Below are 129,322 nucleotides of genomic sequence, written 5' to 3' on the forward strand. Positions count from 1 at the left end.
ATCACTGAATCAACAATGAACTGACTTTAAAAACTGGAAAACTGACTATTTTCTGTTGTCTTCTTGCAGTATCAGCACACATTTTCCCTGTTTAACACTGTAAAATGCTTTGACACGATCTGTATTGTATGAAGCACTATATAAATACAGATGACTTTATAACCCCGGTCCACCACTGGAAGTGCTTGCAATGGAGATGTTAGCGTCAGATTTAAACCATGAAGCGATAAGGTTGCCTGCTCTGATGAATCATGTTTTTTTTTTAGATCAGGTGGATGGGTAGATGCTTGTATTGTTCGCCTTAGAAAGAGATGGCAGCAGATGCACTATATGCACTCTAAGACGGCAGGCCAACGGAGGTCTGAAGGTCTGAAACCTTGGTGCCTGGTATTCATGTGGATGAATACCACCTGCATAAAGACTGTTGCAGACTTGTTGTAGATTTTTCAGGAATACAAAGAGTTTAAAGTATTGCCCTGGCCTCCAAATCCCCCAGATATTCCTTAGCCTTACACCAAACCTACACCTAAACATATTACTGTGTGCATTTTTAGATTTTCAAAAAGCCTATTTCTGTTTGTTTTATAAGTCTTTTGAATTAAAGAGTGTATGTATACGCAGACGCAACTCCCCACAGTGCCACTTGTGTTGCTACAGTATTCATATTGTGTTCCAGTCGAGTTTTCAGCTCCACACACTCTCATTATGTTTCTTCAGCAGTCAGGAAAACAATCCTCCTTTAAAACCCTTGTGTAATGATGAGACAGAGACGTTCGGATCCATGTGCAGAACTTTAATGATGAGAATGGTCAGACAGGCAATGATCAGTAACGGCGTCAGGTATGTAGGGATAACCAGAATCGATAACAGAAACAGGCAGATGTCGGGGGCAAGCAGCAGAGAATCAGAGTCGGTATAAACAATCCAAAGGTCAGGTACAGAAGGAAAACAAAAGGAAAACGCTCGGAAATGTCAGACTGGCTAAACAAGACTTCGCAGAGAGTGGGAGTGAGTGTGCTGCTTTTATGTGTGTGTAAATGAGGTGCAGGTGTGACAAGGAAATTGGCTGATGAATGATGTGCAGGTGTGGCAAGGTGATTGTGATGCAGTGACTCATGGGGAATGTAGTTCGGGTGTGGTGCAACAGATGAGAGGTGCTAGTGTCCGAGTGACATCTGGTGGTTGATGTGGAATGATCCTGATTGGAGTTCCCTCTACTGAAGTTCATGGGCACTCCATCTAATGATCATGACACCTTGACATCAAACATATGCTACTTATCAGGCTGAAGATAAAGATTATCTTAATGTTTAAAGAACACTCTGATCTCCAGCCCTAATGAGGCAAATATCTGCTAAAGGTCTTGAAACTGTATAATGATGTAATACAATATGATATATATGTATTATTATTAAAATATAATCCATATCTTGCTAATGCTTTTTAATGATTAGCTTTTTAGTCACAAAAAATGTATTTAATTAATCAGCATATCATTTAGTAAACATTTGTACACAGTGGGAACAAAATCCATAATCATGCATCAGGCGTTATAGATAATAACTCAAGATGTTGAACTGGATCAAATGTGTTGAGACTCATAACTGAATGACCCACAGAAGCCTGCTCTGTTTGATAACACTGGCTCCATCATTCAGGGCTTCTTATCACTAACAAAACATTCTTGCCGTTATTCTTTAACTTTTGGTGGCACGACATGCCTGCAGTGAAGTCTCTTAATGAATTCAAAAGATTTAATGTAGTCGAAAGATGAATGTACTTAATCAGTCATAATCAGATGGCTTACAGATTTAGTAAAATATATTAATCAATCAGCTTGTCATAATGTATGTTCATCTGCCCAAGGTAATTTTGTCGCCCAAAAATTCTTCAAAATCAGTCCAATTGGGAGGTAAACTACCCAATCTGGAAACACTGATTGTGTGGTGCAATCAACAACAGTATATTTATTAATATTGCAAACATATGTGCGGTCAGGGTTTAGATTGTGGAGTTTTCGTAAACAGAAACCTTTAGGCGGGTGTAATTTCAGTTTTTGTTTTTCCTCCTGCACCTGGGTCGTTTGGATGTGCACACTTTTTTTTCACCTTTTAAACTCACACCACCAGGTAAAAATTTTGAATATTTACGGGGTTTTTTTAATCTCTCTCCAATAAATCTCTCATGCTCACCATTGATCAAAAGTAACAGAAAATACAAATATAATGTTGCAAATGGTTTCTATTTCAAATCAATTGTATTCATTGAACTTCTATTTATCCGAAAATTCTGGAAAAAATGTCAGTTTTACATGGTTGTAAGCAGCAAACCATAATTAACAATATAGCAGCAAAAATGACATAATACCTGAACACCAAATCAGCATATTAGAATGATTTCTGAAGGATCATTTGACACTGAAGACTGGAGGAATGATGCTGAAAATTCAGCTTTGATATCATAGGGAAAAAAAAATACTGTAACATAAATTAGAAATAGATACCAATCATTTTAATTTGTACTAATATTTCACAGTATTATTGTCTTTACTGGTAGTGCATTTTCATCCATGAATCTAAGAACTGGATAAATATTACAGATAAAAAGTGTATTCACCCATGACCTTCTGAGCTTCTTTATGCTATACATACTCTTGAGACTTTTTTTCTACGCTCACATCCATTACTAACTAGCTTCTAACACATCCATGACTTTCTAGGCTTCTCTGATATGCGCTTGATACGTGCCTCATCAATTATGATGCTCTAGTCTCGGGTCTTTACATCTGCCTCTCTGAATCTAACTGTTATTTGACCCAGACATTTTCCAGGTTTTCCCTTTTCTCCATCCTCAGGATCTGTTAGCCATTATGGAGTTGCACAAGGAGCCATCCATAAACTTCAACAGAGAAAGGTCAGATGCTGGTCACACACATGTAGTTTGCAGTGTTCGTGTGTTCACCGATAAGCCTCCCTCAGTACTAACAATGACTGCCTGCTGTTTCTGACCAGAGCAAGTTTTGTCATCTGACACACAACACACACAAATTCAGTAATAAGAATCATTTAAAAAATCGCTTTTAGTGACTTAACACCTTTTTCTTTTTTATAGGCGAGATGTGATTTACACCTATTCACATTGTTCTAGTTTGATTCATATTTTATTCATTTTGATTTGTAGTCTCGTGTAGATACTGTAACATTTATATTTTTGTTTATATTTGCTGATTTTTAATGTGTAATTCTACTCTATACATTTTTATGTATTATTATTTTGTAATTCCTTTTTTTTTTACTTTATAACTGGCTGTTTTCTCCTTTATTGTACATAATTTTCACAGTTTAAGCAATGCAGATTTACATATACATGATTTAAACCTATTTCTATTCCTCTCTCTCATTTATTTACAACAATGCATCACTAATCGTTGACCTCCTGTACACACATCCTGATTTCCTTTTGCTTTGTTTTTTCCGTCTGGCAGGTTGGAGCCAATCCTTTAGGATGTTCAAAGGCATCCTGATTGATTAAAGCTCTGGAGGAAAGGGTGGATGAGGCCGCTTCAATTAAGCCCAGTTTAAGGAAACTAACATTGTAGACTGTAGAACTACTTTAAAGCCCTGCTCAGCTCTATTGTCCATTAAAGTTAACTGATCGGTCTTAAAAGAAGCATTACAAATTGCTGTTTTCTTTGGGAATGTTTCTCTAAAAAATATTTATATACAATTGTTTTAAACAAAGAGATGGAATATTTTGAAAGAGGTCGAGATTATCATACATTTCAAGTTGGCAGTAGACTGAGACAAACTTCTGCTTTTGTTATCTGCATAATTGAGGGAAAAGAATTTAAAGATAGTATCTAAAGCTTTACTATCAGAAGAAAAGAACACCGATTTAAATATGCTGAATATGGCTGGTACTTTGCGTTTGATCTGGTGTCAAATTCTTTCAGCTTAAAAAAAGGAATTCATATAATCACTAAATGAATGTATTAATAACCAGTGTGCTAATTTTAGTACCATTTGTTCCACATAAACAAAAATCCTGAGATCTTGCAGAAGGGAGGAAGACCAGCAGATAAACCAGGAAATAATTTGGAAAACGTAATTAGTTTGAGTTTTTCTGTTCTGCTCGTCTCTCTCACTATGAATAGAATGCAGAATGAAAACCACTTGGAATATTTTGATTTTGCATGATGGAATCACTGAAAAATACTGTAAATCAAAATTATATTGATTTTGGGCCTTGCATTGGCATCTCATATTCTATTTTAAAATTCATGTGCAAACTTATGCTCCATGCATAAAAAAATCCCCATTGCAACACACTCTTGACTTTATTTCATGGGCTGAAGCCTTGCGTGCGAGTCAAGCAGTTGCGCTCGCAGGCCATCCCTCTCTCCACCATCAATAACGCTCCTGCAGCACATTCCACAGCACTGAATCCAGACCCTCCTGCTGTCAGACACTCACAAATGATCCCAGGCGCTCTGAGCTATCTTAAAACACATTCTGATTCATGCATTCATATACAGTCCAACAGGCAAAACACATGCCGAGATACATCATTTTATATGCATGCAGTTTATATGACATGAAGAATGTAAGAATGAAACAAAGAGATGGTCAACCAGAAACATGTATGATACTCAAATCGCCATAGATTCAAATTCTATAGTCAAACCAGAATTTTGGCACAGATGGTACAAATATTACTCCAATTTTGTACAAACAAAGTATCAATTGTGATTTTCTGTAAGCATTACATAATGGTTAGGTACAGTCTATGGGAGCCTGATGCTAAACAAACAAGATGCTGACTTGTGATTGTTCTTGATTACCAACATCCAACCTACTGATTACTTGCCTGTCTGTGTTTCCATCCTGACCCCCTTATCAGGCGGCACAAGATTTCCCACAGCCCCTTACCACAGGAAATGAGGGTGTGGTGGATTTGGAAAGGGGTGCTGCTGGCATCTAGAATCCTCCAGAACTGACAGAGGTACCACAACAGGATCTGTTGTCAACTCTACAGCTTCTGTGCAGACCCCAGCGCTCACTGTCCAATCATGAGTAATTGGGTTTGTAACTGTGGCAAATCAGGAATTTCGTTGGACGATTAGGCTTTTATATAAGGACTGAGCAAAAATGAGTTGAATGAGATATCATGAGTAGACCCAGGCATGTTTTTTTTAGCATCTTTGGTTCTAATTTTTGGGGAAATGGATCATACGAGGTCTACACATAAAAGTCTACCACTATCCAAATCTTATGAAAATGTATGAATGAGGAGATTATGAATTCATGTAAGAATTCACATAATTTGCCAAAATGTAAAATAGCTATGAATAAAACAAAATAAAAAAGAAAGAACATTTAAAATAACAAATAAAGGCGCATTGTGAGGATATAAAGAAATAATGCTAAAATAATATAATATAATATAATTTTGCAATTGCAAAAGAAAATTTTACCTTATAGCAATACTTGTAATAGTCCCATTGTGTGATATGAAATCACAGTTATGAAAAAAGCCTCAACTGTGAAATCTAAAGTAATTTGATATAAAACATCACTATTGTGAGATCTAAAGTCACAGTTTTGAGATAGAAAAGATACAACTCTATAATTCAGTTCAGATATAAAGTTGCAGCTGTGATATGAGGTCAGTTTTGAGATATTGTCACACACACAAACATAAATGCATCTTGACAAAAAGTTGGCAACACTTTATAATATCTTTCATTAATGAATCATTAACTACTTAATATATATTCACATATCTATAAATATGAGATAATGTGCTTGTTAATGTTAACATTACTAAATGATTAACAGATCATAAATTAATGTAAATTAAAATGCTAACAAATGTTATTAAGCTTTCAATATATATATATATAATAATGATTAAAAGCTTCATTAATAAATCGCTAACAAACATTATATAATGCTTAACCAGTCTTTAGTTAATGTTTACAAATGTCATTAAACTTTCAATGCTTTTTAAAAATCCACAAATGATTTTAACAGACATACAATATTAACAAATTTATTTGTTAATGTACTTTTGAATGCTTACAAAGAACATTAAACTTCAGTTCAAATATTGACTAATGCTCATTTTTACATTTACAGATGTTGTTAGAATATAGCTTAATTAGTCATTTTAAGCACTTCACACAATATTCATGTTAATATATTCATTATCTCATAATCACAGTCTGTAAAGATCTTATATCTGGCCTTTGTTTATTGTGTAGGCTTCTATTATTTGCACATCTTAAATCATTTATTAATTATTTGTTAATGTTTTTGCAGTACAAAATCTAAAGTGGAGACTATTCATAATTTGTAAATGTTTATAAACATCATCTTTATTGGCACTGGACTTTTATCTACTTTAACCATGTATGTGTAAAGGGTGGTTAGCTAAGTTTAGCTAAATGCGTGGTAAAAACGTAATTTAGGTGCAAAACATGTTTTTATCACCTCAACAGTTATACTATTGTGAATCATTAAACAGAATATTCCTTGAGTCATACATCAACAGGAGGGGGGGAATACGAATTTTCAATTAAATACTACTTTTATCAAAACAATGCAATATAAACAGTTTGAATCATGTTCCCTTATCAAATTGACCCCTGTACACTTGTTGACCCCTACCCAACATTAAACCTACCCAGACCACCAAACCAGGAGATCTGCATTCCACGAGGGTCTTTAAGTTCAAACCATGATGATTAAAACCACTGTTTATGTGGGACCACGAAAAAAAAAAAAATCTAAATTACTTTTGTTCAAAGCATAATCATACTTTTTACAAAAACTGGAATTCCATCAAAACACATCAATGGAAAAATCTTCAAACAAGATCAGCGATCAGTTTTGAATGGGGCATTTACAGCCAGGACTTTCTTCAGGGGTTTTCAGCATTCTAGAAGCAGATGGAAGTTTAGTTGGAAGGCCTTCGACAAATACATTGCGAAACACACCTAGCGTTTCTCTGAGTATGCAGAGGCCCAGGGCTTCTGCTGACAGACCTGGGCCGGCGTGTGTATTGATGCAGTGGAGCAGCTGTGGGATCCTTGGGGTGAGGAATCGGTGGACAGCTGCAGCTCACCATAGATTCGCTTTCACCAGCCTCAAACACACAACATGTGAGCTTTGGGATGAGCTTGTTTTTTTCATGTAATGATAAATTTGCAATACATATTCTGAAGTACAGGCGGGAGTTTATTCTAAGAGTGCTGAATGGAAAACATTGATCTATGAGACATCTTTCATTCCTAAAAGGTCACATCACAGTGATTGATATCTGCTGTCTCCATAAACCCCTTACATTTTTCATTTTCATGTACATTTATTCATTTGACAGATGCTTTTATCTGAAGCGACGTTGACAATAAACGAGAAGTGTCTGTTATACAAGATTTTAGTCATCATTCAAATTATTAAAAGCAAGGACAGGAAGGGATAATGGATAATAAGAAAATAGAAAAAGTCAGAGATTATATACAACCCGAATTCCGGAAAAGTTGGGACGTTTTTTAAATTTTAATAAAATGAAAACTAAAAGACTTTCAAATCACATGAGCCAATATTTTATTCACAATAGAACACAGATAACATAGCAAATGTTTAAACTGAGAAAGTTTACAATTTTATGCACAAAATGAGCTCATTTCAATTTTGATTTCTGCTACAGGTCTCAAAATAGTTGGGACGGGGCATGTTTACCATGGTGTAGCATCTCCTTTTCTTTTCAAAACAGTTTGAAGACGTCTGGGCATTGAGGCTATGAGTTGCTGGAGTTTTGCTGTTGGAATTTGGTCCAATTCTTGCCTTATATAGATTTCCAGCTGCTGAAGAGTTCGTGATCGTCTTTGACGTATTTTTCGTTTAATGATGCACCAAATGTTCTCTATAGGTGAAAGATCTGGACTGCAGGCAGGCCAGGTTAGCACCCGGACTCTTCTACGACGAAGCCATGCTGTTGTTATAGCTGCAGTATGTGGTTTTGCATTGTCCTGCTGAAATAAACAAGGCCTTCCCTGAAATAGACGTTGTTTGGAGGGAAGCATATGTTGCTCAAAAACCTTTATATACCTTTCAGCATTCACAGAGCCTTCCAAAACATGCAAGCTGCCCATACCGTATGCACTTATGCACCCCCATACCATCAGAGATGCTGGCTTTTGAACTGAACGCTGATAACATGCTGGAAGGTCTCCCTCCTCTTTAGCCCGGAGGACACGGCGTCCGTGATTTCCAACAAGAATGTCAAATTTGGACTCGTCTGACCATAAAACACTATTCCACTTTGAAATAGTCCATTTTAAATGAGCCTTGGCCCACAGGACACGACGGCGCTTCTGGACCATGTTCACATATGGCTTCCTTTTTGCATGGTAGAGCTTTAGTTGGCATTTGCTGATGGCACGGCGGATTGTGTTTACCGACAGTGGTTTCTGAAAGTATTCCTGGGCCCATTTAGTAATGTCATTGACACAATCATGCCGATGAGTGATGCAGTGTCGTCTGAGAGCCCGAAGTCCACGGGCATCCAATAAAGGTCTCCGGCCTTGTCCCTTACGCACAGAGATTTCTCCAGTTTCTCTGAATCTTTTGATGATGTTATGCACTGTAGATGATGAGATTTGCAAAGCCTTTGCAATTTGACGTTGAGGAACATTGTTTTTAAAGTTTTCCACAATTTTTTTACGCAGTCTTTCACAGATTGGAGAGCCTCTGCCCATCTTTACTTCTGAGAGACTCTGCTTCTCTAAGACAAAGCTTTTATAGCTAATCATGTTACAAACCTGATATCAATTAACTTAATTAATCACTAGATGTTCTCCCAGCTGAATCTTTTCAAAACTGCTTGCTTTTTTAGCCATTTGTTGCCCCCGTGCCAACTTTTTTGAGACCTGTAGCAGGCATTACATTTTAAATGAGCTAATTAAGTGCATAAAAGTGTACAATTTCTCAGTTTAAACATTTGCTAAGTTATCTGTGTTCTATTGTGAATAAAATATTGGCTCATGTGATTTGAAATTCCTTTAGTTTTCATTTTATTAAAATTTAAAAAACGTCCCAACTTTTCCGGAATTCGGGTTGTTTATATATATATATATATATATATATATATAAAACCTCTGATGGAGTGAGGTAGGTCATTCCACCAACAGGGGACCTCTCTCCAGGGGACCACGAGTTCTATATATATATATGTGGCAGGTGGAATATATATAGCTGGGCTTAGACCCAGACAAATAGCAGACTACGCCACGATGGGACTTACACCCAAAGACTTAATGGTTTTTCGCTAACAAGGCACTCAGGTTCGTGAAGGGATCAGCCAGAGACAGTGGTCAAATACAAAAATATAATTTTATTATTATTAATTTCTCTTCTTTTACTTTTTATAAAAATGTACAACCAATGGAGCCATACACACCAAAGTCACTCCAAAAATTCAAGATTTCACAACAAACATATAATACGAATTTCACAGCAAATAGAATGTAATTGACACCAAATCAAATAACAAACACACAATATACTCTAATCACAATGTACACACACACACACACACGAATTGAAGCTAGGGCTGAAACTTACCAGTGGGAGGCTAGTGGCCCGAGCAATGAGCATCCATAACACAACACCCCACTATTTATAAAATAAATAAACAAACAGTTTTTTGAGTTAAAATACTTCATTGCTGTTTTGTTAGTCTTTCTAAACACTGCTCAGAAAATCATGAGATTAAAAAGAACAAAACACTGGATGGATACTCCAAGATGTGCATAAATTCTAAAAATGCACATCAAAATCTCATGTGACTTTGCATAAATGGATGGTATAACTAAACTAACCAGCGTATCTCATTGCACAATGTCTGAAATGTTGTTTTAGTTGTTCTGAAATGCTGAAGTCTTTCATCAAAGTGGTTCGGTGTAATTACCTTACAGAACTGTTTTACACAACGTTCCCAAACAGCAGGCATCCATCTCCATCCAAGCATCCAAGATAACATGACCGCATTTACTGCATTTTGTCTATGCACTCTGAGGCACAAGATATTTATCTGAACCAAAAAAAAGACCCATAGTTGCTTCTCCTGCTGCAGCAAATTACCTTTTTCATAGTGATATTTGGTGCCAATTTATCCGGATGTTAAAATGTTGTTCTCTTTGTCTCACTGGACAGAAACTGGATACCCAATTTTGTGCATTAGTTAAATTAGTTAAATGGATGGAATCATTGCTATTTCTATAGAAAAAACTATTTGGACATTCTGCTAAATAACTTATTTTGTGTTTCACTGAAGAAAGAACAAGGAACAAGAGTAAGAAAACGATGACAGAAATATCCCAGTGACAAATCTGGGTGAAATATACCTTTAAAGGTACTTTGTAAAAACATGTCTTGTGGAAGGATACAATAAATCAGAGGCGATCCAGTCCACTGGGTGATGCATGATGTGTGATATAGGATGGCCGCTCATATAGACATTCCATTCCCACACAGTGCTGGGTTATGTCCCATTCACCCAACTAATCTGCTCTTACAGCTCTGACTTTCCTAAGCTAGAGTCTACATTTTATACCAATCAAATGTTTACCATTGAAAGATTAAATATCAATGATGATGACAAGGCTTCGTTTTATAAAAAACAAAACCCCTAGACTTCATGTTATAGGAAAACATATGATCCTGAGTATCTAATCTGCATATTGTGATCTTTTTACATCCTCTTGAGTGCCTCTGGTACTGTGCTATATGACAGTCAACACTACAAGCTCTGATTTACTTATAGAGGTTGGGAAACCCTGAGACCGTTGCATGAGGGGAGTGCTGGGTATGAAACAGGAGAATCCTTTGAAAGAGGCTACTGGTTAATGATTGAGTGACCCACAGTGTCTGCACAGACACTCAAAGCTTGGCTCAAAGCTGCCATCATCCCATCAGGTGCAGAAATATGCACAGCTTTCATTCAGAACTGCAAAAATCACTTTTATAAGGTGTTGTGTGGCGCAGTGTGTGAAAACAACCAGCCTATAATGGTAAAAATCCACTCACTCATTGTTTTATAATTCCAAAAAATCATAAACAGTCTCTCCACACAAGCAGTTCTAGACTTTGACGACATAGTCGATGAAAGTCCCATCCATTTGTGACGCTTTCTGCCCTATTAGCATATACACAGCCCTGAGTGAGAAGCTGCAGTCCGCCATTACTGTTCTCCATAGACTGCTAAGGACACAGTGGTAAACTTTCATTTTCAAAGGAAATGTCCCAAAAAAAATTAAAACAAAGAAAAGTCCTATATTTTGTGCTAACATTTTACACCGGACTCGAATGCTTCACAAACGAGGGTCAGTTCAGCGCTGGAGTTGTGCAAAGATTGCTTCTGGAATAGGGATCAATACCAACGCTTCGTGCACAAATGTACAGACTCCAGACAGTAAGCATCACACATCATATTTTGTTTTCCAAAAGAGATTCTTGGCTCTCTGTAAGGCTAATGTTGCTAAAGCTACCACTAGCTGCCTTTCCACTGTCGGGCCAGTGTGAGTCAGTGCTTTAAAAGGGCCAGACGAGGCTAATAGCCTCGGACATGTAGCACCGAGGCCAAAATAGTGCTTCACTAAAACCTGCCCTTAACATGCTTCTCAGGAACAACATCATGCAACCCCATCATTTAATCAACAAAGAGAAGTTATTAGAAAACGTACTTGGTTACTAAACGTAACCTCGGTTCTCTCTAGAAGAGCGAACGAGTACTGCGTCTTAGCTAAGACGCTACGGGAAAAGTCTCTTTTCACGAAATACTGAAGCAAAAAAATTATCCTTAGTTTTGTATTTTTGTAAAGCGCATTTGCAGCAATACACAGCCATAGGCGAGACGGCTCGTTCGCTCATTGGCTTGTTCTGCGGCAACTGCACAGCCTATCGAGCGCGGGCTGATGCAACATCAGACCAATAAGGGCACTTCGCGCCCTTCTTGCCACTTCCCGTCGAAACAAGTGTGGCCCAACCTATAAAAGGAGCTCGAAAAGGCTGACTCACCTGATTTATTTCATCGCCGAAGCGAACCAGAGTGAATCGTGCGCACGGCAGAGAACGCAGTACTCGTTCACTCTTCTAGAGAGAACCGAGGTTACGTTTAGTAACCGAGTACGTTCTCTTACGAGAGCTCTCTCGTACTGCGTCTTAGCTAAGACGCTACGGGAACCCAATGCAAAATGCCATGCGCGCAGGGATCACACACCAATAAACCTGAAGCAATGCCCAGGATTTACAGTGCACAGTCACCTGAGGGACTCACAGAGAGTCCGGGACAGAAAAGGGGGAAAGCCCTCCGTCCCATATCTAGCAGCATCCGTAGATGCGGCAATATGACATCACACAGCCGAGGCAAAGCCTGACCAATGTGGCAATGCGGGTCTTACGCAATACTGCCCATATAACAGTCGGCAGCGCATAGCGCTCATGAACTCAGAATTCCCCTCAGGGCCCTGATTCGACTATACCGACAGCAGCCTTGCTTGCAAGGCGGGAACCTCCAGGTTATAGAACCTGATAAATGTAGACGGCGAGGCCCAACCTGCCGCCATACATATATCCTGCAAGGAGATCCCAGTAGACCACGCCCACGACGAGGCGACGCCTCTTGTGGAGTGTGCTCTGACGCCCAACGGGCACTGAAGGCCCCTGGAAGCGTAAGCTAACGCTATGGCGTCTACTATCCATCTGGATAGAGTCTGTCTCGAAACAGCTATTCCCTTGGAACGTCCACCGAACGAGACAAACAGCTGCTCCGTCTGCCGAAAGGCGCAAGGCGAGACACATAAGCTCTTAAAACCCTGACAGGGCAAAGAAGACTCGAGTCTCTATCCTCTCCTGACACCGGCAGGGCAGACAGGGCAATAACCTGAGCCCGAAACGGCGTGTTGAGGGATTTCGGCACATAACCGTGCCTAGGTTTGAGTATGACCCTTGAGACATTAGGCCCAAACTCCAAGCACGACTGGCTCACCGAGAGCGTGTGCAAATCACCCACACGCTTCACCGAAGCGAGAGCCAACAAGAATACTGTCTTGAACGACAGATGCTGAAGGCTACCGATTGGATAGGCTCAAAAGGGGAACCCTTCATGGCCTCCAAAACCGCCGCGAGGTCCCACATAGGGACTGACGGAGGTCTGGGAGGATTCAGCTTCCTAGCTCCTCTGAGGAACCGGATGACCAAGTCATTCCTTCCTATTAACTGACCGAGCGCTGTTTCAGAAAACGCTGCGATGTGGCCGCCACATAAACTTTGAGCGTGGATGGGGCTCTGCCCTTATCCAACAGCTCCTGTAGGAAGGAGAGAACCTCTGTCACCTCACAACTAAGGGGTGAATATCCTCGAGCTGTGCACCAGCTGGAGAACACCGACCACTTCGAGGCATACAGACGTCGTGTCGACGGAGCTCTAGCCTGAGTGATGGTATTCAGCACTCCCACTGCGAGATCAGCGGGTAACCGTTGAGCGCCCACACATGGAGGGACCACAACTCCGGTTGAGGGTGCCAAATCGAGCCCCTGGCCTGCGAGAGGAGGTCCCTCCTCAATGGTACTGGCCACGGGGCGACATATGCTAACTGCATCAAATCTGGGAACCATGGTTGGTTCTTCCAAAGAGGTGCTACAAGCAGTATTGAACATCTCGTTTCTCTCACCCGTTCTATCACCTGCGGAAGGAGGGAGACAAGAGGGAAAGCATAAAGCGGGCAGCACGGCCATTCCCGTGACAGCGCGCTTTCGTTCTTGGAAAAGAACGCAGGGCAGTGAGCGTTTTCGTGGGACGCGAAGAGGTCCACCTCCGCCCTGCCAAATCTCTCCCACAACAGCCGGACTGTTTGCGGGTGTAGAGTCCATTCGCCCGCAGGAACATTGCCTCTGGACAGCCTGCCTGGACCCAGATTCTGTAGCCCAGGCACATGCACTGCCCTCAGCGAACGCACGTCGCGCTGAGCCCAAACCAGGAGGCGTTCCGCTAGCCTGTACAGCGCGGGGCGACGTCCGGTAGAGCGAGAACGGGGGTCTCGAGCTGCGTTGCTGAAGCTGTTGTGATAACGGCTTTTGTGTGCAGGCAAGCGGGCAACTGTGCAGGCTTGCGCGTTGCAGAAAACGCTGAGACAGTCACAATTCCTGGAACTGAAACAGCGGCATGCTTGGGTGAGAGCTCGGCCACAGCGGAACTTGTACACCTGCGCTTCGATGAAGCAGCCATCGCGAGTAGTGCAGCCGCAGCGTCACACAGCAGGCTTTAGATGGCAACACCGCTTTTGCCGCCGTCCAGCAGAGGGCGGACAAAGGTGCGTCGCTATCGCCTGTTCCACCGGCGGAAGTGACTGGTAGTTCCTGTTTTTAGCATCATCAGTGTGGAGAATGCTAGTGAGACAGACAAACGAGTTCGCGCTGAATATGGAGCGTTCCAAGCCTTCGCCACCTCTTCGTGAAGCTCAGGAAGAAATGAAGCGGGCTTTGAGAAGTACGCTCATCCGAAAGGGAAATACCAACCAGCCGGGAACGAGAGGGGGGGCGCTGGTGCAGACCACTCGCGGCCGAGACTCGTCACGGCCAATGCGAGCATTCGCCCCGGCTCCTTCTCGATGTCAGCACGTCTGCTGGGCTTCTGAGCAGAAGGCGCGAGATCCTCGGAGCTCGCCCAGCCCTCACTGCCCGAATCTAGCAGAGAGCGCGTGTCCTCTTCCCCCGACGCGGCCCTGAGATCGACTTCCTCGGACGACGCGCTGGCAAACAGCGGGCACTGCCCACCGGGAAGCGATGCAGGGGCGGGCTGGTGAAGCAGGGCGAACCGGCAAGCTCGGTTGAGCTGAAGACGGTTCCGGAATCCGCTTGAAGCGATGCTTTTACGGCGCCTCAGCGCAGCAGAGAATGCAGGCTCAGAGAAAAAGGCCAGGCGAGTCATCAGAGTCACCATGGCAACAGCTCGCAGTGGGGGCATCCGCCGTCAGCGAGCGCGAGCGCTGCATGATCTTCACCCAGGCAGGAGACACAGATGACGTACCGGTCTCCCTCGCTGAGTGGGGCTCTGATGAGCCGCAGGAAGGCATCTTAAAAAAGACGCGAGCTCTTTTACGAGTGTGTGTCGCAGGGCAAACACACACACACATAAGAACAGCTGGATATAACAGAATTGAAAGGATATAGGCGCCGGATAGCGCAGCAGGAACGGCAGTGGAAGGCGGCGATGCCAGCAGCTTCAGAATGGCTCGTCCTGCTGATATGCTTTCTCAGACGGCGCTTGCTTCCTCCGTGATCCAGCGATGCGTGAGCTTCGCTGAAGAGATGAAAAATCAGGTGAGTCAGCCTTTTCAAGCTCCTTTTATAGGTTGGGCCACACCTGTTTCGGCGGGAAGTGGCAAGAAGGGCGCGAAGCGCCCTTATTGGTCTGATGTTGCATCAGCCCGCGCTCGATAGGCTGTGCAGTTGCCGCAGAACAAGCCAATGAGCGAACGAGCCGTTGATATATTAAGGATATTTTTTTTGCTTCAGTATTTCGTGAAAAGAGACTTTTCCTGTAGCGTCTTAGCTAAGACGCAGTACGAGAGAGCTCTCGTAAGAGAACTAATAAGAGATAAGTCTCTGGAACTGTTGCAATCACAAAACGAACACGATTGAAAATTAGTCCCACAGAAATAAAGCATTATGAACATTGCCTGCTTATTCAGTCGAGTCTGTTTCTGTTTATTTGTAGTCACAATAGGCTATATACATCACATTTAGAAAGAACGATCACACGATTTTGAAGCTGACGTCTGATTTCTTCAAGTCGTCGCATTTACCATGTTTACTATGGTAATGTTAATGGCTAGCGTGCATAGTCTTTTGCTTCAATTATAAATATTTCTGCATTGTATGGTGATTATAATTCACATCGGATCAAGTTTTTTCAAACACTCGCTGCTGACTGAAAGTGAGTTCTGGGCTTATTTTGATATGTTTTTAATGCTGGTGTTATAGCTGTGAGCTTTATGAAATGATCCGCGGCGCTGACGCTCTCCAGACGCGCAATACTCCACCTTTGTTCATAACCACTCCTCTAACCCGAGCTGGTCCGTGTCTCGTCGGGCTTCCTCGGGGCCAAACGCCAACGTTGGGCCAAAAAACCCGGGCAGTTGGCCCAGAGGAAGCCCTGACGAGACACGATCAAGCCCCGGAAGTTACAGTGGCATGCACTAGCATTTGGCCCGACAGTGGAAACGTGGCAATTATCTCTGCCTATTTTCCCTAATGCTGCCTTCCCGTGCTACCAGAATGATCGTGAATAGGAATGTCGTAGTTAAAAATTGCATGTGGAAGCAATGTGTGAGGTCAGTAACACGGTCAAGGAAACACTGGTATGCCCGCGAGCATGAGCTCTAGAAGCTCACACTGTTCTGAGAATGGAACAGGGTTGCCAGGTTTTTGCAGGAAAAATACAGACTAGGCAACACAGGAAGGGAGCCGGGAGCACCAGCTCATTTTCATTTAAAGGGGACATACACATAAACAGAGAGTACCCTAAAAGCGGCAATTTCAAGAAGCTATAAAAAAATTATCTGTGGGGTATTTTGAGATAAAACTTGGCATACACACTGTGGGGGCATCAGAGAACAATTTAAAATATTGTTTCAATGCATTCTATGGCACCTTTAAAAAGTAATAAAAACAATAAATAAGAAGCCTCTAAGTTTGTAATTCCCCATCGAGGGAGAGACGATGCGTAGATAATGCCTTGGGAATGCATACTGCGTGAGTGCGTCTGAAGCATCCATGTCAACTAGTCCAATGGCAAGAGTGAGCGTCAGGAGTGACGTCACGACCAGGAATTAATAAAAACCCCAACCGGAGCAACCGGTGTTAGCTTTCTGTGCCTCAGCAAGCGATCTGTGTCAAACCTGTCTGTCATATTTACTGTTGTCTTGTACAAGTTTATATCATGGCAAAACAACTATTCAAACAGTGTGTTTCTCCCTGCCCGCGTTAATTAACGGGTGGGGATACACACGAGCTTTGTGTAGTTTGTTTGGGAGTGGAGCATGCGGTATCAGCCTTCGAGGAGACTGATTGCCAGCATTGTGAGAAGCTTTCGCTTCGCATGCTCCGCTCCCGCTTGTCACTCTTTGATGAGAAGAGCGGTGAGCCTCGCGCTCCTCAGGGTGCAGGACCCGCTTCTGCCAAGGCAGAACGGAGAATGCATTCCTGGGGTTCGCAAATGGATCTCTCAGCGGGGTTGGAGACGGGTCCGAGGGCTCTTTCTCCTCCCTTACCCGGGAGATCCAGGAGTTAGATGTAACGGGCATTGAAGGTGACACAATCAGGGGGGAAGAGGATTCGCCATCTCTTTCCCCAGCATATGAGGAGTTGGTTAATGTAATAACACGAGCTGTAGATAAGTTACATATATCTTGGCCATCTGACAAACAGAGCGCTCGTCCTGAAAGCAAATTAGACGAGCGTTTTCTGTCTTCTAATACGTCACCTACATCACGGGGTCTTCCATTTTTTCCTGATCTTCACAGTGAGCTGTCTAGATTGTGGAATAAGCCATATTCGTCATGTCTTTTCAGCCCTCAAGTGCGCATTTATTCTGATATAAGAGGGCTGAAAGAATATGGTTATGAAGCGATGCCCCGGGCGGAACAGACGCTCGCGAGCTATCTTTCCCCTGGTTCAGCATCATCTATTAAGAACCCGACTTTGCCCACGAAGCCGTTAAAGATCACATCTAATTTAGTGGGTAAAGCTTACACAGCAGCAGGTCAGGGTGGAGCTTGCCTTCACTCGATGGCTTTGCTTCAGGCTCATCAGGCTGAGCTGCTGGGGGATTTAGATACTTCGTGAACTTCGTTGGGCTACGGATTTATCACTCAGGGCAACTAAAGAAACAGCACGTGCTATTGGTAGATCTATGGCTGCTTCGGTTTCTACAGAAAGACACCTTTGGCTTAATCTTTCAGATATTAAAGATAAAGATAGATCTTTTCTTTTAGACGCTCCCATTTCTCATGAAGGTCTGTTTGGTGATGCTGTGAATGAAGTGGTTGAAAGATTTCAAGAAAATAAAAAGCAATCTGAAGCTTTTAAAAGTTTTCTCCCTTGCCGATCTAATCCTCCTTAGGCTGCTGGGCGTGCAAGGCAGCCCCAGCCGTCATGCTCCTCATATCGTGTGTTTCAAAACGAGAGTGTTACGTCTCGCGCTCCTCCTCAAAAATCACGTGGACCGAGCCAGCACTCACAGCCAAAGCAATCAAAGCAGAAGCCAGATCTGAGGACCGTTCTTCTCGCTAAGAAAGCTTCGGCTCAGAAGAAAAGGTCCTGACGCCAAATGGGTCAGACCTGTGAGGGCAGCCCGAAACGAGACGGTGCGGTGTACACCTCAGTATACGGTGCCCGTCCCGTCTCGGTGCTCTCACGGGGCCGTTCTGCCAACCCTGCCACCCTTGGTGCCTCGGGGCGCAGCAGTCTCCAGCGGGTCTCTGGCGCTGTGTCTCCCAGACGCTGCGTCAGGCTTGCTCCCTCTGAGGGGGGTTCAAGAGCAGTTAGCTCGGGTGGTTCCTGCGCTTCGGCTTCAGGTCCCCGAACTAGCTGTTCAAATTACACCAGAGGCCAGCCTCGAGAGGCTGGTTCCCTTAGTAGAATGTCTGACAGAATGGAAAAGTCTGCCGAATATATCTCAATGGGTCCTGCAGATAGTAGAGAAGGGTTACAGAATCCAGTTCGGTTCTCATCCCCCACGCTACAACGGGGTGTTGCTCACAGTAGTGCATCCCGAGCAGGCTCTGGTCATGAAGCAAGAAGTAAAATCTCTTTAAGCGAAGTATGCTATAGAGCAGGTGTATCCTCCCGACAGGGCATCTGGTTTTTACAGCCGTTATTTCATTGTTCCAAAAAAGGATGGAGGGCTGCGTCCCATTTTAGATCTTCGTCTGTTGAACCATACAGTTCAGAAATTAAAATTCAAGATGCTGACACTCAAACAGATCGTGACTCAAATCAGATCCGAGGACTGGTTCGTCACGATAGACTTAAAAGATGCGTACTTCCATATCTCCATCCACCCTCAGCATAGGAAGTTCCTAATGTTTCCCTTTGGGGGCAAAGAATACCAGTATCGGGTACTTCCCTTCGGTCTAGCTCTCTCACCCCGCACATTCACGAAGTGTTTAGATGCAGCTCTGGCCCCGCTCAGGCTCAGGCGAGCCGCTCTTTCACCCGTTCGTATAGCCAATATCCTCACAGCCACATCAGAGCTAAAGCTAGGCCAGTCACGCACTGTGAAACAGTTCGAGAGATTGTTGGGTCTCATGGCAGCAGCGTCCAATGTGATCCCCTTTGGCCTGCTGGGCATGAGACATTTACAGTGGTGGCTCAGGACCAGAGGGTTCTCCCCAAGGGGAAACCCACTTTGTACGATCAAGATCACGCGGCGGTGTCTCCGCGCCTTGGTCATATGGAGAGAACACTGGTTCCTGTCCCAGGGTCCGGTATTGGGAGCTCTTTGTCATCGGGTTACTATCTCGACAGATGCTTCCCTTACCGGCTGGGGAGCGGTAATGGAAGGTTGCTCAGCTCAGGGTCTGTGGGAGAGCTGTCTTCAAAGCTTTGAGGCACTTCCTGCCAGACCCGAGGGACCATCATGTGACAATACATCGGTGGTCTCTTACATCAACCGTCAGGGGGGTCTGCGCTCGCGCCCACTCTGCAAATTAGCGCACCAGATCCTCCTGTGGTCCCTGGGGAAATTACGCTCTCTGGGCGCAACTCATAGAGAGTGATCTCTCAACTGAGGTTGTGGAGACCATTCTTAGCTCCAGAGCTCCAGCTACGAGGAAACTTTATAGACTTAAATGGAATGTTTTTTCTTCTTGGTGTTACCAAAATCAGTGTGACCCCATACACTGCTCTGTTGGCTCAGTTCTTGAGTTTTTACAAGACCGCTTCACTTCTGGTCTATGTGCATCCACCTTAAAGGTTTATGTGGCGGCCATTTCGGCTTTCCACGCCCCGGTGGGTGGTGCATCTCTGGGTCGAGACCCTCTTATCTCTCGTTTCCTTCGTGGCACCTTGAGGCTGAGACCTGCAACTCGTACTAGAGTGCCGGCCTGGGACCTTTCTATAGTTTTAGAAGGCCTTTCTAGAGCTCCTTTTGAACCCCTAGATTCAGTCTCTGAGAAGCTTCTCTCGTTTAAGACTTTTCTTCTTGCTATTTCGTCCCTTAAAAGAGTCAGAGACCTTCAGGCTCTCTCGGTTTCTCCCACCTGCCTTGAATTTGCACCTGGGATGGTCAAAGCATTTCTCTACCCTAAACAGTACCGACCTATTTTTCTGCAGGCTTTCTGTCCTCCCCCGTTTGCATCATCGGACCAGGAAAAGTCTAACCTCTTGTGCCCGGTGCGAGCATTGGACACTTATGTTCAACGGACTTCTTCTTTTCGGAAATCCGATCAGCTGTTTGTTTGTTTCGGGTCACCTAAGATAGGTCTTCCTGCCACTAAACAGACACTTAGAAAGTGGATAGTTTGGTCATCTTGGTCGTGATGTCACTCCTGACGCTCAATCTCGCCATTGGACTAGTTGACATGGATGCTTCAGACGCACTTGCGCAGTATGCGTTCCCAAGGCGTTATCGACGCATCGTCACGTTCCCTCCTTGGGGAACCAAGGTTACAGACGTAACCGAGACGATCTACACTGACCCTCCAAGAGTGTTCAATTTACTCCGTTACTAAGATCATTATTATTGATCAAATGAATATAATTGAATGTTATTCATTGCGACATGTGGAATTTTGTTTGCCATACTTTAAAAAAGGACCTACAGAAAGAACATTTAAGCACAAACAGAATATAATGTTTTCAGGCACTTAAATGCAAGTTATTTACAACTAAATTAAAATGTTTTACAGTTTACATTCATGTGAAACCTCTGAAATTAGTTGAGCTTTGGAGTGCTCTTTTTGACCTTATATGCAACTTCATAAATACATCTATTGTCTTTGAAGTGTACTGACAATCATTGTTAGTAAACTAAAATATGCTTCAATATCAATTATTTGTGTATGCAGATGTCATCTTTTTAAGGCCCACTTTATATTAGGAGTCTTTAACTACTGTGTACCTGTGTAAATTAAAAAATTATATAAATTAGAAAATAGATAGATTTATTTTCTTTGTCTTTCGAAAATGATTACATTTTCTATGTATTAGAAGGTAGTAAGTTAACATGAGTTTTGTCATCATTCTAAAACAAAACTAACATTAAAAATTAAATATAGTATTGCTGAACATTTCTGAGTTGTTTAATCATCCTCTGGTGAGTTCTTGGGAGAATTTGCATGTTATTTTTTCTAACGATTTAATTTAAAGCAGTCTCTGCTGGTTCCGTCTTTCCTCCAGTGATGCTTCAGTGTTACGTTTATGTTCAATGTCACTCCACAAATCTTTACTGTTAACATTTCAAAAAATACATTTCTTTTTTTAGGAAGTGAGAACCAAATAACATTATCAACAATACTTGTTTTCTCCACGCTCTACTACTCAGCTCTCAAGCTTCAGGGTGTGTTCATTCTAAAAGAGGAACCAAAATACACAGATCCAAAACAATATAAAATCTAATTAAAAGTCAATAATAAAAAAGAGGTCATTTTTACAGTGTAAACCCATGAAATGTTTTAAAATTACAATGTATAACCAGTCATGTGGTAAAACAATTAATTTCCATATAATAAAAACAATGGTTAAAGTGCTGTTACATTTATTGTTCCCTAGGGAGACATATAAGCCATATATGCTTGTGTTTGTTTATTTTGTGAATTTAAAACAATTTTAAATATGTAGGAGGAGAAAGGAAATCCATTCCTACAAGTACAGTGCAACAGGGGGTGTGACTGTCCCCACTTTAATGATCTCTCTCATCATTGGTCTTCCAAAACCCGCAGCCAATTCAAAACCACATGCCACTTTCTGCACTCCCCCCACAAGCCACAGACAGCGTGAAGAGTGAGAGAGGAAGAGACAAGAGGGAGAATCACCCAGAGAGGAAAAACGGCAGAACAGAGAAGGTTTTAAGCATGCCAGCATATGCCACCAACATGAGGCTCAAGTTCCCCATTCTGGCCTTAATACTGGAAGCCGTGACCATTGTCCTGTACGCTCTCCTTGTGGTATATGACACCGGTAAAGCTCACAAAGATGGGAGTCATGAAGAATCGAATACAACTCATTCAAGCAGCCCAATGACCCTTTATCCCAGTAAGTACCCGCCTGTTAGATATGTGTTTGTGTTGTAGATGTGTGTCTACATCTGGTCTTGTTTTGACATCCAAATTGATTGGTTTCAATTAAGTCTAAAACTGTATTTAAATCTTATTTTATTAGCTCAACTTTAACAAAACACATTATGTTATAAGGAACTTTAAGGGCTAGATCACATGGATGTAGTTGGAAATTGCTGTTAACATGTCATTGCCTTCATGCTTTTGGCCATTGTCTGAATAAAATATTTTCTGGATGATTTTTAAATGAATTAATCTTTTTTAAAACAGATATTTACTATCATCAACTTTGCATTTAAGATTTATGGTGCTACTCACTCATCAGTGTTCACTGAGAGGTTTATTTCTGCAAAGGCTTTGGCGGCAATATTTCACTAATGTTCATTGAGCACGCAAGCCCCTAAAAATACTCCCTCTGAAGAGGAGTCAATGCCACGGTCTCTTGCACTCTCAGGAGCCAGATCTTACATTGTACAGGTGATTCAGTACATGCTTAATGTAGGCTACAAGTGGGGAAAATTTGTATAATTAAAACTGACATTTATTCATATTACAATAAACATTTTCATTTCATTTCATTTAAAAATTTAATTATTAACAAGACACACTGTAGACTGAATAGGTAAACTGGCCAATTTGGATTGAATTAAATTGAATCAGCTGCCTAGAGGTGCACAAAATATATTATGGTCGCACAAACCATAAATTTCCATTTTAAGTGAAAGTTTATGTTATATAATCTGGGTCATATATTGCATCGTTTTGTTCATGGTCTTCTGTGTTAAAGACTATAAAATGACACATGAATTTGAACCAAAAACTGATTGGATGAACATAATTTGATGTCAGCAACAAATGTGAAGCATTCCCTCTTTCCTTTAAAAAGTTGATAAGCCTTTTTATTTTGTGTCGTGACCCTCCAGTTGACAACCACTGATCTACAGAATCTATTATAAAAGGAATCATTCATTCAAGCAAATACTGTATGTTTCCTTTGAGACCATTTCAACCTCAATTGCATTCCTTTCATTTTCTCTACATGCTTTGCTTGTTTGCAGAGATGACATGCACTAGTTGAAAATACCCATACCTTTATCTTCAAATTGCAATTGTGGTTGCTTGCTTAGACACGGTTTGGGCTGAAACCAACTCTGGGGTGTGTATGGCCATGCAAGATTAGTCTCAAAGTCACGTGTCCTCAAAGTTTTCATTCAAGAGCATAACTGTTCTGCCTTTGAGTTACAAAACTGTCAATTAAACCACTCTAATGCATTTTTCATAACTCAACATTCTTAGTAACTTAAGTTTAAACGTGTTGAAGTGCTGGGGCACAATGTGACAACTGAGATAGCATTCAAATTATTTGGCCCCCAGTGAACCTCATGGCCTTAAAAATAAAATGCTTTTAATAATTAAAAGCATATGTGAAAATTAAATAAAAAGTGACATACAGCCAAGTATGGTGACACATACTCAGAATTCATGCTCTGCATTTAACCAATCCAAAATGCACACACACACAACAGTGAACAACTGAGACTCAAAGCCACAACCTTAGGGTTAAGAGTCAAACTCTCTAACCACTAGACCATGACTTCCACGACTTCCAAAGCATGTGTTTTTGTAGAATGGGAAAATTAAAGCCATCTGTCACTTTGGTACATACACGCAAAGCATTCCAGAGATGAGTGAGAAAAGCTTCAAAGAAAAGAAAATAAAGGTTGCTTTAATCTGGGCAAGTTATGTCACTGCGCTCTAAATTAGTGCTGACAAAATGTAATTAGGCCATTGAACATTTCCAAAAAGAGCAAACTTCTCACCCATTAGTAAAATGGGACCTTTGAGATTTTATCAGCAAATATGTTGCATCTGGGAAATGCGAAAACTTTCACTGGGAAAATGATTCTGTTTGTTGTAGAATCCAACAGTTGGAAAAAAAATGGACTGTGCAGTTCTACTCAGCCAGCACAATTATCTGTAATTTCACTGTGATGCTCTTCCAAAGTTTGCATACATGAAATAGCCAGTGAAAAGTCCTTTAGCCAACCCTATCATTGCAAATATGTATTGCTTAAGATCAACAGAAAGATCAGAGGAAAAGACTTGGGTCATGCAACAGCTGATAAGAGTTGTTTACCTCTGTTTCAGCTGTGTCAGAGACCCACCTAAATGTTTTTGAGGGGTTTTCAACAGGATCACATTTTATTACTCAACAACCATCAAAGACTGACAATAACATAAAAAAATTGGTCGAAGAACACGACAGTGGTACCACGGGACGTTTTTAGGATGGGAAGGGCTGTGATGATATAACAGAATCTAGTTTTATCACATTTTTGGTATCCCTCGTTGAGATTTTTTTTTCCATGAAACATCAAAAATGACCATTGAGAATTGAGTATATGCAGTAAAAGATCACACTCAGTAGTTTGTTTGTTTTAAGATGAATTGGGAAGCAAGATAAGACTGAAATTTGATGATTTTTAATCATCACATATTTATCTGAAAATTTCCTGTTTAGTCTCTTACTGTATCATTGTACAGTGGTTCTTTAAGTACAGTCTGCTGGTAGCATGGACTGTGTTATAAAATAAGGACATGATCATAAAATATATATATAGCAAGCTATAAAAATATGCAGCGAGCAAAGAAAGTTCAGTTCAGTTTGATCAAAGTTCCTCTCCGCCAAGCGCACTTGTTAGTACTTAAAGGGGTCATCTCTTATCTTGATGAGCTTAGCAGATGTCAGACCATGAGCACTATGATTGATGACAATTTGGGTTTGTTCCTGGCAAGTTTAGATTTTGGGTGGATTACTGAATGGGTGGAGGGTTTCGGAGACATTCCGAGGAAGTCTGAATGTTCGCCTTTTCAAAGCCCGGTGCTGCACCTTTTGGAGGTTCACGCTTCGTAGTTCCACTTGTCTCTCTTGGGACTGACAGTAAGACCCTTTTTAAACTTACTGACAATGGTAAGTGTGTCTGATTATTATCAGCAGGCACAATGATCGGTGGTTTGTATTGTGTAGTCTGAAAACGGACTTTACTGATGATTAAGGTGTTCTGGACAGTATCCTATCTCTGTGTCCAGGGACTGTATAGCTTCCTGAGATGGACAGTCTAGAACTCATTTCCTCTCTGTAGGAAAGATGGGAAAAGGCCAGCAGTACAGGCACTATTTGTTGTGAAGATAATCAGTGTGCACATTTAGTAATTGCAAATTTTTATACCTTTCTGTATCCTTTTACTCTTTGCATGTCCATTCATCCATCCATGTCTTGGCAGGGAAACACTTTGGATGCATTCAATCAAAATGCAGCAGTGTAATGCACATCATAGTAACTGGATTATTAATCCATGAATCAGTCACTCACGTGTTACCATCCCCAATGTTGATTATATATTATTCATCAAAACGAATGACTTCAGGTCACTGCAAATTACTGTTTTTTTTTTTATTTACATGCAGTGCTTTATCAATCCAAATAAATCCAGTCTGGTTTGCTAAAAATTGTCTTTATATGAACCCTAAACTTTGCAGTCGGATTCACATATTTGTTTATATGAGCATTACATCTATTCTGAACAAAATGTCAGTGCATATGCAATGACTAGTCGCCACATTCAGAAACTGAGAAAGCTACAAAAATGTTTTATGATTTGTCCGTTTGCTGATAGTCAGAGTAATGAAGAGGCTGGATTGCTCTGAAAGTGACTTACCCTGAAATAAGTATATTTTAACACTCATTAGAGTCATGTGAAGTGAATAAAATTACACACACCAACAGGGTCACTAGAGGAAACTTCTTAACCTGTCATTCATAAACTAATAGAAAAGCACACAAGACCTTTGTACAGCGATGGAAAGAACATGGTTATGGAATTGTTCTGGTGATTTTGTAGGAATTAAAAAGACTTTGAACAGAAATGTGTCAATATGTTGCTTTCTAACTATTCTGGTTGTACAGTTGTTCATCAATAATTATTTTACTGCTTAAAATATTATGCATTTTCTGTGATTTCTGTAATTTCCTCACACTTATGTTGAGCTTTCTGTTATTGTTTCCTGTGGATCACATAAAATGTCTGACAAAGAATGAAAATATCAAAAGAGCAAACACATCATAAGTAATCGCCCTTTGTGCTATGTTTCCAGAAATCTTAGGGATAGTTCAACCTAAAACTTAAATTCTGTCATCATTTACTCACCCTCATGTCATTCCAAACTTATAAGACTTTCATTCTCCTTTTTGTACTTGCTTGACATGCAAGAAGAAACCTTGTTGGTTTTTACCGAAGCCCAAAAGTGCTGCGTAACACATACGAATGAACCTCATTGGTGTGCTTTCACTAAACAGATCAGTGCAGTCTTTAAAAACACATTCTCTGCGCAACGCATGGTTTGCCAAATCTTCCAGCAAAGTGAGATCAGCCATGACACTTTAGATACATTTCAAATGACTTCCCAGCTTTCTTTTATAGCTTTTCACACCAGTTATGCAAGTGTCTAGCTTGAACTTTGAAATTACTATTTGTGATCCTGGACCACAAAACCAGGAAGTCTTAAGTCGCTGGGGTATATTTTTAGCAACAGTCAACAATACATTATGGGTCAAATTATCGATTTTTTTTTATGCCAAAAATCATTAGAATATTAATAAAGATCATGTTCCATGAAGATATTTTGTAAATTTCCTACTGTAAATACATCAAAACTTAATTCTTGATTGGAATATGAATTGCTAAGGACTTCATTTGGACAATTTTAATGTGATTTTCTCAGTATTTTTTTTTTTTGCACCCTCAGATTGCAGAATTTCAAATAGTTGTATCTCGGCCAAGTATTGTCCCATACATCAATGGAAAGCTTATTTATTCAGCTTTCAGATGGTGTATAAATCCCAATTTGACACTTAGGTCCAGGGTCACATTTGAGTATTTGCCATTAAAGTACACAGGGAAAATGTGGGAGCAATTTCTTTTTGTAGTATTACCATTCTACTAGATTCTCTGTGGAAGCATCCTCAGAGTTGTGCTTTATTTGCATGCAAGTTGGTAAATCCCACACTTTGTGTGAAACTGTTCTTATGTACTCATAATGCACACATCTGTGTGTACGCACTTTTAATAAATGAGGGCCCACAACTTTGTGAAGCATCAAAGTGATAGTTGTGTAGACTCAACAGAGGGAAATAAATCTCTCAAATTTCAATAAAATTTTCATTTGTGTCCAAATCAAAGATGACAGAATATTCATGTTTTGGTGAATTATCCTGTTATGTCATACAACAGTGCTTCTTTTCATTGCTGACCTGTTCAAAATAAAGTTGAACTAGATGTGGTTCTAGAATGCTGTGACTAATTTTGGGCTTCAGGTGTGGAGAAACAGCTCTTTCTCATAAACTCTTTATCCATGTGTCCAGTGTTTCAGGATGTACACGTGATGATCTTCATTGGCTTCGGTTTCTTGATGACCTTCCTAAAGAGATATGGCTTCAGCAGTGTGGGCATCAACCTGCTGCTGGCTGCCTTTGGCTTGCAGTGGGGTCTTCTCCTCCAGAACATCTGGCATATGCACGATGGAAAAATAAGTGTCAGCATCTATAGGTAAACTCAACTTTTTGGTTATGGGGGGGGGGGGGGGGGCTTATGTAATAAAACTGATAATTTCTTCATCATCTATCAAAATAGTTAAATGCTAGATGTTCAGCTGCAAAAATAATAATAAAAATAATATTTTCATATTTCATTCTCTGCAGTATGATTAATGCTGACTTCAGTACAGCAACTGTTCTGATCTCATTTGGAGCGGTTCTGGGGAAAACTAGCCCTGTCCAGCTTCTCATCATGACCCTGCTGGAGATCACTACCTTCTGCATCAATGAGCATTTGGTTGTGGAAGTCCTTAAGGTTTGTACAGGCTCGAATTATTAGTTCATACCTAAATCAGTGCATAGATCATTTGTTTTGGTATTCTGGGGGAATCATTGTGATGCCCCTTCTATCCTCAGTTGATTTTGATTTGCACTCAGTTGAAGTTGATTTGCACCAGATTTAAACACTATGCATAATTTCAATACTACTTTTAATTAGGTTAAGGATTCTAAATATTTGTAGCAGAGACTCATGAAATTTAATGCTATCTGAGTTCCTGCAAGGAACACCTTTTATTACGAAAGGAAGCTGGGTCAAAGATGAAGGAAAAGCAGTTTAGGCAATTTTCTATCTCCTTCCTAAAGTTGGCAGGATAAACTTAATGAACACACCTATTTTTCCAGTAACAACTGAAAGTGCACAAAGCACCTTCTTCATCTTGAAGATATAGTGCCTGGAGTAACTGGGTATAAAGGAAATACAACTATAATTATTGATTGACTCACAGCATAATCAGGTCTGAAACAGAACAGTAGTGTCTCTTTATAGGAAATGAATCATACTTTAAATGTACTTTAACAAGATGGTCATTTACCTTTTTGCAGCTGGTATTCATGAACATTGTTGCCTCCTGACAGGTTTCTGATGTTGGTGCCTCTATGACTATCCATGCTTTTGGGGCTTACTTTGGATTAGCTGTCGCTCGTGTTCTTTATCGCCCTGGTCTTCGGAACGACCATGAGAACAATGGCTCAGTCTATCACTCAGACTTGTTTGCAATGATCGGTACGTGTAAATCTTTCAGTCAACTATAATACAGAAACAATCTGTAATCAGAGTTACTAACGAGACCTGCTTACTTGTTTGACTTACAAAAGTTTATCCTAGAGCTTCAGTAAATGTTTGCCTATGTTGGCAGGATTTACAGTAATCTACATACAAGCCAACTTACATTTGGTAGATGCCATATTTAACTGAACATGAGTGAAAATGAGGCTCTGGAGGATTGATACACAGTCTGTTTAGAATGTTGGACTTGTATACTTTGGTATTGTGTCTGTAGGTACTTGTAAACATTCACCATTCCATTCGTCCTGTGTCTTTAGGCACAGTCTACCTGTGGATGTTCTGGCCCAGCTTTAATTCTGCGATTGCTGAACCTGGCGATAATCAGCTAAGAGCTGTTATCAACACCTATTTCTCTCTGGCTGCTTGTACTCTTGCTGCCTATGCTACCTCAAGTCTGGTGGAGAAGAAGGGGAAACTTGACATGGTGGGTCATACCAGTCTTTTCTTAATTTGACCAGGTCTCAAGTTTTAGCAGTCTATGATCTTAATGACTTGGGAACCTGAACCTGTTTTGTGGCACAGGTTCACATTCAGAACGCCACGCTGGCTGGAGGTGTCGCTGTGGGTACCTGCGCTGACATGGACATCCAGCCTTTTGGAGCAATGTTGATCGGAATCACTGCAGGCGTTATCTCCACTGTTGGATTTAAGTTCCTTACTGTATGAGTTTCTTCCATATCCCAATGGTTCTAATATTAGAACTCAATCAGGTATTAATCCATCAGCTTCTTTTTTTTCTCTCTTCAGCCCATACTCGCCTCTAAACTTGGAATCCAAGACACCTGTGGTGTGCATAACCTCCACGGCATGCCAGGCATCCTAGGAGGCCTCGCCAGTATTGTGGCGGCAGCACTAGGAAAGAAACACGAGTATTTGGCAGTTCTTTACATTGTGTCTTTAGATTTTCGCTGTTACCAGTAAGGCAACAAGTGGGTTTAATATATCTGTGCTTGTTTATCCCAGTGTTTCACCAGGTACACAGGCATGTGGTTTGGCATCATCTCTTGGGTTTGCTTTGGTGGGAGGGTTGATCACAGGTAGGTGTTAATACAAGGACCATAAAATCTGCAAGATCTGATCTCATATATATATATATATATATATATATATATATATATATATATATATATATATATATATATATATATATATATATATATATATATACACACACACACACACACACACACACACACACACACAAAATTGTACAAAACACAAAGTAAAAAATTTTTCCCTTCTCCAGGCCTGATTATGAAGATTCCGTTCTTGGGGCAGCCACCTGATCAAAACTGCTTCGATGACTCAGTCTTCTGGGAGGTACGTCAAAAAGATTGAGATTTTAATGCTATTTTGTAATGGTAGGACATGGTCACAACTGTTTTTATTTCCTAGGAAAATGTCTTACTGCTGATAAGTTTGACAATTGTGGATGCTTTTGATATGCAGGTGCCTGAGGAAGAAGAGGAAAACGAAGAGCGCTTGACTCATGGTGATTATGCCAAGACCAAAGAAGAGGCTTGAAGCTCTGCACAGAACCAGCTCACTTCACCAATCAAGAGACCCAGTCCAATAAGCAACTCAGGGGCTTTTTAACGTCAGCATCTACTGCATTCTCTAAAATCCTCAACAGTGAACTCACCATAAGTACTAAGTGATGTCAATTTATTATTTTATTTTATTTTTGTAATGGGTGCCTTTTTTTCTAAATACATGCAGCTAAATTAAGAAATAAAAACACCTGCAACTCATATTATGAAACTGAGAAGTGGCATCTCAACCCTTTTACAATTTGCCATTATGAAATTAAATGTAAGAAGGTCAAAAATTATTACCAGAACGTCACTAAGCTAACTCAGAGTGGTCAGTTTTTGTTGTCGTCTGTTGAACTGCACATAACTGAGTAATTGCTCACTGAAATGTACCAAACATATGAGCCAATGCAAGACATTTTGCTTAAGTGTCTGTTATCAAAGTAGCTCATTTTACCTCGAATAAGCTTTTTTTTTTTGTACAGACCCAACTTTTATCAGCATTAGAGATTTTGACCTCTGTTTTTGTAATTTTTTTTTTTTTACGGTCATACATACTAGTACACATCCAAAGAGAGATCCTTCTTCAACTTTCTTGCAACAAGTTGCTTATTATTGTGATCAGTAACAACCCTTTATGCAATGATATATGAAGTATTTTAAGCTATTGTATCCTAAAGAACTAACAAATATATTGTTGACTTTTATATTTTCACACAATTTCTAATACTTTAATATGAACTCAGGCAAATACAGTGGCCCCAAAAAGTCACATTTAAAATTTGATATCAAGTATCAAATTATATATATTTTAGTATGCATTTCAAAGAAAGATAATAACTAAGTCCAATTTTCCGGTTTGTTATGATAACATTAGTGGAACATGTTTATGGTTAATGTGATTATCTTCAGCTGTTGAAGGACACCTGAGTGAACTTCAGAAGCATTGAAGAACTTCCACTAATGGATCCAGGGACCACCTGATTAGAAGCAATGACATAAATGACTAAGAAATTAAAGGAATTCTGAGGAAACACTCTTTCATCATTTGTTTGTCAGTGTAGTGCCCAAAAAAAGTGTCCAAATAATTTTGGGGCCACTGTACATTTCCATCTTTGAAACGTCATCTTTTAGTCAGGATTATTGTAAACCTGATCTCATACAGTAAGCCTTAAATAAAAGCTCATTTACTACAGTACTTGAACATTCAGCTCATATTACAAATAAGCAGACGTGATCAGACTGTCACATCTTGTACTTTGTAAGACTAATAAATGCCATGTTTTTAATGCTAAAGAGGATATCATCCTTGCAGACAAGACAGTCTTACTGCAAGCTGACTTACTGATTCAACTTTAGTGTAAAATGATGTATGTGCTCCCATATGCCTCACCTCATCACTTAATTGTATTTGAAAAGTATGTGAATGTAATAAAATTTTACTGTCATTCATAAAACCAGGATCTGGATTATTTTTGTTACTGAAGGCTGTTATGTTTATTTGTGATGTGAGTATAATCAGATTTCGAATCGTTTTTGTTTTTATATTTGTGACCCTGGCAATAGCCAAAAATACATAGTATGGGTCAAAATTACTGATTTTTATGCCAAAAATCATTAGGATATTAATTAAAGATCACGTTCTATGAAGATATTTTGTAAATCTCCTACTGTAAACATATCAAAACGTAATTTTTGATTAGTAATATGAATTGCTAAGGACTTCATTTGGACAACTTTAAGGCGATTTTCTCAGTATTTTTATTTTTTTGCACTCTCAGACTCCAGATTTTCAAATAGTTGTTTCTCAGCCAAATATTGTCATATTCTAACAAATCATATATCAATGGAAAGCTTATTTGTTCAGAATTCAGATGAAGAGTAAATCTCAATTTCGAAAAAATTGACCCTTATGAATGTTTTTGTGGTCCAAGAGTCACATTTTTGTCACATGTCCTTTCCCCCCATTTTTTCTTTCTTTGCTAATTGTATACTTGTTTTTCAGGAAACTCACTGATCCTCTGAGAAAACTAATCCCGTCCGATTGCAAATGTCTGTGTGATTGCCGGCAATGTTTTGGCTAACATGTATTACCACAGATGCTCTTACTGCGCTCATGTTTGATATATTTGCTTCCCGGCAAAGAAAAAAATAATTTAAAAAAATTTATAAAAATAAAAAAGTCAAGAACCAGATCACGTAAACTGTTAATACTGGCTATTGTAATATCAGCATCAGGTAAGATTATCCACGTTCATTTATGCACTCAGTTACATAATGTTTTAATTACAGATGTACCTTTATGAAAATTAAACGTTTTTTTTTTTTTTTTAAAGGAAAACAAGTTAAACTAAAGAAACCACACATTAACATGGTTTTGCTATACTAGCCATTTAGTATTAATTGTGTAATAATACTAATGGTAATCAATCAGAATGATTATATGCAATGCACGCATACAGAGTGGTTCTAGTAAGAACTCTAGCTGCTGCATTTTGAACCAGCTGAAAATATCATAAAACTATTGTGTCCTGAAAAAACTTAACAAATATATTGTCGAATTATTTTTAGGCAAAAGAGATGTGACCGTGCGCGGGGGAAATGTCCAATATTTAGTCTCGGGCGCCCTCTGTAAGAAAGATCATGTATTACAGAAGAATCATTCCCTCTTTTTATTATGTTGTGCTAAATTAAAACCAATTATTTTTTTTTATTTTTTTTTTTTTTTGCATAATCTATAAAAATGGTAGAATATACTATCTGGAAGTAGTACTTGTTTTTCTATGCTCAGACCAAGAAGCGGCAAAAATGTTCTCCAGGGGGCGCTTTAACGGCCCAGAAAGAAGAAACCTTTTTTATTAAAAAATACTTTTTTATTATTTAAATAGTAATGAGAGTGAAATAACATAATCGCTATGATGTCAACGTTTTCTCTTCTCATATAAAATTGCTAGCGTTCGCTAGAGAAATACATACAATTATTTTTGTTAAATCAATAATGTCTCACCTGTGCTTAGAAAAGTATCAGCTATCATGTGACGACGCCGTCTGCGTTTTGCTTCAATAACGAACTTAACAAATTTATACCTGGACAATAATACTGTGAAACTTTAATATTCAGTACACACATGAATCAGATTTTGTTTCTATCTTTTTTGCTGGCGACGGTCACGCGCCTGCGCTCTTAAACAGTACCCGGATAATGACGTAAACAAGATGGCTGCGTAGTGGTGTTTGTTATTGATTCACACGCACTGATCACAGAAATGAAAAAGGGTCGTTTATATTCCACGCAGTTTATTTTCAGCACGGAATATATTCATATCGTGCTATTCCTCTGATTTTCTCGATTTTTGTAGTGGTCGGAAGGACCACATTTCGAAGACAATTTAATATAAACATGGTAAAGAACTGCTTAACGTTATATTAAAATCATCGCTCTCGTCAACCCTTCAGATGAAGCTGTAAATCTTTCTTTTGTTTACAAACTTTTGTTTCTATAAATTGTATATAGATAACGTGTAACGTATCTCTGGAATAAATTAGTATTTGACTGTAGAATGACTACACACACACACAGACTAAACTCGGGTCATGACTTACATTGACCGCATTGACTGCTCTTCTGCTAGGATTCTCATAAAACACAGTCCATGTTTTGAACATTTCAAAAGATCTGGATGCTGAAGTTTTATTTGTTATGTTTCAGTCGGCCAAAGTGGACTCTGTGGAGAGTGAGTCGAGTTCAAAAAGCAGAAGTAGTTCTCACAGCAGAGGTGAGTTTCTCTAGACAAGTGTTGTCTGTGTCAGGAAAGAACAATCACTGACCCTGATCAGACAAATGTGCAGAAATTATTCAGCTTACAAATATATTGACAGGAAGAGAAAACCGGAAACGAGCAAGAAGCCGAAGCCGATCCTCCTCATCATCTTCCAGTTCTTCCTCCTCCTCCTCATCATCATCCTCTTCTTCACATTCTTCATCCAGCAGTTCATCATCACATAGTAACTCCAGCTCCAGTAGCTCAGGTAAGTTCATTAAAAATTATTTATTAAATTTCTTTTCAAAATAAAAAATTATATTGTGTGAAAGGAACGTTTTGTAGGTGTAAAACATCACATGCATTATTAACAGAAAAGAAGAAAATGAAACAAAAAAGATTAATGATGCAGCAGATCAATGTGTTTTGTGCTTTCACTGTTAGATTCTTGCAAAAAACAAAGAAAATCTTCGAAGAAAAGGAAAGATAATCATGGCAAAAAGGTACCTGGCCTTTTTTTCCTTTTTTTCAATTGACATTGTTTATTTAGAACTCAAAATCAAGCATTTTTAAAGGGGTCATATGATGCAAATTCAATTGTTCCTTTCTCTTTGGAGTGTTACAAGCTTTTGGTGCATGAAGAAGATCTATAAAGTTGCAAAGACTAAAGTCTCAAATCCAAAGAGATATTCTTTATCAAAGTTAAGACTCTGACACGCCCCCCTAAAACGGCTCATTCAAACACGCCCCCACATGTCTATGTCACTATGTGGAAATATTTGTGTAATGCCACCAGAATGTTCACGCAAAGAAAGAAGACGTGGTTTCAGTAACCGCAGTTAGTGTTGAAGCAGTCATGTCAGGGAGATGCTGTGTGTATCTAGGAGAAAGCAAAAGCACTTTATTTGGCCTTCAGAAAGTAGATGCATTTAGGAATCTATAAGATTACTTACAACAGAACAGCAACTCATTTTACGGACGACCGTTTCGTGAACCTAGGAGAGGAGGTTATTCTGACTTTGCTATGATAATCTGGCGCTACAAGAGGACCTACAATAATGTACAGTATTTGAAAAATAATGTGTTTATTGAACATTAAAGCAGTAAATCTCCATCACCTGCACGCTTTCACATGGGAGTAGCATTAACTACACAGATCCGTTGTTCACTGACAAGCTGTGCAAAAACAGCATCATATTTTGCACGTTTTGCTTAGCTTGTCAGTGAACAACAGCTCTGTGTAGTTAATGCTACTCCCATGTGAAAGCGTGCAGGTGATGGGAGATTTACTGCTGATTTACTGACAAGATGCGCATTAAATATCGCATGCGATGTATCGTGCAGCCCTAATATTCTGTTACACCAAATACACAAAATAAGGATCTTTAAAAAAGCATCATATGACCCCTTTAAATAATTTTTACACAGCTCTTGACATGCAGCTTCAGTTAATGACCAAAGCCTGTCAAACTGAAAAAAAAAATAATAATAATAATTTTTTAGGGAACTATTCTAATAAGAAGTTTTTTTTGTGTGTCTTTTTTAAAAGCTGTTACATGTTAATTAACGGTTGGTTTGGAATATTTTCACTTATCTGTTTTAACTATTATTATTATTATCATAGAAAGGAAAAAAAGAGAAAACACGTAAGCGAAAGAAGGAAAAGGGACACAAAGGGCAGGACGACAGCTTTGGACCTGTTCAAATTTCAAAGGTACTTTTTTCATCTCAAAACTTCATAGCTGGCATCACATTTTAGCAACGTGATGTAATCTGTTTCCTTTAAAAAAAAAAAAAAAAGTATTTCGATTAAATGTTTCTGTAATTATTGCAAAGTTTAGTGATATAATTTCTGTCTTCCCCAGTATCTTAAGGAAAAGAAGAAAACCGGCAAGTACAGTATGATTTCAGGGAAAAAGATTAAAATGAAAGTGAAAAAATCAAAGAAGGACAAGCAGGTGAGTTTTTCCTTCTGCAGATTACACATAAATACACTAGAGGAAAAACAATAACTTAACCATTTGATTTTATAATAAAAGCATGGAATATCCCTCTGCTGCTTTATTATTATTTTATGATGTTTGGTGAAAATAGTGTTAGAATGTTAACTGTAGTCAGGTTTGCACAGATCTTTCATTGACTTAACTTTTCTTTTTTTTTCTTTTTTTTTTAACAGCGGGACAAAAACAGAGCAGAACTGCTGGAGTTCTTGAACTCCACTTTCTGATTCAGTTCATTATTCATCTGACCGCCACTCAGGGAAAGACCATCTTCAACTATTAATGGGTTTGCCTGATGTTATACATTGACAGTTCCTTACCATAAACTATGTAGATGGTTGTCCTTTTTTTTTTTTCCAGACTGTGTCCTGAAATACTTATTATATGTCTGATTAACTGTATCCTATAAGAACTGTAGCTTGGATGTAACATTGTCACATGTTACTGAAATAGTACAATACAATAGTACTGAAAAAACTTGTACAGTTTGTCATCTGGGACATGAAGGTTGTATATCTAACAAACTACTCAAATTTGAAACAACACTGTAGTCATGTTGTTCCAGTGGCGTGTTTCTTGTTATCCCATGATAATCTGTGTATTTATTGTGCTGAGCCAAATGCAGAAGCAACACTAGCAGGTAGTTGAGCGCTTACGATCTTCCTTTGTGATACACGTGCATCTGACCGTACTTATGACAATACTGTTAAATAAATTTCCAGTTTGTGTCCTTTATTTTTTTTGTGTGTCTTATGAGCAGTGGTGGAAAGAGCTCTAAGAAATTGTACTTTAAGTATTGCTACTAGGAATAATTATCTTGAGTACAGGTAAGACTCAAGTAAGAGTAAATAAGTAGTTGGCTGAAAAGCTACTCAAGTTACTGCGTTACAAAGTACTTTTCTATTATTTTTACCCAAAATGAGGCCGTGTGAGCATTATGGAGCATTTAACACTCACATGTACTATAATGCCTGTTTCACAGGTGAGACTCATAGAAGCATTAAACTTATCATATTCCAGAAAATTCCTTATATGGACAAAATACATCAGATATCACTACAGCTGAATAACATGCAGATAGAAATGCTTTGACTGATGAAACATCAAAGACACAATCGCATATGCAAAGTTAACTGACAAAGCCAGTATCACAGTAATTCTAAAGAATATTTTCGGTCTCACTGTGATAAGAACATGACTCAATATATAATGATTTTGGAACAAAACATGATATTAGTCTAATAAAGTCTCAAGCTTGACGCTATGCTAAGCAAACATACTACCTATCCCTCTTTCCAGGAGCAACTGTTTTATAGCTAATTTTTTAAAGTACATTCATGTGAAAGATTATGTGTTTGTGTTTAAGAAAGGTAAGTGAGAGGTTTTCAAAGAAATGAGGGTTTAAAACAGAACAGAAAGGTGCCAGTAAAAAAAAAATAATGTGGGGTAAGGTTAAAGTTCGGTATCGTTTTCATTTGAATGATTCTGATTTTTATTAATTCCTAATTCCAGTTCCAATGAGGTAAAGAAATAAAGCATCTTAAAATATCAATCACATTTATTCTAACTTTTTTTTTGCTAAATATTTCATGTGTGTGCAGCAGAGAAAACAGAACACAAATCTTGACTTGGATGGTTTATAATTCAAGGGGTTCAGACACACTCTCTCTGTTTAAATCTAGATTAAAAACGCATCTCTTTCGCCAAGCATTCGTATAATGCATCTCTTAAAATGTGACTGCAGTTGCATCTGATCAAATGCACATTCTTATTCTTTCGCTTGGGTTAAACTGATTAATTTTACTTTGTTGGATCAGCAGCTATGCTAATGATGTCTGTAACTAGGATTTACACAAGCTCCAGTCTGGATCCAGAACACCTGAGAAGAGATGATGCTGACCCTCAGAGGACACCAGATGATGCTAACCCTGAAACAACAACAGAACTAACAAATATTGCTACAAGTGTGATTGCATCATATAATAATTGCTGTTAATAATGTTCACCGTCTGGCTGACTACGTCTTGTATTAATTTCACCACTTATAAGCTACTACTAAATATTGTAGAAACGTAATTTTCTGTAAGTTGCTTTGTAATGATTTGTATCATAAAAAGTGCTATACAAATAAACTTGAATTTAATTGAATTATAATCACATTAACAGTGTAGTTTGTTATAAAAGCAATAAGGTTGATTCCAGCCACGTTTTTGGTGGAATGAAAAGCTTTTAATCTAACATGTTAACCCGTACCTAGGCATGCATGGGAATCCAAAATCAATTCCAATTCTGCAATAGGATGCTTAAGGTCAGGAATCATCTACTTTTTATAAAATGTAATTTTGATTCCTCTTACTGATTCCTTTGTGCACATTTTAAAATGACCTTGAACCATTGAAAAATATGACTGAAAATACTAAAATATACTAAAAGTGAACTTATAGGTTTACTGATAGTTTACTAATGAAATACTTTGTACACATTGAAGTATAGTCTCAGTAAACGACTAGTTTAGTAGTTTTATACTCAACTCAAACATATAAGTTTTCTTTAAGTGAACTTTACATCATACTTTAAGTATACTACTATGGCCCTATTTAGGTTTTAATTTGTATATATTTTGTTACATGAATATTTGAACATACAAAACATCCAAAGAAAAGACAGGGTATCTGCTTGTAAACAAAACCATGTTATTTTAGCTTTTATTTTATTTTAAACACTTTAGTTTGGTTAAGTTTCACAAAAAATAAAGAAACAACATTTTGAACAAAAAGCTGAAAATGACTTAATTATTAAATACGGATGACTTAATTATTACCTCTTCATCAGTCAACATTTTATTCCATAACATTACAGTTTTGATGCTGTTTTATGTCAGATGATCGTGTTAGATTACATGTGTCTCTGGTGTTTATTTTTTTCTTCTTGTGTTTTTGTGGAAATTCTGTGCAGAAGATGTGTACTATAACCATCACTTCTACCACAAAAGACTGCTTTTTAAGTTATCTTCCTGATGTACCCAAATACCTTAGCATGTCCAAAATCACAGAACAACTTGATGATGTAACAAAAACTATGGACTCTCTCTTTTCTAGCATTTTAAATACAGTTGCTCCTTTACGCTTAAGGAAGGTTAAGGAAACCAGTCTGACTGACACCATGGTATAATGAGCTGACTCGCACCCTAAAGAGAGCAGCCTGAAAAATGGAGCACAGCTGGAGGAAAACAAAACTAGAGGTATTTCGTATTGCTTGGCGGGAGAGTAACCTATCCTACAGAAAAGCATTAAAAACTGCTAGTTCAGATTACTTTTCTTCTCTTTTAGAAGAAAACAAATATAACCCCAGGTATTTATTCAATACAGTGGCTAAATTAATGAAAAATAAAGCCTCAACAAGTGTTGACATTTCCCAACACCACAGCAGTAATGACTTTATGAACTACTTTACTTCTAAAATCAATACTATTAGAGATAAAATTGCAACCATTCAGCCGTCAGCTACAGTATCGCATCAGACAGTGCACTATAGACCCCCTGAGGAACAGTTCCACTCATTCTCTACCATAGGAGAGGAAGAATTGTATAAACTTGTTAAATCATCTAAACCAACAACATGTATGTTAGACCCGATACCATCTAAGCTCCTAAAAGAGGTGCTTACAGAAATTATAGATCCTCTTCTGACTATTATTAATTCCTCATTATCATTAGGACATGTCCCCAAAACCTTCAAACTGGCTGTTATTAAGCCTCTCATCAAAAAACCACAACTTGACCCCGAAGAACTAGTTAATTATAGACTGATCTCTAATCTCCCTTTTCTGTCCAAGATACTAGAAAAGGTAGTATCCTCACAATTAATTATATTCCATCTTAGAGAAAAATGGTATATGTGAGGATTTCCAGTCAGGATTTAGACCGTATCATAGTACTGAGACTGCTCTCCTTAGGGTTACAAATGATCTGCTCTTATCATCTGATCGTGGGTGTATCTCTCTATTAGTGTTATTGGATCTTAGTGCTGCATTTGACACAATTGACCACTACATTCTTTTGCATAGACTTGAACACTTTGTTGGCATTAAAGGAGCTATGTGGAGGTTTTTACTTAAAAAAATCTTTAAGATAGAGTTTTCATTTGTACATGTATGAGCCAACCATGATGTAAAAAAAAGAATGACACCTCGACTGTCCACCACGGTTGTCTCTATCAGCCTGTAGGCTCAATTGTGTAGAGGAGTCGGGCCCGAATTGATTTAGCGTGAAAAGGTTTTTTTTCCCTTGTAGTTGTTTTTTTTATGTGTTGAAGAACGTATGTTTTTTTTTATTTTGAATTGAAACCAAGGTGATCTCTTTATACTCTTTATATACTTTTTCATCCTTTCTGTTTCCAGTACCTCCTGTTTGAGGAAATAATGTGTGAAACTAAGGGTGCATAATTATTTTTTTTCTATTTATTTATATATCTCCTTTGTTGGTGTTTTGTGATTTTCTTACCTTCATTGTTTCCGACAATATACCTAAATAACCATGGCAATGAACTTGTGAATTATTTGTTTGTTTTTTGTTTCCTTGTTATTTGGTGAAAATATATGTGAATGTTAACTTTCTTTGTGTGAGACTCTGATTTATATTTGTAATCGGTGGCTAATAGAGACATTCCGTGGTAAAGCAACAAATAGCATTTGTATTTTGACAAGATTAAGCTTGTCTGGCGCCCGAACTGTGTATAGTTAAGTTAGACGTTTTTATTTAAGTTTCTTTGGGCCAGCTACCGTTACATAGTTGATATAAAAAACTGGATGACGAGTCATTTCTTACTGCTAAATTCTGAAAAAACAGAGGTGTTAATTATAGGAACTAAAAACTCTGCTTTTAGTAACCTAGAACACTGTCTAAGACTTGATAGCTGCTCTGTCAATTCTTCGTCATCAGTTAGGAACCTAGGTGTGTTATTTGATAGCAATCTTTCCTTAGAAAGCCCCGTTTCTAGCATTTGTAAAACTAAATTTTTCCATCTCAAAAATATATCTAAATTACGGCCTATGCTCTCAATGTCAAATGCAGAAATGTTAATCCATGCATTTATGACCTCAAGGTTAGATTATTGTAATGCTTTATTGGGTGGTTGTTCTGCACGCTTAGTAAACAAACTACAGCTAGTCCAAAATGCAGCAGCAAGAGTTCTTACTAGAACCAGGAAGTATGACCATATTAGCCCGGTCCTGTCAACACTGCACTGGCTCCCTATCAAGCATCGCATAGATTTTAAAATATTGCTTATTACTTATAAAGCCCTGAATGGTTTAGCACCTCAGTATTTGAATAAGCTCCTGTTACGTTATAATCCTCCAAGTCTGCTGTGTTCTCAAAACTCAGGAAATTTGATAATACCTAGAATATCAAAATCAACTGCGGGCGGCAGATCCCTTTTCCTATTTGGCGCCCAAACTCTGGAATAACCTACCTAACACTGTTCGGGAGGCAGACACAATCTTGCAGTTTAAATCTAGATTAAAGACCCATCTCTTTAACCTGGCATACACATAACATACTAATATGCTTTTATTATCCAAATCCGTTAAAGGATTTTTAGGCTGCATTAATTAGGTAAACCGGAACCGGAAACACTTCCCATAACACCCTATGTACTTGCTACATCATTAGAAGAATGGCATCTACGCTAATATTTGTCTGTTTCTCTCTTGTTCCGAGGTCACCGTGGCCACCAGATCCAGTCTGTATCCAGATCAGAGGGTCACTGCGGTCACCCGGATCCAGTACGTATCCAGACCAGATGCTGGATCAGCACCTAGAGAGGACCTCTACATCCCTGAAAGACAGCGGAGACCAGGACAACTAGAGCCCCAGATACAGATCCCCTGTAAAGACCTTGTCTCAGAGGAGCACCAGGACAAGACCACAGGAAACAGATGATTCTTCTGCACAATCTGACTTTGCTGCAGTCTGGAATTGAACTACTGGTTTCGTCTGGTCAGAGGAGAACTGACCCCCAACTGAGCCTGGTTTCTCCCAAGGTTTTTTTCTCCATTCTGTCACCGATGGAGTTTCGGTTCCTTGCCGCTGTCGCCTCTGGCTTGCTTAGTTGGGGACACTTCATCTACAACGATATCGTTGACTTGATTGCAAATAAATGGACAGACACTATTTAACTGAACAGAGATGACATAACTGAATCCAATGATGAACTGCCTTTAACTATCATCTTTGCATTATTGACACTGTTTTCCTAATGAATGTTGTTCAGTTGCTTTGACGCAATGTATTTTGTTTAAAGCGCTATATAAATAAAGGTGACATTGACATTGACATTAAAGGATTTATAAGGAATAACTCAATTTCATATGCCTCTTTCCTTTAGAAAAACAGATACAAAAAGATAGCTGAACTGGAATCACAGCTCCAGAATCTGACTAGAGACAATCAACGTTGTTTGTCAGACAATACACTAAGCAAATCATGGTGTTTAGGTCCGAACTCAATTCATTACTGAAATCTAGGGCAGAATTCCTATTTTCAAGGAAGTAGACCAAGCCACTTTTTAGCTCTAAGATTACGCAACAGTGAAAAGTTTGCTAATATTCCTGGGCGCCGAAGCATAAATGGCTGCTCACTGCTCCGGGTGTGTGTTCATGGTGTGTGTGTTCACTGCTGCGTGTGTGTGCACTTTGGATGGGTTAAAAGCAGAGCACGAATTCTGAGTACGGGGCACCATACTTTGGCTTTATGTCACGTCACTTTCTGTCCAACCTTGATTTACCTAGGCTGTCAGATACAGATTCAAGATTACCTGGCTGAACCGATCTCTCTTCAGGAGCTGGAGTGAACAAGGGGAAATCCCCAGATATTTCAATTGAATTCTATACTACTTCTTGGTCTGATTTATGCCCCCTGATTAAAGTTATGATACATATTATTAATTCAATTATTAATATTATTAATTCAACGAATAGTACAGCCTCCCCTTGAGCAGTATTATCTCTAGCATCACAAGCATCTAAACATTTCCACTCCAAATACAGCACCACCTTGTCTTGAAAAATGGGGAAATGTTACAAAAGTTGATCTGCACTGGAATATTTTATTATTTTTATTATTATAAAATTTTTATTTCAATTCTAAAACAAAAGGGCCATTTAAAACACAATTTTTTCAAAAATTCACAAGTTAAATTAGGCAACTGTATTATTTCAGAATAACTTGGCATACAAATTGAATCTGATGATGAGTGATCAGGCAAATATCTGGTTTCCTGTTTTAGGAATTTACTGCATATAAGCTATGTACATTCAGTCAAAAATGAAATGCGTGGATCAAACACGTCCTCACTGCCAACTCCTCACATACTGATGCTTGGTCAGGACCATTTAAAAACATGGACGTAGTGTCCGTGACATCACTCGAAGGTTTCTAAAGAGCATTTTTGAAGCCTAAAGCCATGTCACTCCTGGATATTTGAAAATGGAGAAGGGTCTGGCGGCAGACGTACACTCGCAGACACACACATGTGCAACTGGACACATGCATTCTCAGACATATGCAAGCACACTGCCTTCTTGTTTTGTAAGACAGAGTGACAGAGTGGCAATTTAAACGGATGAGTTATAAAAAAAAATTCACCCCCCTTAAATGCAAATCAACGTGCTACTTGTTTTCTCTTCGATATGGTAGGAAGTTAAATGAAATGACAGGTGTGACAGGCCAGTTGTGACAGAACAGTCCGTTAAAGACGCAACTATATGACAAAGCTTGCCTACTCAAAAGCGTGTACGTTTTTTTCACCAAAAAGTACATATACTACACCCTTAAAGTAAGTAAGCACATTGGGGACGCAGCACAGGAGGTTGCCGCTTGGTCAGGACCCCTTGGCGTTGTTTTTTGACGTTCAAGGTACCCCTTTAGCATCATATTTAATGCACAGGGGTATCACATTTCATTCAAAAAGATACTCCGTAGATATTCCTTTCACAAATCTATAATTTTGCCTCGGAAGACTTGGAATATTAATACTTCTTGAATAAATTATGACTGTAGTTATATCTGCTGTTACATATTGTGTTTTATTGACAAATGGTAGCTTTAGGGGCAGGGGTCTGCTTATGTGCTCATAAATATGTTTATAGTGCAATGTAAATGAAACTGTTGTGACTGTTTACATTGAAAAGTCACACCCCAACATATCAATAATGGCACTATTATATAATTTAATCACGACGATAACATTCCCAGTGCCAGTCTTATTTAAAGCAACGGAGGACCCTGGGTGCCAAAAAGTGACTAAGCATCAACATGTGACGAGTTGGGAGTGTTGTCCTTGTAGCAAATGCATTTGCTTTGCTAAGACTTACGTTTTATTTCCCAACATCAACATACCTTTTACCTCCATATTTCTGAAAATATAAATACACTGACAGTGAAGGTGATGCTAGTAATATCAGACAGTCGAACCCCACTCCCAGACACTCAAGCTTTCCCATTGATTCCCTTGTGCCGAATCTCCGGCATGCTCCACACGCGCTGCGCTTTCTCCGCTGTCTGACCAAGACCCTTCTCAACATCCCCACACACAGCCTTGACATCTACTCCATCTTCCTCCGAGCCGTAACTGTTTGATTTCAGTCCCAAGGTGCTGCCGAAAGGGTTAATCCGCACGCGAGACCTGAAGCTCATCAGCGACAGGCTTATGGGGCGTCTGTTGTTCCACTGGTGGGTCAGACGCTGAGCCTCCTGCTCGTCATGAACACGCTCAAGTGTTTCCACAAGCACAGAGCGGAAGAGTCCGGAAACCTCCTGCAGCTCAGGCTCATTCTCCATCAGCACCTGCCGAAACCTGTAAAGAGAGGAGAGAGTGTGGAGAGTTTAGCATAACACTTTCATTTGTCAAAGGAGTATCGTATGTCAAAGTTGAATTCATTACTTGTACTGGGCCAATATATTACTAACTTTCAGAAAGCAAAACAAAGCAGCGACAACGACTCATTCAAGTCACAGTTATGGGAAACAAAGTCACAAATGCAACATATATAGTCACATTTCGAGATATAAAGCCACAGCTGGAAGATATTGGAGATATTGTAGAGAGTGATGCACAACCTAACACTTTTTTCCACTAAATCCACATGGGGTTCAGAGTAGATTAATTTTACACTTGTCTATTATTGTTAGATATAAAGGCACATTGTGAGACAAAGTCATAATTACAAGAAACAATCACAATTGTGAGATTTAAAGTCGCAATGAAAGATATAAAGTCACAATTGGAAACTAAAAAAGGCATATTGTGAAATATAAAGAAAAATATACCAAGATTTTACGAAGAAACTGTTACATTTGTGAGATTTAAAGTCCCATTGAGAAAAATAAAGTTGCAATTACGAGATGTAAAGCAGCAGTTACAAGAAATGAAGTCGCCCTTGCACGATCTGAAGTCACACTGAGGGAAATCAAGTTGCAACTGCAAGATATAAAGTCGCAATAACAAGAAATAGAGTCACAGTTGCAATATTTAGTGACACTGAGAGATATAAAGAAATATAAAGAGTGAGAAGTCAGAGGTACAAGCAACAGTCAAACTTGTGAAGTCTGAGTATGAAGTTGCAATTACAATAAACAAAGTCACAACGGTGAGATTTAAAGTCACACCGAGAAATATAAAGTCACAACTGTAATATATTAAGGCACATTGTGAGAGCATTCGACAGCCACTTTCACACAGGTTTTTTGGTAGTGTGTCTGTTTTAATCACTCATTAAAAAAGATTTTACACAACGCAGAACATCAGTCTCTCTTCCGCAGGTGAATTGTCACGTGTGGTCCCTGTGAGAGCAGAACATCAGAGTAAAAGCAGCCTCTCAGGAGCCGTGCGCTCTTGCTCCTCAGATTAACATGTTCTTAGGGAGTCTTATCGTTCCAATTAAACCAACAAATCAGTGTTTTCTAAATCTCTCTTCTCCTTTTACTGTTTAATCAGTACAATCCTCTCAAAACTCTCACTTTTTTAACTAGTCCTCATGAGAAGGACCAGATCATCCTTCTTCTCTTCTTTCAAAAAAACATCCTCTCCGACAAGGATGTAAGAATTTCACTCAAACATGTGGTCAGTATTTCCTCCCTTTTTCTATGAAACATACACATCACAAATCTTCAGTTTAGTGACCACCGGCAGACAAACGCCAAAAACTACAAAAAAGCACTATAAAAGCATATAATATATTCGTTGTTTGAAGCCATACAATAATTTTCTGAGGAATCAGTGTTATTTTGGAATCACTTAGATACTGTTATAGTTTTTATGTTTTCAAACAGGTTTTAATTTGACATTTTCATTACAATTTTAGCGAAGATTTAAGTAATGTTGGTGTGCGTTTTTGCCATTTTTAGTAGTTTGATTATTTTTTCTTTCGTTTTAGTTATTTTAGTAAATATATGAACGTTTTTTGTTTGTTTGTTTGTTTTAGTTTTCGTTTCGGTTTTAGTTTACTAAATTAACCCTATGAGGAACAGACTGAAATGACTATATATTTCAGACTGTTCCTCGCGCAAACATGCTGTACTTTGTTGGAAGACTTAGATAATAAAACACAGAATACAGTGCTTTCATAATATCTTTCTTTCCTTTTTAATGCTTGACAGCCAATGATTGCTATAAATTGTTATTGAATGGGCAAAAAAATGCGTGAAATTTCTTTAATTTGTGTGAGTGTATGTGTTCCATATAGGAAAAAAAAACAGCATACAGTTTGTAATGACATGACGATAAGTAAATAATGAGTAAGTAATAATAGTTCATCCAAAATAATGTAAATTATGTATATGAGTATATGATAGAGATTTTGAGGTGAACTGGTGTTGGTTATCATGAGGTGGCTGAACAAAAATGAACAGCATCTGTTTGGGCTCATCTGAATCTGTCAGGCGCGCATCCCGTGAGGCCTGTGTGCGATTTACAATTATCACTTCAGCAGGTTAGAGCTGCTTAGTTCACCTACAGCAAAAAACATGGCTGTCTCTGTGTGTTTCTTAGCAGTGACATCACAAAGACGGCTTAGTAAACTAATCCCCCAGATCGCCCTCTCCTGAACCCGTGGTGACGAACATCCACACGCTGAAAACAAAGCGGATGTCTTACCTCTGTATTATCGATCCGCAGTATGATGGTGGTATTTTGCTACACAGGTCCTCGAGGCTGAGTCTCTCTCCTTGGCTGATGTCAAAAGAGCTGCGTGGGGTGCTCATGAGCCAGCTGTAGTCCACGCCGCTCTTCAGCCTCCGATACTCACTGTCTCGCTCCCGCTGCTGTCTCTCGGCCTCCTTCATCTGCCAGCTCAACTCCAGCATCAGGGTGTCCGTGACCACTTCAGACGGCTCACGTCTTGGGCTCCAGTAGTACGGCTCGTTCCAGCTGAACCACGACATGCTCGCTGCTGTCACCTTGAATTTGACCTGTTAGAGATGCAGTAAAAGCCATCATGGATGCATCCTGGGATTTGTTTTTGTAGATTCAATGCCTTTTCTTATTCATTTCAACTTGAAATTTGGCATAAAGTGCAAAATGATGTGATCATGTGCTAACAGTTTTGGGTCCTATTGGTACTATGGATCCAACGGAACCCAAAATGGTTTGGTGACCAATATTCACTTGCAGCAATGCCATAAAAGAACCAAACATTTTGTAAAAGCACCATTTAGTGTGAAGAACATTTTCATAATCTAACGAACCTTTATAGGTTGTTTATATTGAAATAACCTTTTATACAATTAAAATGTTCCATGGATGTTTAAGGTTATTCGTTGAACCATAAAGATGCCAATAAAGAACTTTTATATCTAAAAGTGTTCTTATACTATGTTTCACAGGTAAAATAAATAAATAAATAAAGTCATGGTTTGGAATGGCATGGGGGTGAGTAAATGACAAAATAATTTGGTCTATTTTGGGACTATCGCTCTAAGGTTATAGCCTGCTCATTTGCAGCATCATATTGTTGTTGGGGATGAATGTAACCAAGCCTAAAGCTCAAAGAACAGATGCTCTTTAACACCTGACAGACATCACAGCACTGAGCTCTCGGCTCATTTGCAACAGTGAATCTGCTCTGATGTGAATTTGTGAAGGACGCTGACCTATATTTTGACCAAACATGGTAATCATAACTGCTTATCATACAAAAGTAAACATGCATCCTTAAATTCAAACACTGACATTAAATTAGTTTTTGTTCTGTCTATGCAAACAAGTTAGTTGCATTTTATTAGTTGCATTTTTTGTTTTAACTCTAAACCAGTCTCTAATAAATTAACAAATAATTTCAAAGAAACAGACAGTAACATATTGAATTAAACATGACATTTTGAAGTGGAGCAACTTTACATGTATTTTCTAGTAAAATGTTCTTTAATAATCATTGTTTTACTTTTAAAAAATAGATTTATTTGTTCCCTAATTTATTTAATATCCACCAGTTTAGAACCAATTAGATAAATAAAAAAATAGCATATTTTCTTAAATGACTGATTTGATTGTAACATTTGGGTTCACTGTCCTGTGATAATGAGTGTACAGAATAAAGAGCAGTTAAAATATATAGATAATTGACCCAAAAATGAAATGTTTTTCAAAAACTATGACTGACTTTCTTTTGAACACACACGCACACACACACAAACACACAGACATATATAAATATATATAGATATATATATATATATAGACATTTATTTTTAGAAATGTCTCATTGCTTTTCAAAGAATGTCAGTTGTAAACAAAACCTTTTTGTGTTCTAAAACACATGCCATACATAAAGACCAGATCATAATTCAAGTGCAACAGTTATAATTTCTGAATATATCCAATATTATAGGTACATCATTTAGAGACAATAGCCAATTCCCTACTTCATCACTAAGCAGTAATGTTATTAAGAAAATGTATGAATTCATGCATCAAGAAGGGACTATTTTGCCTTGAACACCGTACTGACAAACATTACTAGAAGTATGCTCGATGTCCACCTGTTACCATTAACATCACTTTAAAATCACTGCCAGTGATTCTCAAAATACAAAGTTTTACTTCTCAAAGCGTACTGAATTTGTAAGTCTTGTGTTTTTCTCAGTATTGTCCACCCACTCCTCCCCCGTTCTCCTGTGCCATCTCCTCTTAATTCAGTCCTCATTTGCTGGATCTCCTTACCTTTAGAGCAGATCCGGTTGTCTTGTATAGTGCTTGTAGATGTAATGGCCCAGGTCACATTTGCTCTTTGAGATTGCTCTGAAGTGCCTCGCTGTTTGCAGTTGCTGTAGAGATGCTCGACAAGCCTGTTCTGCCGCATGCATCATCAGCTGGAAGGCGGACGGGATGAGGGCAGAAGAGAGGGGGAGGACGGGTCACGCGCTGCATAAACAGATTACCAGCATGTGTGGGCTATGAGGTCATGTGACTAAGACCAGTTATCTGGTACAAGGCTAACATCGAGGCCTTGTCACCCCCACACACACTCACACACCAATAAAAGCTTAAGAACCTCATGATCATATTTTCCAGATTGACAGTTTATCCCTCCACACAGTTCATTTGCAGTGATTAGCCTTTATAAGTGTACATTTAAAATAAATAAATAAACAAGAAACGTGTTTTTCTACCTTTTCACCACTAGAGGGAGACTACTGTCCGACCACTGTTACACAGCAGTTGCTGTGGGTAGCCTACATTAGATGTCTCAAGTTAAGTGATCAGGTACATCAATGGGCCTATGTTATGTAGAGATAGCCTACATGTGTTCACAGCGACTTACAGGAACAAACTTTTGCCGTTTTCACTGTAAACCATTTGGTACCTCATATACTTTACTTACTATACTAATATTTTACTGCAAATGTAAAGTGTTAAAAAGTTTGAATGGAAATTATGTTTTTAACTACGACTTTTGCCTCAATAAACTCCTAATTTGCTGATTATTAATAATTAGTAAGGTAGTTGTTTGGTTTGGTGTAGGATTACATGATCTAAAATATGGTCATGCAGAATAAGGCATCTTTTTTAAGTAATAAACAGTCAGTATATGTCACGATCGGTGTTACAGAACACCCAGGAGAGAGAACCAATTGCGGGTATGTCTTTATTAGGGGTTAATCCACAGAGAATAAACAGTCCAGGCATGAGTCGAAAACCAGAAGAGCAATCCAAACATAAACTAAACAAGAAGACAAGGCAAGGCAAGGCAAGGCAAGATGACGGACAAGAATTAACATTAACATTAAACAAGGACTCCGTGACTAAGACTCAGACAGACCAGGTATAAATACACAAAAGGATGACGGGGAAACAGGAGACAGGTGGGGAACAATCAATTAACTAAACAAGGAGGAAGGTGACCAAATAAGGAGACAGGAAGTGATAAATGATAAACACTGTGGGAACTGAGGACACCTAGTGGAAACCCAGGGAACACAACCCAGACACTGTGACAGTACCCCCTTTCTAAGGAGCGGCTCCCAGACGCTCCAAGACAGACACAAAACAGAGACCAGGAGGGAGGCGGACAGGTGGAGGCTCAGGGGGAGGGACGGAGGGCCAGACTAACAGAAAGGAACAGGGACCGACATTAACACAAAAACAAAAGGAGAAAAAAAAAAAAACAACATGAAGCCCCCCAGGGCGGAGCAGAAGACCACCACACCCTTGTGGTCAAGGCCAGAGTCCTCCAGGGCGGAGCGGAAGACCACCACAACCGTGTAGTCAGGGCAAACGCCCCCCAGGGCGGAACGGAAGACCACCACGTCTGTGTGGTCAGAGCGGAAGCCCCCCAGGGCGGAGCGGAAGACCACCACACCCTTGTGGTCAAGGCCAGAGTCCTCCAGGGTGGCGCAGATGACCACCACGCCCCTGTGGTCGATGCCGGAGTCCAACAGGGCGGAGCAGCAGACCACCCAGTGACTTGACTTAACTCTGAAAGTTCAACGGTGACTGGCCCTGACTCTGGAGAGGTCACTGGCCCCTGACTCACCTCTGGAGGGTCAACTGGAACCTGACTCGACTCTGGACTGCCTGTGGAGACTTGAGACGCCTCGGCTTCGGGCACCGCCTCTGGAACGGACTCGGGCACTGCCTCGGTCACGGCCTCGGGAGCGGCCTCGGGCACCGCATCGGGAGCGGCCTCGGACACCGCATCGGGAATGGCCTCCACCTCGGCATCGTGCACCGCCTCGGCCTCCGGGACAGCATCGTGCACCGCCTCGGCCTCCGGAACAGCATCGTGCACCGCCTCGGCCTCCGGAACAGCATCGTGCACCGCCTCGGCCTCCGGAACAGCATCGTGCACCGCCTCGGCCTCCGGAACAGCATCGGGCACCGCCTCGGCCTCCGGAACAGCATCGGGCACCGCCTCGGCATCGGGCACCGCCTCGGCCTCCGGAACAGCATCGGGCACCGCCTCGGTCTCCGGAACAGCATCGGGCACCGCCTCGGGAACGTCCTCTGGGCTTTGAGGAACGGTAGACGCCTGTCTCCTCCTCCTCCGCCCTCTATTTTGGCGAGTCGGTGACACCTTGTCTGGAGACTCAGGCGTTGAGTCGGCCATCTTGTGCTGTGGTTGCAAGCTGGCGGCCATCTTGTGCTGTGGCGCTGGGCTGGCGGCCATCTTGTGCTGTGGCGCTGGGCTGGCGGCCATCTTGTGCTGTGGCGCTGGGCTGGCGGCCATCTTGTGCTGTGGCGCTGGGCTGGCGGCCATCTTGTGCTGTGGCTCTGGGCTGGCGGCCATCTTGTGCTGTGGCTCTGGGCTGGCGGCCATCTTGTGCTGTGGCGCTGGCTCAGCAGCCATGACGTCAACCGTCTTGGGAATCTCTAGGATCTTGGACAGCGCAGCGAAATAGTCCAAGAATGAGTCAGCGGCCCTCTTGGGCGTTGGCGCTGAGCTGGCGGCCATCTTGCACCGTGGCGCTGGACTCGTGATCGCCTTGGGTTGTGGTGCTGTGTTGGCGTCCATCCTGCCTCGTGGCGCTGGACTAGCGGCCATCATGGGCAGTGACGCCACTGTGGCGGACGTGCGCTTCCTCTCTCCTCTCCGTCCGCCATGGTGAGACGGTGGCTCTAATCCATCCCACACGAGCCCCGGGTCGAAGGGCGGCCCTGGTTGAGAGCGGTGCTGAGTATCCTCTCGACCACTCCCTCCTCGGCGACCTCCTCTGGTTCCCCGGAAAACCACCAGGCGAGTTCCTTCAAATCCACTCCTCTCCCGCACTGTGGCTGGGGAGGAGACATAAGCCGACATACCGCTGGCTCTTGCAGTGACGGAGTCCTTCTGTCACGATCGGTGTTACAGAACACCCAGGAGAGAGAACCAATTGCGGGTATGTCTTTATTAGGGGTTAATCCACAGAGAATAAACAGTCCAGGCATGAGTCGAAAACCAGAAGAGCAATCCAAACATAAACTAAACAAGAAGGCAAGGCAAGGCAAGGCAAGGCAAGGCAAGGCAAGGCAAGGCAAGGCAAGGCAAGGCAAGGCAAGGCAAGGCAAGGCAAGGCAAGGCAAGGCAAGGCGACGGACAAGAATTAACATTAACATTAAACAAGGACTCCGTGACTAAGACTCAGACAGACCAGGTATAAATACACAAAAGGATGACGGGGAAACAGGAGACAGGTGGGGAACAATCAATTAACTAAACAAGGAGGAAGGTGACCAAATAAGGAGACAGGAAGTGATAAATGATAAACACTGTGGGAACTGAGGACACCTAGTGGAAACCCAGGGAACACAACCCAGACACTGTGACAGTATATGCATGCTAATAAGCAGCTTGTTAATAGTGAGAATTGGTACCTGAATTAAAGTGCTAAAGGAAAACATTTAATAGTATGTTTATATGCTTTGCCCTTAAATCCAATTCTTTATTTATTTTTCTTACAGGAGTATAATAATAATAGCCCCTAATAATAATTCTCTAAAACTGCAGTTAACCTCACTTTTACTCAGGGTACTTGAAAGCAAGCATGAATTCATTATACCAAACCACTGATTCATTGTTTCATGATTTGATATCTTTTAAGACTCTGCCTGTGAAACCGAACCACGTGTCAGCGATGAACATTTTTAGGTGTATATGTGTGCCTCGATTAATCTCACTCCAGATGAGTGCATCTCTCCACATAGTCACATGTTTGGTGTGACTGTGATTCAGACTTGTGCTGCATTGTGTTACTCTAATCTAATGTCAAGATCTGAAAGTGATTAAAGAAAATCACCTAGTCAACCAATGCCCTCTCGTTAATCAGTTCTGGCATATACAAGTTATAATGAGCCCCCATTCCTGCCATTTCTACTGCGAGGTTTAGAAGAAATCGTTAGAGAAAGCAAGTAAAATGGAGCGTTTTGAGAAAACATGTTTCATCGCTACACTAAGATAGCATATTTATTATTGCAAACAAGCAATATGCAAATCATAATCATTCACATTAACAGCATTTATGAAATTTAAATAAAAATCAGATATTTTAAAACAAATATGTAAAACTGTAATAATGATGAAAAGAAAGAGAACGTGCCGGTAGAGATCATGTGAGCGGTTTGTACCAGTGATAGGGGTTTCCAGCATATGCTTACATTAGCTTTTTAATGGCCTTTGCTCAAGGACTTCTTTCATCTACCAACTAAATGACCCTGGACTGCATATTTGAGCTTTACCACACTGCTTATCGTTCATGGAAAATGATTAGGATATATATGTAAATTACATATATATATATATATATATATATATATATATATCCTAATAATTTTTCATGAACGATAAGCAGCACATAATGTAATTGATAATGTTAAGCTGTAATAGATCTAAATGCTAGCTTATTTTTTCTGCTTTTGGGTTTTCAAGGAATATTTTTCCCAAAAGTGAAAATCACACTTATTTAAACGGCTACAGGTCTTTACAAAGTCCTAACTATACTATAACAGGGGCTCACAAGCTCTGAGAGAACTCAAAGGATCAGTGGAGTTTTACATCATCTGATGAAGTGAAAATTAATCCATAGATTCCACCTTTCCTTTTTTTCCAAAATTTCGCAATTCTTTCTGACTCACTAAGTCTGGCTCACGTGGAAGAAAGAACACACTTTTCTTCAGTATTTCTTTTTGTTGCATAATCCCAGAAATGTGATTCTCGGAACAAGAAAAAACATAATTCTAATGATCTAATGTATCAGGTCAGCAAGTTCAGAGGAGATCGTTTTTATTTCCTTGTTTTGGTCACATGTAGAAGTACTGATGTGCAATGTCTTATCTCAGCACGTGTCTGGCAAATGACTAGTGTTCCTCAACCCTGTTACTGGAAACACACCAGCAGGTCACATTTTGGATTTCTCCTTATTTGACCCTTTCATTTTAGGTTGTGGAAGTGTGATTTTTCCCCTTAAAACAAGTTAAACACAAACTGCCCCACAGCCGATTCAGAAGATTACCTACAATGTTAACACAGAGCTGAAATATATATTAAAGTGCCCCATTATGGATTTTTGAAAATTACCTTTCATGCAGCGTGTAACACAGTTAAGTGAATGAAACATCCTGCAAAGTTTTAAATCTGAAAGTGCAACGTGTCCGTGTATAAAGTTATTGTCTCTCAAAAGTCGACTCTGAATCATTGAAAAAAGTTGTTTTTAAAACGAATCCCAAGCCGTTTCATGTTGATGTCAACATGACACATTAGCATATTACGTGCCCACTTGTTGGTCTTTCCACATTGGTCTGAATTTAAATGCAAATTAATTATTTGCCATAGGTGCTGCTTTAGGAGCGGTAAAATAGCGGTTTCCCTGGTAACGGCTGTAAACAAAGCAGCACTGCGCTCACAAACGCTGCTTTATCAGGTATTAAAGGGTCATGATGAAATCGGACCAATCATCGTGGATTAGCAACGAGGGGTTTGGAAAAATGAATCTTTGAGCAAATCGTTTTGGAGTCCTTGAGCAAATAAGGTAAAAATAAATGCATATTATTAGACAATGAAAGTGTTTTTTGACCTTGCATGCATGTCAACCTGTTATTGGGGCCTCCCAAAACCAAAATACAACCCATAATAGGGGCACTTTAACCCCAAACTCCAAGCTCAACCCTAACTTTAACCTTACACCATAGTAATACATGTTGACAGGTAAGATTACTTTTATTTCCATCCATATGTTTTTCTGAATTTAATCCAGGAAGTTTTAACTTTTCTTGCCGGGTAGCCTAACTGCGTGTTGACTGATGACTTTGAGATGGGATAACTGGTTTGAGGAAAAAATCATGCATCTTGGGCTGTATTTTGAAGGGACCTTTATACATTCATTCACAATTCCTGATATTACTGCACTAATATAGTCCACTGAATAAGTGAGTGAGCAAACTCAGCGACACTGGGTTGGGAAACACCTCAATCCACTTTTTTTCCAATGACCCATGTTGTATTTATTTTGCATTTGCATACTTGAAATTCTAGAATAGTCAGCAAGCTGCATATCAAGATACTGTGGTGAATGTATATAATATAGCCCATGTAATGTTTATAGTTAGGATTCACTGCTCTGGCCCTTGAGGTCCACTTTCCTTCACACCAACCCAAATCTAACACACCTGAACAAGGTCATTAAAGGAGTGCTATTATGCTTTTTCACTTTTTTCACTTTAGTTAGTCTGTAATGTTGCTGTTTGAACGTAAAAAAGATCTGCAAAGTTACAAAGGTCAAAGCCCAATTCAAAAGGAGATATTTTATTCAAAAGAAATCTACAAAAAACTACAATGAACAACTCGTTTGGATTACAATGCATATTTTCCACATTTTGTGATATCATAAAGATCAACGAATGGGACGATACCTGCTTAGGCATGCTAGCCTTCCCAAGGCAGACAAGCTTAGAGTGATTACAGTCATCCAGGTTTAAATTGTGCTCAAATTGATTTGATTTTGAGAAGTCTTTAGGATCACTAGAAAGATACAGCCAGGTGAGTTTGATCAATGTTGGAGCCAAAATCTGCAGGAAAGTGGACCAGACTTGAGAACCCCTGGTTTATATGTGTCAACAAATGGGACACTAAATTTTTTTTTTCATAGATCTGTGCGGGATTGATTAAATATCTTCAATAATTTTGGCTTTAATAAGATTTCCCCATGAAATAGGTAAGAATGGACCTGGTGCCCTTCATGATTTCTATTCTTTCTGATAAAAAAGCACCTGAATATGACAAAACGTGTAATTATGACTTCAGAAATGGAAATCTGGACATTTCCCAGAATAGCACCGTGAAGGCAGCATTTCCACCCAGAAACTTCTCTCCAGGTTCACACCCTTGTGTATGTTGTTTCTGTATGTGATCTGATAGTCCTGCTGTGATTGGGCTGTTGTTTTAATCTCTGTTTCTTGTATTATCTGTGAGAAGAATGTGTGTGTTTTGGGTGAGGTTCTATAGCTCACTAAGATAAGTGCATAGTGCCAATAAGTAAAATGTGAAAAACATGAACTAAAACTGAGAAATCACAAATTCAGTCATGTCAGCATGAAACATTGCAATCAAACAAAAACATTGGACAACGGTTGTTGACCTAATCATGAAAAGTGTTAGTTGCATACTGATTATGATAAATGCCCAGAGAGAAGTGAGTCATATCACTAAAGTTATGACATTTTGATGAAAGATTATGAGGTTAAAAAAAGGTAAAACTTTAGTATAGGGACCAATTCTCACTATAGTTGCCTTTTCTCATGCATATTGTTAACATATTGGCTTTTCTATTAGTTCTTATAACATGACCATATTCTACATCCCTAAACCATCTCAATACCTAAACTTAACAACTACATTACTAACTATTAATAAGCAGTACATTAGAAATTTATTGAGGTTGTAGTAACAAAAAGTTGTAGTTAATGGCTTGTTAATAGTGAGAATTAGACTTTAAACCAACCGTTGACTTTGATCTGAAATCTGCTGTTATTGCTTTTTACATCACCTAAAGTACATGACATTGTACTTATTGACCTCAGTGAGATCAAAGTCTGCATGACTGTGGTTTGCAGCAGGCAGTGAAGCGTAATCTCTTGCCACATTATTACTTTCCTGATCTCACCTTCTACTGTACTAAGGCCACTCTCAAAAACAGAAATGATTCACATTTAACTTAAAAACCATGCCTGAAGTTTTGTGTTAAGATGCTGATTCATGTGACATGCACATGTATTAAAAGGTCTTTATTCTGAATCATTAACATAAGATAAAGATACTCTATTATTGGAGTATATTGGAATATGACTGCATAATCCGAATAATCTTTAAATGGATATTTAGCATCCTGTATAATATTTAGATTTTATACTTAACGTGGTAATGGCAATGTGAATCTTTCAGCAGGGAAACAGGTGCTGGGTCATTATTAAAAGCAGGCTTTTGCTGAACCTCTGGGTTAGACTGGAGTCATGTGATGGCTTTGATGAGCCACAGTGCTGCTGTGTGGGATTAATTAACAGGCTGCATGTGGCTTTCATGCAATGGAAATACCTTTTTTCTCTCCTTTTTTCTTTTAGTTGAGCCATAGCTAGTTTCCATCATGACTAAAGGTTCTGCAATAACTGGCTGAATGGAGTCTCTGTCTTTTACCTTTCAGTCACATTTCCTCAAACTAGAGTTGTGCTGTATCTAGTATGTCTTTAAAGTTATTAAAAAATTAATAGGCAATACTATTTATCTTTTCATTTCACAAGATTTTTAAGGATATTATGTTCAAAATACAATGAACGTTTGTGGCCCACTGAAACACCATTGTAGAAAAAAGAATGGAAGCTGGAATGTAACGTCAAGATAGATATAAAGATAGATATACAGCATTGAGACATAATGTTATCACAGACTTCTTTATATAAACCATTTTTGCAATGTAAGTTCTGTTTAGATGAATGGTCACTATGCCTAAAAACTAGAGCGCTTAGCCAAACATCTTCCACCATCCAACTGTCCATTGTTTGCAGATGGCAAGGTTTTGTAGCAGAGGTAGAGTTGTCAGCAGTTATAGCAAACAATGACAGAATCAAGCCTGACTGAGTCATTTGTTTGAAATGTTAATATTGCTATACATTTACCAACTGGAGAGTAAATGAGTCATAGTGCATCTGACAGCAATTGAGTTGAATTGTCAAGGGAATGATGTCCAGAATAAGCAAGTCATTCTGCATTGTGGAAGGGTTAAAATAATTGTGAAAGGTAAAATAAATACTGTAATTTAAACAATTTTATTTATCTTTTGTTAAATTAAACAATAACTGGTGCATTCCCTGTTACCATAACTTCTATAAATTCACATAACACCACATTCGTATAATTTACTTCTGGATTCATTTGCTCTTTGTCTTGGAAGCAAACAAAACATTTATAGGTTACATACTGACTTTACTTCTAAGCTGTTTACTAAATGTGATCCGCATTAGAATTTATTTGTTCTAAAATAGTCTAATAAAATCTCTAATTGTTTTCACTTTGTATCTCTTGGTGGAGTTAAGGCTGAAACTGAAATGAAGTCTGATGTCCCCCAGGGATAAATACTGAGTCCGCTGCTCTTTAGCATTTACATGTTTCATCCTGGCCTGCTTATAAAGTTGACTTGGCCTTTATAATTTTCTGCTCCTTGAATAGTGTTCAGGTATCCTATTCTATTCATTAAATCAAAAACCTAGACTGAATCAGCCCCCCCCCCCCCCAAAAAAAGTGACCAAACAGACATCAATTGAACAGTAGCAAACAAGCATGTTTAATTCACAATGACACATCTGACAATAATATATTAAAAAAAACATTTCCGCTGGCATGGTTCTTTTAAAATCCTCAGTGATACAAACACTCTGTCAGCACATTTATACTGTAAGCTCATCTTTCCTACAAATTTCTAAGAAATTCACTAAACGACTAATAATAAAGACTAGTAGTATTTCTGTTTTTCATAAATTGCATATTTTCACAAAATGCTAAAGTTTGCAAATATAAATAGTGTCATGAAGAGTTGATATCATATGTTTTTCCCCAATGAAGGCCACTGAGTTGACTGTGGACACCCCAAATGTATTTCAGAAAAAAACTCCCTTGTCTTTTGGTTTACAAATTTTGCTTGGTTTCTAAAAGCTTTCTGTATACATAAAGTATATTTGGTCATGCACAAATTAATGTTTTCCACAAATCTGAGGAGGTCCCTTCACTTTTACGACAGCATGGACAAAACGTCACCCTCCAGCATTTTTTTTTACAGCATTTTAACCTCCTTTTTTGATTGACAACAGAACAAACAAGGCATCAGCTTTTATGAAAACAAACAAAAAAACGACAATAAGAAAAGGTTTGTCTAGTTACTACACTGACTAGATTCAGTGCTTTAACACAGCAGTTTGAATTATAGGCATGGTGAAGTACTGTCGAGACATCTTCTGATGTCTAATAAAAGAGATCTAAAAAAAGTAAAAGACTGAACAGCAATCTTTGAAAACATCATCTAAAAATACTCTCGGTTAAAGTATAGATAATTTGTTGTGAAAGAAAAAACATTTTTTTTTAACCTCTAATATCATATCACTGAATCTTAAAAAAAAAAAAAAAAAAACGTAATTACCAATAACTTAAGTACATAAATTATTACAGCTCTCACAAAATTGAAAGTTTGAATATGACTAAGAAAACAAAGTGTGAAGAACAAAACACAAAACACATAAGGGTAGAAATTATTGGTCCAGACATTTCTACTTGGTCCAGCAGCTGAACGTTAAAATTGCTTGTCGTTGCATTACATCCACAGGAAGGACACAAATGACTGATGTCCTGTATGAAGAGAAGCTTTGGCACGGACACACCAATCAGACGATGCGGTAAACACACATGCATAGGAGGTCAGCCTTGCTCTCCAGCCTATTTATATTGTCTGTATGTTGGTGTGGTATCTGAGATATAGGACTGTGTGGTGTATGTGTGTTATCATGAGTGTGTTTGCGCTCAGTTCTTCTCACAGCATTGCAGAAATCAGGCAGCTGATCCAATACACATCGGTACCCTTAACAGAACAGGATGTTCTGTGTCTATCCTGCTTCTCGCTCACAATGACGATTCCACCTCCCTAGTCGTGATCACAATGGATTCTGGCTTGCTTGTTTCCTCCACAGACTCGCTGATGATCTCCAGAGATGTAGCAGAAGCACTGGTTACAGTTGGGGTTTTGGCTTCACATGTTTTCTTTGCATCTACCGCTCCATCAGAAGGCTTTGCGGAATCGACGGCGCCGCAGCAGAGCTTTGGTGCACACTGCGTTCTACAGGAGAGCTCGCAGAGTGAAGTGCGAGAATCAGAGTTCATTGTTACGAATTCCGGTTGAATGGTTGTAGCGTGGATGCCCTCATCATGGAAAAAGTCCTTGATACGCTTGGCTACGTCCATGTAGGATGTGGGGTCGTGGCATTTGATGTGCGCGGAGGCGATTATGCGACTGCCCGCCAGCTGCCAGATGTGCAGTTCGTGCACCGCCAACACGCCCTCCAGTTCCCGCAGGCGAGAGTTGAGCTGATGCATGTCGATTTGCTTGGGCACGGTCTGCAGCAGGATGAGTGCAGACTCCTTCAACAATGGGTATGTGGTGTAGAGGAGGATACAGACCATAATGATGCAGAGCGTGGGGTCAAGATACAGCACCCAACAGGGTCCAGCTATTTTGGTGCCGTTAGTCAATGCACCGCTGCTATTGAGTGAATGGTCTGCGCAATGCTGGCCCACACAAGGGTTCTCACACTTTTCGCCCGGCTTGCATGGATTCCATACCAGTATGAAGATGATGGCGTTGATAACCACAATAACTGAGCCGAGAGCATCGCCCAGCACGTGCAGGAAAACGCCCCGCATGTTGAGCTGGGACGCAGAGTCGTGTCCATTCTCGAGCTCTTCGTACGGAGCGTTGCCGTTAATCTGCAAATCCACACTGTCACTGTGACACATCTCTACAGAGGAGAAAGCAAGCAAGCAAGCATGAAAATTCCACGAAAATCTGCACAAAACAACAGTTTGTATTGAAATTAATCGGCAGTTATACTTTGCACCATTTACCTTGGAAAGACAAACTTTTCAACATCTGAGGAAATTTGTAACAAATTTGAGGAAATGTGGGTGTATAAAAGCACTGGAATGTTTCACTATTTGTACATTTGTGCTTGTATTCACAGCATTACAGATAACAGTATGGGAGCAGTGCAAAGAGGAATGTGGGGAGTTACATTATTTTTTCACTGGAGTGAGAAGGAATTAATTTTCTTTTTTGAAAGGCTGTGTTTCTCTGGCTCAAAGAGATTCTCATGCCAACTAGCAGGGACCAAGGAAAAAACAGAAAATTGTAGCTGGAGGAGTAATTACAGAACACTTTGAGAGGGGAGGGGAAACTATTGTTGCTTCGCTCACATACTCTGTTCCAGACCAGCTTTTAAATATGTGCTGATATTTAGTAAGATTCTGTGGAACACAAAGCAAGAGATTTAGAAGAATATTTACATGTTACCCATATAATTCATGCTGATGGAGCCCCAAAACAACATTGGACCCCACTGACTTTCAGTACGTAGACAAAAACAGTATTCCACAGTAGAAAGTATAGGATTGTTCACACCAAGAATGATAACAATAACTGCAACAACAACTATATTGACATCTACACCATCACACAATAGCATTCTGTTTATTTTAAGCACACGCTGTAGTCATTTCCTGCTAGCGATTGTCATTATGAATGGCTCATTGAATAATTGACTCAAATTATTTGTTCAATAACAGATTCATTTAGGAATTAAACATTGCAGTGTTGCTTTGAGATGGACAAAAGCTGGCTGTGGGTGATGTAACCCATCTGTTCATCTCTCATGTGATAATCTCTTCAGATTTCATCCGGGGTGTCTTAAACAAGCAAGCAGACCAAGGCCTTGGTTGAAATTGTTCTAGATAAGCTGAGTGACTGTTTCAGCTTGTATTTGGAATAAACTGCTTTTCTTGAAGGACCATATCTTGTTACAATTCTGCTTATCTGATAAACACAGATAATAGCACAGAACGAAAGATCCTTGCTGGTAATGAGCTGCCATACCATTACATTGTTGCGAATCCATAGAAATAATGCATTTAACCTAATTATGCAAAAGCGCATGGTTGACTGTTGCTCAAACTATCAAAAAAAGAACAGATTAATCAAATAAATAGTGTGTGATAATGGACAGGCAAGCAGCAGATGGAAAACCTCTAAGGGTCGTGACACACCAAGTCATTGGTCAGTTGGTGCAGTCGTGCGGGCCTTGTTGAGCATCTGTCAGCACTGCTTTTTGCTGTAAATTCCTCACTGTTTGCACTAGTCAGGCACCGTCTGTGTTTACAAGGATGCTTCCAGAGACATGCATTTTGATATAATTTTGCGCGAATGTGGCATTTTAAGCACAAATAGACACTGTGAATGTAATTCAATAATTCATGTGCATCTGCGTGGGTCTCACAATGTCTACACCGGACGCGAGCGGCGCAGTGCAACACGACAAAATACATTAAAACCCATTATAATCAGTGATGCTGTGTGAGCAAAGAAAATGATCCGTATGTAAATAACGCTTACTGCGATGTTACTATTGCAGATGTGCACATTGTGATATCAATGCTAAAATGATATATCACAAAGCCCTAGTTTACAGTTTGTATATCCGTAGTTCCACTTCTGGTTTTCCTTTTTGAATAACGAATACAGTCTACTGCCACCTGGTGGTACAGGTAGCTATTTTCTACAGTGCAGGCACAGAACGTATGCGATAGTTGGCTGTTGGTGTAGGCGTAGTTAACCTCTGCGGTGTGTTCAAATGTGGTATAACACCCAAAAGAAAATCACAGGTACCTTAATTATTGTTATATCAACTTCAAATTTGGAACATAACTTTTTTAGACATAAGGCTTCAATTTTATAGCAATTTTGGATTCAAAAATATTTTGAAAAATACTTATTTTATATATACACACTTTAATATTTTGAAATGATTCCACTTCTGCAATAATCTGCATATTGTCTTTAAAAAAATAAAGAGTCCAATCATAAGTATGTTCATGAATTATAACAATTTAAGTCTGGATGGTGTATTTTCACATTTATGTTTAAAAATGGGGGTTACACTAAAAAATGGGGGTTAAGAAACTCAAATGTTAGCTGACCACCTATGTGGCTTAGATTGAAGGCTATTTTTGACAGTCCCCAAACAAAGCCCAGAACCGTTACCAGAGCTACGAGCAGCGTGATACATCTAATACAAAATCACCACAATTCGACTGTAGTAACAGTACAGTAACTATATGTTAGCAGAAACCATGTTTAAAAAAAAACCTGGTTGACTAGTTTTTGTTGGGCTTCAGGCTGGTTTTAGAGGAGTCCTGACCTCTTCTTTAGCTGCTTCTACTGTATGGACAAAAACCCCAGGGAGACATTTCTCCAAATATCTACATTTATGGTCCACAAAACAAAGTCATGCGGGTATGTAAACGACATTAGGTCGGCATAAATGATGACATAATTCATTTTGGGGTGATCAATCGCTCGAACTTGATGATTTTGTTGCTAGTGGTTACACATTAACACACATGCCCAACGAGAAGCAAAAGCCGAAAGAGGACAGTGTTGCACACGTTTCTCCATTTACACACGCAACTACATCACCCTGCTTCATTCTGATTAATAATACATACCGGATCCCGCGTGTTCTGTATAATTAAGAATATCTATAGTATCTAGTGACCATATGAATAAATTATGATGACACAAACCCGATGTACCGGATCTGCTCCTGTCCGGATTAACGCCATTAGGGCTGTTGTTCTGATTCGGGACCAGATTATTGGTCTCCTCTCCCGCGGACCGACTGTCCTCCAGCGTCTCACACCGGCGCACCTTCCCGTTCTTGTGCTTTTTGTGTCCCCCGTGGCTGTGGCCGTGTCCTCCGTGGGAATGGCCGTGTCCGCCGCCACCGGCGTGCCCATGAAAGAGACAGAGCCCGAACAGGTTGACCAGCAGCCCCGCGGCGCCCACCCCGATCACCACCTCGGGCTTCTCGATCTCATGGGGCTCCGTGAAGCGCTCGATGGCCTCCAGGATGATGGTGAAGCAGAGCGCGGTGAGGAACACGGCGTTGACCAGCGCGCCCATCACCTCGGCCCGGATCCAGCCGAATGTGTTTTTGTTGGTGGACTGGGTCTTCTCCGCGAAACGCACCGCCACCAGAGCCACGACCAGCGCGATCACGTCCGACAGCATATGAAAGGAGTCCGACAGCATCGCTAGAGAAGACGTGACCCGGCTCACCACCACCTCCACGATGAAAAAGCCGAAGGTGAGCGACAGCATGCAGAGCAGGCGGACCCGGTTCGGCGCGCAGGCCATGACTCCGCCGCGAGACGAACAAAGATGTAAACGAACACGATACCGCTTCGGGTTAATATCTCATAACTGAGCTCGTTCAGGCCGGCAGACGGTAAGCGACTCTTTGAACCGGTTATGGTGCTCGTCTTCTGTCTCCCGTCTGCAGACGGCTGAAACTTTGCACCCGGACCGGCGAACTTTCCACACGGAACACGCTCAGTCAGGCCACGCCCACAACCGCCTGTGATTGGCTGAGCGCTTGGGATCGAGAAAAATGTAACTCGTCCCAGGAAAAGCGAAGAACTGCATTCATGATTATTTTACGTCTACTTTTTCATCGGCAAGACATTTTTTGTGTTTGCTCATCTGCAATGCGTCTAAAGGACGTTTCCTTTTAGATGTAAAATAGATGTTTATGAACGTAAAACTGACATCTTTCATCTAAAGTTGCCAAGACCTTATGCGTGGGCATTAGGGCAGAGTCGTGATGGCACACATACATCTGCAAGATGTCTGTTAAAGATCTCAAGATCTGGAAAGCATCTGCGGCGTACAGACGTCTGACAGACGTTAAGTTTTACATAAATTCTGAATCATAAACATCTTAAAGATATCTATTTGACATCTGATAGGAAAAGTCGATGTATTCAGTGTTGGGGAGTAACTAGTTACATGTAACGGCGTTACGTAATTTAATTACAAAATTATTGTAACTGTAATTAGTTACAGTTACTACGAAAAAATGAGTAATTAAATTAGTTACTTATGAAATTTTTAACGATTACAAAGGGGATTACATTTGAATGTTTACACAGATCCACATACATTTTTAGCTGATTTATTTCCCAAATTGCACTGACTATTCTGAGACATACCGCCCTAATAATTTCCGGGATGCGGAAACACAGTCTGGTTCGTAGAATCCAGTCATAAAAACGGAATGCCTAACGCGGACGGAATATGCCACATTTTGGATGACTAAATCAAAAGTAGGTCAGTACACTTGAATCAAAACATGACATGGACTAGTGTCTGTGAATATTAAGCCCCAAAAATGCAATATATGACTTCCACATTCTGCGTGTCTGTGGAAATCAGGCGCGGACTGGACACCGGGAGAACCGGGACAATTCCCGGTGGCATGGCAGCCGATTTTGCCCCACTATTTAATATCATTATTGTATAATTGCCTGCCGAATGTACTAAAGCAATCATTTGCGAATCCGCCATTTGATAATTAAATCTCTAATAAATCATGAATTGTTAGTCATGACTCGCGCGCTCTCCGCGCCTCCGCCAAACGGTTTGGATCAGACTCAGAGTAATCAATGCGAGAGAGAGAGAGAGAGAGAGAGAGAGAGAGAGAAAGAGAAAGAGAAAGAGAAAGAGAAAGAGAAAGAGAAAGAGAAAGAGAAAGAGAAAGAGAAAGAAAGAAAGAAAATAGAGTGGACAGCTGGAGCAGAGAAGCAGAACTACTGTTCAGGGTTTCAGGTCAGTTTCATCTGTAAGGATGCTTTTTTGTCTTTGTTTTTTATTTATTTAATCAAGCAGCAGCACGTTGCTCATCAGTCATCACTCAAAATACTATATAAAGGACATCATTATTATCAGTTGTAATGTTACAGTAGTAATTTAGCTGAAAAAAATTCCGATTTTTTTATAGGTTTAGGAGGAGCTACGACAGACAACAACACAACCCTTACGAAAATTAACATTTTAATATTTAACTATAAATCCAGAGAAAATGGTTACTATTGTTTAACTGATAACCAAAAATGTAAAATTATTTTACAAATGTATTTATTTAAAAATAAATACAAATCCATTTGCAAAAAAAATAAAAAACAAAACAAGGTTATTTTACTTTTATATAGGCTAATAAAAGCATGGTAATTTTTTGTAAGGGAAAAACATGACTCATGTACAGTATTAGGATTTTTCTATAAAGCTATTGTAGTATTGTAGAGTATTGTATTGTAAAGTATAGTTTTGTTCAATCTTGAGTATTAAAGTCATGAGAGAAATGGATAACAGGACAAAATAAAGAGACTGAAGAGAAAAATGGAAGTGAAGGTGCAGTTTAGGAGAGAACTTTTAATTATTTTGCATCTCCCCAAATTAAAGATTTAAAATAGATAAAAATAGTTTTGTCCATGAATTTGTTTGTATAAGTTAGAATTTTCCAGTCTGAATTTTTTTCCCAGTCCGCCCCTCCTGTAAATTAATGGCAAAGACATGGTTTCATTTACTACACATAGGACTGAAGCTTGCAGTGTTTTCAACCTCTACCATCTCAATATAGGAGTACACGAGCACATAAACATAATTTCTAGAACTGCTCTGTCTCTTCATGTGCATTTTACTTATTTTGAGAAAACTATCATCATATACAAAGAGACAGCAGTTTAAAAAAAAACACCAATGTTTCAGGAGTTTATTACACAGAATATGTCACATGCTTATTAGATAACTGTATTTAAGTTGATGTATATGCTTTTATTTATTATTCTTTAATTTTCACAAATTTAGAAAAGTAATCAAAAAGTACTCAAAAGTAATTAGTTACATTACTTTAATAAAGTAATTGAAAAAGTTACACTACTATTACATTTTAAACAGGGTAACTTGTAATCTGTAACCTATTACATTTCCAAAGTAACCTTCCCAACACTGGATGTATTGCAGATGAGCAAACACACTAAAAAATACATCTTGCAGACGTCTCTGTGATGAACGTGTGTAAACCTGAAAAGTTAGCTATCACACTTATAAAGACTAAAACAGCAATTTTATTTTCATATTTGTTTTAATGAATAAAAATAAAACATATACTATTATCAACCCTTTATTCCAATAAAACAGTATATCCAAATAAAACATTCATCCCAGTAATAAAACATCTATAAAATGACAATACAACACATTATCTTTGATAAAATAATCCAGTGTGATGACCAAAAATGAAGTGTTGTTCCACTGTACAACCGCTGCAGCAAATAAATAAAAGCAGAAATCTTATTTCCTAATGTACACAACATAAAAAAACCTCTTGATCAGACTAATGCACCACTTTCAGTAGTACACCATGGTTTATGGTTAGCGGATGCCCTGCATTTCTCTAAGCTTTGGTGAATAAATCTTTTCTTCTTCACCAAGAGCCTGTGTATGGACATTAGCCCACTGATGCCTCTTGACGAGACAATGTTCTTGGGGTTTAGTGATCGGTCTGCTCTCAGGTCGGCTGTTCTCCTTGCCATCTCCTGCAAAGTGAACCCTCTTCTTTCCCGGAGAGATGTTCTCTTCATTCTCTGTCAGAAACAGAATTATGTCATTCTCATGCTTTAAAAGTAAACATATACAACTATTTTCATTCATTAAGGATCTGAACCCAAATATTGTTGTCTAAAAAGACTAAATTCAGTCACGCTTTTCCTTGTTGTTGTACACTGCCGCCTTCTGCCTTCACAAGCGCTGATTGTTAGCCTCATTACTGTCAGACTTTCAAAATCTTTCCTCACTGAGATTATTATAATTTATTTTAATGCACAGCCACCACAAATCAGACTTTAGCACCTCTTTTTACTATGTGATTGTTCTGAGGTTAAAATTACAGATTTAAAGTCATAACAAGAAAGAGTTTAATAGCTGATACCAATAAAAAAAAATAATAATAATTCTACATTGACAGGAAACACTGGTATCTAACGAAGTCTTAGACCAAAAAAAAAAAACTGTTTATCTTAAAAAAATAACGCATATTCCCAAACACAAATAGGAAATAAGCATGTCTTATTCTGCATCTTAAACTCCTGAAATAATGGCGTCTCTCATTTTAGAGCATTCAATGCAATTTGGGAAAGAAACAAATTCATTATTTGTGTGAAATTCTTCATTTCTATTCAGAAAAACGGTTTCATACCCGTGTCACTGAGAAGAGACAGTGCCCTCTGCTGCCGGATCAAATGATATGCCTTCAACAAGCTCTCAGCTCTGTCAGAGAACAATATTATTAACATTACCGTATGTGAACAAGTGCTCAGTAACTGTAGCTAGTTGTGCAGCACATGACTAATGTTTAATGCATTCATATATGACCAGTTCAGCAAAGAGTAATATATTTACCTGGCCAGCTTTTCATGTGATTGCTGCTCTCGGACACACAGCTCCTGTTCCCTTTCTGGGGGAGAAACGAGAGGGAGGGGGGGGGGGGGGAGTGAGAGAGAGAGAGAGAGAGAGAGAGAGAGAGAGAGAGAGAGAGAAAAAAACAAAAACAAAGTCTTGCTATTTAGCAGCATTAAAAGGGTCAGTTCACCTAAAATGATAATTCTGACATAATTTACTCATTTTCATGTCATTCTGAAGACTTTCATTTAACTTCATAACACAAATGAAGATAATTTTTAATGAAACCTGGAAAAATTTCAGGCCCACTGAAAGCCCATGCAACCACAATTTGGTGAAACACAGTGTAAAAGTAAACTATATGAATAGAGACACTATCACTTTATTAAATAACAGAATAAAATATGTGGGGTTGAGTATCCCAATGTTTATCACCTGACCAACTGTTACTGGAGGCAGATGTTAGCTCCGAGTGTAAAGAGGCCTAATAAAACCGTAGACTTACGCTCTAGTCTCTGCTCTCGCTCTCTGAGGGTCTGCTCACGCTCACGTAGAATCTGCTCCTTCAGCCGCAGCTCTGCTAGAAGCGACGTCTCTGGATGTTTGGGCGGATCTACATCTACTGACCTGCGCCGCTGCTTCTCCTGAAGCCTCTTCTGCTCCTGGGCTACACAGCCTGAGATCAAGCTGTTCTGCAGAATGGACTCCACCGAGGGCCTCAGATAGTCCTAACAAAACAGCCAGCCAGAATGTGACAAAAGAGCACACAAGGCAATGTGAATGGAAAAGCCTAGCTGAGATAACACAGGGCCTTTCATACAGAATGCATTGTTGCAAATAAAAACAAAAAGAACAGGACAATCTAACAAGGTCTAAAAACATGAATTATAAATGTTAGTTGATTTTTATTGTTTTTATTCTTGATCACCACAATTGTCCAGCACATTTTACAAATAATATCAATAAGATAGCAGTGGAGTGGAACAAAAACTCCTTCTGTGTGAACGGCCTTGTTTAACTTTTTGCCATGCTTGCTATATTCATTGTTCAATACAAATCGTACAATTCTTTATTTTCACTATACAACTGACCAACAGTGACAATTCAGCAGGCGTTTAATCAGTTAACTGTGGTCAGTCAAATTCACTTCGACTTTGGCCTTGTAACACAAGATTGAGTAAAAAAATAAATACAAATTCATGGTTCTTCTGACAAAATTGACTTTACCTTCAAGTTGAGCATTTTTGAAAGAACTGTGTTCAGATCATCAGAGTATCTGTATGGGATTCTTCTGAACTTCCCTTCTCTGATTTTTCCAGCCAGTTCTGTTTGATTGTATGCTGTAAATGGGGGACTTGGGAAAAAAAAAAAGGACTGAATATGAATACAACCAAGTTTCACTATTTTGTATAATCAGACAACCACCCTGTGAGATTTAAGAGGAGAATAACACATTTATACTCACGATAAAGCACATAGTTCATAAAGTAAACATCCCAAGGACCATATATCTGACTTTTCATTGTAGGACATGCGGTTAATTTGTTCCTGGGAATACAAAAGGTGCAAAATATGAATAAAACAGAAAAAAGCCCAAGTCTTGGAATATAAAGAATAAAATGATGAAACTATGGCACAAATTATTACTTCTGCATGTCATGACAAGATCATTTAAAAACAGTTACTCTGCTTTTCGAAACTTGTTTTGTTCCAGTTCTTCAGTTTCCAGTAAACATGCGCTTAAATGTATATTTTACCCCAAAATTTGCAGTACGTAAAAGATACTGTATATATATTTATCTTTACTGAATTTTTCAACTATACAGGGAATATCATCAAAAAAGTTGATTTCACTAATTCCATTCAAAAAGTGAAACTTGTATATTATATTCATTCATTACACACAGACTGATATATTCCAAATGTTTATTTCTTTTAATTTTGATGATTATAACTGACACAAAGGAAAATCCCAAGTTCAGTATCTTAGAAAATGTGAATATTACTTAAGACCAATACACAGAAAGGATTTTTTAAAATCTTGGCCAACTGAAAAGTATGAACATGACAAGTATGAGCATATACAGCACTCAATACTTAGTTGGGGCTCCTTTTGCCTGAATTACTGCAGCAATGTGGCGTGGCATGGAGTCGATCAGTCTGTGGCACTGCTCAGGGGTTATGAGAGCCCAGGTTGCTCTGATAGTGGCCTTCAGCTCTTCTGCATTGTTGGGTCTGGAATATCGCATCTTCCTCTTCTCAGTACCCCATAGATTTTCTATGGGGTTAAGGTCAGGCGAGTTTGCTGGCCAATTAAGAACAGGGATACCATGGTCCTTAAACCAGGTACTGGTAGCTTTGGCACCGTGTGCCTGGGTCCAAGTTCTGTTGGAAAATGAAATCTGCATCTCCATAAAGTTGGTCAGCAGCTGGAAGCATGAAGTGCTCTAAAACTTCCTGGTATACAGCCGTGTTGACCTTGGATCACAGAAAACACAGGGGACCAACACGAGCAAATGACATGGCACCCAAAACCATCACTGACTGTGGAAACTTTACACTGGACCTCAAGCAACATGGATTGTGTGCCTCTTTTCCTCCACTCTGGGACCCTGATTTCCAAAGGAAATGCAAAATCTACTTTCATCAGAGAACATAACTTTGGACCACTCAGCAGCAGTCCAGTCGAGACGCTTCTGACGCTGTCTGTTGTTCAAGAGTGGCTTGACACAAGGAATGTGACAGCTGAAACCCATGTCTTGCATACATCTATGTGTAGTGGTTCTTGAAGCACTGACTCCAGCTGCAGTCCACTCTTTGTGAATCTCCCCCACATTTTTGAAAGGGTTTTGTTTCACAATCCTCTCCAGGGTGCGGTTATCCCTATCGCTTGTACACTTTTTTTCTACCACATTTTTTCCTTCCCTTCCCCTCTCTATTAATGTGCTTGGACACAGAGCTCTGTGAACAGCCAGCCTCTTTTGCATTGACCTTTTGTGTCTTGCCCTCCTTGTGCAAGGTGTCAATGGTCGTCTTTTGGACAACTGTCAAGTCAGCAGTATTCACCATGATTGTGTAGTCTACAGAACTAGACTGAGAAACCATTTAAAGGGTTTGCAGGTGTTTTGAGTTAATTAGCTGATTAGACTGTGGCACCAGGTGTCTTCAATATTGAACCTTTTCACAATATTCAAATTTTCTGAGATACTGAATTTGGGATTTTCCTTAGTTGTCAGTTATAATCATGAAATTTTAAATAAATAAACATTTGAAATATATCAGTCTGTGTGTAATGAATGAATATAATATACAAGTTTCACTTTTTGAATGGAATTAGTGAAATAAATCAACTTTTTGATGATATTCTAATTATATAATCAGCACCTGTAGGTGCCAATTTTCTCTCATCACAATCCCAGGGATCTCAATCTTCTCTCTTTGAAACACATTTAAATGAAAGAACTCTTACCGGCGACATGTAATATGGAGTTCCAACAAATGTTTTAGCAAAGCTTGTATCATGGTTCAGTATCCGAGCTAAACCAAAATCACCAAGCTTTACATTCTTTTTGACATCCAAAAAGATGTTTGCGGGTTTAAGGTCCCGGTGCAGAACTGTACTGCTGCCGTTACTTCTACCATGGCACTCTTTTAACGCCAGGGACAACTGTGCCATCACACGCAGGATGAATTCTTCTTCCAGATATCGTCTGCAAAGACAACGCAAAAGAAACAAACATTGCAGGAAAACAACTTAAACAACAAAACAACAGTAGCAGGGTTTCTGCAGCTAAATTTAAGACGTTAAGACCAAGTGAAGAACATTTAAACTAATACATTTATATGTCAAATATAATAACAAAATAGAGTTTATGAAAAGAAATATCTATATAGGAAAAACATATTTAAAAAAAGATTTCATTCTCCACAGATATTTGTACTTATTTATAAAAAAAACGACATTTATTTTGCACCTCAAATGTATCTTGATTTAGGAAATGTTTTGATATTTATATAGGAGAACAAGACATAAATGCTGAGGAAGATATTAATTTTAAGCAAAGCATGCAACATTTAATACCACAACTTTACCAGTTGAACACTTTCTGCTCTGATTTAAGACCTTTTCAAGTCCTTTATTTGTGAAAGGGTTAGTTAAGACTTTAAGACCCGTAGAAGCCATAAATAGCTTAATTTTACCGTTCTTTGATGCATCGGTTGATGAGACTGGCCAGATCTCCACCCTCACAGTACTCCATCACTATATATAATGTTGTGTTCGTCCTATCTATAATTCTGTCATAGTATCGGACGATATTTGGATGCTTCAGCTCACGGAGCAAATTGACCTCCGACACCAGCATCTGTTTCTCAGCCTCGGCCATGGTGCCATAGTCCAGCACTTTCCAAACCAGAATCTAAAGGTAAAAATAATGATAAGTAAAAATTTATAGCCTGGATGCACTGTAAGTCACTTTGGATAAAAGCGTCTGCTAAATGCATAAATTTAAAGAGATCAGATGACATGGTCCACATTAACCAGCTGGAGGAGATGACTATAACTACCAATAACCACAAAGGCATAATTCACAGTACCCTGACTTCACTTTACTATGAAGTGTATTGCACTAGAACACAAAATGTCATAGAAAACAGCATCTAAAAACAAATTCTACACTTACTACTACCAATATTTTGTCTAATAAGGACATAAAAAAGTGTTACTTAAATATCTAACGTAAATATTTTTTCATTTGTTGATACTGATTTAACTTAGGCTCCTAATATAAAAGTACATTTCAACGATACCATATTGTTCATGCAAACAGAGTTCAGTCTTATTGACCTTTCCATCTGATTTCCTCCTGATTTTCTGGCATTTCCCATAAGATCCGCATCCTATGGTGAGCATCACCTCATAGTCTTCAGTTCTGGACGGCATCACGCGCACAGCAGCCGCACACTTCAGACTAACACAACAGAGCTTCGTTATTTATCATGTACAGACTGTACTAACAAACACAACAGGATTCATTCAGTTCACTTACCGTAATACATTCACTTCTCGTCCCTTGTGCTTATCTTCCTGTGTCTTGTATCGTTTTGTATGTGTTTTAGTAAAAAAAAAAAAAACGTTCCAGTCTCTTGTTTGTGTTGAGCTTGAGAAACAAACTGACGAGATACAAGCAAGCCGATTTTCAAACGTGCGCACAAACGCTGGGTTCTGATTGGCTGGACTTGATCGTTGGCGGTGATCCCATTGGTCCGTATGAGGACACAGCGTGCACGTTGCCAAGCGCTGAAGAACCGCGAGAACACGCGGGAACATTTAGAAGAGTATTTCTTAAAGGGACAGGACAGCGTGAGAACTACGTTGAACGGTTAAGTTTTAAAACGGAACGGTAAAAACTAAACTTGATGTAAACATTTTAACTTTAAATCATAAGTTAGAATTCATCCTATCATATTTGTGGACACGTTTCTTGGGAGTATGTGACCCTGGACCACAAAACCGTAAGTTACACGGGTAACGTTATATTTGCAGCACTATAACGTTACGTGTCATAATCTGAAAATCACGCGCCCATCATCATACTAATAATAATTCTGAGAGGCCGAGATACGTATTTATTCAGCTTTAAGGCAATGTATAAATCATAATTAAAAAATATTGCCCCTTGTGACTGGTTTTGTGGCCCAGGGTCACATACACTTTATATTTTGACTTATTTAATATGGTTTCCTTCATTTTAACAAAAACAGGTTACTTCTTTGAGACGTACCTTCTGCAGACTGACCTCTGCGCCCGTCACTATGTTATTGAAGCTGTACCAGTCTATGAGCTGTACACTGTCACTGCAAGTTTACTATTTGTCCGGGCGGTGGCAGCAGTGTGTGTATCGTATTCAACGGTTCTGGGTGTGGTAGGGTCAAAGTTCACCTAAAACCCTTTACCGTTTCCATAAGAAGCGTTTTCAGGATATGAGCTTTGCACATGCAGCCGCATGCAGCCAGAAAGACAGTAAATAACTTCATTTCATTAGGAAAGATGCTTTGTTGTAGCTAAATTCAATTATGAGGCACATGTGGGTAGTTTATGAGCATCTGTATGCTTCATATGTTTTTATAAAGGCCACAAGAGAAAGGATAGTATGGGCATCTGGAAATATTAACTCACCCCATGACATGACCCCTCAAAAATCTAATCCTTTGTCTTTGGAAATGAGCCATTATTTTCTTCTTCCATCTTAATTTCATTTCCATCTTAGTTATATTTGCAAGCGTCTTGCTATAAACTATTTAGAAAGGCATTCATACAATCATTCAAAAGCTAAATGTTTGTTGAGAAGAAAAAAACAACAACAACATATACTACTTCTTAAGGTGGAACATCTTTCAATGTCATTCTTATTAGAGGTTTGCAGCGAGTTTTATATTTCTGGGTTTAAGGCTACTTAATTTGAGATTTACATACAGAACAAATAAGCAGGACATTAATAATAAAATTAGATGGTTGTGTTTTGTAAACTAAAAGAGAATCAAATATGATCATGTACTGTCCTACCAGCATTCAATAGACTCAATACAGACTGATTGATATACCATTATCACTTGCTTTCGTGTTGATGTGTTTGGTGACCGCGCTTCATTCTATCTCGATTTCAAATCTAACATATTTCTCTCAGCATGGAATGGGATTCGTGATTTTATTGCTGAAGTAATGTAACCAATTTGTACCCTATTCACAGAAGGGACCAGCTCTGGCTGTTCTCCTGAACATAAAGTGTAAAATACACAGGCAGCTGAGGCATATGTTTAAATATCAAAACTGATCTAATGCTTGATCCAAATTTTACTGTGAACGATTCAATGGTGCATGTTAATCCAGAGAACAAACACTGCAATTCACATCAACTGTAAAAGTCTTATCAGAATGATTGAAGGGCTTTTTACACGACAACGTTTTCAGCCAAAAAAGGGAATCTTTTTATGCAATTTGCCTGTTCGTTTACACAACAACAGTGTTTTGGGGAGTAAAAACGCATATTTTTGAAAATGGGTTTCAAAGTGCAAGTTTTTTGAAAATTCCGTTATTGTTTCAGTGAAAACACCCGAAACTGTAATCTTTAAAAATGATGTCATAAGCGCGTGTAATACATGTCGATTTTAAACGATTTCGTGGATATGTGTAAACGCGAATCGTTTTGAAAATGTTGTCGTGTATACATGAAACTTTAAAAAAGCAAGAGAAAAACGTTTGAATTTTTGACTACAACATTGTAGAGTAAACGTAGCCTCAGATGAACAATAACACTCAGAGAAGAGCCTGTGGGTCACTGCTGCGCATGATGTTTATTCCAGCACAATTAATCTGTGTGTTGTAAAATGGTTGGGTAGCTAGGAAGAGAAACAGGAGTACAAAATGAAAATTATGGACCATTCTATTGAAATTTGGTTAAATTGCTAATATATAGATCTCACGCGTTTTTTTTAAAAACAAAACCATACTTAAGAAAACAATGTTACGTCTCAATCTGACAGACAGCGAGAACGAGTCAAGGAACCCGGCGTCTGAGATCCTCGCGGTGAAGTTCGTGGTGATGTAGCCTGCTCTGAATGCAGTCCGCATCTAACTTGGCTTAAGTCTTCTGGCATCATTCACATTTCAATCTGGCAGGCTACAGAAACAAACAAAGTTCACTTTCACAGATGGCATGGCTTCGGTTAAGGGGGCAAATGACAATGTTTTCATCTACAAATGTCTAATTTGTACATCTAAGCATCGTTTCTTTAGAACGCCACAACATGGGCGTTTATTTTTGAGTACATTATTGCTGGACCTCGCCCATATTTCCTTTCGACATGATGAGAACCCGTAGACGGACTCGAGCACGCATTCTTCCCCTCCGACACACACAAACAGATCCAATTTTACACATGAAAATCGCAATTTTGTTTCGAGCTCGAGGAGAACGTTTCTATTTTCCTCAAGATAGTCTAAAGCTATCCTAAAATATCTATGCCTCTGATCCCTTCAGCGTGGCAGCAGTTTTAAGACTGTTTCTTTTGATGAACAGAAATGCGCCCACGCGATCGCCGCAGAAGACAGCAAATGGCAGACGAGGTGATGCTCAGATACTGAGAGAAACGTAAGCACCTGCCGGGACAGAAGCTCCTTACTCCTTCCTCTCCATCTTACTTAAACATTCATGATATTTCAGAAGTAAAAACGTCGAAAGCGACCGCAGCTCAGACTCCTTTCTGTACAAAGATTAACCACAGAATGAGGGAAAAGAACGTAAAATCTCAACTATTAAACAGATATTTGCCAACACTCTGATATAACATGAAGCTACCAGACATTATGTGCATCTAAAAAATAGAAAAAAAGCAACGGGCAGTCGCACACAATCACACAGGCAGGTTATGCTGTCACATTTACCGAAATGAGACCCAAAACTCAAATTGAAATCTTTTTAGGACAATTAACAAACACAAAAGTTCAGTCAGTAGAATGTCCGTCCCCTTTTGACCCGAAGATAAGCATATGGCTTAATATTTGCCAAACTTTGGAAGTGAGGGGTGTTTGTCCTATGGAATCGCTCGTGTGGCAGTCATGTGGTGCGCTTGGATGTGTCTGTATGGCGTTGATTGTGTAAAGTTCTCCTTGTTTTAAAACAAGAACCAGGTGCGTCTTGGAAATTCGTCATCAAAACCAAATCCCCCTTCAGTCAGTGTAAACATCACAATCATTCTACCGTCTCTCAATACTGATAATACACACAGAAAACAGACGAGACACGGCCATGAGGAAGAAATTACATGAGGGCAGCACACAACCGAGGCTCTTCCGTCGGGGGGCGAGAAGGATTCATAGTGCAATGAAGGCCAGAGGAGGCTCTTCAAAAGAGGACAGCGGTCTCTGAAAAATATTTAAGTCATCTTGTTTGGGAGTTAACGATAAAAAGAGGGGTAAAGCTCACGTGGCAGGACATGAGAGAAATAAGAGGACGTGACAGATCTATCTCTGGCTTATTCCTGAGCCTAATTTTGATTGTAAGTAAAAACAAAGTAAAAAAAAACTAAAGAGGTGTGTCCACATGTGCATGAGTAAACATTTAGATGTGCATAATCTTCTCTCTGCATGTGAGCGCGCATGTGTAAACATGTTGAACTGGTTCTACGCAAATCTAAAGGATAAACGCATGTCTGGGTCTGGGTGGAGGTGTCTGGACCGCGATCGGATACAGCAACTGGAGTCGTCCTGCGGGGTACATTCAACCATCCGGCAGAGGAGACAGCAATCAGGGCTCATGGTCTCTGGCATTCGCTCCTCCATCCTGCACGCTGCGCTCTCCTCAGAGCGCTCAGAAGAACCGGCAGTAGATGTGATGTAGAATGCTGTACCACATGTAGCCTGAGGCATAGGCCAACGTTTGGACAAGAAACAGCCAAGTGTTGTCAAGGGTCATGTTTCGGGAGACCAACTCTTTTTGGCCTTCTAGTGGAGGGAATGCTCCTGCAAGATGAAGGAAAGATGGAGACTTGTCATCAAGTTTGGTTTTAGCTGGAGGATGAATATGTACAAATCAATAGATCTCTATAGAAATGCATTCGTTATCTAACTACCTGTCTTGTAGAAATGAGCCAGAAGTTTCTCCTTCTCCACAAACCGCTGATATAACCAATCCGTCAGCGCTTCTTTTTCTACCGGGACGTCCTTTATGGGGTATGTCCTAAAAAATAACAAATAAGTACTTGTTATACAGAACTGAGAAACATTCAAAAGCAAAATGATAAAACTATATCGACCGTTGGTCAATGCAGCATTCTAGAGACCAAGATTAATAATAATCATAATTATCACATTTACAAAACGTAAATAATAAAATATATTAAAAGCAGCAGCACTAGTACTACTAATACTAAGAATAATTAATCAAATATCAATATTATTTTATAACAATTCTATATTTACATTTATTATAAATAATAACTGCATATGAAGGTTTTATGAATACAATTTAGACTGCATTATAATGTATTTACAAAAATACTACTTTAAATGTAGAATGCAGTAACAACAGATTGTATTATAGTACATTAATTTTCAATTAATATCAATTTAAGACTATATATATATATATATACAAAACTAAAAAAATACTAAATGACAAATAGTAAATAAAAATAATTGAACTGTTAATTAAATACTAATATTATTAAATGTAATAGTAAGCAGCAATAATAATAATGTTTAAAAACAGATTCGGTTTACTTTATACACAGTACTGAATATATCTTAACCATTAATTCACAGTTTATCTTATATTTCGTTAATAATAGTAATTATCCCGTTGTTAAAAACAACAATAATAATAGTAATTAATATTATTATAACCACTTTTAACATGTTGAGTGAATGTTTCCCTCCTGACCCAATACTTTACCGTTCTTTCATTTAGAAAAACAACAACACACACACACACCAAAGTAAAATTGAAGTTAGCATGTCGAACACACAGAGACAGAGGTGCTGATTAAATGAGAACAGTATACAAAGCATGAAAGAAATGTACTAAATGAAGTGTACGGTACTATAATGAAGGTAATTTAGGGAGGCAATGAAGACAGCTTGACGGAGAAAATCTAACAGGCACTGAAAAAAACAGATGAGCATGGAGCACAAATGATCCCAATTCTCAGTCTTCATCAGATCTCCCAGAGTTAGCATGGAGAAGTGGAGAGCTCAGCTCTTCAGGCTTTGAGCCGCGTGACAGATTCAGTGTTTGTGCAGAGGAGACGCTTCATCTGATGACAGCAGTTTTCTGCTGAAACACTGGCCGAGCTCTGCACAGACGTACAAACACACGACTGACTGCAAACGTGTCTTACCAAAACAAACAGTCGAGGCTGTGATCGGAAACGATATTACAACATTGTGAAATTAGAGTTTCCTGACTGATCCAGCTTCTGCTTTTCCCTTTGTTTAAGAAACAGTCGACTTCCCTCAATAACTGTACTAGTAAATATTTAACCAAATTCAATACAGTAGATTCACATTAGTCTATGATAATGTATCACTACTGAGAGACTGTAAATTGCAAATGCATTTTTCTTAACTAACAACCTTCCTTTGGTACAAAAATGTTTCAAAAACTTACATTAATACATTTACATTAGAAGGATCCTGCTTATCAAAAGGACATTCAATAGATATCTTGGGAAAATGCAAAAACCCTATTGTATGATCTTTCCCTTCATATATTACTTAAAGGGAACTATGTATTACTATTATAACGTCTTTTTCAAAATCTCTGATACCACCAAAGCTGTTCACTCATTAATTTACATCCATCCATACTGTATATCCATAGCTTACTTTTTCGACTTGGCTCTCTTTCCATCTACCACACACATATCAATGGGTGTGGAGTAATAAGGCCCTTGGGGGACAAACTCCAGAAAATGCCTGGCAATAACAGGAGATAAGAGCCCTGGGAACAGAAGTCACCCGAGACACCCAGAAGCATCTAATGCATCAGATCACACGTTTCCCACTAGGAGGACATACAGCTCCATAAAGATCAGCACCGCACACTTCTGTCACGTCACGTTACTGATGCATCCCACAAGCTTTCATAATGCCACGTCTTAAGATTTGATGTTCTTTAGGGCAGGTCAGCTAATGAATGGGGATATATAGATACAACTCTTTCTTTTTGTTCAAAGCTCAGGATGATTTTATTGAAGTTGTGAAAACTGCAAAAGTGTTGTTAGAACAGACTGGAGAGAAAATAAATAAATAAATAAATAAAGCAATGCTTTGCACTGTATGCCATCACAAAAGTGTTTATGGATACTCGGCTTTCATTTGAGCTTTATAATTGCAAATGAAATAAAATGTTCCTTTTTTTTCCCCCTGGTTAAGCAGGTGAAAATTATTGAAATTATTGTAACTGAACAAAAACAAAGACATGTTATTCGGTATACTAAGGTACCTAGTATAAAAATCCTTCTGACACAGATAAAACAAGGACTTAACCAATATTTCCAAGATAGTTCATGTGATGGTAAACGGTGACGTTAATGTGCTGACGCTGAGGACTGCGATACGTTCCCTAGAGGCTCTGTAAGTCTTGCTTGAAATGGAGCATTTCCCCCAAACCAATTAAACCTGTCTGTACCTCAGAGATTTGTTTCAGGGGAATTTCACTGACCTGGCTTTCACATTCTGCTTTGTTTCCAGAGCAATGTCTGTCAAATAGTCTGTACTTCTGGACACGTATACATTTATTCATCCATGTCAACTATTGTTGATACCACTTGTTGAACTAATTTTTTTAAGTGGAGTGTCCATTTATGTAACATTATGTAGCTTATCTGGAGGTCCACACCTTATTAATTTTTTTTTCTGTCAACAATTAACTCTATTCTTGTCTTGTCCATAACCCTAAAAGGCCCACTGTATCATATTTTCTAGCAAGGCCTCTAAATTACCAAAAAGTAAAAGATCTTTTAGTGCAATTCTAAAATAGTCCACCTTCATGTTTTACGGTTATACAATTTTGTAGTACATTACAAACTATCAGAATGTCATCTGACTTTCATAGAAATATCAGAAACTTTACAAAATTGTGGGGAGATCTGAATAAAATCGTTTTTTTATTCTTCAAGTATGAGCTCCATATTCTTCTATATGAAAAATGAAATGTATCAATATATCAACCAAAAAAACAAACAAACAAAAAAGTTTCTGACGATTATTTTTCGTCATGCTTAGAATTTTGTTTTCAATCGCAATTATTGCTTCCAAAATAAAACAAATGGTTTACATAATATATGAACGTGTACTATGTATATTCATTATGTATATATTAGGGCTGTCAGTTTACCGCGTTAACCAATTATGAAACATTAACGTGATTAAAATATTTTAATGCAGTTAATGCATTGGCCCCGCCCCCAGAGTTTTTATCTCATATTTGTATCATAGATATCACATAAGCAGCGAGAGCAATATATCACACGACTGCTGATTTTGTCCCAAATATCACAAGTTTAAATGTGATTTTAGACAACAGTTCAATATTATTAAAAAAATATTCCCTTTAAAGCCATAGCAGAACTGTTGCACGTCTCAGAGCAACACAGCGGTGTTTAGTTTCTGAATGAATCCACGTTTTGAACGAATCATGTGAATCAATGATTTAAAGGCCCAATCATATAGAGCCGTTTACTGAATTCCTGAATGAATGAATCAACTTAATATATACGCCACGTTGGCAGATTAAGTTTCTTATTTAGAGCATATTTTCATAAAAATATAAAATAAATATTAATTAGATTAAACATTTTCATCGACTGACAGCCCTAGTGTATATAAATACATACACATTTTGAAAATATTTACATATATTTATATGCTTACATTTCATATTATATAAAAATATATTTAAAATATAAACAAACATTTTCATAAATATATACATCCTTATTGTTAGTGTTTTTGTATATGTTTGTATTTATATATAAACTGGTACTGTACAAGTACAATTTGGTACTGTATACTGCTGATTTACGCTGAGGGACAGTGTTTTCTCTACTTCCTGTTGGCCTTCTGTAGCAAATTGTAGCTCCGTGTAGCTGTTTTTATTTTATTTTTTTCTCTAGAATCTTTATCTTACTATCACTCTCTGTTTTTTAAAGTGGTAAAATATAACTTAATTCACACCATATTTCTGATATTATCGATCAATCTTATCAGATTAACTTTGATTGTTCACTTTTATTTTATTTCCGTGAGTGCAGTACACCTGCAAAGCGTTAGCACTCGTTAGCTTGTCATTAGCGTTTTTCATTCGAACCTATCGCTGTTTTCTTTTCTCCTCTCCCTCGCTCCAGTTTTTCACAAGTTCATCAAGCTCCAGTTTTTCACAAGTTCATCAAACAACCGCAGTAAGAATTTTCATCAAGCACGGTGAGTAATGGCTTCTCCTATCATTGTTTCTTGCACCTCTTGCCACATGTACAGTTTATCTATCTCTGTCGCTGATGAGGGATTCACATGTGATAAATGCAGAGAAATAGTTAGGCTGACAGAGAAGATTTCAGAATTAGAGACACGCATCCAAACTTTAATTGAGGACAGTAAAAATGTTAGGGCTCTAGATACGGCTTTGGATGCGTCTAGCTCAGGGATTCCTGTACATTGTTCGGTTCCGGAAACAGAGCCCCAGCAGCAGGGCAACTGGGTGACGGTGAGGCAGCGTAGTCGTGGGTCAAAACACCGCTCTTCTGTTCCGATCAAAACATTAAACAGGTTCTCCCCACTCAGTGATGCACCCACTGAGAAACCTGATGAAAGTGCTCTAGTTATTGGTGATTCTATTGTACGGAACGTGAATATAGAGACACCAGCCACCATAGTCAAATGTTTACCGGGAGCCAGAGCGCCTGACATCTTGGCAAATTTAAAAGTGCTGGCTAATGCTAAACGTAAATACAGTAAGATTGTTATTCATGCCGGCGCTAATGATGTTCGACTTCGCCAGTCGGAGATCACTAAAAATAACATTAAAGAGGTGTGTGAACTTGCAAGCACGATGTCAGACACTGTAATATGCTCTGGTCCCCTCCCTGCTTACCGTGGTGATGAGATGCATAGCAGATTGTCATCACTCAATGGCTGGATGTCTAAGTGGTGCCCACAGAATAACATAGGTTTCATAGACAATTGGACGAGCTTTTGGGGCAGACCTGACCTGTTGAAAAGAGATGGTCTTCATCCCTCCTGGGGTGGCGCCACTCTTCTCTCTAGAAATATGGCAAATAGTCTTAGTGTTTATACTTGACTAACTGGGGCCCAGGTCAGGAAGCAGACAGACTGGCTAAACCGACCGTCTGCTAGCTGCCTCCTGTCACAGAGGTCAGTTAATTCTCAGCACATAGAGACTTTTTCACCTAGATATCACACTATAGAGACTGTGTCTGTTCCCCGAACTATAAAATACAAAAAACGTCCAAACCAAGTTAAGATTAACAATTTAATTGAGGTTCAACAAATAAAAAACAGAAGCAATATGGATAAACAAATGATAAAGCTTGGCTTATTGAATATCAGATCCCTTTCTACGAAAACACTTTTTGTAAATAATATGATCACTGATCATAATCTAGATGTGCTCTGTTTGACAGAAACCTGGCTAAAACCTGATGATTACATTATTTTAAATGAGTCCACCCCCCAAGATTACTGTTATAAACATGAGCCACGTCTAAAAGGCAAAGGTGGAGGTGTTGCTTCAATTTATAACAACGTTTTCAGGATTTCTCAGAGGGCAGGCTTCGAGTATAACTCATTTGAAGCAATGGGGCTTCATATAACATTATCCAAAGAAACAAATGTTAATGATAAATCCCCTGTTATGTTTGTACTGGCTACTGTATACAGGCCACCAGGGCACCATACAGACTTTATTAAAGAGTTTGGTGATTTTACATCCGAGTTAGTTCTGGCTGCAGATAAAGTTTTAATAGTTGGTGATTTTAATATCCATGTTGATAATGAAAACGATGCATTGGGATCAGCATTTATAGACATTCTGAACTCTATTGGGGTTAGACAACACGTTTCAGGACCTACTCATTGTCGAAATCATACTCTAGATTTAATACTGTCACATGGAATTGATGTTGATGGTGTTGAAATTATTCAGCCAAGTGATGATATCTCAGATCATTATTTAGTTCTTTGCAAAATTCATATAGCCAAAATTGTAAATTCTACTTCTTGTTACAAGTATGGAAGAACCATCACTTCTAACACAAAAGACTGCTTTTTAAGTTATCTTCCTGATGTATCCAAATTCCTTAGCATATCCAAAACCTCAGAACAACTTGATGATGTAACAGAAACTATGGACTCTCTCTTTTCTAGCACTTTAAATAAAGTTGCTCCTTTACGCTTAAGGAAGGTTAAGGAAAACAGTTTGACACCATGGTATAATGAGCATACTCGCACCCTAAAGAGAGCAGCCCGAAAAATGGAGCGCAGCTGGAGGAAAACAAAACTAGAGGTATTTCGTATTGCTTGGCGGGAAAGTAACATATCCTACAGAAAAGCATTAAAAACTGCTAGATCCGATTACTTTTCTTCTCTTTTAGAAGAAAACAAACATAACCCCAGGTATTTATTCAATACAGTGGCTAAATTAACGAAAAATAAAGCCTCAACAAGTGTTGACATTTCCCAACACCACAGCAGTAATGACTTTATGAACTACTTTACTTCTAAAATCAATACTATTAGAGATAAAATTGCAACCATTCAGCCGTCAGCTACAGTATCACATCAGACAGTGCACTATAGACCCCCTGAGGAACAGTTCCACTCATTCTCTACTATAGGAGAGGAAGAATTGTATAAACTTGTTAAATCATCTAAACCAACAACATGTATGTTAGACCCTATACCATCTAAGCTCCTGAAAGAGGTGCTTCCAGAGGTCATAGATCCTCTTCTGACTATTATTAATTCCTCATTGTCATTAGGACATGTCCCCAAAACCTTCAAACTGGCTGTTATTAAGCCTCTCATCAAAAAACCACAACTTGACCCCAAAGAACTAGTTAATTATAGACCAATCTCGAATCTCCCTTTTCTGTCCAAGATACTAGAAAAGGTGGTATCCACACAATTATATTCCTTCTTAGAGAAAAATGGTATATGTGAGGATTTCCAGTCAGGATTTAGACCGTATCATAGTACTGAGACTGCTCTTCTTAGAGTTACAAATGATCTGCTCTTATCATCTGATCGTGGGTGTATCTCTCTATTAGTTTTATTGGATCTTAGTGCTGCGTTTGACACAATTGACCACAACATTCTTTTGCATAGACTTGAATACTTTGTTGGCATCAGTGGAAGTGCATTATCATGGTTTAAATCGTACTTATATGACCGCCATCAGTTCGTAGCAGTGAATGAAGATGTATCCTATCGATCACAAGTGCAGTATGGAGTACCTCAAGGCTCAGTACTAGGGCCGCTACTCTTCACGCTTTATATGTTACCCTTGGGAGATATCATCAGGAAACATGGTGTTAGCTTTCACTGTTATGCTGATGATACTCAGCTCTATATTTCTTCGCAGCCCGGTGAAACACACCAATTTGAAAAACTAATGGATTGCATAGTCGATATAAAAAACTGGATGACGAGTAATTTCTTACTGCTAAATTCTGAAAAAACAGAGGTGTTAATTATAGGACCTAAAAACTCTGCTTGTAATAACCTAGAACACTGTCTAAGACTTGATGGTTGCTCTGTCAATTCTTCATCATCAGTTAGGAACCTAGGTGTGCTACTTGATCGCAATCTTTCCTTAGAAAGCCACGTTTCTAGCATTTGTAAAACTGCATTTTTCCATCTCAAAAATATATCTAAATTACGGCCTATGCTCTCAATGTCAAATGCAGAAATGTTAATCCATGCATTTATGACCTCAAGGTTAGATTATTGTAATGCTTTATTGGGTGGTTGTTCTGCATGCTTAGTAAACAAACTACAGCTAGTACAAAATGCAGCAGCAAGAGTTCTTACTAGAACCAGGAAGTATGACCATATTAGCCCGGTCCTGTCAACACTGCACTGGCTCCCTATCAAGCATCGCATAGATTTTAAAATATTGCTTATTACTTATAAAGCCCTGAATGGTTTAGCACCTCAGTATTTGAATGAGCTCCTTTTACATTATAATCCTCTACGTCCGCTACGTTCTCAAAACTCAGGCAATTTGATAATACCTAGAATATCAAAATCAACTGCAGGCGGCAGATCCTTTTCCTATTTGGCGCCCAAACTCTGGAATAACCTACCTAACATTGTTCGGGAGGCAGACACACTCTTGCAGTTTAAATCTAGATTAAAGACCCATCTCTTTAACCTGGCATACACATAACATACTAATATGCTTTTATTATCCAAATCCGTTAAAGGATTTTTAGGCTGCATTAATTAGGTAAACCGGAACCGGAAACACTTCCCATAACAACCTATGTACTTGCTACATCATTAGAAGAATGGCATCTACGCTAATATTTGTCTGTTTCTCTCTTGTTCCGAGGTCACCGTGGCCACCAGATCCAGTCTGTGTCCAGATCAGAGGGTCACTGCAGTCACCCGGATCCAGTACGTATCCAGACCAGATGGTGGATCAGCACCTAGAAAGGACCTCTACATCCCTGAAAGACAGCGGAGACCAGGACAACTAGAGCCCCAGATACAGATCCCCTGTAAAGACCTTGTCTCAGAGGAGCACCAGGACAAGACCACAGGAAACAGATGATTCTTCTGCACAATCTGACTTTGCTGCAGCCTGGAATTGAACTACTGGTTTCGTCTGGTCAGAGGAGAACTGACCCCCCAACTGAGCCTGGTTTCTCCCAAGGTTTTTTTCTCCATTCTGTCACCGATGGAGTTTCGGTTCCTTGCCGCTGTCGCCTCTGGCTTGCTTAGTTGGGGACACTTCATCTACAGCGATATCGTTGACTTGATTGCAAATAAATGCACAGACACTATTTAATTGAACAGAGATGACATAACTGAATCCAATGATGAACTGCCTTTAACTCTCATTTTTGCATTATTGACACTGTTTTCCTAATGAATGTTGTTCAGTTGCTTTGACGCAATGTATTTTGTTTAAAGCGCTATATAAATAAAGGTGACAAAGTATAAACATTATGTAAGCAAAAACTTATTTTGGATGTGATTAATCGTCTGACAGCACTAAATACAAAACAAAAAAGGAAACAGAATGCAAGTGACCAACAAAGCATACTGGTTAACCATTATCATGTGGCATCCTATACACATATATAAATATTTAACCACAATGACTGTATTTTTTGCTTCCCTTTGTAAAACTTCATTAACTCGACACTTCTGTTTCTTGTTTGCCTCTGAGGCCGTTTCAGGGCAGGTGTGGGGATAAAACTGATGAGAATGTAAATGGTAAGGTGCTCATAAATCACAGCAGTGCTGTCTGGACTGAATCAGCAAATACTGCACAGCAGAATAAAAGACAGTTTGTAGGGAGGCGTAACATTTTTTTAATAAAAATATAAGGCAGTTTGTTGACCCAGTGTGATCATCCATCCACCTGGCACTAAATTCACAAAGGGCTTAAACTCAGTTTCACAGTGAAGGTTCAGAAATGGGGAGTAACACACGGAAGGAGATTACGAATCATTCCCCATCATTTTCATCATCTCTTGTACTCGTTTAACCTTTCTTAGTTAGATCATGAAATGAATGTACCATGTAATGAAAACAGTTACTCACACTCGTACTGTGACATTACTGTCGGATCCAATATAGTCGGCACAGCATTGTCTTTGAATTTTTATCTACTTAAATCCTGCATCAAATTGTGCCTTGTTTGTAAACGAATCCGTAGTAAAATTAAGTGAACAAAGGACTGAGTTCTTACTGATGCGATCTGGATCTTCATTAAAATGTTGGGATCAGAAGGAAGGATTAGTGTTTGGGATCAAACCCTGTTTTTTCACAACTTGGCGTCTTGTTGTCTTCAGAGCCATCGTTATCATTTGGTTTCTGCGTAGACCTGCGTTAGCCTCTCTTGTAAACACTACATGCGCAAATCGGTGGTCATGAGTGTGCATTCAGCAGTGCTGTGCATTGTGATTAGTTGATGGGAAAAGTATTCTTAAAATGCATTAAAAAATTCGGAATAATTTGTAATAAATAATTATTCACGGCGTTTACTTTGAAGTGTCTATGATAACAATATTGTGCATATTCATTATTGCGATTATATCGCATTATCGAAAACTGGCACGTCTAATGGCATGGCTGTCTTAATTTAGCAATGTGCTCAGGGTGCTCTGATCGGGATTTTTGAGGCCGATCACCAATCACAGTCTGCTGATACGAGCACCGATATCAATCCCTTTAAAACCTTCTTTTTATCATATAGAATTATTTATTGTGATGATCCAATCAAGATTTTTAGACATTTATTCAGGGCCTAGGTGACTCCTGTGAGACGGGATTTTTTTATTTGATGAGTGAAGGCATTTTTTTTTTCCAAAAAAATAAATGTATCGAACATAAATGTTTGATCATGCACTGCATTTTCGTTTAGACAATCGTGTAATTGTTGACATAAACAGCTCTACTGCCTTTTCTTTTGCATATAAATCTTTATTACAAACACAGGACAGAGACTGAGACGGAGCCGCTACATGTCGTGCCAAACCTCAGCCGATAGTAATAGGTAGAGGATTAATCGGATCACCCCTAGTAAAAAACTTTTCTTTTTTTGCAGTAGCATTTTCTATTTCTGAACACACGTGAACATCTAAAAGTGAATCGGATTCGTCCATATTGACAAAACCTACTGCATGTAATCATACCTATTACAGATATGTAATAAGGCATGGTTAATTAAAAAAAAATTTGTGTCCAATAAGTTAATTTATTAGATTTCTTTAAATTAACAAAGTGTTCACATGCATTTTTCCTTGATTATATTTAACACCATGTTGCTCTTTGTCCCAACCAGGCATGACGTTTGCAAGTACAAGTAATTTAGCTGTCCATGATGAAAGCGAAAATGTTGCACAACCAACACAATTACAGCCAATCAGAACAAATATAAAGTAGGGCTTAGCAATAAAACATTAGCGATAATTATCTAGTTTGAACCACGCCACACAAACCATTTATCCACTCAGGTCAAAGTTAAGACGGCAGCGCAGCACGAGTTTACTAAAGCAGATCAGTTCACTCACTGATAAGTCAGGGTCACGTGTAGGGCTGTGACGGTTGTCTAATGCGACGTGCCTTTGGGCCCTTATCATTATAATGATTGCTGGGGGTGGGGTTTGGAGTTAGTCATGATGTGAAACACCTGCAGAGAGTGATAAGAGGTGATGGATGTCTGACTCCAGTGTTTTTTTGGTTACCCCTTTGTTGTCTGTTATTCTGGGTTGCTGCTTTATTCATTTATTATTCGTCTTCTCCATGTATTAGTTTAAGTTTGGGTAGTTTGCAGGCCTGTATATTTTGTGGTAATTATGTAGCTTATTCTTTATTTGTGGATTTTCTAAACGGAATGTTTTCCGTAGTGGTTATTTCGATTAAATAAATATTTTTAATTTGCTTTTGTTCTCGTTGCCTCCCTCATTTGTCGCGGCTTAGAGCCAGCCGTGACACTAATGCCACCAGCAGTTGTGCATGTGACGTCACGCACTCTACAACAAGCATGATACGAAGTTTTGTATACTAGTGTAATAACAGTAATAATTTGTAAATTATAAGTCTATGGTAATTCACAAATTACCTCAAACGCCATACACAGCTTTTCCTTTAGATTGGCAGGTTCAAGGTCAAGAAAATACAGTTTATGCATTCAGCAAATTAATTTTCTTTTGGACGATGGACCTTGTTGGGAAACCAAATACTACATTGGCGATCTGGAGCCATCTCCATTCATGTCACCCATCCGCGTTTGTACAAGGTTGCCACCACTAATATATATATATATATATAGTGTTGTCACGGTACCAAAATTTCAGTATTCGGTACCGATACCAGTGAAAATCCACGGTTCTCGGTACCAATTTCGGTACCAAAGTAAAACACAAAAATATGATAATTTAAAAAAAAAAACTTTTTAGCACTAAAAATAAAACCAATGCCATTCTTTATATTTATTTACAATTGTGTTTAAAGTTTTTCTACAAGTTATATAATTATGAAAAAGTTTCACCCAAATTTAATTTGTCTTTTAATGTATGAAATTTAAACACATTTTATTTTTGGTAAATAAAGGGAATTTGCTATTAAAATTAAAACATGGAAGAAATATTGTGTGATTAATTTTTAATTAACAGTAGTAGCAGTATCAAATACATTTTACAAAATAATAGTAATATTTCTAGCACAAAAAAGTAATAGATCATAATTACAGGGGTTAAAGTGGAAAAAAATCCTGAGCCTGAACTTTTTTTTGGGGGGGGGGGGTGTTTGGAGAGAAACTCCACAGACAGACTTAATTCAAATATTGACGATAGTAACAAAAATTCAGTAACAAGAGCTTAAAGTGCTTAAAAAATGGTAAACAGACAGAGATAGACAAGAATCTCTTCAATGATTATGTTTGGCACCATTTATTTAAAAGTACTATGTCAAATAAAGTGTTTTCTCCTAAACAATAACAAGTGCTTAAAGAATTAAGTGCTCAAAGTGCTAAAGAACTGAACTGCTAAACTGAAGATTAGAAGTGAAATCAAGGCTATTATCATTTTTTTCTGGGATGTAACTCGCATGTTGATTTGAAACCAACAGTCTAGTTAACGCTTTTTTGTCTTCTGCCAGTTTTATACACAGGGTGACCAGTGGCTGAGAAAATCTGAATGACAAATAATTTTCTGCTATAAATGTGCACACACGTATTTTTTAATCGCAGACATGGTCAGTCATAGACAACGGTGTGTCAGCTAATAGTTGCATCCCGGTAGGCGCTGTTGTTTCGCGTGCTGTGTGAAATCAGAACTCGGAGTACATCGATCTAGTACGAGTTCACAGGTGGGAAGTCACGGGTTTGACTGCCATTCCAGTGCACTTTCACAGGTTTAAGGTTGGAAAAACACGGGTAACGGGTTGCCTGGAACGCGACATAAATCATAACGAGCAAGCACTTTCTTACCGCTGCTGGCATACAGTAGCTTCCTCGAGCAAATCATGCAGAAACAAGCCCCGGGCTCTCTCAGTTTCTTGCACCAACTGCCAAAAAGCGCCATTTATTTATTTATCTATTGCTAGGAGTCTAGGACATCAACCCCAGGCTTCATAAACTTGCGCTCCATTTTTGTTTTCTCCGACAACGCTAACGTGACATTGACGTATGGGCGTCAATCATCCTGTGTTGCAAGGACTCGCCCTTCTCTGCTTCTGATAGGCTTGTAACGTTAGTTAAAGCTGCGTTCCTCTCATATGATTGGTATAAGAAATAAATTGGCTCGAAAATATTAAACTGCATGCGCAGGCTCTCAAATATTTTTCTTTTTTTTTCGTCACGTCCACACGCCGGAGATCCGGCATGGTGCCGGAATACTTTAAGCCCTGTAATTATTATTAAAAGATAATAATACTACTAATTCTACTACCATACTAACAATATACAATGCACTATGCATTGATGAGCTGCTGGTTCATGAATATTAATCACGTTGTCTGCGTTCGGTCGAACTGATTTGCTGAAATCAAAACAGGGACGTTAATAGATGAGCGCCAGCCAATGAAATTGCCATTTGCGCATTTGCTCCGCCCACTACCGGAGAAACCGGCATATCTTCTGCTTGTTCAAAAATATGAATAATTCTAAATGAACTCCATTATTTTGACAGGAGAAGACAACAAAGAATATAGTTTACATGTAGCATGTCGATTCAGCGTGGTAAGACTCGCTCTCTCTCTCTTTGCATGTGTGAGAAACAGAGCTATCAGCAAAGCGACGGCGAGTCGTGCTCCTTCACACAGAGTTTACAGTTCGGCGAATACCATAGACAGTAAAAAAGGCAAATACAGGTGTACTGTGCGTCCATTGAGATGAATTGAAAAGTACAGATCGCTTGATGGAGAGAGAACTCCGAAGCACTCAGTGTTCAGCGAGTGAAAATATATCTGCGCCAATCTTATAATAGCCTTGAACACACACACACTGGCGAGTAAAATCTAAGAATTTATTAGCCAATGGCTAACAATAGACATAATTTAGTCGCCCTGAGTAAAATTTATTCACATATGCGAGTGATTTACTCGCAATGTAGAGGCTGTTTTGACGGTTTTCCGTGAATACCTTTAAATTGACACTGGTTTTACTCAAATGAAACGATCAAATGCTTGTGAAGTGACTCAGAACAGTTCTGGTGATGTTGTTTGTGTATTTATGTCCTCATTATTGCAAGCGTCATGCGATTCAGTCTATGTAGTAAACAAACCATTCATTCATTCACACAGAGACATGCACGCAGAACATGCAGGATGCAGATTTCAACCAACTTTTGCGGCTTAACATTTACAGATACTGGTCCATATGGAGATTTAAATTGGATTAATTTATTCTAACTTTGACAAATTCCGTGACTGTCCATATTAAAATGTAAGTTTCATTTCATGACTGGATTTTGAGATTCCGTCCACGTTTTCTGCTTCGCGGAAATCATAGCGCTGTATGCATCCAGAACCAGGTTTGAACGGGTCCTCGGTACAACCGGTACTTACAGAAACCTGGTACCGTGACATTTTCATTTTTTTAGTACCGACTCGGTACCGAAGTAGCGAATATATATATATAGGCCAATATATCTTTATCAATAACACACCACCGGCGGTTGTTGGTCCACCGCGGTGGTAAGAATCTGTCACCGTCACAGCCCTAGTCACGTGACCACGAAACAGCACTGTGAGATCCATTTAAACTAGTTTAAATCTGGATGAAACTGTGCTGACAACAGGAGAAACACAATCAGAAGGCTTTTCAATCTACAAATCGCCATCTACCATGGATTTCAAAATCTACTATCCAAGATTTTGTGATAATTAAATGCATTTTAACAGACTCATTCATGCATTGAAAGAACACACTCTAAACGTGCATGGCCGCATATGCACTTGTCTAACCTTCTAGACTTCATCACGTAATGAATTTGCGCACTCTACATTTACATATAAACATTAAGCAGATGCTTTTGGTAGATGTGTTTTGTAAGGTTTTTGCGATATAATCGATAACATTAAATCGTACATTGTTAAAACAACAATTACACTATTATCGCAAACGATATATATATTGCACACCCCTACATTTGAGACATTTGCGGATACAAAACTATTACAGAACAGTTCTTACCTGTAGTGTACATGTGTTACTGTTGGATCTCTGTAACCAAAAATCCATGTCTGAATGTCCATGGGCCTTGCATTAGGGTAGGCTATGGTCACATCTATTATCCACTTTAGTCCTTTTGCTTTGTTACCTGAAGATGAGCAGACACATAGACTTGAGTCAGAGAAAGAGCTGTACCAATGTCACCTTCAAGCACAATACACTTCAATAATGAAACAAAAAAGCACTATTCATTCATACTCTTCCCATCCAAACACAAACTGTACTTGATAGCGATCAAGAATATAGAGCACAGGATATATTACGTTGTCTAACATGTTTTATGTTTCACTGAAGAAAGTAATTTAAACAGCTTTTCTTTTTTTTCTTTTTTTACACACTGCAATGATGCATTTTCACAGTTATTAACACCACAAAACTAGATTTTTTTTATTTTGACAAACTGAACGTACAATTGTGGTGTATTCAATAACTACAATTCTCAACATGAACTGAATGAACCACTTTTAGTCCTTGAGGTTAAGATTACAAATGTGAAAAATATTTTTTTTCTATTCATTACAACTGTTCATTGTGTTGTCTGAACGACGAGTCGGTCTTAAGAAAGCTCTTGTGTAATTATGGTCCAGCAGACACCGATTAGACATGTTTCTTAAGAGACATTCAAATAAGACGTTCAAAAACAGTTGTATGGGGAACGACATAATGGAACAGAACATACGGTTGTTTAAAAGTTTAATTGTATTTAACTTGACACATTGTCTATAAAATGGTGTGGGATGTCTAAAATAAAATCCAACCAAAACGACAGCATGAAAAGTTACTGTTTAAAGTAATTAAAGACATAGTGCATACAGAATTCAAGAACACACATGCCTTCAACAGAACAAAAAGCATAAAAATAAATAAATGAAAAACAGCAAATGTCCAACTATCAAATATCTTGAATATGCCAGTACTGTTGACTAAAATGGAAATAAAGCTGAAATAAAATAAATATGCACTTAAACTGAAATAAAATATTCACTGAAAAAAAGTTGAAGTACTAAAACTAGGGATGCTCCGATACCAATTTTTCCAGTACTCTGCCAATACCGATACTTTTATTTTTGGAACTTGCCGATACCGATACCGGTAATTTCATTTTATTTGCAAATGTTTTAAATATTGGGTACAGAACTCAAACGAATATGTATAATGTTAGTTGGTTATCAAAGTGATTTAAAAAGTGAAGTCTAACTTTAAAGAATAACTAAACCCTAAACCAACTTTAAGTTAATGATCAGTAAGAATGGGGCTTTATTATTGCTGTTCATTGATTTGAGTAACTTTTTTGACATTTGAGTATAAAGTGTTTTAATTCTACAATATATGGTGTAAAAACGTCTGAGTGCTGCCCACTTCAGGTTGAACAGTGACTACTGCAGTTGATTTTTCCTATTGGATGTTTGCGGTGGTACGTGATGTAAGCAGTTTCCAGCTCACCACGCCCCTTGGTACGAGCTACCACGCCCTTGGCATTATAAAACCATCTTGTTCCGTCAAAATCACTGTAGTGAGTCAGGAGTTGGAATTGCGAGTATTGAGAATGATCAGGATATTTTAGCAGGATTTTTATTTAATAATACACAGGAGTATTTTAGCGTCTATTTAGCATAGCATTTATATAGTTATTTAGATTATTTTGTGTAGCCTATGTAGTTAATTAGCATAGTTGTTAGTGTAGCGTTAGTATTGTTAGAAGCATAGTTAGTTAGTAGCATAGTATTGCATCAAGTTAGCGTAGATTTATTTACAGTGGTAAGGATGGTACGTAGGTGTAGTGTTGCTGGTTGCAACAGCACTGCTGAACTTTATAGTTTTCCAGCAGACTTGAAAATTAGGCGCCAGTGGTTGCATGCACTTTGCCTGGAAGACCGCGAGTTCCCGCCTAGAGCTGGAGTGTGCAAACTGCATTTTACGCGCGATTGTTCTCCAACGCAATGGAGGTGGAAATGGACTTCTCCACAGCTCGTGCTGAAAAACGACGCAGTGCTTGACTCTTGTGCGGCTGCTTTGCTAGCATTGTCGGATACCGATCGCATTGTGGGAGTTAAGACCGCAGTTATGTTAGAATGCATCTCATTCTTGTTTCTGTGACGGTGCGTCGGTCTCGTCATGAGGTGCACGGTCCGGAGCGCTGTATGACTGATTGATCAGTTCAATTTAACTTTACTCCAAATATATGAACTTACCTGTTTTGAATACTTTATATTAACATGTTCATTTATGTCCAATATTAGTGTTAAACTGTTGGACTTAATAAAATTTAAACTGATAACTTATGTGCACAGATGCCACAAAATTGTAAAGGAAGTGCGATATGACAGTTGCGTCCGACTATATATGAACTAGCTGTTTTAAATACAGTATTTTTATATTTAACGTTAGTTTATCAGTATGTTTGAAAGTATTTTTTCAATTATTGGTGATTCCATAGGCTCTCTCTTGAGCACCTGCGCGGTTTAAAACACCAAATAGTTATGCTATGACAAGAACAAAGAGTCTCTCTCTTGCTCCACCCATGCACGATAATATTGTGTATCATCGATCTCACGGGCTGACGATATGACGATTTGAAAAATGACCTTATCGCCCAACACTAGTTGATGGTGGGGGATTTATTGACCGAGCAGTGTTGTGATGGCTGCACCAATGGTGTTTAAAAGAGATCAGTATTAGAGATGCAAGTCCTAGAGAGAGGAGCCACTACTTACAGCCAAAAAATAAAAATAAAAAATTAGTCCACTTTAATAGCCAACTAGTTGAAAACAGTAACTACGCTGCTTTAATCTCCTTAATCTCTAAAATAGTTGTTTACTGTTTCAGTTAACATGTCTTCATACTGTCCTTACAAATCTCCAAGAGGAATTATTAAAATGAAGATGTACATTCTGTGTGGGCATGTCCTCTGATACGTTCTGAGAGACTGTGACGGCTGTCTCCACATATTTACTGAGAGACAATACTAGCAGCTTATTATCTTACTTAACCAGCCTTAGTGTTTCTTTGTTTTGCATCCATGCCTGTCAGAACACAACATCTCCATTAGTTAACCCAATAACAGCAAGTCCACCATTAAGCAGAGCAAATATATGCACTACATAAGCGGTGCGAGGAGAAAAAAATGAAAGATCCACTCAACAAGGAAGTTCAAAATGTACTAGGTGTGGTGGGAAAATATTGACACACTATATAATTAGAAGACACTTCTGTCAACTCACAGTCAATGCACTGAAGTATCTGTATTGTAAGTTTATTATAATTATTACCATTTTTATTAAACAAATGTATAATTTATATAATGTATAATATAAAACCGGCCGATTGCTGATCGCGTATTTTAAGCATTTTAAGCATTTTAAGCATATTTTACCAGCCGGTTCCGATTTATGGCCGGTCAACCAGTGCATCCCTAAAGTTTTCTACATTGTCTGTGCTGTGATCTGAATGAAAGCAATGTATCTGTGTGATGCATGTGTTATCAACATCACTGATTACATCAACAAATAGTTTTGTTCCTAGTAGATACCATAATACAGATATTACTCATTATTTCGAAAGGGACTAGGGACTTACTGTAAATGGTATACCATTTGGCAATTCATGCATGCACAGAACCATGGGAAACATAGTGAAAAACCCTATCTGTTTAAATATAAAAGAGCTGATTTTGTTCCTTACTTTGACTGTGTGGGCTTCCCTCTGTTCCCAAGATGCCGTTTTCCTGCTGGGGTCCTAAGGTCTTCAGGATGATCTGTGTGGCGCCCAGTCGCGGCAGTGTTACATGAGTCAAGGAAGGCAAGTCGTTCTTTTTGGCAAAGGACTGACTTGTCTCTCGCCTCTTTCTTAGGAAGCCGCCCTCAGGAAACAGCACAATCCATTTCCTGTCTCTGCTGTAGTAATACTTGTCTAGGTGATCCTTCAGGTAAACTAGTTGCATTTCTCGATAAGCTTTGCCCTGTTGGTAATGACAGATCTCATCAATTACGGCTAAATTTCCCCTTGCACAAAAAACAATTGATTTATTTTTTAATAAATGCAGACAAATGAATTTAGAATATCAGCTCACTATTCTTGTCACATTACGTTACAAACGTCTATATTTTCTAAGTGAACAGGTCTTACCTGTCTGATGAAGAAATCTCCATGAATCAGGGACACAACCCCAAAATTGGTATATTTAAAAACATGATCCATCAACCAGAGCATCTTTCGTACAACCTGGAAAAGACCATGAGATTTCATTTTGTTGTCTGACTATGTTCTGAAATATTATCACTGTGATATCAGCCAATATTTAATGTACAATTCACAACTATGAGAGCAGTACTGGCCCCGACCCCAGCAGAGGCGTGCTCACCGTGCCCTTGTCCTGCAAGCACATCATTAGGGTGCACACGTCTCCTGTAGATTGATGGTTGACTATGACCATGGCTTCATCTTCAGACATTGGTCTCACATCATCACCCCATTCTGTCACTAAAAAAAAAAAAAAACAAGGAAAGAAATAAGACACATTACTCAGAAATCTGAAATAGCTCAAGTTCTCTTTAGCGCTTTTAAAAACATGAATAAATATAATACACTTCAATAAATGAAGCACATCCCCTTTTGCAAAAGTCACGTTACATGATTTACTGATTTGCATGTGAAACTGGGCTTTTATAGAGGAACATCACTGCTGGAAGGTAGGGCTGGGCGATATATCTATGGATATGATCATACACATCTAGTCAGTAAATCTGGTTCCATGATTACCGCTAAATCGCCATCACCTGCTTTTAAATGGAGCTGCATTTAATAGACAGAGCCATAGATCGCTGAAAAGCTACGCAATATCGCATTTATTATCGAAGGCGATTCATCTGGGATAATGAACACAATATTGCGCAGCTTGTCAGCGATCTATGGCTCTGTCTATTAAATGCCACTCCAATTATAAACAGGTGATGGCGATTTAGCGGTAATCACGGAAGCAGCTTTACTTACTAGATGCGCAAGTTTTTTGTTTTTTTTCCCCGGTTTTTGAAAGATTTATTTGATCAAAAAGACCATTGTTATACCATTGTATTAATACTTATTGATAAATATTAACAGAATTAACGGTCTAAATTTTTGTACTGGCCTGTGATTCATGTACAGCTATGTGTATCATATATCATGAGGTAGCTGCTGATACCAATAATGTGTCTGTTAGTAATATCAGTCAACCTACTCTCAAGATATCTCATTTGTCTTTAAAAGAAAATATTGACTTAATAATTATAAAATCCTCAAAAATATGTAACATTAGAAAAGCAAGTTATAGGAGTAAATAAAAGACACAAGATGCACTTGCACAATGGGGTGTAAATCTCCCCTCTGTTACCACTGTACTTTGCCCTTGAGGGCGAGTTTAAACAACCCTATTAAGAGCAGGAAACCCATCGGATCTCTGTGAGAGGTCATGCTCACAGCTTCTGCTGCTACCAGCAAGTCAAAGACCACAAACAACAAACAATTACAGCACCTCCACCGTATCAAGCTCAGGGGTTGAGGGCACCTGACATGACAAGTTACGGGCACCCACGCTTGCTAAAAGATACCACCAGACCTTCTATCAACAAAGAGTATTTATTTACAGACTTCAGGACAACAAGAGGGGCTGCTACCATTTCAGACCGGGACATTTAATATCACAAAACCCTGTAAACAGCTCTAAGAGTGATCACCGACTGCTTCTGTGAGGAAATCGATTACGAGAGGCAGCAAGCGCAAAGTCCATTGTTAATACTGTAGCAATATATGTGGGCTAATGTTTTGTCCACACGCAAAAATTCCAGATTGTGTGGATTCCTATTGAAATGACTGAATTTGAAAAAATCATAATAATAATAATAGACAAAAAGCAAAAAATAATTTGACAAGCAAAACCACAAATGTTTACTAGCTACTTAATAATAACTAAAGATAATTATTAATAGGTTTATACTAGGGCGGTCAGTTTAACGTGTTAATTGTATTTATTAGTTAGGAAAAATAATGCAATTAAAATATTCTAACGAAGTAAACGCACTGGCCCTGCCCCTAGACCTGTACATCATCTTGCATTTCATACAGATGACTCCTTTCAAATATGATGCAGGGCAACAACTGCTTAAGTGTAGTTATGCCCTAAAATACAAGACATTGGGGCAAAAAATGCCCCAGTATGTTTTTGTCTCGATAAGCAATACCACACTGCTGTTTATGTCCGAATAGCATGAGTGCAAATGTGATTTTACGCAACAGTTCAGTAAATAAGAAGTTGTTATATTTAAACAAAACACTATCTGTTTTTGCTCAGTTTTGCCAATGAAAATATTTCCTGTAACGCCACCGCAGAACTGAAATTAAAAACATTAAAGGGGTAGTTCACCCAAAAATTAACAATTCTGTCATCATTTACAAACCTGTATAAGAAAGCAATTTAAAGACTTTTGGTAACAACGCTGTTTTGGTTCCCAATGACTTTCATTGCATGAACAACAAATAATGAGATGTTTCGCAAATTATCATTTACGTTCAATTAAATACAATCTTTCTTTCTAAAGTAGGGCTGTGCAAAAAATCGAATGCGATTTTCATGCGCATCTCATCAGTAAAGATGCTCCTGTGATTAGAAGTATATCTCCAGCACGTGCGTTCGGATCAGGGTTGCCAGGTTTTCACAATTTTTATCGGGGAACCTCCTGGAAACGCGATTGGGCTAGTTTTGAGAAGCAACTTGGCAGGATTTGTTGTGAAAACCTGGCAACCCTGATCCGAACGCACGTGCTGGAGATATACTTCTAATTACAGGAGCGTCTTTACTGATGAGATGTGCATGAAAGTCGCATTCGATTTTTTGCACAGCCCTATTCTAAAGTTACTATTGGTAATAATTACATGATACTTTCTCATTTAACAATAATAGCTTTAAAATAATCTTTTGTGGGTATTTTCACAGGCAAATTTCGTTTGCGATTAATTCGATTAATCGCCACATCATGTAGTTAGATTACATTTTTTATTGACTTACAGCCTTATTTTATACAACTCTTCATTTTATAATAAGTATGATAATACATATAATTGGCCATTTATGCAGAACCTACATAATACATTTTTGTTTCACATATTCAAAATTAATAACTGTAATTATACCTGTAGTACAATTACAAGGTTTTTTTTTTGTTGTTGTTATAAATATGCAGCTCTAAAACATTTTGAAAAATTAGTTTAAGTTTTGGAAAAAAAAATAAAAAATAATAGAATGGTGGATGACTGCTTCACTCACTGTTACCAACTCAAAATAAGGAGTAAAATAGTGTCGAAGTCATAAGATTGCTTATATCACTGTTTTACAAACTAAGTCTTTACATATCAACCAATCAGAAAACTTCAAGTTCAAGGTAAAGCGATCACACCCCCAAGCTGCTGCTTCATGACAAGCTCAGCAATTGTCATTCAGGAGCAAAACTGGGCCCTTAGACAGATCAAGCCAATGAGCTGCATCAGGTCTCTCATAATCTTATTTACAACCAGTGACTACAAAACGCAGATGATCAAAGTCAACGCAAACACACTGCTGTGCAGTTTACAGAAGTGCTTAAAACAAAACTGTAAAGTAGGGCTGCACGATATAATTTCAGCATCGATATTGCGATTGGCGCTCCCACAATGTTTAGAATACTGATTGTTATATTTATACTTTGCTCACACACAGATATAGTGTCTACACTGGATGTGTCGTGCCGTCCCGCGTTGCAACAGCTAAAGTCTGTCTACAACGGACGCAAAAAGTGACCTTTGCAAATCATTAAGTGCATCATTAAAAGAACATGCCATCAGTTTACCGTCGGGGATCTGTTACACTGAATGCATTGTAGACAGCAGCACCGATTAAAATTATAATGGGTTTTACTGTATTTGTCGCATCATGCTGTTTGTGTACGGTGTAGACATGGTGAGAGCCAAGCAGATGCACGTGAACACTGAATTACATTTACCTCCAAGTCTATTTGTGCCTGAAATTGTCAAAATGTGAGTTTCTTCAATTATCCTTGTAAACAGAGGTCAGTTAATTCTCAGCACATAGAGACTCTTTCACCTAGATATCACACTATAGAGACTGTGTCTGTTCCCCGAACTAGAAAATACAAAAAACGTCCAAACCAAGTTAAGATTAACAATTTAATTGAGGTTCAACAAATAAAAAACAGATGCAATACGGATAAACAAATGATAAAGCTTGGCTTATTGAATATCAGATCCCTTTCTACGAAAACACTTTTTGTAAATAATATGGTCACTGATCATAATCTAGATGTGCTCTGTTTGACAGAAAACTGGCTAAAACCTGATGATTACATTATTTTAAACGAGTCCACCCCCAAGATTACTGTTATAAACATGAGCGGCGTCTAAATGGCAAAGGGGGAGGTGTTGCTTCAATTTATAACAACGTTTTCAGGATTTCTCAGAGGGCAGACTTCAAGTATAACTCGTTTGAAGTAATGGTACTTCATATAACATTATCCAAAGAAACAAATGTTAATGATAAATCCTGTTATGTTTGTACTGGCTACTGTATACAGGCCACCAGGGCACCATACAGACTTTATTAAAGAGTTTGGTGATTTTACATCCGAGTTAGTTCTGGCTGCAGATAAAGTTTTAATAGTTGGTGATTTTAATATCCGTGTTGATAATGAAAAAGATGCATTGGGATCAGCATTTATAGACATTCTGAACTCTATTGGGGTTAGACAACACGTTTCAGGACCTACTCATTGTCAAAATCATACTCTAGATTTAATACTGTCACATGGAATTGATGTTGATGGTGTTGAAATTATGCAGCCAAGTGATGATATCTCAGATTAGTGCTGGGCGGTTTGACCAAAAATGTACTGTATATACCGTTTTTTTTTTCAAAATTATACCAGTTTTCCGGTTTATGACGTTTTTTTTTTAATGCATAATCAGGTGTACAATGCATTTTCTGCTGGCTGATATTCCAAGGAGTGCTTGCGGCTAAGATGCTGGAGCAAATTGCTCGTGTTGCCGCCTTTGCCTCTATATGCAAAATCTACCTGCGGTGCATATGCAGTCCGCAGCACGGACTCATTGTGCTTTCACACAGGACGTGTTTGTAGTCCGCTACTGATCCGCGTCTGTTTAGTCCACAAACACAACATTTGTTCATTGTTTTAATTTCATATCATGTAAAAAAAAAATATATATATATGTGTGTATATATATATATATATATATATATATTATATATATATATATATATATATAGTTTTTTTTTTTTTTTTCAGCATCGTAAGTCTTATCACAGAACAGTAACAATCTTTCATATAGACATTAGTTTAAACTCAATAAATATAAACAATGCATTGTTAATGCATTTTACTTCTAGGTTTGTATATTAAGCTGCTCAAGCAAGCGGCAAAACATTTAAACACAATAATTAGCCTACTTTTCTTGTTAAAATATTTAAAATTAAAACACCACAGACAGAAAGTCTCGTGCATTTTGCATTTAAATCTTTATCACAAGCAATCCCACGGGTCTTAATGAACTTTGTTTTTCTGCTTCCATAAAAGTAAACATATATATTGTTTTCCTTGTTTATCTAAAAGTGCTCTTTTTCTTGTTTTAAACCTAGCCAAAAACCCATGTGACTGCGTTTCCATGTCAATCCATGTTCATTTTTCCCACGAACAATGCGCTTTCACTTTAATTCAGCGCCTGCAGCACAGCAAAAATAGACTCAGTATGTTAACAATCGCTGCACTGCTGCAGAGCACTGCTTCTTGAACGCACTGACGGACCGCAACCTCGTGCAGCTGGTGCAGCTCCGTTAATACGACTGTGTGAAACAGGCGTTATAACGTAACACCAGAGCACTGCTGTGTACCCTCACCATGCCTCGCAGTCACTGCTTAGAAGTGCAACATTGTAAAGGGTCCGTCTGAAACGGCCGCGGCGAAGCATACCGTTCATTCCGAACGCTGAGTAATTAAATACACCAGTATGGCAGTATATTCAAAATTAACATCGTAACGAAAATATACACCGGTTTTCGGTATGAAGCGGTTTACCACCCAGCACTATCTCAGATCATTATTTAGTTTTGTGCAAACTTCACATAGCCAAAATTGTAAATTCTACTTCTTGTTACAAGTATGGAAGAACCATCACTTCTACCACAAAAGACCGCTTTTTAAGTTATCTTCCTGATGTATACAAACTCCTTAGCATATCAAAGGCTACATTCACACTGCAGGCTGAAACGACCCAATTCCGATTTTTTTGCCCCTATGCGACCTGTATCTGATCTTTTCATAACAGTCTGAACGACACAGATCCGATCTTTTCAAATGCGACCCAGGCCACTTGGGTATGTGGTCCTAAATCCGATACGTATCTGATCTTTTGAAATGCGACCTCCGTCTGAACGGCCAGGTCACATGTATCCGACCCGTACGTCATTGATACGCTACAAACTTCATAATTCTGCGTTGAAGTAGGCGGGAATGAGAAGATAAACAACAACCATGGCGGACGATGCTGCTTAAATAACTTTAATATTGCTAAACGAGTTCCGCTGTTGACTACACTGTTGTTATGACATCCATGTTTAGCTACTTCCACAAACAACGAGTGACGTCGTTGGCCGTTGAGTACTCTTCTGCGCATGCGGATCACTTCTGGGTCATTTCACGTTCACACAGAAGATCACAAAAGGTCGCATTTATTTGGAAATGTGAACAGCCTTGCAAAAAAATCGAATTTTTTTCAAAAAAACGGAATTGAGCATTAAGCCCTGTAGTGTGAACGTAGTCAAAACCTCAGAACAACTTGATGATGTAACAGAAACTACGGACTCTCTCTTTTCTAGCATTTTAAATACAGTTGCTCCTTTACGCTTAAGGAAGGTTAAGGAAACCAGTATGACACCATGGTATAATGAGCATACTCGCACCCTAAAGAGAGCAGCCCGAAAAATTGAGCGCAGCTGGAGGAAAACAAAACTAGAGGTATTTCATATTGCTTGGCGGGAAAGTAACCTATCCTACAGAAAAGCATTAAAAACTGCTAGATCCGATTACTTTTCTTCTCTTTTAGAAGAAAACAAACCTAACCCCAGGTATTTATTCAATACAGTGGCTAAATTAATGAAAAAAGCCTCAACAAGTGTTGACATTTCCCAACATCACAGCAGTAATGACTTTATGAACTACTTTACTTCCAAAATCGATACTATTAGAGATCAAATTGTAACCATTCAGCCGTCAGCTATAGTATCGCATCAGACTATAGACTCAGACTATAGGGGGTGCACTATAGACCCCCTGAGGAACAGTTCCACTCATTCTCTACTATAGGAGAGGAAGAATTGTATAAACTTGTTAAATCATCTAAACCAACAACATGTATGTTAGACCTTATACTATCTAAGCTCCTAAAAGAGGTGCTTCCAGAAGTCATAGATCCTCTTCTGACTATTATTTGTGCTTCCTCATTGTCATTAGGACAATGCTTCCTCATTGTCATTAGGATATGTCCCCAAAACCTTCAAACTGGCTGTTATTAAGCCACTCATCAAAAAACCACAACTTGACCTGCTACACTTGTTACAAATGATCTGCTCTTATCATCTGATCGTGGTTGTATCTCTCTATTAGTTTTATTGGATCTTAGTGCTGCGTTTGACACAATTGACCACAACATTCTTTTGCATAGACTTGAACACTTTGTTGGCATTAATGGGAGTGCATTAGCATGGTTTAAATCGTACTTATATGACCGCCATCAGTTCGTAGCAGTGAATGAAGATGTATCATATTGATCACAAGTGCAGTATGGAGTACCTCAAGGCTCAGTACTAGGGCCGCTACTCTTCACGCTTTATATGTTACCCTTGGGAGATATCATCAGGAAACATGGTGTTAGCTTTCACTGTTATGCTGATAATACTCAGCTCTATATTTCTTCGCGGCCCGGTGAAACACACCAATTTGAAAAACTAATGGAATGCATAGTCGATATAAAAAAACTGGATGACAAGTAATTACTGCTAAATTCTGAAAAAACAGAGGTGTTAATTATAGGACCTAACAACTCTGCTTGTAATAACCTAGAACACTGTCTAAGACTTGATGGTTGCTCTGTCAATTCTTCGTCATCTGTTTGGAACCTAGGTGTGCTATTTGATCGCAATCTTTCCTTAGAAAGCAACATTTCTAGCATTTGTAAAACTGAATTTTTCCATCTCAAAAATATATCTAAATTATGGCCTATGCTCTCAATGTCAAATGCAGAAATGTTAATCCATCCATTTATGAACTCATGGTTAGATTATTGTAATTCTTTATTGGGTGGTTGTTCTGCACGCTTAGTAAACAAACTACAGCTAGTCCAAAATGCAGCAGCAAGAGTTCTTACTAGAACAAGGAAGTATGACCATATTAGCCCGGTCCTGTCAACACTGCACTGGCTCCCTATCAAACATCGTATAGATTTTAAAATATTGCTTATTACTTATAAAGCCCTGAATGGTTTAGCACCTCAGTATTTGAATGAGCTCCTTTTAAATTATAATCCTCTACGTCCGGTACGTTCTCAAAACTCAGGCAATTTGATGATACCTAGAATATCAAAATCAACTGCGGGCGGCAGATTTCTTTCCTATTTGGCGCCTAAACTCTGGAATAACCTACCTTACATTGTTCGGGAGGCACACTCTTGCAGTTTAAATCTAGATTAAAGACCCATCTCTTTAACCTGGTTTACACATAACATACTAATATGCTTTTAATATCCAAATCCGTTAAAGGATTTTTAGGCTGCTTTAATTAGGTAAACCGGAACCGGGAACACTTCCCATAACACCCTATGTACTTGCTACATCATTAGAAGAATGGCATGTACACTAATATTAGTCTGTTTCTCTCTTATTCCGAGGTCACCGTAGCCACCAGATCCAGTCTGTATCCAGATCAGAGGGTCACTGCAGTCACCCGGATCCAGTATGTATCCAGACCAGATGGTGGATCAGCACCTAGAAAGGACCTCCACAGCCTTGAAAGACAGCGGAGACCAGGACAACTAGAGCCCCAGATACAGATCCCCTGTAAAGACCTTGTCTCAGAGGACCACCAGGACAAGACCACAAGAAACAGACGATTCTTCTGCACACTCTGACTTTGCTGCAGCCTGGAATTGAACTACTGGTTTCGTCTGGTCAGAGGAGAACTGGCCCCCCAACTGAGCCTGGTTTCTCCCAAGGTTTTTTTCTCCATTCTGTCACCGATGGAGTTTCGGTTCCTTGCCGCTGTCGCCTCTGGCTTGCTTAGTTGGGGTCACTTCATCTACAGCGATATCGTTGACTTGATTGCAAATAAATGCACAGAGACTATTTTTAAACTGAACAGTGATGACATCACTGAATTCAATGATGAAATGCCTTTAACTATCATTTTGCATTATTGACACACTGTTTTCCTACTGAATGTTGTTCAGTTGCTTTGACGCAATGTATTTTGTTTAAAGCGCTATATAAATAAAGTTGACTTGACTTGACTTGACTTGACATAAGCTTATGTCTTAGGTGAAGGTAAACAATTGAGAAAGAGATGGATGTGTAACAGTATATTGGTTCACAGCAGTTTAATGTTCCCGAGGATTTCTGTGTCATGAAAGTTAATCAAACAAAACACAAAGAAAATCACTTTTGTAGCTTTAACACAGATTTATTGGATTTGATGTATACGGTAAAGACTAGGGCTGAAATGATTCCGAGTAACTCGAGTGACTCGATTACAAAAAATGATCGAGGCAAATTCCTCTGCCTCGAAGCCTCTTTTAATTTATCTTAAATCTCACGTCAGGTTCTTTCGCACTGAATTTTTAAATGTGACACAACGTGTTTACGTCCCCCACAAAGCGGAAGGAGACACAAGGAGTCAGCAGTGTTTTGATTTGAGGGCACGGGCAAACGTAAAGAGAACGTCGTGGCGTGTGTCCATTGCAAGATAGAGCTGGCATACCACAACTAGGGCCCTATGATTTTCGCGATGCAGAAAACGCAGAGGGAATCGCGGAATCCAGTCATAAAAACTGAATTTACAGTTTAACGCGGAATGGCACAGAATTTGCCAAATTTTGAAAGAATTAGTCAAAAATAGGTCATTGCACTTACATCAAATCACGATATGGACTAATATCTGTAAATATTAAGCCGGAACAGTCTATTTAAATATGAATCCTGCATGTTCTGCGTGTCTCTGTTAATGAATGAAGCAGAAGCGCGTCTTCATTCATTAAATACACGGAAGTGCGCGTGACGCTCGCGGTGATTTCAGAGCCCTGCTGTCTCACTAAATAAGGACGGAAACATTAACATCTCCAGAACTGCTCTGATAGTCACTTCATGAGCATTTGACTGTTTGATTTGAGTAAAACTAGCATCACATCACATACACAGAACTGTAAAGGTACGTCAACCCGTCAAAATAAAAGTCCAGTTTAGTTATTGCGGTTTAGTACCGAAAAGTTAAGTTTGCTTAATTTTCAATAATTAAAAGATAAATGAAATTAATGTTTTATGTGTTTAATGTTTATCTCAGAAAATGCTTTATTTAAAACTCCAACTGAATGGCACTTAAATGCACTTAATTTATCTGTCAACTTTATTGTCATTGTTCACAGTACAAGTACAGACAGAGAAACAATGGGTAACAATTAAATGTTTATTTTTGATGTATGCATTGCATTCTATGCATTTAAAAAATAAAAACAATTTTTTTCTAAAAAAGGAAACTTAGTTGTTCATTTTAAGAGACCCAGGAGTCTTATTTTCTCTTGCATAATTAATATTGCACATTAAGCAAAAACACATTTTATCCGATTACTCTATTAATCGATGGAATTTTTGGTAGAATACTCGATTACTAAAACATTCGATAGCTACAGGCCTAGTAAAGACTATGCAGTGTTATTTTACACTCAGTTTCTGTTACTGAATACTGTTAGACTTACATGAAAAATAAAGAACTGTTTATTTTATTTGTATCTTTGTTCTATTATAGTTATTTATGCTTGTAATTTGTTTATTTTCTATGTGGATTTATTCACCTACACAATCACCTCAATCATTGATTATTTTTTTCCAAATATAGCTATTCAAGTCATCTGGTGATCACAATATATAAATTGCAGAAAAACTAAATAATCGCAACGTGAGTTTTTTCCAATATCGTGCAGCCCTACTGGAAAGGATATTTTGATCCTGCTTGGTGTAGTTCTCTCATATCAGCAAAACAACTTGGTCAGCTTAAATCAGCTTTTTAGAGAACAATATACAATATCCCTCCCATTGTTTTGCATGTAAAACAGGAGACCTTGTGGGGAAAACCCATGCAAACGCAATGCAAAGCAGCTTTTCCTGTCTTAAAAACTGGACAATAATTAAAATGCAGACAGGCCAGGGAGAGAACTTTAGTTGTATATTGCTTTCATCATGCCCATCTATTTAAGCACGGCATTCTTATATTGCCCATGTGACCTGTGCTGTTATTTGCAGATGTCATTCCCAATCTCAAAATGCCAATTGCAGTAGTGGTTAGTTTGACTTTCATTTGGCTTGCTCAACTATTAGTTTCTAGCACAAGTTCCTACTCAACTTCTGCATCCAAACTGTATCAGCCAGTGGTTCATGGTCTCCATTCCAGCTGTGAATCGCGCCACTGCTCATTTACATAAAGCTGCTCGCAATGCCAGCGGTTACTGTCACTCACGTCGCTTCAAACTGGTAACTCTCAATGACAATAAATGACTTCAGGACTTTTTGTCACAGATGATCTGTCATTAATTACTTTGTTTTCTATGCAAGTATACATTAGATAAACATGTTTGACCACCGCACTCAAGTCAAGGTCTCAAGAGTGCGACCAATTTGGTACCGCGCTGGTAGAAACAACACAACTGTCAAGAGTGGCTTGACAGTGTTTAGTGTCCCGCAGCACCAGCAAAAGTTAATACCATAAAATAGAGGGGGGGGGGGGGGGGGGTGTAAGGAGATATTTGAATTATTTACTAATAAACTAGTGTTTTCTGAGTCTGTGTCGCAAGGATGAAGTTGCAGATCCTGGCTCACCATCTCCTCATTAGACGTGCCTTTAGAGAGAAGTTCATCTTTACGGATTATGATTATAATGAAAGAGTTTTTGTTTTCGATTTGTTTTATTTAGTTAAGTAGTCATTTAAAGCTTTCTATAGATATATTTATTATGTCTGTCAGGCATGTTTTCACTGAGTTTCGGTTCATTTTTGTACTCCTGTTAAAGACGACACGCAGAAAGTGCATCGTGTTTGTTTTCTTTATTTTATAAAAGCACTTTTGTAGACCCTTTGCAGTTATGAATGATGCATTACTCTTACTTTATGTGCAAAAATGATGGCGTATCTACTGAAAAAAATGCAAGAGATCACGCTGGCGTCTCCATGTCCTGAAGTGTCTCCGCACAAACTATTGGATATAGCGCACATTTATCTGGGTCTGACGTTTAAACATTGTTATATGCTTGAACGGTTTTATATCTATAGATTTTATAAAAAAAAAAATGCCTCAACCATAACGGAACTTTTAATTTTTTCTAAATTAACTTAAAAAAAATGGCAGACAAACTTGGATGAACATAAGGTAGTTTTTGAGTGACGTGTTCCTTCAAGGCACGTGAGATCTGATCTTTGTGCTCTCTTTAACAGGAAGCAGTCGAGCAGGTAAATGACACACAGATTTGACCTCTGCCACACACATTTAGCTCCACCGGCTTCATCAGACCAGCCTCTTATCAGCAAGGTGAGGCGTCTTGCGTAAAATTCTAACATGGTGAAAAATCACGACAAGCAACTTTAACCTTGACTGACAAATTTGATCATTTGCACCCTTTTTATCCTCAATAGTTTATATTTTCCTGTTTCCCTTTTAGGGTTCAAGAACAGCATCTAAACTAAAGACGCCGTCCACGTGACTCCCAACTCAGCTACATGAGCAGGTTTTCAAAAGGAAAACCACCATTAATTATTTAACGCTGCTCATCCCAATTTGTGAGCATTTAGCTCACAGCTTATCGTAACCCAAAACTCACGCTATTCCTGTGAGAAGACAAATTGAAATAAAACTGATCTTGATTTGGTGCGCTCTTGTACTTCTACTACCAGATTCAATTGTAGAATTAAAGCATGCCAAACAAACTCCAAAAACGACAACAAAGAATTAAGGAATTATGTTATACATAATGACAAAAAAGAAACTTTATGAAAGAAAGATTATGAAATCCAACTTTTGATCATCAAACAATGATGAAACAATGAGCCAATTCAATTAAACACCAATCTAATTTTCCAATCATAATTATCTAATGCAGCATGAAGCCAGGTTCAATTCATGGCTTTGAGTACATCAAAGAGACCTGTTTACGGGAAATCTCTGATATAGGCCTAGAATATTACAGATATTTTCAGTTGCAAAAACACTGTTTGATTGGGCCAGCTTGATTCTTTTCTGTGAGACAATTCAACTTAGTTCTATTCCAAATTAATTAGTTTCCACTCAAAAAACTGCATTGAATTCTTAATGCATTTATGTTATTTTAATAATATAGGTAGACAAATATAGCTGTTTATTGCATTGTTTTGTGCAGTGAAACACATACCTAGATTATTCTTATTACCATTTTGACAAAATGCAATATTAAACATTCTAAATGTACTTGTCCACAATAAACATAACAGCAAATACTTTAGTAAATGCATAGTTATGTGTAGTTTTACTTTTGTCAGGTATATTACCTGGTCACCATATCTTTATAGGCTTCACGCCATTTTTTAAATAACACTTTACCTGTTAAAATATAAATATGAGCTTATAAAATCTGCAAGTATGAGAAAATTTATTAAAATACATTTTTCATAAATACAGCGTGTAAAAATGAGAAACACAGCTTAATGTCACGTGAACTACCTTTATCTGTCATCTTGTAAAAAGCTGACAAATTGTCTTATCTGTCTTCATGATCGTCTGACTGTCCCAGCCCTTGTACTTCCATCTCACGGTCCACATAATAAATCAACAATCAACACCCTGGTTACTCTTAGGACCAGCATGCAACAAATGAAATTACCCATGAAATGCCCGTGAGTAAGCAGAAAGCGTTCCACCTCTCGTGGATTCAACAAGCCATAAATTCAAATCGGCTTTACGAGGAAAACCCAAAATCACTTCCTAATGAAAAAGTCAAATTCAGATCGATACTTGTAACAATAAAAGTATTAGAGGCAACACTTCCAGTCTCTAATGAATGATGATGTGGATTCGTCAAGACCCAGTGTAACAGCTTAATCAACCTTGTTTCCCAATGAAAATAAAGAAATCACTCCAAACACGAGTCAAATTTTGGCGCCACTAGGTGATATACTAGAGATGCTGAGTGAAATCTGGTGCCCTGTGTGGCTTACTTGAAAAAGGTTGTTTTACACAGACCTGCTGTAAAATTTTACATTTAGGGCCTTTCACTGGCATGTAGAGAGTCAGAAAAGAGAGGAGAAGCTGTCTTACCTGTGTAACCCGCACACCAGCCCCAAGACGCCACCATCGCCAGTAACCACCTGAACATGACCCCCTCGATGTGCCAGTATGTGGGGGCATCTACGAGTCTTAAAGGCTGCAGGACTATCAGGTAGAGACAGTAGGACGGGATCGCCACACAGTTATTCACAAACATGAAGGTGAAACGGAGCAGCGACTTCATTAAGATCCAGAACAATTTGCGGGCCGTGTCCAGATGGGGAGCCATACTGTACTGTCCCGCCTGCAAAAAAGAAAAAAGCGAATTAAATCTCAACACTTTAGCTGATGCAACGCATCAAGACAGTGAACGCAAGACATGGAGGTGACAACAAACAACAGACTCACTGTATAGAGATGCTGCTTACGCTTGTGAACTGATTTACTAACAGACACTCAAGATACCACAGATATAAATGTGCCGGTTCATACTGACACCCTTTAAGCCTGTCAGACTTTGATATCTGTGATCCAACAAAACAAACAAACAAAATTAAAGTGTCTTTCCTGATAAGCATGTTGAGGAGGAGCTACTTCAGGTTAACAAAAGAAACCAATAACACAATGCTTTCTCAATGCATTTGTCCTGGGTGAATGTATGATATATAAACACAATAATAACGATAAGAATGATGTAGAGTATAATTATTCAAATCATAAAACTATTCATAACTATGATATTTATCATAACACACATTGATAGGACACGCAGAGCCTGATTAAGCTTAACACACTTCAATTCAGTTATCTGAGTCTACATGGCTTTCATTCATTTATTTTAAGGACAATTTGAGTAAAAATCCTTTGAATGAAGGTGAAATGTTTAAATTAAGTGTTGAACAGCGCTAACGAGGCTAACATGCTACATACAGTTTCAACTGCTGCTTAAACAGCTATGCCAATTTATACCAAAACGTGTATAATTTTCTAACAATTCAAATGTAGACATGTAAATGAATAAATAAAACATGATGATTTATATACAATCACTGTTGGTAAATAAAGCAGAGCGCGTGTGTGTGTGTGTGTGTGTTTGTGCCGCTGTGCTAGCATGCTAAGCTAATGCGAAGCGAACCCCGGTCACAATTCAGTTTAACGGTCACTTCATTATATGATTATTTATTCTTCAAACGAGCTCTTTGTTTGAGTGGCTGTTTCATTAGTTGTGTATCTTCATATTTATATAATCCCCAACTGTCTGTCCTTCATACACAGTGGCCGGTGTCTGGCTGATTTGGTGATTTAATGAGATTTGGACTAAAGTCCTTGACGGATCAGAGACGAACCGGATCAGCAAAGCGATTCAGATCTGAAAAACCGCTTCGACGGTTCAAATGACATCAGTGATCTGAAACGATCTCTTATGATCAATCCTCTAATCTCCCCGTGGAGATGTTTTCTCACCGTGCTAACGCGCAGCCAGCTGGTGAAGCTTGGGAGGCTCGGTTCGGTTCGGTCACATGTAGCGGACGGAGTCGATCGGTGAACCCGAGAGATTTAGGTCGTCTGCTCCACGGCTTGACTTGGTTCCGAGAGTCGGTGTCCTGATGGGAGGCATGCGCTTCAGTTTCACACGCGCGTGTTTCTGGAGTCACGCAGCCGAACCTCTGGATCGCACGCGCTTGAGATCAGGCTCGTAAACCCATCTCTCCGCTCCGGGCGAGTCGTGTCGTGTCGTGTCGTGTCGGGCATGCATTCACTCTGGGCCTCTCCTCCGGGATGAGGAATGAGGATGAGGAGGATGATAGTGATGATGATCTTTGGCTCCGTTATTCTGGACCACCCACAGGCCGCGGGCACGCGCACCGGTACCCACCGGCTCTGTTGCTGAAGAATCTAGATGTGTAGCTAAAATTAAGGAACAAACTTGCAAGTCTAAAAAAACTGAAGTTTCCACACAGTAGACTCACTTTAGAATAAAAGAAGCTTAAAAAGAAAGATTTTTTCCTCACCATATTCTACAAAGTGAAACCAAATCATATCAAGGTGTTTTTGGCAGTGTTCCGCGGGAGCTGTATTAGGAAAAAAGTTGGCAAACTATGACCCCCAGTGGGCAAATCAAAAAGTCTGTCTATCTATCTATCTATCTATCTATCTATCTATCTATCTATCTATCTATCTATCTATCTATCTATCTATCTATCTATCTATCTATCTATCTATCTATCTATCTATCTATCTATCTATCTATCTATCTATCTATCTATCTACATTTGGGTTTCCATTTGCAAATCTGATTTTAAAAAGCCCCTGTAAACCTAACGTGGAAGCGTTCTCTTTTGTGAGATCTTTGCACTAAAATGCATAAAGACATTACGTTTATTATTCACTTATTCTGTTAATACTTCTTACTATAATGAGCAAAAATGTATAAACAACACACACACACAAACACACACACACACACACACACACATATATATATATATATATTAGATTAGATTAGATTAGATTAGATTCAACTTTATTGTCACTGCACATGGCAACAAAATGCAGTTAGCATCTAACCTGAAGTGCAATAAGCAGTAAGTACAGAATATACAAGGTCTATAATATGTACAATAACTATACAGATAAGTATTATGGACATAATTTACAGATTTTAAATACTATAAGCATGATATACAGGTAGGTGTACTATGAACATACTATACAGATGGATTATGTAAAAGTGTATGTACACCATAGGCAGAACTATGAACATATGAACATAATTTACACTAGTGCAATGGACAGTATTAGTGGTAAGTGTATGTAGTTCACAGATAAGTGGCATATTCACAGAGATTTTTAATATGTCAGTTAGAACTCAAATTGTACCACAAATCTGGAAACATGCCATAGTTGTTCCTGTGGCGAAATGTAGGAGTCCGAAGGTTTTAAATGATTTTAGACCGGTAGCCCTTACCTCACTAGTGATGAAAACATTTGAAAAAATTGTGAGAATAGAGATATTGAAGTATGTAGAAGATAATTTGGATCCTCTCCAGTTTGCGTACAGAGTAGAGAGGGGGGTTGAGGATGCCATAACCACTCTTGTACACTTAGTAGCCCAACATCTGGAGACCCCAAAAACAAGGGCATGGCTAGCTTTTATTGATTTCTCATCTGCATTCAACACAATCAAGCCACATGTATTAGCTGAAAAATTAGTTCGATTATTTAACCTTGATCTTAATCTAGTAGGATGGATCGTGAATTTTTTATCAAATAGATCCCAGTGTGTGAGAGTCAACAGTCTGCTTTCTTCCAAATTATGTTCTTCTATTGGCTCGCCTCAAGGGTGTGTTCTTTCCCCTCTTCTTTTTATTTTGTATAATAATGATTGTAGGAGCACATTTGACAATAGGTATATGTTAAAGTTCGCGGATGATACTGTTATTGTGAGTCTTCTTGTAAATGAGGAGATATCTCATGGCCCAGTGGTGGAGGACTTTATCCCTTGGTGTGCAAAATGTAACCTAAATCTAAATATATCAAAGACCAAAGACATGATCATAGATTTTGGAAAATCTGCCATTTCAGTCTCTCCTACTGTAATAAATGGAAGAGATATTGTGTTTGTGGATGAATATCGTTATCTGGGTACAGTTATTGATAATACATTAAATTTTAATGCTAACACAGATGCCATTTGTAAAAAGGTTCAGCAGCGTATGTTTTTCTTAAGAAAAATGAACTCTTTTAAAGTATTCTCAGTGTTAATGACACTGTTTTATCGGAAATTTATTGAATCCGTAATTTCTTATTGTGACATTGTATGGTTTGATTGTATCAGCCTGTCCAACAGAAACAGAATAACCAAACTGATAAAGACTGCTTCGAAAGTGATTGGAGTTCAGCAGATACTGCCCCAGGACATTTTTAAAGGACGTGTTGTCAAAAAAGCCTTTGCGATAATCAATTGCCCAACACACCCATTACACAAAGAGTTTGTTATTCTTCCATCAGGACGTAGATATAGAGTAATGGGAGGAAGAACAAGGAGGTTTAAGAACTCATTCATACCAACTGCTATTCTAATGTTAAATAATCTGTAATCATGAGTGTTTATTATATGAGTGTTTGCTATGTGAGTGTTTTTTGTGATGTGCAGCACCAGTGCAAAACCAATTTCCTAAGGGATAAATAAACTCGAACTGAACTGAGTACAGTGAATAGAAAATATTTCAGTGTGCAAATGGATTACTCAGTGTTTCTGGATGAACAGACATTAGTGCAAGTAATAACAAGTTTACTGTTTTTTGCTTGTTGTAAATAAATAAATAAATCAGTCAGATGCAGTGGTGATGTGGGGGAGGAGTCTGTGTGTGTGGTGTGGGGTGGTGTCAGAGGGCAGAGTTCAGTAAGGAGACAGCTGTAGGCAAAAAGCTGTTCCTGAATCTTGTGGTCCTTGTCCGGAGGCTCCTGAAGCGCCTCCCGGAGGGCAGGAGGTTAAACAGTCTATGGTCAGGGTGAGAGGAGTCCTTAAGAATGCTGCGAGCTCGACGTAGACAGCGTTTCCTCTGGATGTCCTCAATAGCAGGAAGTGGTGTCCCTGTGATGCGCTGGGCAGTTTTCACTACCCTCTGCAGTGCTTTGCGGTCAGCCACTGAGCAGTTACATACCAGACTGTGATGCAACTGGTCAGGATGCTCTCGATCGCACACCGGTAGAAGTTCACCAGGATGGCTGAAGACAGCTGGTTCTTCTTCAGTGTCCTGAGGATGAAAAGGCGCTGGTGAGCCTTCTTGACCAGGCTGGAGGTGTTTGTGGCCCAGGACAGTTCCTCCGAGATGGTGGTTCCCAGGAACTTGAAGCTGGAGACACGTTCAACAACCATACCGTTAATGTGGATGGGGTCAGGCATGCCTCCTTTTTTCTTCCTGAAGTCCACAATGAGCTCCTTTGTCTTAGTGGTGTTAAGGAGCAGGTTATTGTCAGCGCACCATGTGGCCAGGTGCTGTACCTCCTCCCTGTAGGCAGTCTCATCATTGTTACTGATGAGGCAAATCACCGTGGTGTCGTCGTCTGCAAACTTAATGATGGAGTTGGATCCATGCAAAGGCATGCAGTAGTGGGTGTAAAGGGAGTAAAGGAATGGGCTCAGCACACAGCCCTGTGGTACGCCGGTGTTGAGTGTGATGGTGGTGGAGTGGTTGTGGCCTGACCTAACATGCTGAGGTCTGTTGGTCAGAAAGTCCATAATCCAGTTGCAGAGGGAGGTGTTAATGTCCAGGTCTCCAAGTTTTGTGGTCAGCTTGGAGGGAATGACGGTGTTAAATGCTGAACTGAAGTCAACAAACAACATCCATACATATGTGTTTTGTTATTGTCCAAGTGTGTGAGTGCAGAGTGCAGCACTGTGCATACTGCATCCTCTGTGCTCCTATTTCTGTGGTAGGCAAATTGGTGTGGGCCCAGTGTGGGTGGGAGGCAGTCTTTTAGGTGTGCTAGAACCAGCCGCTCAAAGCACTTCATGATGATGGGTGTAAGTGCTATGGGGCGATAGTCATTCAGGCACATTGGGGAGGAGTTTTTTGGTACTGGCACAATGGATGTGGACTTAAAACATGTTGACACAGTTGCTTGGGTGAGGGACAGGTTGAACATGTCTGTGAAGACCCCTGCAATCTGCTCAGCACATGCCCTAAGCACACATCAAGGAATGCCATCCGGGCTAGCAGCCTTGGTTGCTTTGATCCGGCTCAGTGCAGTGTGGACATCTGTGGAGGTGAGTTTAAGGGGTTGGTGGTCTGCTGAGGGTGAGATTTTGGTGGCCGTCTCCTTGCTGTTGCTGTTGAAGCGAGCATAAAAGTCATTAAGCTCGTTCAGGAAGGAGACGTCCGTGACCGTTGGAGTGCAGTTGCTTGACTTGTAGTCACTGATGACCTGGATGCCCTGCCACATGCGTCGGGGGTCAGAGTTAGAAAAATGTTCCTCTACCTTCAGCTTGTAGCAGTACTTGGCCTTTTTGATGCCCCTTTTCATGTTAGCCCTGGATATATATATATATAATATATAATATATATATATATATATATATATATATATATATATATATATATATATATACAGTGTTGGGGAGTAACTAGTTACATGTAACGCCGTTACGTAATTTAATTACAAAATTATTGTAACTGTAATTAGTTACAGTTACTACGAAAAAATGAGTAATTAAATTACAGTTACTTATGAAATTTTTAACGATTACAAAGGGGATTACATTTGAATATTTACACACATCCACATACAGATTTAACTGATTTCTTTCCCAAATTGCACTGACTATTCTGAGACATACCGCCCTAATAATTTCCGGGATGCGGAAATACAGTCTGGTTCGTAGAATCCAGTCATAAAAACGGAATGCCTAACGCGGACGGAATATGCCACATTTTGGATGACTAAATCAAAAGTAGGTCAGTACACTTGAATCAAAACATGACATGGACTAGTGTCTGTGAATATTAAGCCCCAAAAATGCAATAGCCTATAGGACTTGCACATTCTGCGTGTCTGTGGAAATCAGGCGCGGACTGGACACCGGGAGAACCGGGACAATTCCCGGTGGCGTGGCAGCCGATTTTGCCCCACTATTTAATATCATTATTGTATAATTGCCTGCCGAATGTACTAAAGCGATCATTTGCGAATCCGCCATTTGATAATTAAATCTCTAATAAGTCATGAATTGTTAGTCATGACTCGCGCGCTCTCCGCGCCTCCGCCAAACGGTTTGGATCAGACTCAGAGTAATCAATGAGAGAGAGAGAGAGAGAATAGAGTGAATTGCTGGAGCAATGGTAAATGGTAAATGGACTGCATTTATATAGCGCTTTCAACAGACCACATGGCCATCCAAAGCGCTTTACAATTTGCCTCACATTCACCCATTCACACACACATTCACACACCGACTGCGGTGTCTGCCATTCAAGGCGCCATCCAGCTCATCGGGAGCAGCTGGGGTTAGGTGTCTTGCTTAAGGACACCTCGACACTTGGTCAGGTGGAGCCGGGGATCGAACCACCAACCTTCCGGTTTGTAGACAACCTACATGAACCACTGAGCCACTGCCGCCCCATGAAGATGCTTTTTTGTCTTTGTTTTTTATTTATTTAATCAAGCAGCAGCACGTAGCATCACTCAAAATACTATATAAAGGACATCATTATTATCAGTTGTAATGTTACAGTAGGAATTTATCTGAAAAAAATTCCGATTTTTTTATAGGTTTAGGAGGAGCTACGACAGACAACAACACAACCCTTACGAAAATTTACATTTTAATATTTAACTATAAATCCAGAGAAAATGGTTACTATTGTTTAAATGTGGTAACCAAAAATGTAAAATTATTTTACAAATGTATTTATTTAAAAATAAATACAAATCCATTTGCAAAAAAACAAAAACAAAACAAGGTTATTTTACTTTTATATAGGCTAATAAAAGCAAGGTTAATTTTTTGTAAGGGAAAAACATGACTCGTGTACAGTATTAGGATTTTTCTATAAAGATATTGTAGTATTGTAGAGTATTGTATTGTAAAGTATAGTTTTGTTCAATCTTGAGTATTAAGGTCATGAGAGAAATGGATAACAGAGCAAAATAAAGAGACTGAAGAGAAAAATGGGTGTGAACGTGCAGTTCAGGAGAGAACTTTTAATTATTTTGCATGTCCCCAAATTAAAGATTTAAACCTTTTTTATGTCAGGTCCATACAAAAAATAGTTCTGTCCATGAATTTGTTTGTATGAGTTTGAATTTTCCAGTCTGAATTTTTTTCCCAGTCCGCCCCTCCTGTAAATTAATGGCAAAGACATGGTTTCATTTACTACACATAGGACTGAAGCTTGCAGTGTTTTCAACCTCTACCATCTCAATATAGGAGTACACGAGCACATAAACATAATTTCTAGAACTGCTTTGTGTCACTTAATGTGCTTTTTACTTATTTTGAGAAAACTATCATCATATACAAAGATACAGCAGTTTAAAAAAAACACCAATGTTTCAGGAGTTTATTACACAGAATATGTCACATGCTTATTAGATAACTGTATTTAAGTTGATGTATATGCTTTTATTTATTATTCTTTAATTTTAACAAATTTAGAAAAGTAATCAAAAAGTACTCAAAAGTAATTAGTTACATTACTTTAATAAAGTAATTGAAAAAGTTACACTACTATTACATTTTAAACAGGGTAACTTGTAATCTGTAACCTATTACATTTCCAAAGTAACCTTCCCAACACTGTATATATATATATATATATATATATATATATATATATATATATATATGCAGAGTACCATAAAAACAGTTTAGAAAAGGAACTTCTTTTATTTGGATGCTGTTTTATAATACCAGTAAAATTTGTGAAAATATGCCTGAGGCAAGCATCATTATATACAAAAAAGTATCATAACAGAATGTTCAGGAAGGCATTGGAAATAGGATCAGATATTGGAAATTGTAGAAAGCTGATTCAGATGGTCACTGTTACGGGGTCAGTTGAGGTTGAGAGGAACTTTATCAGTGTTTTTAATAAGTTACATCCAAAAATACCTTTTAGCTTGAACAAGACAGACTTTCCAAAAGAAACATGCACCGTTGGTATCAAATGTAGACTTATCAGTTAAAGGTTATATTGAAGTCATGCACCCTAACTGTGCAGTAAAAGCATCCAATTCCACAGTAAAAGTGAATAAGGGAAAGAACACAATCCACTCTGTTAAGTAAAGCAAAGATCATTTGTAGTTGTTGCACAGAAAACACTGTGGAGGATGGTGATAAGACATCCATGACCCATTTTAAAACAGCTACAGTTTTAAAATTATTATTGTGGTTTATTGAGTTTTGTTCAAATTAAACTGCAAAAGTAGTTTATATGACTTGTGAACTGATCTGAACTGATTTGTAATGAATAATGACACTATTGTCTTTTAAAGCTGCTTTACAGCAGCATCTGAATTGTCTCCATTGTATCTCCAATCTTTATTGTATTAAGCGCTATAGAAGTAAAGGTCATCTGACTTGAATATGTCATGTTTTCTGAAGACATAGCATGATAAACACACCAGACATTTTGTTCTTTGAAGCTTGACAAACTTAATCACGCTGAACTGTTATTGTATGAAAAAAAGAGAGAGAAGTCCAATCTGAAAGGTTTGTATAAAGTTGTAAATAAATAATGAATGACGGTTTCATTGTAACCAAACAGACTTCAAACACAGTTGCAAACCTTTTCTCTAGTATTAAAAATTATTTTCAATCTATTGCTACAAATTATAGTGTGAATCACGAAAGTATATATAATTATTTTAAGTAACTATAATGATTAATAATTCCAATGAAGTTTCTGTTACACATAATGGAACTGATTGTCCTAAGACTTGGTATAATAATATAATAAATGAAATTTTTTATTTTTTTTCCCCATGTCATTACATTGTTTAGAACATTAAAAATAAATGTATGCAATTTTTTTTTACCTAACTTTGTATAAAGATGATTCTCAACTATGTTATAGTAGAGTGATTCAATATACCATTTTTCTTTCTGCAAAATGTGTGTAAAATTACCATAAATGGGTTTTCTCATTATACACAATGCATTATATACAATTTCACTAGCCACACCCAGGCCTGATTACTGTCAGACCTGTTGAATCAAGACATCACTTAAAAAGAACCTGTCTGACAAAGTGAAGCATGCTTAAAGAGCAACACATCATGAGACAATCTAAAGAGATTCAAGAACAGACGAGAAACAAAATATTTGGCATGTATCAGTCTGGAAAGGGTTATAAAGCAATTTCTAAAGCTTTGGGACTCCAGTGAACCATGGTCAGAGCCATTATCCAAAATAAAGAAAACTTGGAACAGTGGTGAACCTTCCCAGGACTGGACAGCTGGCCAAAATTACTCCAAGAATGCAACAGCGACTCGTCCAGGATGTCATAAAAGAACCCAGAACAACATCTAAAGAACTGCAGGACTCACTTGCCTCAATTAAGGTCAGTGTTCATGATTCAACAATAAGAAACAGACTGGGCAAAAACTGCATCTATGGGAGAGTTCCCAGGCAAAAGCCACTGCTGACCAAAAAAAACCCCACAAAGGCACGTCTCACATTTGCCGGCTTTTGGCAAATATTCTGTGGACTGACAAAAGTTGTACTTTTTGGAAGGTGTGTACCCCGTTACACCTCGTGTAAAAACAACTCAGCATTTCATAAAAAGAAGTTCATACCAACAGTCAAACATGGTGGTGGTAATGTGATGGTCTGGCACAGCTTCGAAGCTTCAGGACCTGATGACTTGCCATAATTGATGGAACCATGTATTAGAATCAGAATCAAAATCAGAAAGAGCTTTATTGCTAAGTATGCTTGCCCATACAAGGAATTTGTTTTAGTGACATAAGCTTCCAGTACACAGAGACAACAACAAAAAAAAAATCAATAAAAAAACATTTGCAAATAAACAAGTGTATAAACAATTGTGCTATAAATGATAATGGAATAGTATTGAGTAAGATGCAGGGATGTACTAGGATGGAGGGGTAACAAATAAATATAAGGATATTGCATGTTTTTATTGCGTAAGTGGGGAACATTTAACTGTTCATGAGTTAGATTGCCTGATGGAAGAAACTGTTCTTGTGCCTGACTGTCCTGGTATATGCGGCTCTGAAGTGCCGGATTTAGAGTGATTTTTCTGAGCCCTTTTCCTCACGCTGGATGTATACAGTTCTTGAAGGGTGGGCAGGGGAGTACCAATAATCTTTTCAGCAGTCCGAACCATTCTCTGTAGTCTTCTGATGTCTGATTTTATTGCTGAACCAAACCAGACAGCTATTGAAGTACACAGGACAGACTCAATGGCGGCTGAGTAGAACTGTTTTAGCAGCTCCTGTGGCAGGTTAAACTTCCTCAGCTGTCGAAGGAAGTACAACCTTTGTTGGGCCTTTTTCATAGTGGAGTCAATGTGATTGTCCCACTTCAGGTCTTGAGAGATAGTGGTGCCCAGGAACCTGAATGACTCCACTGCAGTCACAGTGCTGTTCATGATGATGATGAGTCAGGGGAGAGCAGGGGGGTTTCTCCTGAAGTCCACTATCATCTCCACTGTTTTTAGCGTGTTCAGCTCCAGGTTTTTAAGTTTGCACCAGACAGCCAGCTGCTCAACCTCTTGTCTGTAAGCAGACCCGTCACCGTCCTGGATGAGGCCAATGACTGTAGTGTCGTCTGCAAACTTCAGGAGCTTGACGGAGGGGTCTTTAGAGGTGCAGTCGTTGGTATACAGGGAGAAGAGCAGTGGGGAGAGAACACAGCCCTGAGGGGCACAAGTGTTGGTGGAGCAGCTGTTTGACATGAATTTCCCCAGTCTCACTAGCTGTTGCCTATCTGTCAGAAAGCTGGTGATCCACTGACAGATAGAGCTAGGAACAGAGAGCTGAGCCAGTTTGGTCTGGAGGGTTGTTGAGATGATGGTGTTGGAAGCCGAACTAAAGTCCACAAACAGGATCCTCACATTAGTCCCTGTTTTGTCCAGATGTTGCAGGATGAAGTGCAATCCCATGTTGATTGCATGTTGATTGCATCATCCACGGACATTTTGCTTGGTAAGCTAACTTCAGGGGGTCCAGTAAGAGTCCAGTTATGTCCTTCAGATAGGCCAGAACCAGTTTTTCAAACAACTTCATGACAACAGACATTAGAGCCACAGGTCTGTAGTTGTTAAGTCCTGTTATCTTGGGTTTCTTTGGAATGGGGATGATGGTGGAGCGTTTGAAGCAGGAAGGCACTTCACACAACTCCAGAGATCTGTTGAAGATCTTTGAAAAGATGGGGGCCAGCTGGTCAGCACAGGTTTTCAGACAGGCTGGTGTAACGCCATCTGGGCCTGGTGCTTTTCTTCTTTAGTTCTTCCTGAAGACCTGGGGCACATCATCTTCACAGATTTGAAGTGCAGGAGGTGTTAATTGTTGTGTAGGGAAATGGTCAGAATTGGTGTTGGGGGTTTCAAATCTACAATAAAACTCCATTCAGGTCGTTAGCAAGTCGTTGATTAGCCTCAGTGCAGGGGGATGGTTTCTTGTAGTTTGTGATGGCTCTCAGTCCTCTCCACACTGAAACAGAGTCATTGGAAGTAAACTGGTATTCCAACTTGTATTCTGTAGTCTACAAAAAAATCTTGAAGGAGAATGTAGAGCTGTGAGTTTGTGACCTCAGGTGTATTTGGGTTATGCAGCAGGACAATGATCCCAAACACACCAGCAAGTCCACCTCTGAAGTGGCCAAATTGAAGTCAGTTCTTAAATCTGGCTGAGATGCTGTGGCATGACCTTAAACAGTCCATTCATGCTCAGACCCTCCAGTGTCGCTGAGTTAAAACAATTCTGCAAAGAAGAGTGGGCCAAAATTCATCCACAGGGACGTGAAAGACTCATTACCAGTTATTGCAAATGCTTTATTGCAGTTGTTGCTGCAAAGGGTCTTTGTTTAATATTAAAATATGTTTAATGAACTGAATCTTTTAAGTATGACATGCAAAAAAAACCTTTTCACAGTACTGTGTGTGTGTGTGTGTGTGTGTATATATATATATCTCAGACAGGAACCACTTTGGCAAGTTTACTTGAGTTTATTGAACACAATTTATCTTTGGCGGTATGGTTTCTTATGGGGGTTCTTGCTCCCAGAATTATTGAACATACAAGAGCTTTAACATTAACCCCCGGAACCATGAGTTTAGAAATCAATCATTCTAATCTCGCCGCCATTTTTGTTCTACTCACTTCTGAAGCTTTCCTACGCTTTCCAGTGGTGTAGTACGATGTCCACTGGGGGTATATTGCTATTACAGAACTGATTTCAACTGACAGTGTGAAGGAGGCGTAAGTGAGTGAATGGATGCATGTGTGCTAGTATTTGGGTGATGAAGCCATCTGCTGGCCAGAGGAGGGAATCATGGGGTTCTTCTCTGTGACACTCTTCCAGTCTCCATAGGAACCCACTTAAATAATAGTGGACATCTGTTACTTCAGCAGCTGCTTCATTTCATTTACACACTCATTATACATTGAGGAATGAGGCACTGAAAAATTATGGTCATTGCGACACAGTAAAGTGATGGCACTATGGAGCCATGTGCTTTTTAAAAAAATTTTAATAGGTCTAATATTAGATTATCAGCTCAGAGTATATGCTAATTTGACTAGAAACACTGGAGACCCAAAATGCAAAACATCCTTTCCTTCTTAAACGTCAGGCGTTACTTTTGTGTTCACAAAAAATGTCTATACACTTTATTTCATTAATAAAGTCTTTACGGTGCTGTAAATTTAATTATTTTATGCAATGCAACAAAAATACAAGATGTCAGTCAGCTGTGTCAGCAGTGGTTGCTTCACACGATGGAAATGCCTTATGCCTTGCATTACATGAATGGATTTCATTCATTATAATACTGAGTTTAAATTAATTTGGTGTTAAAATATGTTCTCTAATCTCAGTACTTTTTGGATTCCTGGATGTGTGCTTAGGGCATGTGCAGAGCAGCTTGCAGGGGTCTTCACAGACATTTTCAACCTGTCTCTCACCCAATAAGCAAAACATGCCTTAAGTCCACATCCATTGTGCCAGTGCCAAAACACTCCTCCCAAATGTGCCTAATGACTACCGCCCCATAGCACTCACACCTATTGCTATGAAGTGCTTTGAGCGAATGGTCCTAGCACACCTCAAGGACTGCCTCCTACCCACACTGGACCCACACCAATATGCCTACCATAGAAATAGGAGCACAGAATTTTTCGACCACCCGCCAAGGGTTTCAGGAACAACAGAGGACAATGCACAGATCAAAGGTTTAGGCTTTATCCTCACGCCGAGTGCGATCAAAGCTAGACTTTGTATACAGCCGACTGTTGCTACCAGAATTTTTTGCAGTACCAAACACATTCTTATGTGTATGTACATATTCATCCGCTAGAGCAGCTAAGAACAGCAGCTTTTACTTGTTCACAATCAAGAGACTCTTCCACTGACAAAGAAGAATAGATTTCCTGAGTTTCCCTAAGAGAGCACACCGTAACAACATGGGCCAAAATGATTTTGGCCATGATTGATTGCCACAAAAAATGTTTACCTCTTGTTCTCTAAAAGGAGGAACAATACGAATCCTTAAGTCGAAATCAGAAACATCCTTTCACCCCTCTCAACTCAATTTCTTTAAGGCGGAAAGCTTGTTCCATCTCAAGTTTCTTCAATTAAAGCTCATTTCTCTTTCTCTCTTCGTCTTTCTTTCTCATGCTCCCATTCTTCTCTTTCTTTAAAGTGTAACTAAACCCCTGCTCAGAGCCTGACTCCACCCACTGACAATATTTGAAAAATGCTGAAAAGTGGGCAGATCACAGCGGAGATAGAGGGGATGAACCTAGGGCGGGGCTGAGCGAGTGCGGCGTGATCCTGAGACTCGCAGTGACGGATTGATTGACAGCTGCTGTCAGAGACGCTAAAATGGAGAGTGACTGTAATGACGCAAGTAGCTTTGCAACAGAGCGATCATTTGAAGTAGAGGACTTTTCTCCCCCACTTTTACCTGAAGTGGAGGATGTCGAGGTGTCTGTTCATATCAATTTGAGCCGCTGGCTCAAACTGCGGTCTTAACTCCCGCACCGCGTCGCTTTTCAGCGCGAGCTGTGTGGAGAAGCCCATTTCCACCTCCATTGCGTTGAAGCAATCCCGTGTAAAACGCAGTTTGCACACTCGAGCTCTAGGCGGGAACTTGCGGTCTTCCAGGCCAAATGCATGCAACCACTGGCGCTTAATTTTAAAGTCTGCTGGTAAACTATGCAGTCCAGCAGTGCTGTCGCAACCAGCAACACACCTCCGTACCATCCTGACCACTGTACTAAATACAGATAAATCTACGCTAACTTGAAGATCTAAATAACTATATAATTGCTATGCTAAATAGATGCTATATTAGTCTATCCTGGTCGTTACCAATACTCGCAATTCCAGCTCCTGACTCACTACAGTGATTTTGATGGTTTTATACTGCCAAGGGCGTGGTAGCTCGTACCAAGGGGCGTGGTGAGCTGGAAACTGCTTACGTCACCTGCCACCGCTTACGTCACTTGGCACCGCAACATCCAATAGGAAAAATCAACTGCAGTAGCCACCGTTCAACCTGAAGAGGGCAGCACTCACACGTTTTTACACCATATATTGTAGAATTAAAACACTTTATACTCAAATGTCAAAAAAGTTACTCGAATCAATGAACAGCACTAATAAAGCCCCATTCTTATAGATCATTAACTAAAAAAAAGTTGGTTTAGGGTTTAGCTACTCTTTAAACAAAACTCTATTGTGCTCTTTAGCTTGCAACTCCAACTTCTTGACTTGCAAAGCAAGATCTTCTGAACTACCCTCATTTGCTTCAGGATAGTCTACCAGCTTTTCCTCATCACCAAAGACGCCCTGTTTAGGCAACGAATCATCACCTGAAGTTCACGTTTAAAAACTGTGTATTATGAAAACTAACCTTATAATGTGCAGCAATTTTCATAAGATCAGCCCTGCAGTTTTGGAAATATTCATCTTGTGTTGAATTCGCAGTAAAATTAGTTAATTCAAACATGATTAATAAAAACAAAAAAGCACTACACAAGCCAAAATTCATGTCAGTTGACTGTGATTCAACAAAGTTAAAAAGTAACAAATTCAAGGCAGAGCAGATCAAAAGATCACACTAAGGCACACAAAATCAAGATCAATCCTGGACGAGAACCCAAATATGTTACGGCCCATAACTATTTTAAGGCTCATTAAAGGTACAATTTGCAAGATATTTGCAGTAAAATATCCAAAAACCACTAGGCTACTGTTATATATTTTGTCCAGCTGATTACTAACAATATCTCTAATGTTTTCAACTACTTGTAAATCATGAGAAAATTTCCATTCTAAACTGTGACACGGGGCAGTGTAATCACCTGTCAATGACGTTAGTTCTCCTTTGTTATTGCCTTTACTGACGCAGAAAACACATGACAACAGTGTCGTGGACAAATGCGGAAGTAGCTTTGCGACAAACTTCAACTAGAAAGAGATTCCGATCTCGCTTGTGTTTTACTCGACAGGGGAGTTGTTTTGATTCGTATCTTCACAGAAAACGTATGCTATTATAACGATCAACAAGATTAGTATTATGGGGCATACACCCCAAACACGGGCATCGCATTTCTAGACCCGCACGAGGGCGCGTCTGATCCATAGTCCCACCATAGGGGTGGTGTTGGCGCAGTGGATAAGACACATGCCTTTGGTGTGAGAGACCCGGGTTCGAATCCACTGTGAGATCCCAATGTGTCCCTGAGCAAGACACTTTAACCCCTAGTTGCTCCAGAGGCGTGCAACCTCTGACATATGTAGCAATTGTAAGTCGCTTTGGATAAAAGCGTCAGATAAATGTAATGTAAACATAGTCTGATCATGTCTTTGCATTGACTTTGTATGTAATCTACTCGCGCAAATCGTTGAACTCTCATTAAATCCATGATTTATCTTTCCGTCCGACTGATGGCCGTCAGCGGTTGGGTAGAAGACAACAAATCGCATCATTCCACGCTCCTTCTTAGCGTCATCAAACCACGCGATTGTTATTGTTTTGATAGTGTGCCCTCTCATGGCAGGTCCTACAACCTGTACCTTTAATTCAAACAATTAAATAAAGGACACAGGCACCTAATGTGAATTTCAGGACGCTT

At 38.9% G+C, this 129,322-nt stretch overlaps 6 protein-coding genes across 9 annotated transcripts; 2 read left to right on the plus strand and 4 right to left on the minus strand.

Annotated features, from left to right (window-relative positions):
* Nucleotides 1–21,998: 21,998 nt before the first annotated feature.
* Nucleotides 21,999–32,052, plus strand: LOC132107039 (ammonium transporter Rh type A-like). The gene is made up of 10 exons (XM_059513176.1): nt 21,999–22,318; nt 27,764–27,947; nt 28,100–28,250; nt 28,853–29,000; nt 29,321–29,487; nt 29,586–29,723; nt 29,811–29,932; nt 30,027–30,100; nt 30,310–30,383; nt 30,513–32,052. Exons 1-10 carry the CDS (start codon nt 22,021–22,023, stop codon nt 30,585–30,587), a joined length of 1,431 nt encoding a protein of 476 aa, XP_059369159.1. The 5' UTR covers nt 21,999–22,020; the 3' UTR covers nt 30,588–32,052.
* Nucleotides 32,053–33,781: 1,729 nt separating this feature from the next.
* si:ch211-22i13.2 (uncharacterized protein LOC553945 homolog) lies at nt 33,782–37,091 on the plus strand. 2 transcript variants are annotated; one of them, XR_009424275.1, is made up of 7 exons: nt 33,782–34,059; nt 34,305–34,371; nt 34,475–34,624; nt 34,801–34,859; nt 35,981–36,070; nt 36,222–36,314; nt 36,533–37,091. XR_009424275.1 is itself a non-coding variant. In XM_059513560.1 (7 exons), coding segments are annotated over exons 1-7 (513 nt in total). In that variant the 5' UTR covers nt 33,784–33,989; the 3' UTR covers nt 36,584–37,091. The 2 variants fall into 2 exon arrangements, 1 of the variants encoding a protein (XP_059369543.1); XM_059513560.1 differs by having other exon boundaries at nt 33,784–33,991; nt 34,304–34,371.
* A 7,531-nt stretch (nt 37,092–44,622) lies between these two features.
* On the minus strand, nt 44,623–49,720 carry LOC132107327 (protein RD3-like). Its single transcript, XM_059513561.1, has 3 exons — nt 49,575–49,720; nt 47,511–47,824; nt 44,623–45,212 (listed from the first exon to the last, which is right to left on the minus strand). The coding sequence occupies exons 2-3, from the start codon at nt 47,795–47,797 to the stop codon at nt 44,846–44,848; spliced, it is 654 nt and encodes a 217-aa protein (XP_059369544.1). The 5' UTR covers nt 47,798–47,824; nt 49,575–49,720; the 3' UTR covers nt 44,623–44,845.
* A 10,584-nt stretch (nt 49,721–60,304) lies between these two features.
* On the minus strand, nt 60,305–65,034 carry slc30a1a (solute carrier family 30 member 1a). Of its 2 annotated transcripts, none has more exons than XM_059513179.1 (2): nt 64,219–65,034; nt 60,305–61,373 (listed from the first exon to the last, which is right to left on the minus strand). In XM_059513179.1, exons 1-2 carry the CDS (start codon nt 64,820–64,822, stop codon nt 60,481–60,483), a joined length of 1,497 nt encoding a protein of 498 aa, XP_059369162.1. In that variant the 5' UTR covers nt 64,823–65,034; the 3' UTR covers nt 60,305–60,480. The 2 variants fall into 2 exon arrangements, with proteins under 2 accessions (XP_059369162.1, XP_059369160.1); XM_059513177.1 differs by having other exon boundaries at nt 64,210–65,033.
* A 2,598-nt stretch (nt 65,035–67,632) lies between these two features.
* Nucleotides 67,633–74,382, minus strand: LOC132107041 (serine/threonine-protein kinase Nek2-like). Its single transcript, XM_059513180.1, has 10 exons — nt 73,972–74,382; nt 73,770–73,893; nt 73,124–73,341; nt 72,393–72,633; nt 70,389–70,471; nt 70,151–70,277; nt 69,429–69,651; nt 68,924–68,978; nt 68,721–68,791; nt 67,633–68,109 (listed from the first exon to the last, which is right to left on the minus strand). The coding sequence occupies exons 1-10, from the start codon at nt 74,250–74,252 to the stop codon at nt 67,898–67,900; spliced, it is 1,635 nt and encodes a 544-aa protein (XP_059369163.1). The 5' UTR covers nt 74,253–74,382; the 3' UTR covers nt 67,633–67,897.
* A 1,875-nt stretch (nt 74,383–76,257) lies between these two features.
* On the minus strand, nt 76,258–114,506 carry LOC132107042 (acyl-CoA:lysophosphatidylglycerol acyltransferase 1-like). 2 transcript variants are annotated; one of them, XM_059513181.1, is made up of 8 exons: nt 113,954–114,506; nt 112,541–112,793; nt 98,267–98,385; nt 98,032–98,127; nt 97,588–97,864; nt 93,868–93,994; nt 78,554–78,660; nt 76,258–78,443 (listed from the first exon to the last, which is right to left on the minus strand). In XM_059513181.1, exons 2-8 carry the CDS (start codon nt 112,776–112,778, stop codon nt 78,292–78,294), a joined length of 1,116 nt encoding a protein of 371 aa, XP_059369164.1. In that variant the 5' UTR covers nt 112,779–112,793; nt 113,954–114,506; the 3' UTR covers nt 76,258–78,291. The 2 variants fall into 2 exon arrangements, with proteins under 2 accessions (XP_059369164.1, XP_059369165.1); XM_059513182.1 differs by lacking the exon at nt 113,954–114,506 and adding an exon at nt 112,898–113,035.
* Nucleotides 114,507–129,322: the final 14,816 nt, after the last annotated feature.

This window comes from Carassius carassius, chromosome 27 (assembly GCF_963082965.1).
Source record: "Carassius carassius chromosome 27, fCarCar2.1, whole genome shotgun sequence".
In the NCBI taxonomy this organism is placed as follows: domain Eukaryota; kingdom Metazoa; phylum Chordata; class Actinopteri; order Cypriniformes; family Cyprinidae; genus Carassius; species Carassius carassius.

What these genes read in the sequence shown, in the direction of transcription:
- LOC132107039 (XM_059513176.1), top strand. Translation starts at nt 22,021, where the DNA reads ATGCCACTTTCTGCACTCCCCCCACAAGCCACAGACAGCGTGAAGAGT. An exon ending in TGGTTGTGGAAGTCCTTAAG is followed by an intron (nt 28,251 to 28,852) that starts GTTTGTACAGGC and finishes GCCTCCTGACAG; the next exon opens with GTTTCTGATGTTGGTGCCTC. An exon ending in GGTGGGAGGGTTGATCACAG is followed by an intron (nt 30,101 to 30,309) that starts GTAGGTGTTAAT and finishes TCCCTTCTCCAG; the next exon opens with GCCTGATTATGAAGATTCCG.
- si:ch211-22i13.2 (XM_059513560.1), top strand. An exon ending in CTCCAGCTCCAGTAGCTCAG is followed by an intron (nt 34,625 to 34,800) that starts GTAAGTTCATTA and finishes TTTCACTGTTAG; the next exon opens with ATTCTTGCAAAAAACAAAGA. An exon ending in AATCAAAGAAGGACAAGCAG is followed by an intron (nt 36,315 to 36,532) that starts GTGAGTTTTTCC and finishes TTTTTTTAACAG; the next exon opens with CGGGACAAAAACAGAGCAGA.
- LOC132107327 (XM_059513561.1), bottom strand. Translation starts at nt 47,797, where the DNA reads ATGTCGTGGTTCAGCTGGAACGAGCCGTACTACTGGAGCCCAAGACGT. An exon ending in TGCGGATCGATAATACAGAG is followed by an intron (nt 45,213 to 47,510) that starts GTAAGACATCCG and finishes CTCTCTTTACAG; the next exon opens with GTTTCGGCAGGTGCTGATGG.
- slc30a1a (XM_059513177.1), bottom strand. Translation starts at nt 64,822, where the DNA reads ATGGCCTGCGCGCCGAACCGGGTCCGCCTGCTCTGCATGCTGTCGCTC. An exon ending in GAGCAGATCCGGTACATCGG is followed by an intron (nt 61,374 to 64,209) that starts GTTTGTGTCATC and finishes TCTCCTCTGTAG; the next exon opens with AGATGTGTCACAGTGACAGT.
- LOC132107041 (XM_059513180.1), bottom strand. Translation starts at nt 74,252, where the DNA reads ATGTTCCCGCGTGTTCTCGCGGTTCTTCAGCGCTTGGCAACGTGCACG. An exon ending in GGAGGAAATCAGATGGAAAG is followed by an intron (nt 73,342 to 73,769) that starts GTCAATAAGACT and finishes TTTTACCTTTAG; the next exon opens with ATTCTGGTTTGGAAAGTGCT. An exon ending in TCACATGAAAAGCTGGCCAG is followed by an intron (nt 68,792 to 68,923) that starts GTAAATATATTA and finishes GTTCTCTGACAG; the next exon opens with AGCTGAGAGCTTGTTGAAGG.
- LOC132107042 (XM_059513181.1), bottom strand. Translation starts at nt 112,778, where the DNA reads ATGGCTCCCCATCTGGACACGGCCCGCAAATTGTTCTGGATCTTAATG. An exon ending in GGGAAGCCCACACAGTCAAA is followed by an intron (nt 93,995 to 97,587) that starts GTAAGGAACAAA and finishes GCTCATCTTCAG; the next exon opens with GTAACAAAGCAAAAGGACTA. An exon ending in GGCTCATTTCTACAAGACAG is followed by an intron (nt 78,444 to 78,553) that starts GTAGTTAGATAA and finishes TTCATCTTGCAG; the next exon opens with GAGCATTCCCTCCACTAGAA.